The 128,562-nt window shown below is 35.6% G+C and overlaps 1 protein-coding gene across 5 annotated transcripts; it reads right to left on the bottom strand.

The window, feature by feature from the left end:
• Positions 1-17,175: 17,175 nt before the first annotated feature.
• LOC138696060 (serine-rich adhesin for platelets-like) lies at positions 17,176-123,986 on the bottom strand. Of its 5 annotated transcripts, XM_069820572.1 has the most exons (12): positions 123,831-123,926; positions 122,561-122,951; positions 91,587-91,698; positions 79,802-79,930; positions 70,802-70,968; positions 62,991-63,276; positions 59,009-59,623; positions 53,050-56,493; positions 34,745-37,471; positions 28,653-28,821; positions 25,741-26,141; positions 17,176-20,991 (listed from the first exon to the last, which is right to left on the bottom strand). In XM_069820572.1, the coding sequence occupies exons 4-12, from the start codon at positions 79,926-79,928 to the stop codon at positions 20,939-20,941; spliced, it is 7,989 nt and encodes a 2,662-aa protein (XP_069676673.1). In that variant the 5' UTR covers positions 79,929-79,930; positions 91,587-91,698; positions 122,561-122,951; positions 123,831-123,926; the 3' UTR covers positions 17,176-20,938. The 5 variants fall into 5 exon arrangements, with proteins under 5 accessions (XP_069676673.1, XP_069676670.1, XP_069676675.1 ...); XM_069820569.1 differs by lacking the exon at positions 122,561-122,951 and having other exon boundaries at positions 123,902-123,986; XM_069820574.1 differs by lacking the exon at positions 122,561-122,951 and having other exon boundaries at positions 91,587-91,695; positions 123,902-123,941.
• Positions 123,987-128,562: the final 4,576 nt, after the last annotated feature.

Here is a 128,562-nt window from a genome sequence, read left to right as displayed (position 1 = left end):
CTTTGTGATCTTTTGAGTACTATCCCATATTGTGATCAGGAGTAGTACGTAAATTAATTTTAATTTATACCGGAACTATTTTAAATGTAAACATAATCAATTATGTACAAATTATGTTCAATTATAATTTCACAAAATTCATTTGATAGTGTTTTATTGAAAAAATGAATTTACTCATATTATTGCTGCTCGTTCGCGTAGGCCCTAACCACTTGTATGCCCACACGCATGTAAATTTGTATATTAGCGCATTTTTTTCTCATTGCTATGTTTGCCACATTTGACAACCGATATGTGAAATATATAAAATAATACATTAAAATACGTGAGCAAAGTTCAAAGAAAAGATTGTTAATCATTCTATGCGCCGCCATTTTAGGTCTGCGTTTTAATACACTCGAGTACGAAGTAATAAAAATATCTGGTTAATAAAAATATATTGTATGCGAATGTTTACGCTTTCAGTATCTGCAAAAGTATACGTTTTCCCTAATATCACTCTTCTCTATGAAGTAAACATAAATGACTAACGTGTATATGACGTCACTGATAATTTTTGATAAAACCTCAACGGTCATATGATCCGTGGGTCCTTTGAGCTTAATATTTTTATAGTGATCACTACTCACGATTTGTGTTACTGTTTAGTATCTGATTACTATTATGCTTTGCTGGACACAGACATGATCACAAAATTAAAATAAAGGATGTTATTTTTATAAAACTACAACTTCAAAATTACCTGCCAAAAGTTTTCTGAACTTTTACGTATCTATGTAATGGTACATCGTCATGTAATAAAAATTCTTATTTAAAAAGTGATAAGGGATGTGAGGAAATCCTCATGCTTGCGAGTAACATCTACAGCACTTAGTTTACCGGCCCTGGAAGTGGAGGAATAGTGGAAACTGATTAGATTCATTCGATGACGTCATAACTTATGCAACAATGACTGCAGAAAAGATTCACATTTATAAAAGAAATCCTTTTAAGAAATAAGATTCGACGTGTCGAGCGTTTTTCTTAATTGTTTCTGCCCATTCATTTCATTTTCTTTTATTTATTTTATTTTTTTATTTGTCTGTTTATTTAATTTCTGTCTTAGTTTTCTCTTAACATTTCTCCTTGCTCTCGAGCCACTATTGGCTCGCTGGCCGCGTAACCCAGTATTTTACTATTCCATGAGCTTGCAGATGCATCTGACAGACGTGACATTTTCTGCACTCTTAGCCGCTAATGACTGACTCTCCGTCTCTTTCTACTTCCACTTTCATTAATTCTCAGTTCAATGATCATCGACGTCCACAGTGAGAATAGAATCGAAACGCAGTTCCTTTCGTTAGCCACGGTTCCTTTGTAGTGACGTAATAACAAACATGCTTCGCGGCATAAAAGACGACAAAAACTACCTTCACTTGTTGCTCAAGGCTCACTGCAAAGCGACCCCAATTGAGCTATAACCAACCCTGCACTGAAGTTGTTATACTCTCTCTCCCTGCCTGTGACTAACATGTTAATTGTTATTCTCTATTTAACGTCCCTTTTCAATTACAGATAGTCCACCTCTCTGGAATAATGGTTAGTATGTCTGACCATGAAATGAGTGGGACCAGGTTAAATCCTGGTCGAGGTATTTTCCGGGAGCAAGTGCATGAAAGTTTCATGTTCAAAAATTTGTCTGCTATTTCCCGCCCATGCTGAATTTCGACACTAAATATCACTACAGCTGAAAGTGTCATTACTTACAAATGGCTTTTAAGGAACCCGAAGGTTCATTGCCACCCTCACATAAGCCTGCCATCAGTCCCTATCTTGTGCAAGATTAATCCACTCTCTATCATCATATCCCATCTCCCTCAAATCAATTTTAATATTATCCTCCCTTCTACGTTTCGGCCTCCCCAAAGGTCTTTTTCCCTCCGGCCTCCCAACTAACACTCTATATGCATTTCTGGATTCGCCCATACATGCTACATGCCCTGTACATCTTAAATGTCTGGATTTAATGTTTCTAATTATGTCAGGTGAAGAATACAATGTGTGAAGTTCTGCGTTGTGTAACTTTCTCCATTCTCCTGTAACTTTATCCCTCTTAGCACCAAATATTTTCCTAAGAACCTTATTCTCAAAACCCTTAATCTCTGTTCCTCTCTCAAAGTAAGAGTCCAAGTTTCACAACCATACAGAACAACGGTAATATAACTGTTTTATAAATTCTAACTTTCAAATTTTTTGACAGCAGACTAGATGACAAAAGCTTCTCAACCGAATAATAACAGGCATTTCCCATATTTATTGTGTGTTTAATTTTCTCCCGAATGTCATTTATATTTGTTACTGTTGCTCCAAGATATTTGAATTTTTCCACCTCTTCGAAGGATAAATCTTCAATTTCTATATTTCCATTTCGTACAATATTCTGGTCACGAGACATAATCATATACTTAATCTTTTAGGGATTTGCTTTCAAACCTATCACTTTACTTGCTTCAAGTAAAATTTTCGTGTTTTCCCTAATCATTTGTGGATTTTCTCCTAATATATTCGCGTCATCTGCATAGACAAGAAACTGAGAAGGTGTCATTAAATAAAGTATTTTTTCTTGTACTGCTACCAATGCCACCACCACCATTACTTTTTCTACTTACGCCTAACTGAAAACTTTTGCCACACCGAAATAATGAAAATTTATATGATTTTATGATCTTACCAAACCATAAAGCAGAAAAGAGTAACACTTTTAAGGTAGGTACCAATACCAACAGTTACTTTTCGGATTAGTTGTGAAAGGTATACAATAAAATCCTTCTTGCCAATTTCTTTTCTTGGGCCTAATCGTCAATTTTACAACAGATACACAGAGAATACTATATACAACTTTTTCTCTTGGGATTTTGGTGTTAACTATCTACATGTTTAACAGAAATAATCTGACTGAAAAACTGTGTTCAGCTAACTTCATCCATTGTAGGTACATCCAAATCAAGCAATGTTATTAAAAAAAAAAAAAAAAAACTCGAGTTTAATTTGTCAACTACTTGCTTCAGCTAATTACACTACTAGGCAAATACGAAATCCGAAACGAGTACTGGTATTCACTTATAGGCTTTTCATACAAAAATGTATTCATAAAAATACTAGGCCTATTACAGAATTGTACCACTATGAAAAAATTCCTTTTTGGTAACAGAACAGATGTTCACTTCACATAATAATTCAAACAGAGATTAATCAAGTACCTGTACAGTGCAACTGAGGCTGGACAACTACATTTCTCCAGCTGTCACATATACAGTAAGACTAGGAATTAGGAAGTCCACAAATCGAACTCATGCTTCAAATTATATTTTCTATTTACTGTGAAGTGATTTTAAATTTCAATGAGCAATCAAACTGCTTAAAAATGTGATACTATGCAAAATTTAAATAAATTTGGAATCTCTACATAAAAATGGTCCAAAAACAGTGGTTACATTTTGGATGTAAAAATCATGTAATCTAGTGTATATCTTAAGAGATGAAAAAATATACAGCCTACTAATATATTTACTTACTTACTTATGACTTTTAAGGAACCTGGAGGTTCATTGCCACCCTCAATAAGCCCGCCATCGGTCCCTATCCTGAGCAAGATTAATCCATACTAAATGACTACTAATTTTGATGGTGAAATTTTAGCTATTCTTTGAAGCTTATAAAATCTCAGGTATCGAATTCATAAATCTGAGAAGGCTTGATACTATTCAGATTCAAAACCAACTTCCTTGTTATTACATCTCATGTAATAGCAAAAGACTTCAGTTAATGTCTTAAAATTTTATGACAACTGACCAAATTAAATGAACTACTAATACTTCAGTGGATTTTTTAGTAGGTTATTTTACGACGTTTTATCAACATCTAAGTTTATTTAGCGTCCGAATGAGATGAAGATGATAATGCCGGTGAAATGAGTCCGGGGTCCAACACCGAAAGTTACCCAGCATTTGCTCATATTAGGTTGAGGGAAAACCCCGGAAAAAACCTCAACCAGGTAACTTGTCCCGACCAGGAATCGAACCTGGGCCACCTGGTTTCGCAGCCAGATGCGCTAACCGTTACTCCATAGGTGTGGACCCTTCAGTGGATTCCCACAAACTGTAGAGTGGGAGAAAATGCTGCTGATTATGGCCAAGCAGCAAAATTACTCCAAAGTCATCTAATGTATGTGCCTTACCTCTCTATTAAAAGAATAAGATCAAAATACAGGATGATTCAAATGATGATTTGGCTAGTGTCCAAGGTTTGAAAATAAGACACTACCTACATTAAAATCTCATAATACTGTTTATGGTGGACTACACACACAAAATCAAGTTTAACATGTTTAACAGTATGGACAAAGTGTTAAATGAAATTAGTATTAACATGTTCAATCAACATGTTGGGATGTTAACAGTAAACAATTTAACATTTAACATGTTACATGTTTATCAGTGGAGACGAGGCTTTACATCAGCTGCTTGTTTATGCGGATGACATGAATATGTTAAGAGAAAATCCACAAACTATTAGGGAAAACACGGAAATTTTACTTGAAGCAAGTAAAGAGATAGGTTTGGAAGTAAGTCCCGAAAAGGCAAAGTAGGCTATATGATTATATCTCGTGACCAGAATATTGTACGAAATGGAAATATAAAAATTGGAAATTCATCTTTCGAAGAGGTGGAAAAATTCAAATATCTTGGAGCAACTGTAACAAATATAAATAAGGAAATGAAACGCAGAATAAATATGGAAATGCCTGTTATTATTTGACTGAGAAGCCTTTGTCATCCAGTCTGCTCTCAAAAAATCTGAAAGTTAGAATTTATAAAATAGTTATATTACCAGCTGTTCTGTATCGTTGTGAAACTTGGACTCTCACTTTGAGAGGAACAGAAGTTATGGGGTTTTGAGAATAAGGTGTTTAGGAAAATATTTTTGATTAAGAGGGATGGAGTTACAGGAGAATGGAGAAAGTTACACAACACAGAATTGCATGCATTGTATTCTTCACCTGAGATAATTAGGAACATTAAAATCCAGACATTTGAGATGGGCAGGGCATGTAGCACATATGGGCGAATCCAGAAATGCATATAAAGTGTTAATTGGGAGGCTGGAGGGGAAAAAAACTTTTGGGGAGACTGAGACGTAGATAGGATAATATCAAAATAGATTTGAGGAAGGTGGAATATGATTGTAGAGACTGAACTAATCTTGCTCAGGATAGGGACCGATGGTGGGCTTATATGTGAGAGCGGCAGTAAACCTCCAGGTTCTTTGAAAGCCGTAAGTAATACATATCTTCAGTATTCTACATATCAAGACAACTTTTTGGCAATATATACAATTTTCTCTTCTTTACTGAGCAAATTTCACTCAAATAGGTTATGCTTGTATTAAATATCTATTAATATACAGAGATATTTTAAATTTATAATATAAAAATAATAATAATTTATAGTAAGCTCTTTTTTTTTTATTTAGGAAATATTTGGGAAATACTTGTACATGAATATTACTGAAATTATACATACAAAATTTTCAGTATGTACAATTTTTCAAATAATGAGCTCTTTCGGGAACTCAAATGTAATGCCTATTCAGCAGTTTTGTTAAAAAGTTATGGTTGCTCTGTCTCAAAAAGATACAGACAAGTCCTCATTCAAGAGTTTGAAAAGTGAAAGTTCCCGGAATTACCAGGGTCAACTGTGTTCGTGAATTGGGTAAGAACCTGTCTAAGATTTTATATTGTCTTCTGCTAGTCATGCCAAATACATATAATGTTAAAGAGTTATGCAATGGTCATAATACATAGACACTAGTAAACTAATAAATTATACTTTTTAATATATTTTTATATCCACCAATATATAATTACTCGTGTAAATATGTTAAATTCCGCAAATCACTAATGATTTTGCAAATATATGTGTGCTCAGTTTTTTAATCTTTTATGGTGTTCTTCTGATTACACATTATTATGAACTGTTGGCTTTCTTCCAGGTTATATGAACTACTTACCCCTCCTTTACATGTGTGGGTGACTCTCGTTACCCAATGAATTTAGTTTAGCTGGCATTACTGTTTGGAAAGGGGCGTACTTGCATGACTTCAGGTACTGTACCTTTTTACCGTAGTTTACCACATAAGTCAGAATTATTTAGTTTCCAGCTTTGAAGTGTCATTGTTGGTTGTAAGACATGTGTTTTTCCACAGAGTAACAGAAGTCGGCCCATTTCTACGCTCCAATCTTCGTTGTATTCAGTAAGTGCTTATGTTATTTGAAATTAATTTCAATTATTACACACATGTGCGAATGTGATCCATAATAAAGAAACATTTTATTGTTATTAGTAATGAAGATAGTACCGGTATATTAAATTAGGCTGCCACTTTATGAACTATAACTTCTTTTTATAATAAATATTAGGGAATTATTATGGTTTTTCAGATACGGTATGTTGGTACAAAAGAAAAAGAAAGTTGAGAGGACATCAGACCCAAAGGTACTTTTAGGGTGGTTGGATGAGAGTGAAGAGGAGAGGTCTCTAGCTGAGGATGATTCTGATGGGGAAGAGGGTCATGTAATAACTACGGCCCGGATTTTTCGAAAATGCATATGTGCATATGCAAATGCATATTTTGAGGGTTAGTGCATGTTTCGGCATTTATTTAGTTTATGTATGATCAATTATCTGACATTTCTGAACAAACTATAAATCTAGTAATGAATATGTATGTCGGACATCCCTTGGCACCACAATAATCTTCCTATTTCAAGTGAAATGTTAATGGGACCAGACTTCCAGTCTCACAATACATGCAGGTAGATGAACGTTGCAGACATTTTTCATAAAAGGAATTTCTTACATTCCTTTCTCAATGCAGTACCCTCTCAAAGTTTGTGTCGACAGGACCTCAGGTGTTCATCTGTTGACTTGTTTTTCATCTACTAATAGTTTATGCGGTCTTATGTCAGATTAAACTAAAAATGCTTAAAGCTAAATCCACTAAATCCTTTTTAATTAAACAGTGGACTTCAGGCAATAGTAACTATTCAAGTGACGGCGATGTAGTGTATTGTCAAGTATGTGAGAAGACTGTGAAGTACGAGAAAAAGTTTCAACTAGAACAGCATTCGAAAACAACTGCACATCTCTGGCCAAAACAAAAGTGTAAGAACACGCAACAAGTACTTTTAACTCAGATGAAATCACGGTCTGAAGTTAGTACATTTTTCGCTGACCATTGTAAAGCTTTTGTATGCAGAACATTCCACTGCATAAATTAAATAATCCACATCTACGTTCATTTCTTCAAAAATATTGTCTTAATCAGAGGACACTGGCTGAATCCACCCTCAGGAAAACTTATTTAGGTACTTTCACTACATGCTTCTATCCTGGATTCAATATGGTCTGACATAGGAGGGAACTGCATATGAATTTTGATTGCTGAATCAACAGATTCGTGTGGCAAATACTTAGTGAACTTCATAGTGGGTAAATTATGTCCAAAAGAACCCAGCAAACCTCATTTACTTTCATGCAAAGTGTTGGAAAAAACCAACCACAGTACAGTTGCAAGATTTGGTTAGTGCATATTGTTTTGTTTTTAGTGCATATTTTAGGTATTTTCAGTGCATATATATCCGGGCCCTAGTAATAACCAGTGATTACAATTCAGCCTTAGAGTAAGAATTTTTTTAAGAGAATGTAGTTGCTGGAAATGATGATCAATATAAAACTTATTTTTTGGGAGGAACAGAGAAACAAAACGGCAGAAGAAGAAACCTATAACCAATATTTGTACACAAGCCCACAAAATAATAACACAATCGTATGGTCCAAAGCGAAAAGCCCGCAATGTGAACTCGGAAATTGAATTGCTAGATTTATTTATTGATAAAAGTGTGATCAAAATAATTACTAATTATTGTATTAAAATTTACATTTGGAACAATTCGATAGGGAGAGAGACACCAGACCAAACAATGCTATTGAGGCTGCAAAATGGTATCTGTCGGATACAGGGGGGAGAGCCATTAATCCTTCCCATTGAAGGCTTTCAGGAACCAACCTGGACAAATACCCAATGTCCCATCCCTACCTTCCCGTGGTGCAGCTGTTAGTAAGCATAATTTTACAAGCTGAACTAAAGGGAGGGACTACTCATCAATTAGCACTCAGCTCGATGAGTTAATGACCGAATTTGGTATAATTTTCCTCTATTCAATATCTAACTCCCTCTTTACCCCTTTTCTATCCAGTCCTCTAACTGAACTCTTACTTTCTTCGACCCTGATGGCATTAGAGCATTCGAAGCCTAGGAGTTCATTTCCCTTTCTACTTTTCTGTTCCTAGTGCTGACCTGCTATGGCACTAAAATCGTCCTCCAGTGGCTTAAGGAGGGAAAGCTGGTGATCGACAAGATCTCCCAACTAGGACTAGTTCACCACACCTGTGGTGTAAGAGTTAATGCATCTGGCCGCGAAACCAGGTGGCCCGGGTTCGATTCCCGGTCGGGACAAGTTACCTGGTTGAGGTTTTTTCCGGGGTTTTCCCTCAATATGAGCAAATGCTAGGTAACTTTCGGTGCTGGACACTGGACTCATTTCACCGGCATTATCACCGTCATCTCATTCAGACACTAAAATAACCTAAGATGTTGATAAAGCGTTGTAAAATAACCTACTAACCACCACCAACGTCTAGTAGACCCGTCGACCAACAGCAGGTGTGGTCCTCCATACATACTGGTAGTTGTGTGCGGATGAAGTAGCCACCAAAACGTTAGAATATGGTGTTGACTTAAATCGGCTACAACTTACCATTTAACCACTCCAATATGAAAATATTAGAGTGCAAGAGGTCAAATGACTTTATTGTCAAACGTCTGGCATTAGAAAACAACAACAATGCTATTGAAGTCAGAGCAGTATTAGGTTTGCTATAGTATTTGATAGGCAGCATGAGGTGCTCAAGAAAGAATCTGCATCAAATGTGCGATAATTCTAGAGGTAATGGCCTTCAATCATGTTACCTCACTATTAGTGAAAAAAGATTTATGTTTCTAATTCAATGTCTTCATTTCGATGATGTTAGAGACAGAAATGCATGCAAGGAACTGACAAATTTACACATATGAGAGAAGTGTCTGAAATGTTGTATGTAACTAATAGTAAGTTATATTACGTACCAAGAACTGTGAGACTTATCTGGTCGAGAATTCGAGATCAGATGTCACTTACATTTTGCAGTTAGTGAATAACTTTTTGCAATATTTGAAAAAATGTAAAAAGTAATAATAAATCAAAATTGCATTTCTAAATTTTGCAATAGATTCATTAATTCAAGTAACACATGACTTTGTTGCTATGCTGTCAAACTAGTACTGTATTTCAGACCTGTTCAAGAATTGTTGCCAAGGCAATTAAGAAATGAATTGTGAATTTTACTTTCACTGCCAAATATATGTTAAAAATAATTAACTTACATTTATTATCAAGTATTGCAATTTAATTTTGCATGTTAATAAATTCTTAGATTGTTATATTATATAAACTATTTATCATACTCATCCAAAAGGATAGTACAATTACCAGAACTCCATAAACAGTAAAATTAATTAAAATGAGAACAGTAAAATTAATTTAAAAAGGGCATACAAAGTACTAGATGATGACGTCACCAAGGCACCGAAACGCATTACAAAACTTCACATGCCTAACGGAGGGTTAAAAAATCCTTGTCCGTGGAAAACCCACCAAAGTATACTTGATCTATTTCCACATTTTTGTTGCTGAAATCTCATGAAATTTTTGCATATAATTGCAACTTACCCTACCCTACTGAATGTATTACCATACAAATTAAAAAAGTGTTTCCATAGCTTCCATGAACATGCAACACATTCAATTGGAATATTTATTATCTACAAGAGGCTCTAAGCTTTCATATTTTTTTTTTCGTTATTTAACGATGCTGTATCAACGATTTGGTTTTCAGTGTCTATGGAAATGATTATAGTGAGACATTCGCCTTAAGGTTGGAGAAAACCTTGAAAAAAACCCAAGGTAATCAGCCCATGTTCAGAAGTAAATTAATATCCAAATCAAAACTCTTATTCGACCAGTTGTGACATACACAAGCGAAACCTGGGTACTCAAAGAAACAATTAAACAAAAATTACTAATTTCTGAAAGGAAAATACTTAGAAGAATTTTTGAATCAAATTGAGGAGCAGATAATAATTGGAGAACGAAAACAAATAGCCAATTAAAAATCAAGATATAATAAATTTTATTAGATCACTCAGAATAGGATGGTTGGGGCACATAATAAGGATGGATGACCAGAGACTGGTAAAAAAAGTTATATAAATGGAAACCTATAGCAAGTAGAGCAGTTGGAAAACCTAAATTGAGATGAGAAGATGATATGATGACCTGAAGAAAATGAAAGTGACTAATTTGAAGGCAGCCAAAGACAGAAGTGACTGGAATAGGATTACTGAAAAGGCCAAAACTTTCAATTTTGAAGTTGTGGTGCCTTAGGATGATGATGATGATGATGAATCAGCCCAAGTGGAAATCGAACCCACACCCGAGTGCAGCTCCGGATCAGGAGGCAAACACACCTGCCACCTGAGCTACACCAGTGGCTGGCTCTTAGTTTTCGCTCCACACATAAAAGAAGGAAACACATCTCACATTTTCCCCATTTCATATATTCAGCACTAATTTTTACCAAACATGGTTTACACTTCTAGTCCATTATTGTTTAGTCGCCTGTCCGAAGGCAGGTCTGAACCTCTCAAGTGATACAAACAAGGCACCATTTATGAGGCAACTAAGCCAGGAGATAATGGGGTAGAGTGGCCAGTTCCTTTCTCACTCCATTGTATACATCGCCAACTAGCTACATATTACATTAGACTTCAGATGTATACAAACAATTTACTGTTCTTCCTCTGGCTCAATATCAAGTGAGATGTACTGCCTGATAATAGATGTTCAGGGACTTGTACATCTCAATCAGAAGTCCATACATTGTCTATTTCTGAGACAATTCCACTTTGTCTTATTTCTCATGTTAATTTGCTATTTTGAAAGGCATGCTGACCTGCCATAGTATGCATAAACATCCCTTAAGTGTTGAAGAAGGGATATGATTGGTGCGGTTATCTTACAATCCTTTCGATTAGGTCATATGAACCAGTAGTCCTCCAAACAGTTTGGGGGTTTTGTGTAGGTGATATAACCACCATAAAATAAAAATATGGTGCCTACATTAAAACGGTTATACTTTTTGCTACTCTCCTATAAGTCCTATATTGGAGAGCAAGAGTGTTAATGGCTTTATATCCAAAACTCAGCATTAGTTAACAAGACTATTTAATTATGAATCATAAAATATAATTTCTTCAAGTAAGACACATAGAGCAACTTATCAGTATTAAGATGATTTGATAACCTCTTTACTTTCTGATTGTAACTACAGTAGAACCATTATTATATGTGGAAATGAAATGAAAAGGGTGAACTGAACAGTTAGTCGAAAAAATCAGATAATCCATAACATAAAATAAGTGCATAATACATATAGTTTCGTAACTTCCTCCATGTTATGTTTAACATCCTAGATGGTGAATCAGAAGTTCACTAATTTAAGTCTGGTTGTCAACAATGGATTTTTAAGTGCCACAGAAATTCCTTGTGATGACATCTACGTAAAAGTAGGAATAGTACAGGTCTCGTCTTGTGGATTTACACACTTTGTCCTTTTTTATTAAATCGCGTACAGTTGTAACACCAATCTCGTATTCTGATGTGAGATGAGTTACGGTTTTCCTTTTCCAAACTGCGCAATTATTTGAATTTTTTTTTTCGATACTTATCAAATACAGTAGAACTTTGTTATAACGACCTTGTTTTGTATGGTACCTCGCCTATAACATCAAATATTGTGTGGTCCCAACTAATTCCCTATAAGACATGCTTTTCTACCTTGCTTACAATGTAATACATGAGTGTATACACCTCATATATATAACGTCAAACCAATTTCACTTTTGGATACTTTTTTCTCCACAAATCAGACTACAGTATTCTAACAATTCTAAAGAAAATACCGGAATGCTGTGCTTGTCCTTGAATAGTTGTATCAGTGCACCCAGTAATTTACCACGTATTTTTCATTTCACTAGTAAACAACCCTGACCATTGCACCCCACACCATTGCTACATAGCGACAGGTTTGTTAGGGGAGAGAGGTTTCACTTCCCGTGCCCCTTTAGGAGTCCCAGAGCAGCAGTACAGAATGGCAACGAAAAGGAAAGTTTTAAGCATCAAAGAGAAGGTTAAAGTTATACGAGAAATAGAAAATGTGAGAAAGAAATCTGATGTGTGTCGTGAATTCGGACTACGATTTGGAAAAACAGAACCAATATAAAGTGACTAGGGAAGTATTGCTGAAGTTGTTTAAACAACAAAGGTGCGACAATACCAATAAGTGGCCCTCTTCTTATGGTATAAGCTGAGGAATTTGCGAAAAAGTTGAAAGATGAAGAATTCGTGTGTAGTGCTGGCTGGATAGACAGATTCAAGTTGCATCACAACATTACATTCGGTAGAGTGGCAAAGCGAAAAGTGTTAACAGTGAAACGACAATTAAATGGCTTTCTACCATTTGGCCCACTGTTCGCCAAGGGTATGCAGACTGTGATATTTTAATCCCGATGAAACTGGCATTTTCCTTAAATTGACATCTGACAAAACCTTGAAATTTAAAGGTGAGAAATGTGTTGGTGGCAAATTATCCAAAGATCAAATCACAGTTCTTGTTTGTGCAAATGCAGACGAAACGGAGAAAAGAAAATAGCTTGTGATTAGAAAGTCAAAGAATCCCAGATGTTTTAATCATGTAAAGAATCTGCCAGTACGCTATAATGCAAACAAAAAGTCCTGGATGACTTCTGATTTGTTTGAAACTGAACTGGGGCATTAGGACAGAGAGCTCCGAACTCAAAAACGGAAAATCCTGTTGCTTGTGAATAACTGTCCAGCACATCCTGTGCTTGAAGACCTCGAGAACATTAAGCTCATGTTTTTCCCTGCAAACTCTACAAGCATACTGCAGCCCATGGATCAAGGAGTAATACGGAGTTTCAAAAGCCACTATCGCAAACGCTTATTATTGAGATTGATAGAATGCATTGAGAAGAAGCAGGATCATACTGTGACATTGTTGGAAGCAATCTGATGCATTGAAAAAGCATGGAGACGAGTAACAGTCAAAACTGTTTCTGCTGCATCAGAATTCTTTCAACTCAGAGACTGACTGCCAATGAGAATGAAGATCACAACGAAGTTGCAGCTAGAGATGCAGATTATGAAGATGATCTGACTTATCTGAATGGCTGCAAAAAGTGAATGGTAACGTTTTGGGTCAGTATGATCACGAGAACGTAACAATAGACTATGACATTGTTACTACTGAGGCCCAAACAGATGACGATATTGTGAGAGAAGTGAAAAATTCCGAAGAAGAGGAAGACGAGGAGGGGGAAGAAGAAATATCTGAAGTGCCAGTCCCTAGTGTAAGTGAAGCTCCGACACTATTAGAGTTGTGAATCGATTCTATGAAGCCAGGGGAGGAAGCAGCAAAATTGTGACTGAAATTATGAAAATAGAATGTAATTTAGAAAGTGTGTATTGGGCAAGGGGCCGAGTGCAAAAAAAAAAAAGTCTGATTATTTTACTTCCAACTGACATTATTTGGTGAGTTCATACAGCATATAATTTCGTTAAACTATCTAGTAGTGTACTTTCATAATTTTCTGTAATCTAAAAAAAGTATATGATAGTAAATATGTAAGAACACTAACATTCATCTACTCTAGTGGACAATTTTGTATATCTTTCCATACATATTTTGTCTTTAAGCCTAATACTGTATCCTTGGTTATTACATCACTCTTTTACAATGACACAACTTTTCAGGTCCCTTGAATGTTGTTATAACAGAGTTCTACTGTACATTTTTTTGCCACTTATGGTAGACATTTTGCATAGAAGTTACACATAGTACGGCCACTGGAACAGTAGGGCAAGGACTGAATGGTGCACAGGTTTGCTCTAAATTGTGTACAAGTTCTTGGTGTCATTTCCTTGAAAGCAGGTAGTTGACTATTTTAAAAGTTGTGAAAATACCCACAAGTAACTGTTCCTATTGGCAGCAGTGGCAGCAATACTGTGTAAGGGTAAAGGATTATATTAACATATTCTAGAAAAATACATGATAATGTGCAGTACTACAAGTTTTCTTTCTATGGGGCGCGGGGGAGGGGGGGAGAAAGACAGTTGGGAATATAAAAATAGACTTCGCAGATTTCCTAAAATATATATATTACTGCATTGAACATGTGGCTTTGATATTCCATCTATTTATTTCTTTTTTCTTAAGGAGTTAGGTACAGCTTAAAGCAGTAAAATTTTTGGAAATATTCAACTTTTTTTTTTTCTCTATTACTGTACCTTGTACAATAATGAAAATTGGTATGTGTAAAACACTGTCCTGCTATATGAAAAAAATATTTTTACGATTTAAAAAAAATTATTTATATTTCTTTTTTCAAAATTCAAAATGGTGGCAGTTTACTGTGCAGTGATGAGGTGTTTCCCTCATAACTCATAAACTTGTGAACTTTTTCAGGTTCTCTTTTATTTTACTGCTGAAATTCATGTTTACAATATCTTTCAACTACATTCCTTAATAAATAATATTTTGTTTTTTAGTGTTAGAAGAAAATACTGATATCTGACCATTTTTTAAATGAATTTATTTTTTATCAATCTATCAAAGACAGAGAAGTATCTTGCATTATATTGTAGATGTGACATGCATAAATACACACAACACATTTCATCACAGGAAGTTGGATAGTCTTTGAGTTATGTGGGAAACGCTTCATCACTGCAAAGTGAACTCAATTTTGGGAAGAAAAAAAAAAAAAAAAGTAAATGATTTTCTTAAAATCGTAAAAATATATATTTTTTCATATAGCAGGAGTGTTTTACATATACTAATTTTCATTATTGTGCAAGATATAGTAATGGAGGGAAAAAATGTTAAATATTTCCAAAATTTTACTGCTATAAGCTGTACCTAACCCCTTAAAGTTTTACACCTGTGTTCTGTTATCTCAACTAATAATATATAGGTTAATGCACTGATTCAAAACCAGCTCTAACTATTTCTCGCTGTTATTAATGCGGCATTGTTATTACTATAAAAAATGAAAAATGATTTATTCTTCACTTGAATCACAGTTGACAAAACAGTTTCATTCAACTGCTAGAACTTCTAAAAAATGTGACATGTTTTCCTAATAGAACAAAACTGACAATAATTTCAAGGGAAAAATTGTTCCAGGGCTGGGTATCGATCCCAGAACAATTTTCCCCTTGAAATTATTCAAGCCTGCTTTACAGGGAGCTTCTACCTGAAAGTCAGATTTGCATAAAACTGACAATGCTCGAACTGTGCTTATGATACAACGGGTAAATGAAATCTACATCTGAAAGATAGCAAGACAGATACACATGCCATAGAATGGTAAACATAAGATGAAATACTCGTATCATTTAGTAGAAATAATTAGTTTGGTTATATTTTATTAACTTAGATTTATTTATATTGTACTGTACTGTGTTAGAATATCATCCTACTGTTTGGTAGAAGAAAGACATTAGTGTTGATGTAATTTCTCAGATACTATTATTATTATTGTTGTTATTATTTTATTAATGCTATTATTTGTTGAAATAACATTCTGTAGAAAGTGTCAAAAGGTACTATGATGTGTTCAGGAATTTTATGTATTCTTTATGGCAGGAATTTCATATCTAAACTCAACATAAGTAAACCTGCTATCTCCTTCAAGATGAGAGCAATAAGTACCAACAGATTTACAATCATCTTGTAGCCACATGTTGTTTTCTTTTCCATATTTTGGTGAGAAAGAGCGCAATGATTTATTGAATAGAATATTGCTGAGCACCTAATTGAAGAGCAGATGAAAATCAAAATGTCAACCAAAATATTATGCAACTAATCTGTTCAATTGATTGAATCTCTGTACACTCCAAATTGAGCTCTATAATTTCAAAAGTTGAATCACATAATATAGGAGGAATGTGTGATGGAAAGGAGTTCAAGGGTAATAAAAAATTGGACTGCTGCATCTTCACTTCAAATATTTTGTTTGTATCTTATGAAAATGATGTATAATCTTTTCGTTGTAAGAATAATCCTACAGTAAACAATGGCACGTGACTGAAGTGAGGCTTGATTGGCCACAATTTGGCGCCAAAGATTCTCAGTAAGTGATCCCACCCACTCCTGTACATTCTGTTTCATGTTAAATGTTTCTCGTCAGAGTAGATCTAACCTCACTACTATACATTCGTTTGCTTAGGAAACTGTTACTTTATAATTTATTAATTGAAACTTACTATATACATTCAACAATATTTGTTTCGCAGCGATTTTGAGAGAGTTATGTTTAATAACCACACACATTCAGTATGCAGAAGTTATACTAACAAGTGCTTACGAGAACAAGCTCAAGTGGCGCCAGCATATTACAACAGACTACCTTGGTATTACTCTCAGTATTCATCCGCTTACAACATAAATAACAAAATATAAAAGTAGCTTTTCTTTTACATAACGTTTTATATATGAGTGAAGTTATATGTTTAGTCATATTTAATAACTAGAATTCAATTTTTATTTTCAAATAATACAAGGTTATGATTTCCAAATACGGAACTGTATTTTCCTGCATTGTGTGTTTCGACTGGGAGCCAATCACGGGTATGACAGCCACATGCTTGTGTTTACATTAGGATTTTTCTTACAGCGAAAAGGGTATAGTTAACAGTATCTCAAACTGCAGCGTGTTTTCTACATTGCCAGAACTTCTTGATTTTAATAATTCCTTTCTTTCTTGATATCTGAGGAAGAAAAGCTTGGAATAATAAGCAATAATATAAAAGATCTATTAAGAGTAACACAATAATTGTTCTTTTTTCTATTAACAGATCACTACAGCTACAAGTGAGGTACAATAACTGATTCCACATTTTCTTTAAATGACTTCATTTTGACTCCAAAGCTACAATAGTAATAATGACAATGTTTTGTTTCCATTGTTGTATGTACTAAAATACAAAGAAGCCTATAATAGCTGGGAATTTCTGTACAATATACACTTTGTTTTTGTTTAGAAACTAGTTCTCAGTGAAATTATGTACAACATTATTTACAAATTATTTCACAAGACTTACACATTATTTTATATATATATATATTTATAATATAATCGATCAATAATAGAATTGTGATAATATAATAGTATCTCAGAAAAAAATCCGGTGAAAACGCACATGCATCCATAGCCCCACTTCTGACATCCGGCAGAGGATCAATTAAAAGTAAAAATGCACCAATTTCCCCACAATGCCACTTGAATGAAGAAAAAAGAACTCGCTTGAAATATATATATATATATTAACATATGGTTGTGGTTTGCTTTACTATTCACACAAGCATACACAGTCGTCCATCACTAACACACACAAGTGCAGTAGCAGTAAAGGAGTTACAGTAGTTGTGGTGATAGGATAGTACTAGCAGTAGCAATAATAGTAACAGTAGTAGTAATAATAATAATAATAATAATAATAATAATAATAATAATAATAAAATGACGCATGAGAAGTGATCACAACTCGAGACTGGGAGGAAAAAGCTTCCAACCTTTGAAACGTTTTAAAGACAGGATGCATGACTTGTTTACAAATCGTATCAGATTAAAATCATGTAACATGTTCGTAACTGTGCACAACTTTCCATATTTCCCTCACAGAAAAAATATATATATATATATTTAGACTTAATTAATCAAAATTAAATCAACAATACACGGTTGATTGCTAATTACATATTTACTTAAAAAAGAACAATTTCTGTTTTCTATTTACACACGTGTCGTCACTTCTAGGGGTTGAGTCTTAATATTTTTTGTACAAAGTTTATATTATATATAATAATAATTAATATAATAATGATAATATGTATACATGTACACCCAATGCTCACACAAAGGCTTTCAACAAAAACAAGCACAGGGATAGAAAAACCAAGAACTCATTTCATAACTAGACGTTTAGCAGTTGCTATGTTTTAGTAATTTTAATTACAATGTAAATAGAATTTTAATTTTTACACGGTCGTTATAAAATAAACATTTTGCTACAATTCTTGCATTAAAAATACTTAAACATGAGGTATCTGCTATTGAAAGCATTTCTTAAAAATTAAAAAGATGTCATTACATCAAACAGATGTTAACATCATTTTAAAAAATCCTACAATGTTCTAGAGTATGTATCATAGAGAGAACCTACTTCCAGAACTTAAAAATGTTTTAGAAGAACAATGCTTTTTTTTTTTAACTAGTATGAAATAAACAGTTGATTATTCTATTCACTGGTAAAACCATTGTGTTGACTGGAAATATTAAACACAAATCATGGTGATCTGAGAAGAGTGATGAGCTACATGCACACAACAAACACGAAGTCTCATCCCCAAGTATGCAAGCGTGCACATTCACAACACAACTCTCCAATCATGCATGCCATAAGTTAAGTTTTTTCTTCTTTCAAGAAATGAAAAATGTATTTATATATATATAAAATCTTTGATGTAGTCCATCATCGAAGAGAACATGTTAATGTAAAAAAATCTAATATCTCCACTTCAATTTTCACCTCCATTCAATGGCAGGGAAATAGTTTTCGAAAATAAAATAAAATGAAAATAAAAAATGAATATCTAAAATTCAATCATGTGACTACCATGTGTTGATCTATGTATTCATAACACTACTGTGGAAAATTAAATATAATGTATCTTGTACTGGCCATGATTTACACACTAATTATGCCACCAAACCCTAAAAACCACAAACCTACATTATAAAGGCTGAAAAGAAAAATTTAACACTGTTATTGTAACTTCAAATCACTTTTAATGTTCACTTTGCAAACAGAGACTTTGAAAACTCTGCATTTCCCTTTAAAAGAAATCGTGAACCTGTGCTCCTTACAAGTATACAAGTTCATTCGTAGGAAAAAATTAATATGAACTAATGTGACATCTGTCAATCACAACACAACAAATAACAGGTTTTCTTACACAATTGGCAAATGAGGAATTCTTAACATATCGGGCCAAATCAACGAGAACACTTTTTCATTCTAAAATCAGATGCAAAAGAATGGAGAGTTAAAGATACCACTTTTATTAAGTATGGTGAAACAACAGTAGAAGTCGTATTCAAGTAATGTCATGAAGCCTAACTTGAGGGTACAAGTAGAATATACACAACTTCCATTGCAGTCTTTCAACAATACCACTTAAGGAGTTCTCTACCTCCCTCAATAGTATTTCCTGGAGCTCTGTCCTTTTATCATTAAAAAATTTTTTTTATATATATATATCTGTGGTTCAGAAACACTGAAAACTTAGACGCTTGTGAGCCATGTAGCTTTGTTTGCCAGTAACCGTATATAAACTTTGGTTACAACATTAAAATCAAGTTCTACAGGAATACTAAACCAACGACTATATTGACGTCACTAGCATTTTGTACAAAGTCCGAGAACTTTCCATATAAATCACACTGGGATATAATTATCTGAGATGGTTGTATCTCTGACCTCTGTGCAGTATGTATTATCATCATTCCAATTATTAAAGGACTGACCTGTAGTAATCATGGTCCATGAGAGCAAATTGTTAAAATTTTATTTAGCATTCCCTACCATTGTTATGTAATGTTTCATTGCTACAGACTGTAAAAGTATGACTGTAGATCAAAGACAAAGAACAAATTTTCTAAGTTTCGTCTGTAGTATGGCAGCAACGATTTTATATTAGCACTTAATCTGTTTCCTATACAACTTCAGGATTACTGGCTGTTTTAACTAGAACTGCAAGACAGGCCCTGAAGCTGATCTATAGCTACCTGTCCTCAAATTGTCTCTTAAAACATGCTTCATGCCCCCATGTCGTCTGCATATCAGATAACAATATTTTGTGGAAATAAAACAGATACTTCCTAGCTGATTGTTCACTATCATAAAACTCGAAAATAACAATGAACGTAACAGTGGCTCATTCTACAGTTACTGTGTACCAACTTGGTTACCATTATTATTAACGATAAAGTTAGAGCTACTTTCATACCAGGATAGCAATCATAACATAACTGATGCCTTTTAACTTACCACATCAAAATAATTTTTAAAATCCCTGAAAACTTTAAAAGGCACTTAAAGAAAATTATTTGCATTACCAGGTTAATATTTCTTTATGTAAAATTTCTTATAACCTTTATTTGTAGTAGGAAATAAAAGCCGATAAAATTTAATAGCAAGCAAGGACTACAATAAAAGAAATAAAAACTTAGCCCAATGTCTCAATGAATAAAATATTTCAAGTAATTGAACAAAGTCTCTCAAGGTAACACAAATAAAATGTACACAGGCACTGTAGTTTTAAATAGCCAACAAGAAGTGTAATTTTCATTATACACATCTCCACACTTTCAATGAGTATGTGTGTATCATTCTATGGCTTTTTTTAAATATATTTATATTACATAGATGGGTAAATGTAGGGACATGGTTTATTTCATACAGTATTTGCGACTTCAACGCTATCACAAAATTAACTGACTGTTCAAGCATGAGTTATGCAACACCGCATGCTTCATCTATATTATCTTCTTTTTCTTGCTCATGCTGTCGGTTGTGCCAAGCAGCAATAGCGTGCGGTCACTTGCCATCACGAGATGCTCTTCTTCGCTTGTTTGATGCTCCATCCAGTTCTGAAACAAGTTTAATGTATATTAATTAACACTGAGTTTTATAGAATGCTGCTTTTCAATTTCTCCAGAAATTATTAGTAACAAGAGGAGATCACAATCTGGAAAAACAGTATTTTTAAATGAAAGGCATATTGAGCTGAAGGTTCAAGAACAGACTCCAGTATCCCTACACTATAGACAAAGATGGTCAGGTAACAAAAAAAAATCTAAAATGGTGCATGCATGTAATTTTGGCCGGACTGAAAGTTCACCTCGAAATATGGAGTTTTTCGGTATAAAGGAGTTTGTTACGTACAGGTTTTACTATGCATACATTTTCTTTACTAACCATGTTGTATACAAAAGTCAGCCCTTCAAAAGAGCTTTAAAACGAGCCCAAGTTCATTATTCTCACTTGATTTACAATTCAAGTTATGAACAAATCAAAATTCACAAAGAAAAGAAAAAGTCAACATTTTTTGTACCCATTACTCAGTAACCATTCATCAGAAAAATGTTGTGGGGGGTGGGGAGATGTGTTGTGGAAAGTATTTATTAATACTACATATACAGATAATTTTTAAAATACAGAATACGGTAAGGATGAAAATGAGACCTTCATTTGTTTATTTGACATGGAAAGACACTAGAATACAGAGTTTCCAGGCTGCAACGTCCCCATCCCTTAATACAAACTTTCTGAAAGTGTGGAAATCAACTAGTCTGAATTCCACTTCCAAAATGGACTACCAGCAAGTCAAATTAATTACTTTTACTAGTAATATGATAATATGATATGATATGTATTTGTCAGTCAACCTTACAATTCACAGTTATGGTGGACCTTCACATTTCTGCTTTTCAATCCACCATCCTTTTAATACATACAATCCTTTTCTATTAATATATTCCTTTGCCGAGTATTTCTTGATTACTTTCTAATGTTCTGCTATATGTCCTTCTCTCTCTATCCTCCTCTATTCTCTCTCATACCTGGACTGTTTCCCTTCCATTTCTCGCTTACCTATTAAATATTGCATATTCCTTCCTTAATAATTTGCATTATTTATTTATTTTCTTCTCTACTCTCAAACCTACATACTCTTAATCATTATTTTCCAACTATTTTCTCCTACATGGATTGTTGGCTTTTCCCTTTTCTCTATTTTACAACACTTACATCAATTTTTTTCTATCCTCTGTTTATTACCTCTTTCCATATATTTATTTCTATTATACTCCTACAGTTATAGTACCCCTCATACTATTCCCAATCCACAACACTGAAAAACATGAAATATCTAATTCACTTAATTACACTTCAACTTTCTCTCTCTTCACTTCACATTTGTTCAGATGTTTTTTTCCCTTTAATTCTCTTTTATTTATTGTTTGTTAGTCTATCTTATTACAATCTTACACTATCTTGCACTCACTTTTTAGCACTCTTCTTCTTCGTTAATAACCTCTCCAAAGCCCTATCTATTCTGTCCTCACAATCACTAATATCTGGTAGTCACTTCATTCCTTCGCTCGTTCTTATAAAGTCTTCTCTTGCCTTTCCTCCATTAGTTTTGTCTGTGCTCCTGACCTCAGACACTCCCAGCTGTTTCCCTAATCCTTCGTCCGCAGTATTTTGTATCTGCCTCACGTTTATATGATAATATGAAGATGATAACAGAGTTCAATTTTGCATTAGGTGAAAAATGGCTGGTAAATTTTTCCTGGGGCCAATTAATTCAGAATCAGAGTTCTTTTATGTGCTATGAATCTATAACCTGTCATCTCATGTTACAACACTGATTTGTATAATGGAGATCGACAGTCAAATCCTGGAGAGTCTAAATGATGTTTGTGGTGGATGACGATCATAGCAGGTGTTTGTGGGGTCTTCAGCTTTCACTGCCATGGAGCCAGGGAAACCTTATTTAATTATGTGCAAAATATTGCAAAAAACAAATCACGGTACCATAGCTTGCACAATTAGGGACACACTACGGGTGTTAAGAACTGGAGAGGACCAGGTTAACAAATTCTTACTTTTTGTAATGGACAGTGCTGCATACACACTTTAGGCAGGGGAGGCACTTACACATTTATTTCCCAACATGCTTCATGTCACCTCTTAGCTCATGCTCTCGACCGTAAGGTGGAAGAGATTAGGAGACATTTTCCTGATGTTAACACTCATTTCCTCTGCGAAGAAAATAATTTTGAAATGTCTGCTCCAGATCGGGAAGTTTAATGAAATGTTGCCAGAAGTGCCACTTCCACCAAAGCCAGTACTCACTCTGGGAAACCTGGTTGTGTGTATTATGCACACCATATCAATGAAATAAGTGAACTTATGCATTCTCTTGACGTGAGAACGCCTCAATCCCTATGGCAAAATTTATACTTCAGCAGTGACAACATCTGTGGCTCCCTTGTTTCCATCAAGGCACATTTCAGCAACCTTCCAGAATCTACTGAATTCGTGGAATCTTTGTTACTACAACTCGAAGATAAATTGAGGCATTCCCTGGAATAACAATTTAACATATATTACGTCATTTTCCATTTCCAACATATATTGAATCCTTAATAACACATCTTCCGCCTAGCAAAATATCATTTCCCTTCAAAAAACACAGCATTTCATGTTGTTTTACACAATGCTGCTACATGCCATCTAAAATGTTTGATGCTCTGTATCTCAAATTCAAGATTTTGCAGTTAAGTTCTTGTTCCTGAGTGTGCCTCAATTGATGTCACTGACTGACATCTACAGAAACAAGTACCAGAACCCGTGGGTGAAGCCATCACATCAAAACTGAAGAAAGTACTGCATAGGAATCCAGGTTTGAAAAAATGAAAAATGTGTCCTCCATTCTCCAGGGGGAAAGTTTCAATTGCCAGTTACTTTGGGAACCTGCTGAAGTGGCAATGATGAATTTTGTACCTATGACATCACATGCAGTCCAAAGAACCTTTTAGTCTTTCAAATTTAATTTATTTCGAGACAATAGAAAAAACTTCACAGTCAAGAATAGTGAAAAGTATTTGGCCATATACTGGAACAAGGAACAGTACCAGTAAATCTTGATCAAATGTGAACAAATTTAATAAAAAAAAAAGTTATGTGTGTACTGTATCTTTTCATGTTTAAAAAAATAAAATTTATTTATATATATAAAGACAAATTATATTAGATAAAATGTTAATTTTAACAATAATTTATTCAAATCACAAATGTTAATGGGGAAGGAACAAAAATTGCGACTAGTAAATTCTGATAAATCGTTAAGCATAAATTTTTAACACTGTGGCTCTTTTTGCGACCTTTTTCACAGAGATATAAAACCTTACAAAAGGCTTTTAAAGAAACCAGAGCTTCATTGCTGCCCTCACATAAGCCCACCATTGGTTCCTATCCTAAGCAAGATTAATCCAGTCCCTACCATCATATCCCACCTCCCTCAAATCTACTTTAATATTATCCTTCTATCTACACCTTAGCCTCTCCAAATATCTTTTCCCCTCAGGTCTTCCAATTAACAGTCTATATGCATTCCTAGATTCACCCATATGTGCAACATGCCCTGCCTATCTCAAACATTTGGATTTAATGTTCCTAATTACTATATTAGGTGAAGAATACAATGCATGCAGGGACATAAAATCTAAAGAAGCTTATTTCACCTATTCCAAAAATCTAAAATTTTACCTGAAAATCTGGAACGTATTCAATATCTATCTTCTTTCTATCTAATTACGGACATCTTTGCAGCTAAGAAATTTTAGTTACCTGCAGTAACCTCAGAGTCTATTGCATCTGAAGCTGATTTATCTGCATTTCTGCTGCCCAAAACACCAGTATTTAAAAATAAGATCAAGCATAACATTTTCATGTTATATACTGTAGTGTAACACCATTTAGCTTCTCAATTTTGCACCTCTTCCAATTACATGATCCCTTTCCTTTTTTGAAATCTTTCTCATAGAAGACAGAAGCTGCAGATCAGAAGAACTGGACTACAAATCACATGAACAGCATTACGAATTATTATTATTATTTTTTTTTTTGCTCTCATCATAAAACCATGGTCGAAAGAAATGAAACATTTATATCTACAAAGAGAAAGAGGAACTTTTACAATGGTTCCTATCAGACAAATTTCGCATTCCTGAAGAACCAAATAATTGTCAAGTGTTTTAAATCACCCTCCTAAATCCCGGCAATTCCTCCTCATTGAACATCCCACTATTTATCCTGTTTTACTGTCTCAGTCCTCAGTCAATGGAATTTTCTATCTCAGAAGATTAGGGGCTTCCAGACAATAACTACTTTCAAGAAAAGGCCCTAAATGATTTCTTACAGACGAAATCAAATTGAGTCTTGACTGAGTTTAATCATTTCATTATATTTTAGGTACTACTGCCACTGCCACTACTACTCAACAACATAGTTATTTTACTGGTATTTTCGAAAGATAAAAGGAATTGTTCTTATTGTATTATATTATATTAACTATGTTTTGTTGACAGCAATTTATTAATTTTACACCATACTGGTTGAGTGAAAGAGAAGGCAACTGATCTCAACTCTCCCAGTTAAAATAAAACACTATGTTATTAGAAAGGGAGTGACAGAATTTCGATTCCAAAGAAAAGGGTCATATAAGTATCACAAAAACTATACAACATAAATGCATTTACATGACAAATACTACAATGCCAAAGATGACAAAGTTTTACTTCCTGAACGTATTGCTTGCTAACACTACTCACCTGTACTACTTCCTGTTGTAGCACCACCACTTCTTGTTTTTCTTCTTGTGCTAACATCAGTGTCAAGCTGTGAAGATCTGTTTGCTCCACCTCTCGTACTGATGTTACTTCCTCCACCAGACCCTTGTCTGTTGGCAGTAGCAGTAACAGCTGTTGGGGGTGGCGAACACCGGGAGGATTTGATTCCAGAGGCTGAACCTAGACCAGGGTTAGTCTGGCGAACTGATCGTCGTTGCTGTTGCTGGTTTTGGGACTGATGCTGTTGATACTGCTGTTGCTGTTGTTGATGCTGGAGTTGCTGCTGCTGTTGAGATGGTCCTAAACTGATGCTACTCTGCTTGTTGACTGCACCAACTCGGTGGTTTGAACGAACATTCCATGTGCTGCTGTTGGTGCTAGTCCTAAAAAAAGTTCCCAATGTTACATATCATTAAAGTAATACAGAGTGATCAGATGATGTGTTGACAGCAGTGATGAGGTTTCTACTGTGCACTGCTGATGCATTCGCAGCGGGGAATGGTGAGCTGGCAGAGGCGATGACACAAACATGCACATGTTCGTCCTGGCTCGTGAATCAATCTCCAAATGACTGGCGAGTGACATGGAACATACTACTGTATGTATTGGATGTATTATACGGTGTTTTCTTGTGTATTTAAAGTGAAAGTGTGAATAAGTGTAAACTGTATAATGGCTAATCAAATGTTTACTACTGTATAAACAGTAGAATCTCGATTATCCGAGTTAATGTGGACCACGACTACCTCGGATAAGCAAAAACTTGGATAAAATGGATGGTTACTGAAAAACTGTGTTTTGATTACAAATCAGATAAACTCTTTATTTAATAGACTAAATAGAATGAAAAAATCAGGTTAATATGAATTTCAGGCTTTTAACCTTCTGAGAGTATAGTATACTATAGCATACTTCATACATGATTATGATGTAAGATGTATGTGCAGACCCGAAGTATAGTATAATATACTTGCATTTGTGCCCTAACTGTAACCTCCAGAATTTTTTCAGCAGTTTCCCTCATGTCAGTTTTTTTTGAAGTGTAGAATTATATTGAACTTTAAAAATAAAACAACAAATGTCTCAGGACTCAGGAGGTTAAAAATGCAATAGGCCTATGTATAATTTAAAAAAGGAACTAATATGCAATTCTGTACAGTATTTACAGTTTTTTTTATTGGTCTTGGATAACATAGAACCTCGATTAATCGAAGCTCTACTGTATTTATGATGCAATTGTGTTAACCCAGTCTGCCAGCCTAGTACAAAGGCGGTTTGAAACATGATTCATAGGTGTAAAAATTGCATCATATACAACAATCAGTAATCTTTATAATAAATTTCAGGCAACGGGGAGTGTTCAGCTTAAGAAATAAAACAAACAGCGCAGGGGTCTCATAAAAGAAACATTAAATGACAATGGCCATCAAATTGGAACAGTCTCCTACAAATCACTTAGCACCTTTCACAACAACTACGAATTTCTTATGGCTCTGTGCAAAAAAAACGACTAAATTGTTAAAGTGTAGGCATATAAAATAAGACACATGCTCTTCAACCGGTTGATCCTACATGTAGGCATGCATTTTCTGAGTGGATACTGAATAATATTTATAACAGACTAACAGTCCCACATTTCATATTTTTCTCAGATGACATTTCATATAGAGGTGTCAAAAATGTGTGGACAACGAAGGCGGTCAGTTTCAGCACCTCCATCAATAAAGTTAGTAAGTAAAACACTTTTTAAAATAGTTAAGGAAACTTGTATGATTGTATCACTGTGACTCTACACTGTTCTCCGCCACAAGTGCATCAGCAGCGCAATGTGAAAACCCAGCCGCTCCTGTCCACATCTCATCTGATCTCTCTGTACAAATTCAATGAGCACTGCACACAATTTCTCGTAAGAATTTCATACAATTATTACCACATTCTGTTACGAAAATATGCATCAAAGAAACTGTGTCAATGTCAGAGAAGGCTTCGTCATGATCCCTCCACTGTTATTCTCTGAACAGTTCTGACAACTCCTGCAAGGATACGGAACAGAAAGTTTCAGCAATTGACTTGTACGCCTATATCCTGTTACGAATTTTAGTTTATGTGACTGCAGAAACCAACCAGCCTTCTTTGTCACCAGGGATGGTGCTGAAGTGGGATTGTGGTGGGTTAGTGCTCTTCTCTCAATGTCACACAAACACGAAAGTGCAGATAGAACTTGTATCATATTAAAGAAGAAAGTAGAATCATTTTATACTGCATTAGTAATATATGAAATACAGAAACCATAGATTAGGTACCTGAAGGAGATAAATGTTGACCTGCCAAGGATAAATTAACACCTTTTCTGCAGGGACACCAAATTCTACAAGGGGAAGATCCCCAGCAACTTTTCCCATCCCCTCCCAGCCACTTCGAACCCTGTATGCAGTGCATTTAATTTAATAACTGAACTTCCACGAAAATCTGCAGTGGCAACATTCATAGTATTTACAAGCCAGGATTGCCTCAATAAAGCTTACACAGAATTGGTATTGCAGAATTTCCTATATTTCCTGTAACTTAATGAAGATATGGATCGAGATCATCTTTTCTCTGTCCATTTACTCCATTTTTCAGTCTTTCTGCTAAATACTGGCGTGAACGAGAGCGAACGACATTGTCAACTGCTCAATAGCATATTAGCATGGGTAACCAAATATATTTGTGGCAAAATCAGTGTTCTTAATGTTATTATAGTTAATAAAATTCAATATTTTGAAGAAATCACAGTAAAATATTGATTATTTTTCATATACAACTGGGACATATTTAATAAAACTAATGTCTGAGTAAATATTGTGGTGTAAGGATTAACCTAATTTTAATACTGACAGCAGTACGAGGCTTACTTTGTAGATTCCTCATCTCGAGAACGACTGTTAGGCCTGCTCTTTGGCCTTGGAGAGGACCTCCCATCTGAAGCACTACTTGGTACCCCTCGTCCTTTGCCTGCTATTTCGGCAAGTGGCTCATCATCTGAAGAATCCACATCTGCTAAAGAACTGGATGCAGACGTCCCTGCGGAGTAAGTTGTATACATAAGTAATAATGAAATTACAACAAGGAATATACTGCAACAGAACATTTTAATTAGCCAAATAATCGACTGACCACTTGACTGAATGATTGACCAAGTGACCAAGCAATCCTAAATATAGAATGCTAATGTGATCAGCAATCAAGATTGATAAGGAATTACAAACATACACAAATTACATAGAAGGTATAAAAGTATATACCACTTCTTGCTCTATTTCTGTATCGAGTAGTGTTTCATTAATATCTGAAAAGCAATTCATATACGAGGTGTGTTTTGTAAAGTTCATGGTCTGATGGCACTGAAAACATGTCACAAATATTGTCATTGTTAGCAGGCATTTTACATTAGTTCAAGCACAGAAGATCATAATATTTTGTTGAATAAATTTTGTGTAGTTTGATTTTGAAGTTAGTGCGCTGAACAGATTGACAAAAATGGAAAATATCGAGCTTCATGCTGTTATTAAATATTTCGTAAAAAAGGGACCGTGTCCAACAGAAATTAAAGCAGACATGGATATTACACTGGGGGAATCTGCTCCAGCATTTCTGACCGTGGAAAAAAAAAAAAAAAAGAATGGGTGGCATTATTTAAACATAGTCGAGAGAGTGTGTGTAAGACGACTCTTGCAGTGGACGTCCAGTAACAGCAACAAGTAAAGAAATCATAGAAAAAAATTCATGCTGTGATGTTGAATGGTCATAGACTGAAAATGCGGGAAATTATCGACGTTATGCATATCTTAATTGAACGGGTGAGCCATATCTTTGACAAGGTTGGTTTTGCATTTGTTAACACACAAACACATCTGATGTCAAATTTCGGGGGATTGTCTGGCTTGATTCGACAAAAATACGGCCGTTTTTTGGGGTGGTTTGTAACCAAAAATGACACCTGGGTCCACTACTACATACCAGAGACAAAATAGCAGTCGAAACAATGGAAGCACAACAATTCTTCCGCCTCCATACAAAGCAAAAGCTGTTCAATTGGCTGGGAAAGTCATGGCATCCGTGTTCTGGAATTCTGAGCAGATAATCGTGATTGATTTATCTAGCAAAGGGGAGAAAACAATAACTGGAGAATATTATTCGAATCTTCTGCAGCAACTGAAAGGGAAAATTCACGAGAAGAGGCCAGGTATGGCCAAGAGGAAAGTGCTGTTTCATCACGACAATGCACCTGCTCACACATCTGCAATTGCAGTTGCTAAACTACACGAACTACAGTTCGAATTGTTGCTGCATCTCCCTATTCATCAGATCTCGCACCCTCAGACTTATTTCTTTTTCCAAAGATCAAAACTCACTTGGTTTGGAAAAATTTTTCGTCAAATGAAGAGATTACTGCAGCATTGCAGCACCGGAGCACCAAGTGTGTGAATCTCAGAAATAAAGATTGTTTCAGAATAACCCTAGTTTAATTTCTATGTCAGGCTATGAACTTTTCAAACAACCCTCGTAGATCTGTCCATCGAGTTAGTTCTATGGTAGCACATCTGCCTCCAGACTAGCCATTCTGGGTTCGATTCCCAGGGAGATCAGAGATTTTCGTGTAAAACTTCTACTCTGGGACTAGGAGAATTGAAAATAAACCATTAGTAGTGTTTTATTTCTCACCTTATCTTTAGTGTTTTATTTCTCACCTTATCTTTAGTGTTTTATTTCTCACCTTATCTTTGTAAGTTACAGCCTATTTCAAATAACTGAACATTTTGTGCTATCTTTCAGATTTAAATCCATTACACTTTATTAGGAGTCCGATACAAATATTTTTGAGACTTGAATACACCAGAGTTTCTCTGGGACAAGTTACAGGCCTGTTGCTAGATAGTTATTTATAGCTTTAGAGAAACATACCGGTATTTGTAGAGAATTTCCTCTGTAGATGATGGAACAGTTACATCACTGTGACACGGTCTCTATTGCCTCATTACTAAAAGCATAAAGGTAAGGTTAGGAATTGGACAGCTTTTATACTACCAATCTAAAGGAAAAAGAAGTCTGAATCAAATGAATAAACTACTGACAGAGACTGTAAAGCCCATGGGGTACAAAACAAGAAAGAATGATGACACATTATACATTTAGCAAAAATGCATTTTATCCCACAGATGACTTCATTTGCAGATATTGAATAATTAACAAAAATTCTAGATGAACTGAATGTAGACACTGATTATTAACATAACGTATCCAATAGCTTAGCAGACATTTCTGAATACAAAATGCCCTCCACCTAAAAACCACAATACTATAGGTGTAAAAAACATACAATAATTTTCATGAAAGTATTTAAACATATACACAGCGCCTACAGGAAAGGAAGTTCCACTTTCAATAACTTATGGCACATTGACTGCAGATATACCAGGATGCACGAGGTGTCATATGTAAGAGCAGGCTAACTGGTTTTATTTTGTTTCGACTATAGTGACACAGCTAAATGCAAACAGCACCATATGTAACAATGGAGTTTTCTAGTGCTGAAAACCTTTTAGTGTTCTGCAACTCATTGAAACCGTTGTGCTATGGAAGTGCGATACTTTTTCAGAAAGTGAAACAGACACATCCACCAGGAAGTAAATTAAGAGACAGTATATCAATTTGTCAGTCTGACTGATTGGTCCACAGAAAAAGACTGTACATCCAGCAGTTTTCGATGAACGTGTTAAGTGTGTACAGCAAATGTGTCAACACAACCCTTACAAGTTCTTGCAGAGAGTCTCTTATGAGCTGGAAATGCCGCATATGACAGTTTGGAAGTTGCTTTGAAAACAGTTGCACATGAAGATGTAGGAATTGCAACTGCACCAGAAACTCACAAGCTATGACAAAGACAATTGCTTTCGCTTTGCATATGCTTTGCAAGAGTTTGAGGAAGTGGATGGGTTTATGGAGTGTCTCACATTCAATCATGAGGCAATACTTGTTACTGGAAAGGTGAATCATCACATTTACCAAATCTGGAGAACTGAGAATCCACACACCATGACTGAATTCCAATGTGATTTGCACAAGCTGAATGTTTTATGTGCCGTGTCACATTACAAGCTGTACAACCCATTGCTTTTAATTATTATTATAAAAAAAAAAACAAGCACACACGCGCACGCACACACACACACACACACACACACACACACAGTGTCCCACTTATAGGGATCGAGAAATAAATGCTCATCACTTAAAATGCTGCATGTGTAACTTTCGTTTGCTTGTTGCTAAAACAAGCCTGGCGCCATTTTGTAGAACACGCCATGGTCAACATGTGGACACCACAACAGAAAGTTCAGTGTGTGCTATGGCTAGCAGAAGAAAAATTTGTTGTACAACACCATGTTCTTCGTACATGGATAGGTGGATCGGAAGACAAGGACCCATTGCCTGGCCAACCAGGTCACTCGATCTGACTCCCTTGGACTTTTTTTTTTAGGTTTTGTGAAGGATGCTGTGTACCAAAGAGAAAGAGCTAACACTTTGGAGGAACTGAGGCAACACATCAAAATGCAGCTGCGCTAGTGACTCCACAAATGCTACAGAACACTTGGTGGGAGGTTGAATACCATTTAGATGTCTGCAGAGCAACTCAAGGTGCACACATCGAGTTGCATTGAGCATTCTCTGAAACTCTGAGAGTTTTTACATCAAGTTATGTAAAAAGGTATGTCACTAAACCATTATTTACACTTGAAATTATCACTTATTTCTCGATTCCTCTAAGCAGAATACAGTGTGTGTATATATTTTTTTTCCTTTTTGTGGAGACCAACGTCTCAGGCTCATCCTATCTCAACACGCTCGATAATAGGCTGGTGCCTGCAAGTGAATGAGAAGTTTGAAAATTACCTGTACAAGCAGAATGGAACACCACTCCACTATCACGGTCAAGTGTTCATGGTTATCTCAATTACGCACTTCCAGAATGTTGGTTAAGACAAGTGGGAAATGGGAACAATGACTTCAAGACATGGTCCTGCAAGCCCGGATTTAACACATTGCGATTTTTTCCGGAAGGGAGGGGTCTAATACAAGATGGCATATTTGTGTTGATGGGTCAAATACTGAAAATAGGTTACTTATCATTTTCAATTTATGATTTTTATATTAATTATTTTTTTCTGTTAATGATTTAATTGGAATATATGAGAAATAATTTATAGAATTAAATAATATGAATATAATAGAGAAGAATAAAAACAGTATTCATCGCCTCTTCCATGTGATATACAGAAATTCCGAATGAGCAGTGAAGAAGTCATAGCCTCAGTGATACTTAAAATGTTATCAAGTCTGGCAGAAGTTCGAACATTGCAATGATGTTTGTCGCATCATGACTTAGAGTATCACACCATATTAGTCATAAAACATGACTTTAAGAGTAACACAGCATTCAAATAATAAATTTCTGAAAGCGACACATTCTTTGTAGACACTCAGTAGTTTTTCAAATTATCACAATTTTTTCTCTTTACACTTGTAATGAGAACGTAGAAAGGAATGCACTACAAAAAATTTCTTGTAAGTGTGAATCTACATTAAAACATACTTAGTATCATAAAAATGTTGTTCTCATAATTATGTAAACAGTAATCAAAAACACTGTGCATATTTCTTCTTTATTATTATTCTGTAAATCTGTAATAATCACTGGTCAACAAAATTAAACTTATTTTTTATTAAAAGATAAAAATATGTGATTCTTATAGCATTTTTTGTGCTGATTTCAGATATGTTTTCAAAATTTTTCTATCACACAAGGTTTTTGAGTAATTATATGAAATGTACTTCAGACTTTTCTAATGTTGATACCTTATAACATTTTACCTAAAATCATATTTATTTACTTAAAATGTGTGTAAAATAGATTTTAGGCTATACTTCGCTTGAGAAACATCTCTTTTGAGTGTCCAGCAGTAGTCTAACAGAATATTTAGGCTCCAGTTTTCCTGGTAGCATCTTTTCATTTCAGAAAAGTTCTGATAAAAATGCTCCCCAGTTCGTTGCTCACTACCGGAAGATTTTGAGGAAAGAAAAAATAGATGAGAATCGAAGAAGTTATTCTGAGAGATATGACATCCCATCACTTTATAGTTCTGAATTAGCTCACTGACAAGTTCTCTGTAATCTTCTGATTTATGGTTCCTAGAAAGTAACAGTGTTGAATGATCCTTAGGTTCCAAGCATATCATTGGAACTGGAAAAGCCATATGACGGGATCCCTTTAGCCAACCACTTAATAGAATAACATGGAGCACAACAGATTTCAGAGATCCAGTTCATGTCCTCATGTATTTTGCAATCAAAAGAACACTCGTAATCTCTTTTAACTAGTGTAGTAAAATTCAAAGTTAATTAATCACAACTGCAACAAAAATTGTTTATGCGATTTATACAGTATTTTGAGATATGTTTCACTTTATAAGATACTTTTACCACACTTAAAATAAGGACAAAGAAAACACAGGTTATGAAGCTTGTTTCATGAATTTAAGTTCCAATTAATATTAACTCTCAGTCTTATGAGGAATAAAATTTGTTTTTATGAATTCTGACTTCACAGGTAACAACAATCTAAAGTTATAGGTCAATTGTTAAAGCAATAAAATGAAATATTTGAAATATTTTCTTTCCATTAGCATGTTAAGGACTATACATAGCAATAAAAATAAATCAATTTTTCTAAAAATTATAAAAAAAATGGTGGATGGTAGAAAAATTCTGATTTCATTTTTGGAATCAGCAGATGAAATTACATAAGAAACAGCAGAAATTGTACATTTAACAAATCAATGTTGACCAGTGAATTAATCAAATCAAGCAACATGTTATGCTGCAATTTTAAAAGAAAGGTATGAAATGTCACATATGACTAAACTTAAAAAAATCAAACAGCTATTACCTCTCCGACTCTTCAAAGTAGCAGCCATCTTGGTGCCCTTCTGATCAGAATGTTGAGGGTTACTTCCTATTCTCTTGGTTGGAGCATCTTCTAAGCCCATGCATGCCTTGATCAATTCTGCTGCATTTTCTGAACACTTCCTTTTGTTTGGTCTCTGTTCCTCCACTGCAGTGATGCTTGAAGCTACACTACTTTCAGATTCTTGCCTTTTTCTTTTGCTTATACTTGCAGAATTATTTCCTCTTGATAACTGTGTTCCTAGGCTATTGGGACTTGGTTTAGACGTGCTACGAGGGGACCCCGATCGATCTTCCTTTGAACTTGAGCCCGCCGGACTGGACTTCGGTGTATGCTTCAGATCAGGACTGTGAGTATGACTGAGGCTACCATGACTTGACCTAGTCCGTCTGGTGTTAAGACCACCTCGCCTCGTTTCATTGTCTGATGGAATCTCTATCAACAATTGTTCGAGTAAAGACTTTGGTCCTGATGGATGAGGTTTGTTGCTGCGGGCTACATACGTATGATCGTCACCACCCAAGCCCTCCAAAAAGTGTCCAGATGACATATCACCTCCACTACCACTACTCATCTCCATGCACAGAGAATCATCAGTCTCCATCCTGCCCTCTAGCAAATCTTGCTTCCGTTTCCTCCTCCGCCTATTACTACTAGTAATACTTTCATCTTTTCTGTTGATGTCTGTACTCTGAGTTGGAGTTAATTCAATTTCATCATCATCAAGGGCTGCAGGAGATGGTGTGTCTTCTCTGTGTTTTTCGGGGTTGGAGTAAGTGTACAGAGGAGGTGTGATGCGTATCGGCTGAGGGTCTTCTAAAGTTGGTGAGCCTGGGCACTTATCTCTATCCTCGATAGAATGTCTCTCTTCAGTGGCACCTATTGTATTTGGTTTTTTAGTTTCCTCAGAAGTTACACTGCTATGTAATGTGGTATAGGTTGTGGTTGCTGTGGTTGGGATAGCATCAGAAGAAAGTGAATTACTAACAGTAGATGCAGCTGTTGTGCTGGATGAAGATGATAATGACAGAGAACTTCCTTTGGAGACTAGGGCCTTTTCAGAAGTAGAGATTGACAGAAGCTTCATTGGAACTACTTTACTGGATGAAGATGACATTGAAGAATTAGAGGAAGTAACTGCTACCGTTGAAGAGAGTGAGGTTGATGTATTGCTCTGTCCTACAGTGGGATCAACATCTGACCCAAGATGGGACTCCTGAATTTCACCACCTTCCCTACTGCTGACTGTGTCTGCAGATGCCATATAATCACTGGTATGACTACTCTCTGACATCTGAACACTACTTCCATTCAGTGACTTTCCTTCCTCCTCTTGATCACATTTTGCATTGTTACCAGATGCAATGTGTGATTCATTCTTCTTTTTCTTCTGTGCAATCACAGAACTTTCACTCTCAGGGCAGCTGTTGCCTTCCATCTTCTTTTCATCCAAAGGAACATTTTGAGATGGTTCAATATTTTCAACTGATGAGCTCGTTACATCATTGGATGCAGGTAAAACTGTACTTGCTGTTGATACTGACGTCACAGCTGAAGGCACTGGATTGGGTTTTTTGTTGGAATCAGCAGATTGGCAACACTCACTGTCTTTTTCTTCCTTTCGGCATGGGCTCTCTCCTTGATTAGGAGACTTTTCTGATAATGCATCCATTGATTCGATACCAGAATCCTCTCCTTGTGTGTTTCCTTGTTCTCCACCCCCAACCCCAGATGGACTTTCAGCACCCCCTCCACCACTGACTGATCCTGAAATACCACTACCATGGTTGTCAGCTTGGCTCACACCTGTAACAATGCTGTCACCAACATTTGTAGTCATAAAGTCGCCAGAATTCACTTCTTTTTCCTTCTTCTCTGTTAATCTTGTGGTAACTTGATCTATATCACCACAATGTTTCTTGCGAGGTGGTGGTCCATCCTCCAGAAGTCTTTGCTTCACCTTTGCTTCTGACACATCTAAGTCCCCTACAGGTAATGATGTGGGTGGGGAAGACTTGGCTATTAGATGACGTTCGCCAGTCTTGGGATGAGGCTCAGAATGTTTAGAAACATCAGAAGGTGTCGCTGTCATGGAAATAGCTTGAACTCTGGCAACAGTCATTACATTTCTTGAAGCCTTACGCTGGTCTCCAGCTTCCAGTTTTCTCTTGATGGTTGTACCATGGTTAGGGAAATCTCTGTGCTGTGAATGCTGTTGCTGCTTCTTGGTAACACAATTTTCTGTTACAATTGACTTGTAACTTTCAACTGACCTGGGAATCCTATTCACATTTGTCGACTGATTTAATTTTCGGTGAATAGATGTGACATCATTTGATAGTTTATTTACACTTGATGTCCTATTAATTTGTGACCCCATTTTATTCTGCTGCAAGTCCATTGCCTTTCTTGATGTTCCTTTACTCTTTTCGGTGTGCAGAGATGAAGATGTATGCTGTTTTCCAGCAGTAGCCCAAGAGGAAGCTGGAATACTGGGACTGGATGCTACAGTGGAAGATGGCACTACATGAGAGACAGACTGTTGCTTCAGTCCACTGACTGTTGGTCCACCATGGATATTGGAGTATGTATCCTGAGAATGAACACTATCCACTACGGCAGCCATGTTGTTAGATGTCATCTGAGAATTCCCACCCACTGCAATGGGACGGGACTTCACTTTCACAGCTGATACTGCACCCTGAGAATCTGAAATCATTAAGTACAACACATTTTACTAATCAAAACAAAAACGTGTAAACTGTTACAAATTTTAAATAAAATAAAACAATGAATGACTCAATACAAACAAAAGAAAAGCTTGTTTTTTCTCTATTATGAATTAATACTTTATCACCAATTCCAAATTTTAACAGCACTCAAAATGTGTACACAAATTAAGAACATCATTCCCATTGCAAAATGTGGCTGTTAGCAGAATAATTATAATTAGAGAAAAAAGAACAGGGAGAAGTAATTTTTGTGCCCATCTCTCCATACAATACAATAGAATCCCTCTTAACCGGCACCAAAGGGACCAAGCTAGTTTGGGATACGAGATTTTGCCAGATAATTTAATAAATACTGGTATATACAAAAAAAAATTCGTATTTCATGGTGCCAAATGTTGAAACTGCACCTATATGAAGATTATTTCTTTATCACTTGCTCATAACTAAATAAACATAAAAACTGTGTGTATTTTCCTTATTAAAACACGTCACACAACACAGATAATACACTAATTCTAAGTTCGAATATTCACTGAAAACTAAAGTTCGTGCGTACTTCCTAATGTGACAATAACTGACGACCCAAACATAACTAGACGTAAGAACTGTGTGAATTTTCTTTATTAAAACACATCACACAACACAAATAATACACAACTTTAGTTTCGAATATTCACTGAAAATGAAAGTTCATGCGAACTTCCTAATGTGGCAAAACTGATGCCCAGGCTATAGCAATCTGGCAGATTTAAACGTATTTTTTTTGGTATTACCAGTTATTTGGGTGTGGTTACAAGGGATTTTACTGTATATTAGTGATTTGTACAAAGATGCCTCATAGTGTTTTCAAATGTTGAAATGCATGATAAAATTGGTTTGTATATAACACAAATTTTTAAGTCCAGGTTTTAAAAAAAAAGTATTCTACGAAATTGCGTTCACTTGGTTGTACAAAGGTTTTATAAGCTATATATGACATAAAACATATTAGGCCTATATTAAGGTCAACAGATTTCCCCCTTTTCCGGAAACAGTCCCCAAAATTTTGTTCTCAAACAAAATTTGTCCCCAGATATTCCCCTCGATTTTCAGTGCTAATTGTTATAATTTTAGAAAGTGCTGTTGAATATCTCAGTGCCTGGGGAAATCATTCACAAGATAAAAACATATATTGCTGAGATCTCCTCCAAAAGGAGAAATTTGAAGAGACAGCGAATTACTGCTCTTCAAATGTAAATGGACTTGACCTGGAAGAATTACTTTATTTAATGAGATTTCCTGCTTGAAGAAGCATGTGACTTCAGAGAAAATAGCAAAACGCAATGAAGAAAATGCTATTCCTTGCTCAAAATGGAGCGACATATTAAAATTGTTCTCTAAGAAAATGACATCCTGTGCATAACTCCAGAAATTGAACTATTTCTGCCTTCCAAGAAGTAATGCTTCAGTGGAGAGGTTTTTCCTTTGATGCATATGATGTTGACATCCCAAAATTCTAGAACGAATTTAGAAACTGTTTGAACAATTATGCTTGCTAGCTTATCCAGAAGTTCAGTGAACTATTTCTGTCTTTTCCAGGAAATAATGCTTCAGTGGAGAGATTTTTCCTTTAATGCACATAAGTCGACATCCCAAAAATCCAGAATGAGTTTAGAAACTGTTTGAACCATTATGCTTGCTACCTTAACCCTTAGAAGCTGGAAGACTTATACAACTATTGCACGCAAATGTCTAACTCTAAACCAGGGGTTCGGATACCTACATAATTGGGTAAATTCGTGTTGGGTTCATTAGCCGAGCAGTTTAAAGCACACAAGATATGTCCGGCCAGCATACTGTGCCTAAAATTGCAGGTTCGCGTCCCGGTCACTGCAGTCAATTAAGCCTGTGGGGAGGGCCCATGTAAAACAATTGGTGTAATGTACGCATGGAAGCTGATGGGGTTTCAGTTGACTGCAGTTGAAATGATTTTGTTCCTTTTTTTAAGGAAAAAAATTGTTTTAATCAAGTGCAATGTCCTTAATGTTATATAAAATTAAAGAATATCAACGTATTTTATATGTAGAGTCTGGATATATATGCACTGAAAATACTTAAAATATGCACTAAAAATGTTGAAAATATGCACTAAAAACAAAACAATATGCACTAACCAAAGGAATTATTTTATTTTAACTCGATGATATACATGTTTCATTCCTCGCAAAATGACGAATCACAGTATGTTACCAAGAGTTTCTCAATATTTTCAGGAGTTAAAGATTTCCTATTGTTGGACAAAATTAGTTTATAAGCTGAAAATGATCGTTCCACGTCAACAGATGTGATAGGACAATACTTACACACTGGTAGTGACTGCTCCGAACACTCCTCTGGCAAAGATTTTCTGATTTCACTTATGTACTTGTTAATTGATTGGATCTTTTTCAGTCCTGGGTTTGAGTCCAACACTGCACTTAGTTTACTTCAATTTTTTTCCTAGTTTCACCAGGGACAGCATTTAAAGAAGAAATTGTGTTGTCAATCAATTGAAGAGACTCGTGTAGGGGTGCACCACAAGTTTCTAGACCCTTAATAGCCTTTGAAAGTGACGAATAATGTACATGGATGAAATTGATATCTTGATATACAGTTTCACATTCAAATGCGCACTTTGCTTCACGAACACATGCAGTACGACTATCATCAATACTTGTAACTACATCTTTCACTTGATTAAAGTTCTCCTGGTAGAACGATACTGCAGACAAACCAAGTTCCCCATCTTGTGAGAATAGATTCCGGCGGAAGAGAAACGTCAGGCAGACGATCTCTGTACAACTGTATACAAGCTGATGCTTTTAGGAAGACTTTTTCCAGCTTGAAATCACTTTGTTAACTGATGGAAAGAGAGTACGTATCTCTTCAGCAATGCGATGTAACTCATGTAGTAAGCATGTCACATGGATTAGATTTGGAAAACATACTCGAAGGAACTGACCAGCTTTTAACATATATGAAGCTGCATCTGTGATTAAGACACACACCTTGTAACGATGACTCTCGGATTCAATAGGCCACAGAAGTCGCAGGAAATCGTTAATAAATCTTGCAACTGTACTGTGGTTGGTTTTTTCCAACACTTTGCATGAAAGTAAATGAGATTTGCTGGGTTGTTCTGGACATAATTTACCCACTATGAAGTTCACTATGTATCTGCCACATGAATCTGTTGATTCATCAACTGAAATCCATATGCAGTTGCCTCCTATGTCAGACCGTACTGAATCCAGGACAGAAGCATGTAGCGAAAGTAAATAATTTTTCCTAAGAGTGGATTCATCAGGTATCCTTTGATTAAGACAATATTTTTGAAGAAATGATCGATGTGGCTTATTTAATTTATGCAGTGGAATATTGCTGCATACAAAAGCTTTACAAAGGTCAGCAGAAAATGTACTAACTTCAGACCGTGATTTCATCTGAGTTAAAAGTATCTGTTGCGTGTTCTTACCCTTTTGTTTTGACCTGAGATGTGCAGTTGTTTTTGAATGCTGTTCTAGTTGAAACTTTTTCTCGCATTTCACAGTCTTCTCACGTACTTGACAATACACTACAATGCCGTCACTTGAATAGTCACTATTGCCTGAAAGCCACTGTTTAATTAAAAATGATTTAGTGGACTTACCTTTAGGCATTTTTAGTTTAATCTCGCAATACACCACATAAACTATTAGTAGATGAAAAACAAGTTAACAGATGAACACCTGCCATCCTGTCGACACAAACTTTGAGAGGGTACTGCATTGAGAAAGGAATGTAAGAAATTCATTTTGTGAAAAAGGTCTGCAACGTTCATCTACCTGCATGTATTGTGAGACTGGAAGTATGGTCCTGTTAACATTTTACTTGAAATAGGAAGGCTATTGTGGTGCCAAGGGATGTCCAACATACAAATTCATTACTAGATTTACAGTTTTTTCAGAAATGTCATATAATTGATCATACAAAAACTAAATAAATGTCGAAACATGTTGTAATCCTCAAAATATGCATTTGCATATGCACATATGCATTTTCGAAAAATCTGGGCTCTATTTATATATAACATACAATTTATAAAATATTATATCACGTCATGACCATAATACTAGCTGGCCACTATAATGGATGCACGACTCTTAGGGGTTAAGCCAACTTCAGCATGACCAAACAGGAATTTGCTGCAAAATTGGGGACCGAGAAAGACCTGATTAAAAATCTCTCTTCCAAAAAATACCAGTAATCTAATTAGTTGTTAATAAGAAAGAATATTTTTAGAGTTTAAATAGAATGAGTGTTTTAATTATTTAAAATATGTAAAAATAATATAAGTGAATGACAAACTAAAAGAAATGTTAAAAGTACTTTTTTTTCGTATATCAATATGTTTCCCTGAAAATTATGAAGAATATTTGGTAATTTTATATTATATTGCCTTGTATAACTAATTTGATACCAAAACTGTTTATATAATGTGAAGAAAAATTTAGAAAACTCAAATTATTCTTTACAGCCAAATGACTGTGAAAGACTAAAATATCAGTTTTGCAAGATCCTAACCATGTTTATTTCTTAATTTAAATGCATCACATCATCTAAAATACCTGTATGTCATGAATCTGATCGTACTTAACAAGTATTATCTGCTAACAAGTAAAAATTCCCACATATTACATTTATTTAATCACCTCTTCACACTACAAATACTATTGGGGCATTCCATGTCAAATCAACACAAAAAAGTGGACTTTTCAATCCGACCACCTCAGATTTTCATTAAATTTGGTAGGATGGTAAAGAACCTTAAGTTAAGTAATTATGTAAAATTTTAGGCCTCAATAATGCACGATATCCATACAGCAATTCTGTCAATATGAGAAAAAATGTAAAAATGTCGCATACTATGTCAATAAAAATAATTCATAACTTCTCTTCTAATTGAGGTAGAATCTTAAACTTGGGCTTATCTTAAAGCTAAGGGATCATACGTTTCAATAAAAATAGGTTTGCATCAAAGTAATGAATTCTTTATTGAATGGTCACGTGAAACACATTTTAACATTAAATATCTATAAATGCGGGACATAAATTATTTCGCGAAAAATGTATGTTATAGAGGTAAGAGTATTCTCCCCTTGGTGTAAGTTTCATTTTGGAAACGTTTCAGGAGTATCAGTAAAAAAATATATCAATGTATTGGTTTGTAGCACTTAAACCCGTCTTACACCAACACTGCATGCGCGCAAGTTCGTACTTGTCTGATAAGCTGCGTCATAGATCTGTCATGCCATCATGAGTGGCAGTTTATACAGTCTTCAATTTATACAAAACGTGCAATCTGTTTCAAGTGCAGTGTCGTTAGTTTTCGTAGTATGTGGTAGTTTTGTGCGATGTAATGGAGTCGCGTTTTAAGTTATAGGTCTATGTTTGCTGCAATCCCTTCGAGAAATCAAGGCATTATAATTAGAGGAAAAATTTAAGAAGTGTTATATCGTGGATGCTTAATGTATTTCCTGATTTAAAACAGGAACAAAAGGTGTGCGCTATGTGCCGCAAAGAAATAAAAATATAATATAATGCTATTACGCAGAATCCTCATAATGACTCTAGTAATGAAGAATTCGTCGACTCTACAGCAAATGTAAGTTCATTAAATACAAGTCTTTTTGACCAAGGTGTGTTCCTTATTAAACAAGAAAGGCTACAACAAGAGAAATATAAGAGACAGAAATTTGAAAATATTGTAAAAGACAAAGTCTTCGATATTAAAGATGCCGAGGAACCAGGACCTTTCTGATTCTGAAATTTTGTCTCAGTTGCAGGAAAATTTTCAAAATTCAGGTAAAAGTGAGAAAATCACCATTTTAACACTACTACATAAAAGCTGGAGCGTAAATAATATAAAAAAAGAGTTTCTTTCAGCTTTCGAATACATAATTCGGAAAGCCAAAGTCCTGGCAAAGGGAAAGGGAATTTTGTGTTCACCAAATCCGAAACCTGGAAAACCCTTGCCCTCTGTTGTTCTGACGAGATAAGCAGAATGATGCCTGGTAAGAAATATTCGTTGTGATTAAAGAATCAGGGAGTAAATCACATGAGCAGAAATTAATTATATGCAGTGTTTAAAAATTCTAACCCTGACCAAGAAATTGTATTTTAGATGGAGTTAGTGGACTATACTGTCTGTGTTTGTGTCCTCAGAATGTAAAACTTATGCCGGAAGCAATTTATTAAAGTTTCAGGTCTACGTGGATTTCAAGAAAATTTTTCTTTATACTTTCCAACTTAACATTTCTTGGCTACTATGGTGTGCAATCCTCCTCATATAAATTGCTTGTTCAGGAAATGTACAGGATGTCCTGAACCATTCAAAATAAGAGAGGGTTTAGAGAAATGTTTCGTATAAAACTTCAGTGAATCAGTGACCTACAAGCAGTGGATGACGACTGACCGATCAACGCTTGAGACTATAATGAAACCCGCAGACAAATTTTTCGACTGTCTCTTGGAGAAACTTGGTGATTTACTGACTCACTCATTTATATCATCTGGACAAAGTAAGTTTCTACGTGATATGAAATCATTTCTACAGCCATGCCTGCTTATTGTGATATGCGACTTCGCTGAAAACTATTATTTCGTAGTCCAAGATGTAATTCAGTCATATCACAGGACTAATGTGCAGACAACCATTCATACTTTCGTAATATATTATAATGAATCGTCATCCGATACAGTCTCTATTAAAAATCTGGTAATAATTTCACACTGCCCGAAATATGACACTACAGCTGTACATCTGTTTCAAAAATATCTAATGGAGTCATTAAAACAAACATCTGTAATTCACCACAAAAATTATATATTTCTCCGATGGATTCTCTGCTCAGTATAAAAATAGGAAAAAATTTCCTGAACCTCACATTACATGGAGAAGATTTTGGATTTCCAACAGAATTGCATTATTTTTGCATATCGCATGGCAAAAGACCTATGACGTTGTAGGTGGGACACTTAAAAGGTTTGCGGCTTGTGCTAGTTTGTAGAGACCATCTGATAAACAAATAACTACACCTAGGGAATTGTACGACTGGACAAGGGATCATCTCCCAAACATTAATACCGTTTATGCGACTAAAAAAGGCTATAATGAAGAGGAAAAAATGCTTGCTCTTCGATTTGCAAAATCCACCACAGTGCCTGGAACACAAGTTTCATACAGTCCTGCTGTTTAGGATGGGTATTATACTTGCTAAGCAATTTTAAAATGTAGCTGAAACAACGCAGCATCCTGTCTGGAAAGATGATCAGGCTATTTCATCTCAGCAATGAAAGGTAAGCATTTCTTACAGAACTTCAGGTTTAACAAAATCCATGTGACAATAATTTATTTCAGGTAATAATTTAAAAAATTCGAATTATGTACTACATGTTAAATTACATAGTGACATTCAAGAATATGATCAAATATAATTAATTACAACGAATGTGTGGGACATAATTATCGCGACTTATACGGTTAGCTTACGCTTGCTGTGACATAATAATTTTTATCTTTGTAACCTATGATGATTCCAAGTTGAAACTTATCAGTTCATTATATCACTAATTGAGGCGTACTATATATTTTTTTCATTAAAATAGAACCCCTGCATTTTTAAATATGAATATATGAAAATTGTTTCACCATGTTTTTTTAGTGTAATTGAATACATGCAGAAAACAATATAAGCAATAAAAACTATCACATATTAAGAATGTATCACCCAATTTTTGTAAATTTATCTGGAGACGTTGTTGAGATATATAATTTTAATTGAACCAGCATGCTTACAAAAATGTGATTTTTCTTCATGTTTGAAATGCCACTGACAGAAAACGAAAAGCACAGGACATATGAAACTCGGCAGTTTTAGTTAGCGCGGCAGGTAAAACAAACCCTCAATATTTGAAAGAAATCTGAGTTGGTCGGGTTGAGTGCCTTGTTGATTTGATATGGAATGACCCTATTCTGAGTTGAAAAAAATCATTGAATAAGAGTGGTGGGGAGAACCAAAGCATCCAGTAAAAATCTATCCCAGAAATGCTTTTACATCACAAATCTCAAAGGATGTGCTGGGGAGACACATTGAATATCTTTAAGGTAAGGAACTAAACTTTTTGAGTTTTTCTTTCCATTGATACTATTTTCACGCAGCTCAGATTCATATGTAAATTACATGTGTTTGAAATCGGAAAGATCTTTTGTAGGAGCCCTGCACAAGGATAGTACTAAATGTTTCTATTAAACCTCAGTTCACAAAAAACACAAAATTCTTACTTGTTATATATTTCAAAGTACGAGATATTAGAGAACATATAAGCAACGTAAGCACACAGTAGACTCTCGATTATCTGTGATCAGGTGCAGATTATCTGGGAAAACAAGGAAAGAAAGAAATAATGAAAAATAACTGAAATTAATAATTTTTTTGACTACAGTATTACAAAGACGCAAATTTCTTAACTTGGATGGTAACACATGGAAGCAAATATTTTAAAGTCTGGTAGTAACACCTACAAGGTTATGCAATGGACATAAAGCCATCTATATTTAGTGAGGCCAAGGAATAAGTAAAATATTATTCTGCGCTCTCCTCCCTCTCTCTTCAGCATGCATTACTTTCAATATGTCATGATCGGCTGGTAGCAGAATGAGACAGTAAAATATGAAATCTGTTTCTACAGGGCAATGAAGCAGTAGCAGTGGTATCTGTAACATTAGTTCTTGGCTTTGTGTTGTTATTCATAGTTAGTACAGCTTGTCTTAATGTTCTGTTTGCATTTCAGTTAAATTCATTAGTGCACTGCAGATATTAATATGTTACTATTGAGTCATGTTGAAACATAGTGTTTATGAAAAGAGTGCATATAATCTTAAATACATTATTTACGTGGATGTGAAAATTTTGATGAAGAGCTGTGTGTTATTGGTTAAATGAAGACAAAAATTTAGCTGGTCATGAAATGCTGAATGATGATGAAACTGTACGATGCTTTACTGGGATTCTAGAAAGCGAACCTACGTTCACTGATGAGTACTGTCTCGTACCTGAGCATAGCATAAATCACAGACTTGCGTTACTTTACGCTAAAGTGCACCTTGATTATTTAGAACACAGAAAAGCAGTAACTGTGCACATAACTAATCCTGAGAAATGTATGCAGGATCATTCTGCAGAAGGTGTAAGAAAAGAAGCAGACTTTTTTTTTTACTGTTGTATTTTAAGTAGTAATTAAGTGCCACTCTTTCTAATATTATTCTTTCCATTTCTTGTACATAGCGCTTTAAGTGGGACTTTTGTTATATGTAATTATTTTTTTCCCCATTCATTCCGTCAACTGTATTGTGTTCTGTCATTTTACTGCCATCTATCTCTGAGAAATATCTGTGGTCTTACATTAATAAAACATAGCAGTATAATAAGTAGAGAGCGGAATTTTAGGCCCTAAAAGTGGCATTTTAGGCACCTAAAATAGGCTTTTATTTAGGCTCTATAAAATAAAAAATAAGCTTTTTTGTTAATAAATGTCACTAATATAAGATTCAACATTTATTTAATGCAAAATTCTAGGATTAAAAGAAACTTCCACACATTTCACAAAGGCACACACGCATATACAAAATGAAGACATTATGTCTTTAAGCAAATCTGGCTTTCAGGTAGAAGCTCCCTATGAAGCAGGCTTGAATAATTTCAAGGGAAAAATTGTTCCGGGTATCGATCCCAGGACCCTTCGCTTAGCGCACAAATGTGCCAACTGAGCTACCCCAGGAGGATCAATACCCTGGCCCGGAACAATTTTTCCCTTGAAATTATTCATTATGTCTTTAAGTTAGTGTTTTTCATTCACCAATCACATTTCCATAGTTTGCTTCACAGTAGATGATCAACACCTACTGTGGCTATTGTGTCGCTCTGCTGTGTTTACAAATGGTGAGAAAAAAGGAAGGGGTTTTTGTCTGTCTTCAAATGTAAAAGAATGTTTATTCGGTTACAACCCAGCGAGTTTGTGTTAAATTGCTGAGACAAAGGAAGATATAATAATAATAATAATAATAATAATAATAATAATAATAATAATAATTTGTCCTGCAGTAAATCTCCTGATATGAGCCTGTTGCATTTAAGCACACTTAAATGCCACTGACCTGAGCTGGGATCGAACCCGCGACCTCGAGCACAGAAGGCCAGCGCTATACTGACTATGCTACCCAGACCGACTGAAAGTTGAAATTTCAGGATTGCAAGATTGTAAGAATGAGAAGGGGTGGCCTGGAGGTACTTCTCTATTGTGTTGTTCATTGCTAGGAAGGAGTTGTTATCCGTCTTGGAATGTAAATGGTACAAGATGTTAAGAAAAACAGCAAACAATTATGAAAAATGATGCAAATAAAAAAACTAAAAAATAGGCACTAATGTCGAAATAGGCATTTTTAGGCACTATAAAACCCCTTTATTTATACCTATATTTCCATGAAAAATGTAAATATTAAATCTCAAGCCTGTATGTATCAAGGAAAAAATAGGTTTTTGCCTAAATTACGCTCTCTAATAATAAGCAGTAAAATGAAGGGCAATAATACTCAAATTCCAGTTAGATGCAAAAAGAAAGGGGATCTGGATACATTCATTATCACAGTAAAGTGCAGATAATTACTTTCTTCCGTGATGAACTGAGCGTGGACATTACAACATTTGAATATTAAAAAGAAAGGGGGGGAATGACAAAAATGATGGAAAACATGTGATCACTTAACTGCTCAGGAGAAATCGCGAAAGGAGCCTTTTCAGTTGTGATTTGATGTTAGCTACAAAAGTATATCAAAATTCAACACTTAAAATAATTCCTAATCCTGAATTTACATTATTATATTACATGATATTTTTTGTACCTGTGACAGCCCATGAGTCACGCGTGTCTCCTAGGTGGTACTAAGTGAGTAACAATTACTGGCAATTACAGACTCCTCACAAAATGGGCCAGTAAGGCAAGAAGAAAACTGTTCTTTTACAAAGAAGAAACATTCAACTTAACATATTCCATTAGAATGCTGGAGGATGTTATCACCAAAAATCACAGAAATAAAACATGCTTTGGAAAAAATATAAATATTTTACTAATAAACGAAACAAACACATCAGATAATAATTTTCATCATTATGAAATTAAGGGTTTCATGATATATTCACTAAACAACCAAGGAATATAATCAGCATGTTGAACTCGGTTCTTTGGAGTAGGAACATTTTAAACAAAACAAAAATCCTAATTTATAAGTCACCGGTACAAAGTGTTATGTTACAATGGGGCAGAATCCTGGACATTAGACAGAATACATGAAAATAGATTATTAGCTACTCAAATAGACTTCTGGCAGAGCAGCAAGAAAACCGAAGAAAAAAATTAGAACTCAAAGAATTAGAGAAATTATGGACGGAGAAAAGAATGTTTGCGAAGTAATTGAAGAAAGAAGATTAAAATGGTTTGACATGTGAAGAGAATGAAAAATGGAAGAATAGCAAGGATGATGCTGAAGTGGACTGCAGAGGGAAGGAGAAGAAGAGGAAAACCAAGAGAACAATGGATGGATGACATCAGGAGTATGACTAGAAGAGATCTTACTGAAGAACATGCTGAGGATAGAGATTTGTGAAGGAGGAAAATTTCTTTGGGTGAAGGATAACTACTGTATTGTAGAAAAGTTCTAATAATAAGAAGAAAAGAACAAAAACTGCGAGCAGATTACTGATTTGTATGTGTATACAGTATCCGCTTGTGCTGTCAGGAGACTATTGCAAGAGAATTTCCCAGGTGTTGGAGTCCCAAGTCATGGGTTGATTCATAGATTAGTTAATAAATTTCGTGAAAAGAGAAGTGTTCTTGATAAGAAGCGAAGAAGGCGATGTACAGTGCCCACAGGAGAAACTCTTGATGACATTGGACAATGCTTGGAAAATTCCCCTAAGAAATCTCTTAGCTGTCTTTCTCAGCAAACAGAAATTTCTTATGATTCCATAAAAAGGGCTATTAAGTTAAAAAGACCCTATAAATGTACAATGGTGCAAAAGCTTAAACCGGGTGATCCTGTATGCAGGATTAGATTTTGTGAATGGATTTTGAATAAAATGCATCACGGAGAAATTGATCCTAATCTCATTCTCTTTTTAGAACAAAGTGTGGTTTCATTTACATGGGTATATAAATTCTCAAAACAGTCGACATTGGAGTGCTGAAAAATCTAATCTGCTTCATGAGGAAAACTCTTCATGACGAGAAATTAGGGGCAGTTTCCGGTGAGAGAATAATAGGCTCTATTTTTTTTAGCACATAATATTAACAGTGATAGATATGTGAACAACAATTAACTGAGAGGGAATGTAGTCCCGCGTTTTTTCAGCAGGATTGGGCGATGCCTCATACAGCCAATGTTTCATTGCAGGCAATTCGACAAATGTTCGACAAGAGTTATCAGCAATAACATATGGCCCTCAAGATCCCCTGTTTTAACTGCCTGTGATTATCTCTGGGGATCATTAAAAGATAAAGTGTATAAAACAATTCACATACATTAGATGAACTTAAGGATAACATTCGCCAAGAGATCATCAATTCAATTTCTCAGAGAACTAAGAAAGGTAATGGGTCATTTCATAAGATGCCAGAAATGTGTTTGAAAACGAAGGCAGGCAGTTCCAGCATCTCCTTTAGTGACATGGGTGAGTATATAACTTTTAAAATGCATTAGAATTTATTAGACAGTCATTTGCTAAACATCAGTTAAATCATCAGTACCAGTTGCAGAAGACACAGCTCTGCAGTATATATTGACTACACCCCAACTCTGGCTACTAGCAACAGACATCTATAATGAACACCGATCAAAATACCCCTCATTTCTCATGAAAAACAAGAACTGAATAGACTACAGTGGACTTTATGTTATCAGCAAACAGCTGGATACATTAAAAAGATCGATTGATTGCTTAAACATCAGGCTCTTGTATTGTCCAGCCAGTAGGAAGCGATAGCTTACTGGCTGAGCGGGACCCCACCTCAGCTGCGGTGCAGCGATATATGGATGACACAGTATAATAGATAGCTTTCTTCAATGCAAATGATATATCAAATTTTTAGGAAAACAAAGGTGTTCCTATTTTTGTATCCATAATTATGGCAACTCTATCAAAAGGGTTTCATCACTAATATCTTCATATTATTTAAATCTAATCAAGCCACCGGTGACTACCACAAGGAAATGAATTCCTCTAATTACATGTGTTGGGTAAAAGAAATGTTGCTGCCAAATTTTCCACCTTGTTCTGTATTGGTGACAGACAATATGTCATATCATAACATCCAGTAATAATAAGTATCCCACATTAAATACAAAGAAACAGGAGATGCAGTGCAAAACAATATTCCATTCACTGAGGAGAGGCTTTCCAAGATTGGATGGTGAAGAACAACATCCCATTCACCGGAGTCATGTTCAAGACTGAGTTGTATGAACTCATTACACAGCTTATCACCTGGCTTAAATGGTATTAAAAAAATATGAGGATAGCACAACACAAGTCACATTTAAATAGTGATGTGTGGGAGCTGTGTAACAGAGATTAGGAAGTGTAAATGAGTCTTTATTGAAATGTGAAATGAGCACCTCACAATCAACTTGGGCAGCAGCAACAGCAGCAGTGAAAACACTTCATCCAGAACATCCAAAGCAGAGGATTAATGAGCTACATTAAACAGAGATTAACTAGTAAGTTAATAAATGTAACATGTCTTTAGGTTTAAATTGTACTTTTGGTATCCATTTAAAATATTAACACATATAGCCTATTAGTCTTTTATGTTACTTATTTTAATTGCGAAAATAGCGTTGTATTGTCTTCTGTCATTCTTGGCACACGAAATACTGTTTCCCCACCCAATGCCTTTTACTGACATGTAGGCATGGTGAGAGCCATTAACCCTTAAGAGCCGTGTATCCTTTATAGTGACCAGCTAGTATTATGGATATGACGTGATATAATATGTTATAAATTGTATGTCATATATAAAACACGTTGATATTCTTTAATTTTATATAACATTAAGGACATTGCACTTGATTAAAACAATAAAATTTTTTTTGTACTTTTTTTTTCTTAAAAAACGAGCAAAATCATTTCAACTGCAGTCAACTGAAACCCCGTCAGCTTCCATGTGTACCATTACATTGATTGTTTTACATGGACCCTCCCATCCTTTACCACAGGCTCAATTGACTGCAGTGGCTGGGATGCAAACCTACTATCTTAGGCACGATATTCTGGCCGGACATATTTTGTGCACCTTAAACCGCTTGGCTAATGAACACAACACGAATTTACCTGATTATGCAGGTATACGAATACCTAGTTAAGATTAAGACATTTGCGTGTAATAGTGATATAAGTCTTCCAGCTGCTTAGAGTTAAGCTAGACTCGCAACAAAGCTGTGCATAACTAGCTATCAAAAATAGTTATGAAAGTGTCCGACCTCTACTAAGTAAAGCACTTAAGAAACGGACATATACATGGGTATCATAAAACCGTCTCTGACACATTCGTAGCGAACTGGTTTTAAACAGCTATATAAATAGCCTGTATTACTATGGCATCTTAAAGTAAAATTGAAAGGCAAAGTTCTAAATAGTATGTCCCGAGAATTTGTTTATAATTTGATGCAATATTTCTAAGAACTGGCATACTTTGTAGCATATTACTGCAAAGTTTAAAATGGTTTAACAGTGTATAAAGCACCGTGAGTTTGTTTTCTAAGTAGCAGGCCCTATTTTAAGTAAATAGTACTGTACATTACCCTAACCATAATTTCATTATCTTTGTTACTACGAAGGTCGTCCAAAAAGAAAGTTTCGCTGGAGCTGTTTACAGAACAAAAACACAATTTCACGGAAAGATTTATTGTAACAGATACAGCAATTGTTGAGCTATTTTTCAACATATTCCCTACCGAAAATGAGATATTTCTCATACCATGCGATCAACATTTATATCCCTGTGTCGCAGAAGTCTGCCGTCTGGGATTGGATCCAGAGTGACAGATGTCTGCACCTCTCTGCTGATTCCACTGTATCACAAATGTCTCAATTCCAGAGGGAAATTTGTTGAAAAGTAGCTCAACAATTACTGTATCTGTTGCAATAAATCTTTCCATGAAATTGTTTTCTTTCTGTAAACAGACTCTGGGGAACTTACTTTCTGGACGCGCCTCGTATTATTTATGTCTCTGTGTTTGTATGTAAGTTTACTACTTTCAGTTAGCAAACAAAAACTTTAGAACCACATTAGAAAAAAAGCCATTTCAACTTGCATCATGCACTGCTTGAAAGAATGAATGTTGCCTGGCTTCTTTCTGGTATTTTACCTTTCAAAAAACTGCACTCTGCATTTCATGGATGAAAATGATCCTGTGCTGAGAAAAACGCAATATGATTTACATACCTGTGAAACCTGTTGTGAGATCCTTGTCCTCTGAGCTTTGGCGTCTCCTCTTATCATCAGGAGCACTGTTCCTCACTCCATTTTCTGCCCTGTTGTCACTCTCACTACCTCTCCTAACAGTGGTAGCCTGGGTAACACTTACTTTACAACTTGTCCCACCACTCTTCTGCAAAGTATCTACTCTCTCAGACTGTGACTTACTTCGTCGGTTCAATGAAGGTGATGGAGAACGTGAAGCTTTCCCGCTCAAAGCAGCACTATTAGAGATGTTGTGGCTAGAGTCACTTTTACGCCATTTGGCCGCATTAATGGGCAAACTATCTCCAACCTGATTGTCTAATATTCTACCACCGGACAACAAGTTCTGCTCTCGCAATTGAGGGCTTTCTCTTTCTAAGTTACTGTACGACGACGATTTCTTCCTAGACTCCCTTCGCTTCATCTTACTGCTCACACTCACACTTGACATCTTGTGTTCGGACACTGAAGAAGTCGATTTGGAGCCTCCGGACCTGTCCTTCTCAATTTGTTGACGTAGAAGTGTGAACTCCGAATCCCCAATTGCAGATGATGAAAAATTCTTTCCTGAAGTTGTTGTTGTTGTACTAGAACTGGCTGGCATTTTCCCACCACGCGGTGGCTGTGGTATCATTCCCACTCCTAACCCTGCAATCTCACCCGGTTCAGTCTTCATTCGACTCTTCAATGGAACATCGTCCAAGTCCCTATCACGATCACCACAACGCTTATCTGTTTTTAACTTTGTTCTAACTTTAATACCACCATCAGACACTACCGTCCGTTCATTTGGCATCAAAGTACTTATGTGCTGCTGTTTCTTTGCAGAACTTGCATCACTCGAACTTGTTTTCAGAAGGGTTTTTGTTGAAATTTTACCACTTGCAGAGACGGTTTTCCCTGTTGTGATAGGCAACGAAGAAGAATAAATACTTGAGGGAGGTTTCTTTATTCTAACAACCGCACCCACACCACCTTCTATAGTAGCACTATCCATTCCTCCTGTCCCTACTAGGCTAACACTGTCACGAACTTTAGAACGATTGATTTTTCCCGACGAAGATGATCTCTTGCTTGTAGATGATGGCACTCCAGATTTACTAACACCAAACACATCCTTACTGTGCTGCCACTTTTTACTGCTGTCTTTATGCGAACTCACTACAACAGCTGCATTGCGACCGCGAAGAGAAATGTGTAAAGGTGGCACTCGAGGTTCTTCTCCGGCCTGACCTTGTGTGCTGGCTGCAATACAGGTACTGCCACTTGAGGGTCCTGTTGTCCCTGCCTGTCCCCCAGCAGACCCCCCAAATAGTCTTCCACTTGCTACGGAGCTTGAGCGACTGTCACCTTTCCTTGCCGATGGGACATTTACGAATGACACATCTACTTTATAAGCCGAAGTTACAGGCTCACTCTTCTCAAGCTTCAGACGAAGTTTGATCTTCTCTCCTGGTCCCCCACCTTGAGCTGGGACTTGGGGTGGGCTGCACGGCTTCCTAGGCCTGTGATGGTGATGCCGGACTGTTGAAGAAGATGCGTCACTTCCTGTCGACCTCACAGTAGCCTCAGAATCAGATTGGTCTGTTGTTGTTGTTGTATCTGCCCTTCTAGATACAGTGCCTGTACTGCTGACATCATCATCGTCATCAGAGAACAATGAATTGTTAGAGCGATCGTTGAGGGGAGATGGGAAGTAGAAGAAAGGATCGTCTAAAGCCGCATCATGTATCTTGGAACTTCCACCCGCCCCTGAATTAGATGGGTTTTCTGGTTCGCTCTCTGAACTGCTCTCTTCACTTGGCATAGGTTCCAAGTGACCCGTTAAAGGATTAATGAGGAACTGACGACGTTTGCCTCGAGAAGTGAGAGGAGGTGGTGAAGCAGGAGGACTGGGAATAGGTTCTATTGTTTCTGCCACTGGCTGACTAGTATCTTTGAGAGCCTCCCCAACTTCTCTACAACCCTGTTGACCCTGTGATGATTGCTGTTGTTGCTGCTGCTGCTGTGGATTTATATATTGATGATGAAACATTCTCTGCTGCTGGATCATGCCAGTGTTATTCTGAGACTGCTGCTGTTGTGGTAGTTGTGTCGAATGGTTAGCACTGCCGAAATTCTGTTGGGATTGCCCAACTCTACTTGGCTGCCAACCACCCACAGACGAATTCTGGCCTGCCCCCATTGGTGCTGAGGAAGCCAACATTGCACCTGGTTGATGACGTACTGGCTGCTGTGGCACAGGTTTGCCAGAACTATTAGAGACCAGAGATGCACCATTTCCCACACGAGTGTCCCCATACGGTCGTGCATATTCACCATATGTCACAGGCTTCACTGATGATTGTTGCTGTGTTTGTTGCTGTAGTGGCCCCGGATCCTTTGTAGGAGATTGATGTATAGCCCTTTGCTGAAGCTGGGGATGCAGCCTCGCTTGTTGTTGATGCTGCTGTTGTTGTAGGCGAGGGTATGGTGGTGGGTTGGAGGACTGGATACCGGGACCTTGTGTGAAATGTGGAGGTTGTTGACGTGCTAATACAGGATTGCTGGTATTCCGAGATGTCATGACTGTACCGACACCAGCTGCCATGGGTGTTGCTGTGGGTTGAAGCCTCTCGTGTGGTGAAGGTCTCTGTTGCTGTTGTTGCTGCTGTAATCTGACAGATGCTGCAGACTGAACCAGCTGTTGCGTCTGATGTGCAAGCTGCTGGGTTTGGTGATGTTGAGACAATGATCCTGCTTGCATCTGATGGCTTCTTGATGTAGAGGCAAATGCAGACTGTTCTTGTGGATTCCCTGTAGGATACAACTTCTGCTGGAGAGCTGACGTAGATGGATGATGCCGAGGATGTGGTGAAGGGACTGTTGAAATTATTTGATGATTTGAAAGTGTGGGGACAGAAGAAGAAGCTGCTATTCCAACAGAGTTTGAGACCAGTTGCTGCCCTGCAACTCCGGAGGATTGCTGACTTGTCACACTGGTTTCAGAGATTCCAAGCGCCTGCTGTGAATTATGTAATGTTCGATGATGCAAGCCTGGTGAGTCAGTACGAACAGACGGTGGAGAAGGAGTGGTTGAGGTGGTAGAGTTGCCAACTTGGTAAGATGATACACCAACGGTATTCACAAATGTAGACTGCTGATGAGAGGAATGATGGTGCAACTGTTGAAGCTTGCATGTGGCAGAACTAAGGTCCGTATGTTGTTGTAGCACATTTGTCCCAACTGATGCAGGCATTTCACCCGGTCTCCGCCGCTGCTGCACTGGGATAACCTTCTTCAGCTGCTGCTGCTGTTGCTGCTGCGGCTGTTGCTGTTGTTGCTGCTGCATTGGCTGTGGCTGTGGACCTCTAACTCTGCCAATTATCGATTTGTCCCCCATGCTCGAGATGCTACCTGGTGGAGGTGGTAACATCTTGTTTGCTCCTGTTTAACATATTAATGTAATTTGTAATCAAAATAAATCACAAATATAACAAAATATCTTACAAACCTATTAAAAGTTCACTACGCAAATAATAATATGTAAACTATCCTGAATATGCAGTCTAATCCGTTTGGGTATGGATAATATTAATTTATTATTATAAAGCTATTATGATAGTAGGAAAAATTTCTTGCTGGTTATATTATGATTAAAAGATGGGAGTTTCCATATATGACAATCAACAACGCATAATCTGAAAGGACAAATGAAAATCATAGATGATTAAAATGGCTACTACAAATCAATAGCAGGCACAATGTGTTTTTTGTATGCTAAACTCGAGAGTGTTAAAAGAGTTCAAAGGGAATTTCGACGTGAGTATGGTGTGCATAATGTACCTAAATACGATTCCATAATGTTATCATACCAAACATTTGTAGAAACAGGTTCTGTGTTGATAAAATATGCAGAAAGTAGCAGGCAAAATCCAGTATGAGAAACAGCTATCTCTTGGTTTGGCTCCCAAACTCCCCTGATCTAACCCCTCCTGACTTTTTCGTGTGGAATTTGGTTAAAGACATTGTCTATTCACAGAAACCCAGGAACACTGATGATCTGAAGTAAAAATTACTCAAGCTTTTTAAAAAAAAATCACCCCTCTTATGTTACAATGGACATGGGCTGAATTGAATCACCGTTATGAATTGTGCAGGGTGCGCAATGGGGGTCATGTTGAGCTCTGAGGAACCTCCCATCTTTCAGTGTTGTATGCACAAAGTTTCAACAAACAAAGTTCAGTAGTAAATATTTTACAGTGTTTTTATTTTATCCATACCCAAACGAATCACCCTGTACTATATACAGAGTAGAACTCCAATTATCCGGATCGATTTTCAGGAAATTTCGAAATGATTCATTCAGTGACTGAAAATAATTTTTTTTACTACAAAAGACTAAGCAATATTTTGCAGAACGTATTCATTTCTGCCTGTGAAGAGTTCCTTTTTAATGTTTCATTGTACGATATGTTAGTATTTAAAAAAATACTTTTGTGCGAGATTGTGCGTATTTGCTTGGTTTCCGCATAAAACCAATCTGCGGAAAGTGTGAAATTCCACATTCAGTATTCCCAACCTAACACACATAACAATTTCCCTCTTCTTACCGCTTAAGTGACATATTGATTTTACTGCTTTAGGCTTTTAACATATTATTTTTAGAGATGTTCAACATAGTAATAATTATAAATTGGAAACTTACCACTGCAATTTCACCTAAATTGCACTGTTAATTATTGTTTTTAAATATTTGCAAAAATTAAGTAAACTCTACAACTCCACTAAAGTTACTGCATTCGTGATGCAAGTAACATTAAGGAAGCCGTGAAAAAAAATCAACAAATCAACTTGCCGATGTTATTACTGCAATATGTTATATAAATAATATTGTTAAAATATTAAAATGAAAAATAAATCATTACATAACCTTACCGTTTGTTTTAAGTTCGCATTTATAGACTGGGGGAAAAAAAAGACAGACGTATATCACGGCCTGCTGGAGTATAGTAAACACAGAACAATTTAAAGCAACAATGTTGAAGATAGATATTTTTGGAAATTTTCGTTAACCAACTTTTATTACATTATTATTATTATTATTATTATTATTATTATTATTATTATTATTATTATGTTTGCAACCCTCCATGGATGTTAGTTGCTAACAGTGCAAAAAAAATGTGAAGTGAAATAAGAAATTTGGAACAAAAATGAAAGTGCATATTTAAATGTATTTTCCTCTTATTCGTGCATGTTTCATAGTTTGATAGTGCATGAATGCAAGCATATTTTGGGATTTTATAGTGCAGGAAATTCTCGTTTCCAGCGATCACAATCTTATTTCTTATACACTGTAGACATGCTATATCTATATTCAATTAACTTTGCCTTTTTACTCAAACCTTCGAAAATTAGATCCATAACTACCGGAAGAAAATATTTAAATCTATAGAAAGCCAAATTCATTAATTCACTTTTGTGAAACCTTAAATTGTTTAGAAAAGTACATGTTGCAAGTACAGCATAAAAACTACTAATGAGGACTACTTCCTTGTCATTGTATATTACTAATTACAGAAAACGTGATTGGGAGAAAAACATATGAAGAGTTCGCGGGAAAAACGATGAATGTCACAGTTTTCTTAAGGTTGATGTCATTATCTAATTCAATGGATCACTGCGAAATTTAATGTTGTTCTTATGAAAAATGGTAAAAAGGAGAATTATCACCACAAATACAGTAATCCTTTCCTTTATTTTCTATAGAAACAGCACTACATCTTGCAGTTATAGACTCAATTAGATCATTATCTAATCCTTAACAGAAATGTGACATTCATCGTTTTTCCCGTGAACTCTTCATTATATTTTCTAATGTCAATTTCCAATTGCCTAATCGGACGCAATGATCTTTTTATTTTTTTTTTTACAATGCAAATGGAATTAATATTCTCACCTGAGTTTGCAGCATTTTGGGACACACCCGCAGATCCATCATTCTGCAGCAAATTCACGAGCAAAGGGCTTGACAATGCTACATTGTTAGCACCACCAGCAGTTCTTGGTCCAACAACAGCCGACTGCTGTGATGGTGGTTTATTTGCTGCACTATAAGGCTGGGCAGCTGGAGGTTTGCAAGGCTGTGCCACTGCTGGCTGTTGTAAGGCATTACCACCGACACCTCCACCAGGACTTGGGGTAGGTGTGGGGGTGGGACCAGGGTAAGGGGGAGGAGGAGGGGCTGTAAAACTATGGTGATTAAAATTCCCTGTTCCTGCTGCCACCACTGTGGCACTATGGTGGTGATGGCTTGACTCTGAAGCCCTGTTCTGCATGGCATGTGCTGCGTGGTTCATGCTTGCATAAGGAAATGGTGCATGATAATGGTGTGTGGCAGCCCGGGAAGTTGAGGCCATTACGACAGGCTGACCTGTAGATGGAATTACACTAGGGCTAGGCACAGAGTCTGAAGGGGGTTTAGGAGGTGGGAATGGAGGAATGGGATCACCATCAGTTGGTGCCACCACATTAGGGCTACGAAACTGCTCTGATGGGGCAGCAACACCACCAACTGAAACAGAAAATTAAATAAGAGAATGCTTTTTATTTTGAAAAATTAAGATTAACTCCAACCTTATAATACTAAGAGTCTCTAAACAAGTACCTTGGGTGCATGTATCCTTGGAGATAAGAACAGAAAAATTGAAGTTTGTAATGAAACTGTTTTCTTTTTATGTTATGCAATGCAAAATAATTTAGACAAATCACACGAATTTGAACCTTGGTTTTGAACAATGCTCATTTTCGTAAAATATCACACAATTATAGAAGGTATTGATAAAAAATATTAAAAAAAAGAGGGACATACTCAATGTAATAACTACACTACAAACTGTTCTCCAGAATTGTAACAGAAAGATCAAAACTGATTATATTAAAGGTACATGGCACACAGACAAATGGTTAGAGCAGAAGCTTTCCATGCTGGTAACCCAGGTTCGAATCCCGGTACATTCAACTGGAACTTATGGTAAACAAAGATGGTGTTTGGTAGTAGGTTTTTGCAGGGAATTCCTGTTTTCCCTACCGGCATTCTACCATTGCTCCATTAATTATCATTAGGGAGCGGATGTTGATGACCTAAAAATCTACTTAAAATTATCATTAAAATGCCCTTAAACTAATGGAAAAATGACATATACAGTAGCGTGCAAATTAATCTGAACACTACATATTTTTACATTTTCTGTCATTGTTGGCCTCACAGCTGCTGATATACCTTATTTTATTTCAAGGAGTGCAGTTCGGTGGCTTATTTGAACACCGAACTGCACTCCTTGAAATAAAATAAGGTATACCGTTTTAATTGACATCTGTAGCATGTGTAATTCCATTGTTGAAGGTCTGTCGTTATTATTTTTTTTATAATATGTGACATTTTGCCTGTCGTTTTGTACTTATAAGCATTTCAGTTGTGTTGAAGACTTAATACTGCAATCCTGTATACATTCTGTCGTCTTCACAAATGGATACAACTCCACAAAAACAGTCTAAAATTATAATATTAGCAGAGCATTCTTCTATGACACAGAAGCAAATTGCTGCAGAATGTCACATCGGTTTGGCTACTATTAATTCGATCATAAAACGATACAGGGAGACTGGATCCATCACACCCCAGAAAAAAGGAAACTGTGGCCGGAAAAGAAAGACTTCACCTGCAGATGATTGTTTAATTGTCAGGAAAAGTAAATTAAATCCTAGACTAACTGCTGTCGACTTAACTCGCGAGTTAATGCTACCACTGGGGCGAATATTCACGTCACAACAGTGCGGCATAGGCTTTTGGAAGCTGGACGAAGGGTTCGTAAGCCTATTAAGAATCAACTGCTAACCCCTGTTATGTGCAAAAAACGCTTAATGTGGGCAAAATTACATCAACACTGGACAGTGAATGACTGGAAGAATGTACTTTTTTCCGATGAGTCTCATTTCGAGGTCCACGGCCACCGTGTTTCTTACGTACAGAAAGGATCCGAAAAAGTAACAGCAGCTCATCTCCAACAAGCACCCAAATACCCCCCTAAAGTAATGTTTTGGGGTTGTTTTACACATGAAGGGCCTGGAGCATTAATACCTATCAAGGGAATGATGAATTCTGACAAATATATTCACTTATTGGAAACCAGAATCGTACCCCAGCTGCAAAAATCATTTCCGGATGGCAGAGGTGTGTTCCAACAAGACCTGGCACCATGCCATACGTCTCGAAAAACTACAGAATTCTTCAACAAGAAGAATATTCAGGTACTCCCCTGGCCAGGCAACTCACCCGACATCAACCCCATTGAGAACTTGTGGTCAATTTGCAAAAGAAGAATGCAAAAAATGGATTGTTCTACAAAGGAGAAGATGATTTCTGCCCTCATTGGTGTATGGTTTCGCGATGAAGAACTGAAGAATATTTGTGGGAAATTAGTGGAATCCATGCCAAATCGTCTCAGAGCTGTTATTAGGAACAAGGGAGGCCACATAGATTACTGGGGTATGTCTTAGATCCTTTTTTTATCCCATTTGAGTGTTTTTGCATAAGTAATTACGTTGTTCGGATTAATTTGCACACTACTGTAATTTAAAAAACGACATTTAAATATTATTCAAAGTACTCGCACCATAGTTTCTTAAAAAAATTAGTCATTTTTTTTCAATGACTACCCTGCAAATCTCGGAGAGAGGAGGCAACTTCCTGGAATTTGACTAAGATAAAGGAAAAGGGCATGCAACAAAATGAAGGTTTTAAGGGAAAATGATAGATTTTGAGGGTTTACAACGTGTTTCAATCAGGGGTGGTCCATGTCAGTGCCTTCATTCTCTGTTTCCTCCTCCTTCCGCTCTTCACTTTCGTTATCAGATCTTCCAGATGAGGGAGTGTGAATGACGAAACAAATTGTGGTCGCAGCATGCATTCCTGCAATCTATGTGTTAAAAATACTGTCTACTACAGTAGGCCTACATCCCTTCTGAACCTTGTTGGGGACACTACGTCATATTGTCCAGGAAATGGTGAAAGTTTTCACCCTTCCAAACATAAATTCTAAAGACACCCTCATACCGACAAGAGAATAGTAGTGGTCAAAGCCCTCACTTAAACAAAGCTGCTGTCAAGCATTTTGTATTACTTCCGTTGTGTGAGGTGAAACCATCAGTGGAATGAGGGATGGACGTTAGAGTTTCTTCCAAACTATAAAACTCAAACTTCACTGTTATTCACTTATTCAGTAGGTAATTACTACTGACCTATTTGCTTAGAAAAAGATTTAACAGACGTATCTATAAAGAAGAAAGAAAAATGTATTTCAAATTATCTAAAAGTTCTTCAAAGTATTAAAAATGACTAAAAAATGCCGAGAAAAATATAAAAATGACCTATTAGTTCAGAAACGTCAAAAAATGCAATATAAGAAATATATTCTATTAACATAGAAAGTATTTTTAAATTAATAGGCATCGTCCTAATGTGAAAAGTAAAAAGATGACATTTCATCAACATCCGCCTCCTATAAATGACTAAAAGCTTCCATGTTAGGAAAAAAATGCTCCATTATCATTCTCTCTGCACTTGAACGTATCTAAACTTCTTCCACATTGGTGCAATATCACCCTGTATTTGCGAAAATGTCTAAGATATGACTGCCTACAACCAAGAGAAGAAAGGAAAATTTCAAAAGCTCTGGGTAGAAAATGTTCATTCTAACTGCAGAAATGGATACTACTGCAGCAGCACATTTGTTTAATCTCAAAATTCACAGTGTTAGGCACTACGTAATTTGATAGATGAATTTCAAATTTCAATTTTAAGATTTCTTTTTGCACATATTTTAATGCCTTCGTAAGCAGGACACTTCACAGAATGTAAGGAAAAAAACTTATAAACGTACCTCCCACAGCTACTGCTACAGATTGAGCCAAGATATTGGCCAGACCTGCCACAGCACCACCACCAGCATGGCTTGTTCCAGCAACGCTGGCACCATCCTGGGCCATAGATGTGTTGCTTGTTGAAGGAACAGCACCCCCAGCCATACTACCTGCAGCAGCAGGTGTAGCCCCAGAAAGAGACGAACTACTACCTTCATCACTTCCATGAGGTCCGGATGCAGCTGTTCGTAAAACAATTTCCTGCGTCTCGCCACCAAAACGGCCAGCAATTCTTAAGGAAATGACCTGAAAAAGCAACAGTTGTTTCAGATTTACATTTAAATAATTTCCATTACAATGATTAACTCTGAAATGAAAACACAAAGTCATACACAAGCAAGAACTGGACAGAAAATGTTAAAAACAAAATTAACTGCCAATACGAACTTTAAAGCACACCATACAAAGCAGCAACTAAAATAGCCTAAAACCGGTATTGACTTTCTTGGATAACATGTACACCCTTTGACAGGGAAATTGGTCGCTGTTCATAGACTAAGTCTCACCTCGGAATAGCTCGGGAATCATCGTGTATGCTGTGTTTAAAAGCATGCGTTTTATGTAGAGAGAGATTCGAACCTTGGTCTTTGAAACGAGAACGAGAAAACTAAGTTATAAAGATTTCGTAGGGTATATGTCGTTTCATGACATACAAATATGTTGCTGCTATGACTTGATTTCATCTTCGATGCTTAATTTTTGTCATTTTGACGGCAAATTGTGCATTAATCCGACAGACAAATTCATGCTACAGGAAAGTGACCATTTTCCATGTCAAAGGGTGCACATGACACAGCTTTCTGTCATCCTTCAATTTTTCTCATCTGCTAGGCCTGTGGACCAAATGTACATACAGTTTCGAACATCCTGTATCATACAAGATTTATATTGCCAGAGAGGGTAGAGGATTTCTCATAAATATTTAAGGAAATGACAGAACAGCACAGTTCATAGTAATTCTGAAAATGTAGTTTAACTGTGATTTATCATCATCATCATCATCATCATCATCATCATCATCATCATCTTCCTTGCCCATGTTAGGCCATGTGGTTTATTACGGTCTCAGTCAATCATTTCCTTGTCTATCCCAAATGTCTTTTTCCTCTAAGTCTTTAGCATATGAGTTGTTTGGGAATTCTGTGAGTATTCGTTCATTGTGCATGCATGTATTCTAACACAGGCTGCATATGTAATTAATCCAAAATTTCTTAGTTCCCTTCATGATCTAAAAGCAAGTACCCAGCTGTTTTTTGCATATATCTCATTTCTGAGGCTGTGAGTCATGAAACTATATACACCTGGTCAAATCCTGGTGGACGCGTTACTGTCATGGAGGGTGGACATTATTCTTGCAGTGATTAATTTTCACCAGGGACCAAGTCACAGCGGTATAACTGTTCCATCATCTACAGAGGAAATGCTATAGAGCATGCCAGTCTAGAGGCTACAAAGTGACAGCCCCACTACTAGCCTACCTAGCGACAGACTTGTAACCCACCCTAGGAAAAACGAATTACATTCAAGTCTCAAAGGAATCATAGCTGTGATCTGTAAGTTACACTAATGTACTGTTGGAGCTAATGGGATTGCAAGTCTGCTCTGCTCACTGTGTAAACAAGGAGTTTAATTACTGCGTTTTTTGTTGAAGGTGAAGCATTACACTTCATTTCATTGATTAATATTGTCGCAAATGTTTTCTGAATCCATACTATACTGAGGATCACGTAAGAGTAATTCCTAAAAGACTAATTTGGCCGTCTCTTCAGTGTTGCCAACTAATACTAGATATTACCAAAAGAGGATAAAATCACACAATGCCATGTACTATGATAATAATGATAATGATAATGATAATAATAATAATAACATAGTATTAACAATAACGATGTCTTGCTTATTTACCACATCTCATCTTTATGTTGGGGAGGTGTTTTCTAAAAAGAAAGAGATATTTTTCTTCTGGATCTCTCGCACATTGTTAGTAGTTAGTAGATTAGTGTATAATCTAATTTTAAAATGTATTTTGTCTGACAACATGAAATTCATTGCTTTGATTAAACAGTTTACGATTCATGAGACCTAACCTAAAAATGTATTTTGTTTAATCACGTGAAAAGATTTGTACGAATTCCGAAAACAAATGCCATTTTGAAATGTATGCTTTAGAATATTTAATCCATTACTGTAATTAAGTCTAAACATGAAAGAAATTAATTAAAATGTGAAATGATATTTCTATCGATTACCCAAAGGCATGTATAACATGAAATATGTTATATTTATTTACACTTAGCCTACCTGACTCTAATCTTGAAATTGTAACCAAAACACAAAGCAACACATACAATAACTATTACGTATTAATATTAATACTGATATTAATTATTAGTATATTGAAATTTCACTAGCTTCTAGTAATGGGCTCACAAATCTAGAACAATTTGAATTTTCAGAATTTAAACTACCGACAACTTGCATCACTGCTGCCAACATAACAGTTATAAAATCACTACCAGTTGTAGTATTTCTCAGTACCGAAATTCGAAATGAAGTTGGCAAAAGAAAATTCAACCTGCAAACTAGAAAATCACCATAATCCACTACCTTATGCAGTAATGGGGGAAAAATGGTTAAGTTTCACTCTTAGGGTATTAAGTAAGCTGACCTGGACTATATAAAGAAGTCATGTGTTTCACTTCGGCAAATCATAACTGTATTCCTCAGCAGAGTTGTCAGATTTCTCAGATCTAACCTAACGAAGTCATGGTTAAGTGTCAACATGGAGCACTATATGTGGAGAGAACTTAGGGATGAACATGCAATTTGTTTATGGTGCAACTGAAGACAGTGGTAAAAGAGTCCAGAGAATTTACTGTGAATGTTTCCCTGAATGAAGATGTCCTCATTATGACACATTTTCTGCAATCCACGACTGAATGAGTGAATCTGGAACATCGATGGTGCTCACTTTGCGCAGCCAGTCCATGTAGTAATAGCCAACACTTTCGACAATACAATTAGTGGATTGACTGAGTAGGACGTGTAAATTGCCCTGGAAGATACCAGGACCTCTCCCCATTACATTTCTTTCTATGGGGCTACATGAAAACCATGGTCTATTCTTCCCCTGTTAACTCAGAGAAAACTTGCTGCACGAATTCTTGCAGTGGTCACAATCATATACGACAGACCTCACATTTTCCAGCAAACACTGTGTTGCTTCCAGCTGTGCAATGAGGCTGATGATGGTCACTTTGAGCATTTATTGTAATTAATTGAACACTCGACTAGACGGCATATCGGAAGGTTGTCAGCTGCTTATGTACCGTAGCATTTCTGGTATGTGATGTTACAAGCTTGTACAGTAGAATTTATGGGAATCAGTCTATAACAAGTACTTCCCGAGTTCATTTGATCATGTGTGAGTGTTTCAATACATTGAATAAGTAAAACTAACATTTACTGCATGTGTGTAAGATAAGTAAATGGAAGAAGAGACTGTAAAAAGACAAGTATTGCACAGGCAGGCACGGAAAATAGTGTTTAAGGTGTATAATTATTTTAAAAATGCTGACGAGCGGAACACTGCCGGCCATCTTGATACTGGTTGCAACATTACCAAAGAGCAAGAAAGACTGCAGAAGCGTGTGTTGTGGGATTAAGAACTGTCCAAAGAATACTGTTAGTGAAGGAAAGAGGGCTTGTTTGGTGTCATGCTTACAATAATCAACGGCTAAGGTCATTATTGTCTTTTGATAATTTAAATTCTCTCCTCCGCTATTTGTATTGCACGTGCGCGTGAAGTACGATGTGGCAATGTTGTACGCTGCCTTGCTCTCTCTATCTGTTTCTCTCAACGCAAACACAAGCAGACTACCGTCTTCCGAATTACCGTCGACTCTAATAATCATAATAAATTATGCAAAAAAACAAAGACAGAATTTTTTTTTTCAGTCACACCCGCGCATACCCAGTATCACTCAATATGAGTTTCTGACTCATGGTTATTTAACAAAAAATATCTATTTTGGTCTCCTCTATCTTCCCTAGAAATTTGGGCATGAAATTCTTGAACACTCTGTAGAACTGCTGCGTTAACGCTGGCAAAGGTAGATTTTAGGAACAATTAAATTCCAAGGTCTACTAGAAGAGATGAATCTCCTTTTGTCTGATGAGTGAACTCATTCTTCAAATTGCAATACATTTTTCCTCCTTTTTATGTTGTTGATAGTTGTCTTTGCAAAGATCCTGAGTTTATTTTTCCATACAAGCTTTGCAAAACTCAGAAACATCCGTTTTCGGTTTCTTAAAGCTGTAAAGGTACTTGTATTTCTTGGTATCTAAAATAAGCAGAATACTTCAGTTTCAGGTCCTTTCTGGTCTTCTCCTTACATTATTTGACAAAAAGAGAATGAAGATCCTTAACATTCAATTGAGGATTCTCAAAATAGATTTTATCCAACCCAGTAGAATGACTTTTGGTTTGTAGACTGGTTGTCAGATGTTCATACACTTGCTTCTAGTTCATGTGGCCTGTTATCATGAACCTCTTTTCTCGGTAAATGAGTAACGATTTAAGAGTTTATTTTGAATAAAGTGAATCCTTTTTGCTGAAACTTCATACTTAATCTTTTTACATACCTAAATATGCATATAATGTGGCCACAGACTAAACACAGTGCTGCCATTCTTGTGTAGCATATGTCATTCTTCAACATCCACTAACTAATAATGTGAGATGTGACAGAGAAGTAGGTCATTTTGCACTTTAAGATTACCCTAAAATACACTAATGTAGCAGGAAGAGAGCAATGCTATATTACATTATTTTGAGTAAACCGTACTTCTCTTCAAGAGATTCAAGACAAATGATTTATTCCCCACTACAGTCTGACCAATATGGGCACTTGGTCACTTGGTTTCTGTGCACTTTGAAACATTTGTTGCCTGCTACACCATCATGTAATAACAAATATTTCCAGATATTTATCGCTGCAATTCAGAATTCTCCATCACTTTTATGCTTACGTGTAACTTTTCTCCTCTGTTCGTGATATACTGACTTTGCAGAAACACTTTTCATTACAGCAATTTTCAAAAAGCTACTGAACCCCAATTTTGGGCGACTCCATTTAACATTTTTCCGCATTTAATGTTAAATTTTTATGGCCCCAGTAATTATTACATATGATTAATGTATTTTTATATTCGAATTAATGCTGTCAAATCCGCATTAAAAAAATGTTTTAAATTACTTTTTTAAATTTCGAATAACAAAATGCATTTCCATTCAAAGTGTAAAATACAAATTTTCTGAACAGTCAATAATTTGACAATACTGCTGCCTCATCACCACATGCTAATAACATGGATCAGGATCACGCAATCCCCTCCACTTTCTCCACACCTACATGAAGCTGCATGCCTGTGTAATCATCAAAACTTACAGCAACAATCACTTCTTGTTTTTGTTGTGCTCACTGAGGCGCATGGTGTCAACACTACCACAGTGTAAAAACAAAATTATTTTCACCATTACTAGAAAGCAAAATGGGAAAGTTTTCTCTTGCAGAAAAAGTTACTTTAATTTGCGAAATGGAAAAAAATCCAAATATGACGGTATCTGAGATAGCAAGAGCAGGAAGACTACTTGATTGGCACACATTTTCCAATTTTTTAGTCCAGTATTAGCCATAATTTACTTTTGTAGGTATTCTGAAAGTAAATTTAAAATTTGTTAAATAAAAATAACAAACCCTTATTTAGTGTCCACCCCCATTCAATATTCTGTGTCCATAGAAAAATATTAAATTGGGGTTCTATTTTAATTCTTTTTCCAGGAACAAAACACCCACCACACAAAACATATGGTTCTCTGTGTGACTTACATCTTTTTGACGTCTCTTTCCATTTATCTTATATCAATCTCTGGCCACTTTTTACCCATAATTTTTTCGTGTAGTACGAACTTAAAGTAGGTACACAGTGAACCCTTACACAGTGACACATACTTTTAACAATGCTGCTTAGTGTTCAACTACAGCTGTTTCAGTGAAGCATGTGCTGTGCACTCTAGAATAAAGCACTCAAAACAAAATTACAATATAATATAGAGTGCAGCATTCACTATCATTTCAAGCTTTCCCCTAAAAAAGAAAACATAGACCTATACACTCTTCTTCTGGCAAATCCCTCAACTGTTAATATTTAGAAGTTGGTTTCTTCCAGTGTAGTTTAAATTTCCTTCAAAGATAATTTCATCTAGAGCTGAGGTTTCCAACTTCTTTTCACTTACATAACACTGGGCAACCTATTTTAAAAAAATTATATGCTATATATTAGCAAGAAGTTTGTAATTAATATAGTAGTTGTCATTAAACATTTGTTTGTTGTAACTTTACATTAACTATGCAAAATTGGGATTGAAAACAATAAACAAAAGACTCGGTATGTAAACTTAAGGTACCATACTGTGTATCCCAAGTTGGGAACCACCAGTCTAGAGCATACATGGGCACAATTTTCGGTTACGTGAGGCACTCGATTTGAAATAGTTTTGTTTACTAGGAGAGGAGACTGCAGAGTAGGATGGGAAATATAAACTGCTGTGACCTGCGTCACCTTATCGTAATCGCTAAGGCGGTCAGTGGCGAACTATTAGGAAAGCGCTTGGTTAACGTGAGAGACTCGAAAACTTTTATTCAATTTGGCAAATTAATTCGGCAGCTTTAATCATAAACCTGTTTACTATTTCTCCATCATTGAATTGATTTAAATCACAGGCGAGAAATTGCGTGACTAGCCAATAATATTCCATCACGTTGTCTACGTTTATTTTCTTGAATATTCTGGAGTTTATCAAGATTACTTAATAGATTTGCACGTTCTCGACCTAAAATAATATCTGAAAATCATATTTCGTTTTCTACGCACATTTGATATTTTTTTTTATAAATTTCTTTTGGAAATAATATGTACAAACAACATTTAATTCCTCGTACCTTTTACTGGAGCGTGTTTACGGTATAATGTCGTATTTAGTATACTATGCAAATGTTAAGATCATCAATTTTCTTCGGAATAGTACGAAAAATTACATTTAATTTGTCTTACCTTCTAATTCAGCATGTTCTTTGTGACATAAGGAGTAATGTCGTTGTATATTAAATTTATTAATGCCTAATAGGATTTTCGAGCATAACAAACAGCAAAAAAAACTCTTCCTCCCATTTCTCATGAAATAATCGTTTTCTAACGCGTACACTGCTTTGATAATGGCATTATGCCACCACTGATATTGCTTATGAAACTGATATAGAACCTGCCCAAGCCTAGGAGCTGCGTGAGGGAGAAACGGGGACTGTGAAGATGATATCACTCAGAGCAATAAGCTCTGTGAAGGTCAGTGAGGCATTATTTCTCAAGTGAGGCACATTGCCCATCCATGGTCTAGAGCATTCATAATAGCATATGCTTGAGCGTTAGTTTCAGTCTAGCAAGGCTTACAAAATGGAAGATAAGATCTTATTACACTGTCTCTCATGTTTACTCTTGCTTCATAAAATGTCTCAATATTTTCTTGTTTAGGTTAATGTTCGTTAATTTTTAAATTTAATGTTTTACAAAAGTTATGTCAGATCACTGCAAACCTCTTAAATAATAACACATCTAGTTTAAAAAACAAAATAATCCAGAGGTAAAACAGAGTCTCTCTCTCTCAATTTTCTAGAATGTCCATTAAAAATAGAATTAGAAATTTGACAAATACCTGATCTCCCTCAACTTGCACTGAAAGGATGCCAAGTTGTGTGAGGGCATGGTCACCTTGCTGTGCCAATTGGCGCAATCTCAGTGCTGCTTCCCTCGGGATGGTAAAGGTCACCCGCACAGAATTCCATGGCTCCACCTTTGCAACACGCAGAGACTCACCCTTACCTACAAACAAAAAAATCCCATAAAAAATTAGGATAGTTCAACATATCATGTCCTGGTAAATATATACTACCATGGACTCAGTGCAGCATGATAATTCAGTCACAACACTATTTCAAGTACATAAATTTAACTACTCAATTTCACTTCAATTCTCAAGGTCATGAGGCAGATAAAATTACTCACAGTTTTCACGAAAGAAAAAAATTAAATATAGAACAAGTCAAAACCTGACGAAACAACTATTCATAATTTCCGATAGTCTTTGAAATTAAGTCATTGCTGTTCAAATATATAACAGCCTTGAAAATTGTCTTGCCCCCATTGCACAATTGCTCAGTTCTAAGAAGTACTTCACTGGTATAAATGATCCTGAGGAACCAAGAAAATCTATTTTAGAATTTTTATCTTTCCTCCAGTACCTTTTTTTTTATTGTTCTATTCCTTATTCATTTATTTATGTTTGCATGATGACAGTATCTAGCTTCTTATACCTCGGAAGAGGAAAACAAAAAAACAGCAGTGGCTCACTAGTGAAGTGAGCTGGAGAGTTTATGCATGTACATCTACATTTGTCAGCGAGGGCAGTTCCGGGTGAAATTGACGAAAAAAATGTTTTGAATTTGTTTCGTTAATTGAATGAATGGTTTACAGAGTACAAAATATGTGTTTATGGACTACCAATGGGCGGGCTCTGGAGACCATCTTGCCCCATATGGTGTTGTTCAGTACCCAGATTCACTGTATGAGCTAATGTAGACAGCTGCAGTGACACATCTTGCCATTCTACAGCCACAGAGACCACAGAGCTTGCATGCACCACCATTCTCTTGCGCTCTTTCTGCTATCTCTTGTATTTCGCAGCAATGGCCTCCGGTTTGTTTCATTCATCTTGGGGTGCCCTTTACTCCTCTTGTGTTCGTCTCCATTTTTGCAGTCTATTAACATTTAAGTTTCGAGGTTATATATTTTGAAAGTTCACAAACTGTCATATTTTTATGACAGTTGAGGGTCCAGTTTACCTCGGATATTTTTTTATATTGTTTTATTTAATCAATCTTGTCGTGCATGATTGATCTACACTTCAAAAGTCCGGAGTTATGCGCATAAAATGGCTGCTGGAATGCAGTTTTTGAAGCATGTTTAAAGCTATCTTCAGTATCTTTAAATAAAAACACGCGTAGATGCGATCAACCTGTTGACAGGTGCTTAGCTTTAACTATGCTGCATATCTTTCGCGACATTGCTAGCTCACTCAGACTCAACCAGCAGCGTCCGTTCATACTTTTTAATATGGCGTTCCTTCCTCTAGCCTAGAGTTTCTCAAACTATGATCCGCAGACCACCTGTGGTCCTTCAAAACAGACAGACGAAAAAATAAAATTCAAATGAATTGCGTATCACACTATAGCTGAAAATTACAGTTTGAAAATGACACATGGGAATAGCCTTTCATTTTTTCTCCCAGTACTTATATTTTATTAAATTTCTTACCTACCCGTCTACCCACTTTCCCACTCTACTCTCAACAACAAATGAAGGATTTAACCCATATATGCCCACAGGTTCATTAACGATCCACATCATATTTTTATTTATTTTTTTTATTGGGTTATTTTACGATGCTGTATCAATATCTAGGTTATTTAGCGTCTGAATGATATGAAGGTGATAATGCTGGTGAAATGAGTCTGGGGTCCAGCACCGAAAGTTACCCAGCACACATTTTTATTAGTTCGTTTAATATTTGTTTAAATTTTCGGTTGGGCACCATCATTATGTGTTCGATAATATATTGGCAACACTTTTGTTTGTGCAATTGCTCCGTTGTAACTCTCTGCAATGCATTTTAACTGAAAATGTGTAACACTTCAGTTTGGTTATAATGCACGTCAACAAAGAAATGTAAGTAAACACTTCATTGTTAAGTATTTTAGTTCTGTTATTGTTTTATTACATAGGGCAAGCAGTAATCAATATGATTACATGAGGTGGAGTTATGAATTGTATTCCGTAGAGGCGTAACAGTGTAAGAAATTTGGCATGGATCGTTTTCGACCCTATGGGCACATAGGGAACCTTTCGTACATTTTGCTAAATTTTCTAATGATATTATTATTGATAATTATTGTGAGCAGATTTTCTTTACTTTCATATTCCCTATGAAAATTTACGAAACATTTACGATTTATAAATACGTGAAGTAATTTTTTAGGAAAACTACTATCCCGCTAACACAGCTAACAAGCAAACATTCTGATGAGGGCAGATAAAAAAGTTTTTTTTTTTCTTCCACCATGTTAATAATGTCAAAAGAAGTGCTTATACAAATTCTGGCCACTCGACCACAATTACAATAATTCTGGCAAGATCTTCTGTCTCCCTTTTTATATATTGAACTGATAAATCCTAAATTCATCTCTTTCGGTATTCCTTCTCCTTGTAAGATTTTATATAACTTTGTCAGGAGTGTTACCAATTTAGTTCCTCCATATTTTAACATTTCCAAATGAATGGCATCTGGGCCAGTTGCCTTGCCGTTCTTTCTTACTGTTCACAGATACTTCACATTATCTTCTGACAGTTTCCATCTTGTATCATTGTGAGTAATTTTATCACCTTCTTTAAATTCTGATTTTTCTTCATTTAATAGATTCTTATAATATTCTTCCCATTGATTGAGGGATATCTGTTGAATATTTGTTTTTCTTTTTGTATTTCTTCTCACTCCCCTGAGAACTTTCCATGCTGTAGCTGATTGTTTGAAGTCTAACTGACAATTTACTTGTTCACACTACATTTTCCCATTCTTTATTTTTTGTTCTTCTCACTTCCTTTAAGACTATATTCTTTCGATCAACATATTATTCCTAGCATCTTCTGTCTTTGTACTTAACCATCTTTGATATGTTCTCCATTTATCCTCTATTTTCTCTAAAATATCTTTACTAATCCAGTTATCTAATTTCTGTTTATCTTGATCAGTTCCTAAAAATTCATTTTTCTTTCTTTTATCTTTTATGCTTCAAGTATTGTAATGTTTATAACTCTTCAAAGTCTGAAGTGACTTTTGAATGACCCTATATTTCTCAATATATATATATATATTTTTTTTTAATTTTTCATTGACTGAATCACAGGTCACTGGTCTTCTCTGCTGTAGACCCAAATTCAAGTATCAGAAGAATACAAGTGAAATATATGTTAACCTTTCTAATGGATCTGACTCAAATGCGCATTACTCTGTCAGTCTGTAAACAATAGGTCTGCTGCAAAGGTGAGTCAGCAACTTCAAGTTCAGATATACACTAAAGAAAACCTAACTTATTTAAATTGAATAGCTGCCCAGAACAAGGTTGTAACCCTCATTTCTCATAAGTACCCTTTTTCGTGAATAATGGTTGTTAATGATGTACTATGTACAATGCTTGTACTTGTATTAAAATCAGCACACATGTCTTATTGTCAACTTTGTTCTAAAAAATAAAAGTATATACAGTACAATATGTTTTTTCCCATTTTTTTTTTTAAGAATTTCGTATTTGCTGGTCACAACCTTGTTCTGGGTGGCTATTCAATTGTTTTGTATACTTTAAGAAACTAAAGCAACAGGACACTAAATATTTGTGCAGAGAATATAATTTAGATCTTTGTGTTGTCCCATGCTTCTATGTATACCACACACAAAAGGGTTTCTAAGAGATAAAGAAAATAAATGCAGTAATTCAGTTAGAAACCATTGTAAATGCTCTTTTGAAAACAAAATAATAATTGATATAATTAATAAAATGTCTTATAGGTCCTTTCTGCATTAATAATGCATATCGTCGTCCTTCCTGCAATAACTCCTATGTGACATATTTATCGATTTTCAGATTTTTGCTCTATTAAATAACTTAAATAGTGATACAGCAAATGATTAAAATCTCCAATATGTAATTATATTTCTTTGTTTCGAAAATGTAAGAATTCACAGTATCCTACATACGGCTGCCAGAGGATGAATAAATGTGTTTTTTCTTCCTACCAAAAAATTTTATATTTTGCACACAGGGGTTATTGCAGGAATGACGATGATATAGAAGTTATTAATCATACAAGTCCAGCTAATTAGCAGTAGAATACATCTTTGTAGTAAAAGAATTTTTTTTTTATCTACTTACACTTAGTACTACAGATCCTTTTTGCACAAATAATACCTAAGAGAAGTATTACCCACTGGGGGCCCAGTCAGACTGAGCAAGTAGACACAGTTAAAAGGCTAATGGCGAAGTGTATCAACTTCGGTTAAAAATGAAGTAATCAGGGTTTACGAAAGCTTCCATACCGCCTGCTTCTTGTATTGGCACTTGAATGTTTTGACTACACCTAGATTCAATGATTGTAGCAGACTGGTACAATTTGGAAGAATATTACCTTCACATTTCTAAGAGCAGTCGTGTCTCTTGGGTGTACAGTACACTAGTCAATGAAGAAAAAAATGTTTCTACTGAACACCCATTTGACAATCCAGCTGATGCAGATATTTTTCAAATATTGTCGTCACTTGTTGGCCTTATATTTGGTTGGCAATGTTTTAACTCCTCCCTTAAAGCAGCGTAGCTTGTTATATTTCCCTGTGATCAACACAGATATAATTTATCAGAACCATCTGTACTGCAAGCAGAACACACACTTTGCTTCGATTTTTTCCCTCCATGGCATAGCTCACCTTTGCAGGTCTGGGTTTTATTTTGTTGTAGATTAAAAAACAAGCCAGTTTTATCTGCGTTATAATTATCCGTAAGGTCATAACCCACAACCTGCTATTGGAGTTCACTCTTCCATTCTTCTAATGTTTTGGGGTTCACACTAGCATTTTCCCCTAAAAGAGTCTTGTATAAGAGATTATCACATTTTTTAAAATAATCATCCAACCATTACAAGTCCTGAAATTATTTATTCCAAGTCTGGAAGCGATGTACAGCACTTTCTCTTTCAAATGAGTGACTTGATTGAACCGTTTGCTGTGCAAGCTTGTTTAAACCATGTCGAAACTGCACTCTCGAGTTCTTCTAGTGGTGATGTTTTTAATGGCAACCACAACTTGCAAAACTCTTCTCAATTTCTGCAATTTTTCACTATTGTATTTAGCGTTGGCATGGATAAATTAAGTCTTGCTGCTGAAAATCCCATTACTGTCACAGCCAAATTGACAGAAGAAGATAGCAACGACAATATGAACATGTACTCATTATAAGACAATTATGAGAAATATAAGTGCTAGATAAAACTAATGAAATCAAGAAATCATATAAATATATATAGTCAATTTTACTTTGTTTTTTCAATCTTCTTAATGTATCCAGCTGCTTGCTGACAACATAAAGTCCACTATAGTCCACTGTAGTCTTTTCAGTTCTTGTTTTTCATGAGAAATGAGGGGTATTTTGATTGGTGTTCATTATAGATGCCTGTTGCTAGTAACCAGAGTTGGGGTGTAGTCAATATATTCTGCAGGGCTGCATCTTCTGCAACCGGTATTGATGATTTTAATTTACTTCTTTTGTGGTTTATGGTTGGACAGTATAGAAGAATGTGTTCCAGATCTTCATCATGATTATTACACCACAGACAAGTAGGATTATCAGAAATGTGAAATCAGTGTAGGTACAATTGAGTGACAATGTGACCTGTTCTGGCTCTTGTTAAAAATGTTTGAACATATCTGGGAAAGTTTTTGTACGTTTTGAGGTCATTTGGTTTCTTTTGAACGGACTGTAAAAATTTTCCTTTGTCAGAAGAGAGCCAATTGTTGATCCATTAGTTTATGAAATGAGACCTTACTGAAGCAAAAGCATTGGATAAAGATATCACTTGAAGAGGTCTTGGCTGCAAATATGTTGCCTGTTTTGCAATATTATCGACTTTCTCGTTTCCAGGTATACCACAATGACTAGGTATCGATTAAAATGTTATTTCCTTTTGGAGTTTTTTTAGTTTACTTAGTTGTTTCTGAATTGGAATAATTCTATGTGTGTATAGGTTTGGTACATATTTGATTATATTAAATATAGCTCCTTTGGAGTCAGTAAGTATGCAAATAGATTTTTCAGAAATTTGAGTAACATAATTAAAAAACTTTTTAGTTCATACATATTTCCTTATTACAACTTTGTTTACAAAAACCATGTACAATTCTACAGGTAGTGCTCAAAATTGCTACCAAGAATTCTAATGCAGGCTTGTAATCTCAACTTCATGGACTGTATTACGCTCTCTCAAATTCCAGGCATCTGTTACATTTGCTGACATCCTTCTTCAACATACTGGTGAATAATTTCCAATGGGCATTAACGGTGAACAAACTGTTAAAAATTGACAGTATGATGTTTCTATAAATGTTTCATGTAAAAAAAAAAAAACAGGATTGATTAATTTGTTACCAATTACTCTGCCCATGTATTAATACTAAACTGCTGCTGTCTTGTTTTCAAACTGCAAGTGGATTTTTGCCAGCCCATACATGAGTATTATTAAAGTTCTACACTCCATTCCTGATAAACTTTGCTTCACTGATGAATAATATGGCAGACAGAAAATGTTGGTCCTGAACACACATCTGCAGTAACCAAGTAAAAAACGTTTATCTTGGTAAGAAACCAGCTTCACTAAGATCTTCCTACTCTCGCTGAAGATGATATGAATAAAGGAGTTGGCTTCGTAAAATTGTTCACATTGTCACAACACTCACATTCTCAGTTTCTGCTATGTGTCTGGTGCTGTTACCGCTTTTGTCCTTGATGTGACTAAGGACTCATTATTCAGGCGCTCTGATCCTCAATGATCTTCCCACAATCTGAAACTCTTTTTTGAAAAGAGCCTGTTTCCACAAAATGTTCATGTACTCTCTATTCTCTTGAGAAAATTTCTGTTAACAGACTGTTCAGTATAAAATGCCTTGCTTCATTCACAATACAATTAGCAAGTCCATACATGAGAAGTGTAACTGCTATTTTCTGATTAGAATACATTTTGACCACAAAAACAGGGGTGTTCTGTTCGAATGTACAGTACCTAATTTCAATTGCCTTTAAAAAGTTCACCATCACTAGGTGAGTACCTACGAGGGTTTATTAAGTATTGATAGATATACAGGAAAAGGATAGAGGAAATGATCTCCTAGGGCTCAAATGCTCTAATACCATCAGAGTCGAAATGAACAAGAGTTAGCCAAGGGAGGCTGGATAGGAAAGAGCAAACGGCCTGCCTTTAAAAAGTTAAAGGTTAAAGATATAATGAAACAGAAGTTGCCACCTGAAAGGAAAACTCATCACGTTTTGTGATGTTTTCAATTGCTACCAAAAGATGGAGCAAAGGTCGGCTCATGAGCTTTCCTGTTAGTCATGGCATAGCCACAGGAACATGCTCAGGAGTGCTCTGGTTTGTTGAGTTAAAATCCATTGTTAGTGTACAGTAGTGGCAAAAAAAAACTGGACCGACCCTTGTAGCTGATTTCAGAGCCTTGTTCACGCCAGAGCACGACAGACTGGTAACTAAGACTTTCGTGGTTCGAATCCTGCCTGGGAAGGAAACTTTTTTTGTTCCTTATTCAAATTTATTCCCAATATTTTTCGATTGCTGGTAAAATTCATGTTCTGGAAATAATAAGTTAATTAAGTAGTAAAATATCGCTACAATGGAAAAGTATTGGGAATAAATTTGAATAAGGTACAAAAAAAAAGTTTCCTTCCCAGGCAGGATTCGAACCATGGAAGTCTTAGTTACCAGTCTATCGTGCTCTGGAGTGAACAAGGCTTTGAAATCAGCTACAAGGGTTGGTCCGGTTTTTTTTGTCACTACTGTACAAAGATGATTTAGGTGAGTGTTTAAGAGAGATGAACAACTCCTATAGGCATAAAGAAATAGCATGACACATTTCTAGCTACTGGAGGTATGTTAAAGTAGCATGGTTGCAGCTAAAAAGTATTGGAAGTAATAGTGGAAAATGTTCGCGCAGCAGTCGAAAGGAGTTCCTGTAAGTCACTCAGGTGAGCTTTCACAAGAGTTGCAAATTCCAACAACACTCCACCAAATTGTACATTGCAGTCAGAGACCTTGAGGATCTTCAGGAGAGCATCATTGTAACCATCACCAGCATAATTAAAAACATTTTGCAATGTACTTGGCAGAAAATTGTCTATCATTTTGATGTCGTCACTGTAACTGCTGGAGCACATAGAGACATGGTGATTTGTTTCAACGAAATTTGTAAGTTTTCCTTCCAGACAAAATTGGTTGTTTCATTATATCTTTAACCTTTAACTTTTCACAGGCAATTGTAATTAGGTACATTCGAAGAAAGGAATACCTTGTACATAACAAATAACTAATACTAACAAATTTCGAAGCTTGCACTATCCCTTGTTTTCAGATGCCAGGTGACTATAAGCTCTTTTTTTTTTTACATTAACTACTGCTTTAATAAACATGACCCACTAATGTAAGAACTAAACAACATGAACTAAAAAGTACGCCTGTAATTAAAAAAAACAAAGCAAAATTGACTGTACGGTATATTTAGATGCACTTTTTGCTTGTTTTTAGGTTCTCTATCTATCCCCCCCAAAGGTGCCTCACATATCAATTAACACACTGCATATATTTCCTTAGACTGAATAAAAATATTAATACTAGAATCTAAAAAAAAAAATATAAGGCAACAAACAAAATATACAAAATGTCTTATCTGAGGGTAAATATCACATAATTACATGTACAGTGTGCTTATATCTGCAAGCTGAGGATATCAGTGCCAACATTCATAGCGTCAAACTTAATTTTGAAAGTAACTTACCAGTACAGAGCAAATCCCGCAATCTCTGCACGATCAATTTGAACTTTTCAGGAAAGTTAGGATCTTTGAGATCGCCTTCACATGTTACAACCGTCTCAATCAGATCACCATCGCTGTCCGCGGCCATCTCTGAAATAAAATTATATGCTTCATTAATACATTTAACTTAGTTTAAATTCTTAATGAGTACATATAAATTTATAACCCCACACACGCGGCCACATACGCGTGCGCGTCATATACACACTTATTTTTAAATTCCAAGTTGCATTCAAATCAAGTTTTTGAAAAGGAGACGACAGAAGGAAGCAATATCATTATTATTATTATTAAACTGAAAACATTTACCATATAATATAAGTAGCATTAGAATATCAAACAAAGACTCAAATTGATTATAAATATTGCAATACAAAAAACTGCCCTTGTATATAGTGAGGATCACGTAAGTGTAGTTCCTAAAAATCTAATTTGGCCATCTCTTCAGTGTTGCCAACTAATATCAGATATCACCAAAGAGGGTAAAATCACAATGCTACGTTCCATAATAATAATATTAATACAGTATTAACAATAACAATGTCTTGCTTATTTACCACATCTCATCTTCATGTTGAGAGGTGTTTCCTAAATGGTTCAATAATTTATGATATAGTATATTTTCCTCCTGGACTTCTCGCATATTATGTTGGTAATTAGGATTAATATGATCTAATATTGAAATCTATTTTGTCTGGCAACATGAAAGTCATTGCTTTGACTAAACAGTTTATGATTCATGAGACTTACTTAACCTAAAAATATATTTACTTGCTTGCATTTTCATTAGTTTCCTTTACTGCAAACCGAAATTATTGCCGCCAACATAACAATTAGAAAATAACTGCCAGTTGTAGTATTTGTCATTACCCGAAATTCAAAACAAAGTTGGTAAAAGAAAATTCAACCTGAGAGCTAGAAAATTACTGTAATCCACTAGCATATGTAATAATAGGAGAAGAATGGTTAGGTTTCACCCTTAGGGTATTAAGTAAGGTGATCCGGATTATACCATGTAACTCAAAAGTCACTTGCCAAATACGGAAAAAATTTTATTTAGAAATGACAATTATGTAGGCATAACAGAATACTAAGAGATTTGTTCCACCGAAAGTAAACACTTTCTACCATTAAATACCGTACATCACAACATTATTACATTGCATTACCTTCCGGTAAACATGACTAGGTTTGATGTAAAGATAGTGTGTTCCACTTACTTGAAGGCAGTGTCTCACTCGACCCTGACTTCCCTCTGTCACTGTTAAAAGTGTTACTTGTGAAATGTGTTGGTTAACATGGTGATTCGCGTTTCAATTCATCTATAGATGCAGGACAGAGGTATCATTTCAGTTTTTGTTTCACATGAGGGGAAGATTCTTTAGGGAAGACCTTACGGGGTATGGCCTATCACATGGTGTACTCCCATCCTATTTTCTCATGTGTGTCGTACACTATTTTTCAGACAGCCATTCATCTGTGGTATAAACATCTTCTGCCTTCTTCACTGCTGTATTCCCTCTCATTGTAATAGTGAAACTTTATAACATTAAAAACAAGTGGTGGTACAACTCAGTAGTAGAGCATTCGACCGCAGTTCGAGAGGTCCCCAGTTCAAACCCAGGTGTCCACTAATTTATTTATAAAATTGTTTCATACAATTATCAATAAAATAGTTGTTGAAGCAGTTTATTAATTTGTATACATTTCTTAACCCAAAACGGTCATTTTTAAAAGTAGGTCTGGACTGTTTGAACTACTTTATTGATCAGTTGTGATTGCTGTGTATCATCTGCAGGGATGTCGCCAGTGGTGTGAAGTTGCGGAAGTGTGGGCAAGCATCCCCTGAAGAAATCTGGGCAACCCTTTGCACAATCCCATTCACCAATGCCAGTTTAAGCATATTTGTCTAAGCTATAAAACAGTAACTTAAGCAATTTATGAAAAAATAAATGATGCATAAATTAGTTTGAAGAATGAATAGAATGTAATTCCTAAAATGAACATGTCATTAGATGTCAGGAAATTTAAACTGTGCGTAAATTGTTACAAGATTCATAGTTAAATACAAATAAATGTTAATCTTGTTTTTATCTTATCATCAAATAATGTGGCATTACCTTGAATGTTTTAAAATTAACGTGTATTAAAGCAATATGGTCGACAATCAGAAATGCCAGATCCACTATTGGTACATGTATTGTTAATATATTTATCATAATTACCAAATTAAATTTACATGATTATAACGAGTACATTATAGCAAGATTATACTCCAAATTTCAGACAGATTGAATGAATTCGAATTTTCATACGACATGACATATTTATTGTTATGCAGTCTGTTATGCAACCAGTGTATTCCAAAACAGTTATAACTTCTATTAGGAAAATCTGTTTCAACTGTGTTATTGTTGGACACCTCCCAGTTGATGTATTCTTACAGGCTAACAGTTCGAATCTGCCTTTTGTTTATGGAGAATTTGTGTCTGTATTTAAGTGATCAAGATCAAAACTTATGTGAAAGGCAGTTTAATTAACATGCATAATGTCTAGTGGGCAAAAATTATATATATATATATATATATATATATATATATATATATATATATATATATACATTTCCTTTTTCAAACGTTATGCATAAACAAGAGTAAGTGAAAATACAAGTGTTATGACAGAATTTGAAAATGAAGCAATAGTCCATGATGTATAGACATCGGATTTTACGTAAAAATTATTTTACTCCTTAAATGATAAGTGCATAAAAACTTGCAAGTACACATTTCACATAAAATTATACCTTAAAATGGTACTTTCACTGAACCTAAAAATGACTATTCTGACGATAGAGCCTAATTTTGCCTATTTAACATTTGTTGTCTCTAGAGGTAAAAAAAAAGCCTCCCCACCCCCACCCCCGATAATTTTTACTGTAAATTTCCAATATTTATTTTTCAGTTTGTATTAATTTTTTAACTATGACTGTACACTTTGCGACAAATAGAATGGGCCGCTAACAAATTTGTAAGTTCCAGATACATAAAACTATATATACTCATCTTGTCAAAGCTGCAGTTCACCCGGCAACACATAATTAAACTATTTAAATTTGCTGTATTTTGTTTAATAGTTTGAAATAGGTTATAAAATCGAATGGAGGGTTGATTTTAGACGGATCAAAGGCCCTAACGAGAAAAATAATGATAAAATTGATAAATACACCATCAATCAAACAGAATAATAAAGGAAAATCATGTGTTATGTCCATCTGATACTACTGGTTTCAATAGCACAGACTTACAGCACAGGCCTACAAAAGTCAATAGTACTAGTTCAAGGTCAAGTCTCCAGCAATCTCATTTTTTTATTACAAATTTCCCCACCATGTGTCTTGCAAAGCTGGATTTACATAGCAACATCTCTTACATTATATGCCCAAACTCCTACGTATTACTCTGTGAAGAGATTTATTAAATCTACATACTTAGACTTCAACAAACAAAATTTGATAACTCAATCCCAAGCGAAAAAATGGAACTCTCTGCATCAAAATCCACAGTTAATTCCCGATTTGCCACGAAAATCGTCTGTAGCTGCATTTAGGTTGGTAACAGGCCATGACTGTTTGGCCAAACACCTGCATAGAATTGGAATATATCAGTCCCCTAACTGCCCATTGTGCAACTCAAACCAAGAAATGGATTCAGAACGCCTCAAAATCTGTGCTTCAGTGGCTGGTCATGATAATATATTTGAAAAATATTGGAGTGCAAGAGGTCAAATGACTTTATTGTCAAACGCCTGGCATTAGAAAACAACAACAACAACATGCCCAAACTCTTAGTTAATAACATATCCCCCCTACCCCAAGAAATACTTTTGTTTGCAAATAAAAGAATCTGTTTTGGCATTACTAATGAATATGACAGACATGCAACAACTCAACAAATCATTGCCCTGGTTTGCAGAAGCTAGTGTGCATTGAGAACAGCCATAGTGACCAGCGTCATGTTTCATAATCTTGTGGACTTCAAGCCGCGCAGAATGAAGGCAGTTGTTGACGTAGTAAAGACTAAAAAATCGGTTTTAAAAGAAAAAAAGGCTCATTATAAATATTTACTATTCTCACAAGAGGAGGACTTGAAGTAAAATTAAAATGTGTAAAGACTTGAATGAAATGGCACCTAATGAAAACGGACACTTTCTCACTGTAACACTGTGTTCTGTACTTTGATACACATTTTTACATTTGCAGTTGACTTCTCCGTATTTACAATTCTTAATAGACTTACAATACTATGGAACAAATCCACAATATTGAAATATTCTTGGAATATAATTCTTATTTTTCTTGCTTCAGCTCATGATCTATGTGTGCCTACTGCAGATCTGTCAATCCTCATTAGATTGCTATTGTTCCATTCTCCTGGAATAACAACACACTGATTTTTATCTTCCTTTGCCACAGTTTTTTTTCCTCCATATATCTGGATAGAACAAATGCACAATGAAAAACTGTGAAGTGCATACAGTACTATGCTGATAGGATTATTAACTCTACAGTTTCAACAGGAAGTTCAAGTGTTTCCAATAAAATTCTGAAACAGCTGCACAGTATTCCAAATGCATATTCAGATGTTTCTCTAGCCCTGCTTGAATATTCTCTACAGTTGTATTACATTGCTCTTGTATGATTTCATTACAGGCTATGTCCCTTTAACTAAAAAGCGTCATCTGCTATTACTGTGAATGGTGCCGCAGTTGAAGTTCTAGGTAAAGACATGCTCCCACTTAAGGGGAACTGAATCAAACAGAATTTCTCTTCACAATGTATTTAAATAGAAGATAACAGAAAGTGTAGCATCAAATAAAATTGGATAGAATTCATGAGCTAGAATATTTATTCCACCACTAGAACAGAATAACTTCTTTCGGGTATGATCGTATGTTCTCGTGAAGCCTTGATGGAAAAACGAACGAGCCATATTATTTTTTCGTAGTGTAATTTGTTTATTGAAATTTATTGCTGAAATAGTAAGTATACAGAACATTACAATTCACTAATATGAACGAAAAAAATTAATATATTTTGTTCAAAATTATCCATTACTGTGTGAAAAAAACACAAAAGTACTACCATAATACATTATTATTTTTGTCATAATGCTTGATGCGAAATAAGCAAATTAACAGAAACATCAGGTAAAAATTAAAATCCAAAGAAGTGCTATAGAAATTTTTTTTTCGTATCTCAGAATATAGTCAAATAAAGTGAAAATTCTTCATGTACCTCGTTAAAATATCATGAATCCAGTATTTCCTCTTATTGTTTTCGATATTTCTTCTTTCCGCCTTTTCACATAACTGTGCTGAAGCCATTAATACAATCCATTTTAATCTCTAATGTGTTTCGGTTCTTGATTCCACCAGATTTATGCAGCAGCAGATATTATATTTAGTTTTGATTTGGTTCAATTCTGCTAAATGAGAAATGGCCCTTTATAATTCTGGTTTAGGAAAATTACGTATCTTGTGTGTTACAATGCTGTAAAGTGGACTATTCTTTAGTACATCTCCAACACTACTTATTCTTCTATTACAACCAACATTCACAAAAATAAATATGCAATGTGCATCTACAAGTGCAAGTAAAACAATATAATTTTCATCCTTGTAATTATACTCGTAGTAATATGATCCCATACTTCTCAGCGGCCGAAATTCCACATGCTTACCATTTAAATCACTGAAGCAATTTGGTAAGTTCCAGAATTCTCTAAATTGTTCTGATATTTGTCTCCATTTTCTGTTGATGGGAACTTAGAAAGTAAAAGTAATAATGCAATAAAAATTAATATAGTTAATCATAAAAAATATAAAAAATAATATATTTGTAAACATCTTCATCTGTGTTTCTTTAAAATTGGTAAATTTGTGTACACGTTTCAGGAATAATAGTTGAGCTCGTACTTGAAGGTACTTTGAGCATTAAACTTTTGCAACTCTCTACTGTTGCCAAAAAATGTGAACATTAGTACTAACCTATAAAAACCACAGAATTAATAATGAGGTCATGTAAAGGAAAAATCTTTGAAACTCTCTCATGATTTTCAAATATTTACCTCTGTGAAACTGAAATGCTTCTCACATAATTATATTTTCCTTTGTGATCTTTGGCAAAACTAAATATAAATTTATCAAAATCCTGTTAATTGATCCTAAAATAATTCTTGTCTGAATCACTGTCCTCTCACCTCACTTCATCGTTCAATAGGCTTTGTAATTCACGTCTGCCTTCATCCCTTCCTAATTTCCACGGTTTTGTTCCTCTTCTATTGCTTGTACAGCAACTGTTCTCTCCTCTGATTTGTTGTCAGTCATTTTCTTGACACAATTTATACATGCAAGGTGTCGTGTGTTCAAGCATGACTGTTATATGGCATGCAAGTACACTACTCACATACTGGTAACAAAGGACTGTGCAATTTCTGGTGCCAGATATGTCCTCGTCTGTACAGGACTTCATTTTATGAGCCAGATAATAAATGGCAACCAGCACAAAGGATATTCACAGACAAAAATACGCCAATAAAAATCAAAAGAGGTCAAAGCACTGGCAAGAAGATAATTGCCTCAGTCTCTCATTGCTCTATTTCTCTCATCTCTATTCCACTGGAGGGTCATAATGATTAATACCAAGTAGTATATCACCATTTGTTTACTGACAGTCTTGGATAAAGTGTGTAGAGGATAACCTCGAAGCTGTAACATCTTCCAACATGAAAATGCATCATCCCACACTGCAAAACAGACAGTGGACTTTGTGGTAACTTTGGTTGTAAAATTAATACTCATCCCCCCCTACAGTCCTGATCTGGTACCATGCGACTTGTTCTCAACCACTAAGAAGAAAATGTGTGGATTGTCCTTTAACATCTCTGAAGCTGCGATTGAGGCCTTCCATAAGCTAATGTCTGAAGTACCTCTAGAAAAGTGGATGCAGTGTTTTGGTGACTAGTTCCATTTAAGGCTGCTAATACACTATCAAAGTTCTTTGACAAAGAATGATAAAATATTTTATCGAAGATCTTTGATAAACGATAGAATTTGGGGTAAAAGATTTTATCAAACATAACCTAAAATTAAGAACAAAGGGTCTCCTAGCACTTGTTCCATAACAGTGAACATGTGTTCTCAAACTTCGTTGATACTAATACTTATGAGTTAAGTTTATGATTTGTTGATACTCATATTTACGCGTTAAGTTTATGATTTGTTGATACTCATATTTAGGCGTTAAGTTTATGGTTTGTTGATACTCATATTTACGCGTTAAGTTTATGATTTGTTTATACTAATATTTACGCCCTACAGCATGACAAGAACAGTATTATGCTTGTTTAGCTAAAATTAGTTCAATTATTACAATATACATGTTACTGAAAAAGAAACAGAAAAAGAAACGTCTGTTGGTTAAACCATGGATTGCAATTGCAAGATGTGGTAAGAGAGATAGGTACATCAGATCTTGAAAGAGCTACAATGCGAGGACTTGAAAAGTTATACAAATTATTATAAAATTTTATTATTATATAATATTAATATTATATTATATAAATTATTTATTTACAACATTTCAATTCCTTCATATTCTGATATCAGAATTTTTGTGGTAGCTACAGTCCAGTTATATTTGCGTTCCGCCATATTTGCTTCAATGCACAGAAATCTTTTATCAAAGATAACAAGCTGCACTTACATTTTATAAAAGATATTTTATCAAAGAAACTTTTGTAAGAGAAAACCCATTACACTGTCATATATTTTATAAAAGGTCTTTGTCAAAGAACTTTGATAATGTAATAGCAGCCTATGAGACAAGTGCATAAGAAAGGTGGAATATTTTGGGAAACAATAAAGCCGAAAGCAGAAATAATTTGCTGCTATACATAATCAATTTTTAGAAACTTTCAGTGAGACTCTTAGTGGCTCCATTCATCAATTCAGAAAGAAGTCTTAAATACTCTTGCAAGTACTACTCTTCAAATTGTAAGGAAACAGACAGGGCCATTTGTTTTGCTCTTATCATACACAAAACTAAAAGATATAAACTTAAACCAAACAATTATTTGTTGCCGTTTGTTTTTACTTGGATAGTTACATTTATCAATGTTTTTTTAGGTTTTAGACCAAGTATCTTGTTAGATACAGAAGAAGCACCGAGTAAATGTGGCATAAACATGCAAAACTGTATTGCACAAACTTAGAATGGCACCAATGTAATGAAGATATCAGTTAGTGGTATACAAACTCTAACCAGATAAGATGTACCCCCAAGCAATTTATACACATTGTCCAAATCATCGCAAATCATCAACTTAATCTTGTTATTGTTTATGGTTGCAAAAATGTTAAAAGTGTCATAAAGCTTTATCTCTTTGCTATAGAAATTGTATGTTTTCATGTCAGGATCAGTCACAGATTCCCTTTTTAGTAATGTTCAGCACGAGCATAATCTATTATAGAATGGCAAGCTGAGTGCGAAGATTTGCAAAACAGCAGCCTGCAAAGCTATTGAAGTTATTAAGAAAATTTTACATGTCATTATTGTCACACTCTACAGACTTGCAGAAGACAGAAGAGATTGATCACAGCAAGCACAAGGGCTACTGAATTCAACAGATCTGAAAATTTTTAGTATATTTGTGTATATTTAGTGCCATAATTGAAAGAAATAAAAATTGTGTTCAACATTCTGCAGAGTAAAGACAATGATGTTGGTTGTGCATGTCAAGGGCCTCCATTTCCGCATAACATGAGACGTATTAGGCAGAGTGACGCCATTTTGTGCAGTAATACAGTGGATCAGTACATATCCAGAAGTGTGAGAGAGAAGGTCGTGCTGCTTTTTATCTGTTTGTGAGTGTCATTCAAAATGAGTGCTGCAATAGAAAATCCCTACAATTGTGAAGTTGCGAGCAGTGATACGGTATCTGCTAGCAAAAAATTTAAAGGTCTCAGAAATTCGTGAATTGTGTATGTTTATGAGCAAAACATAATGAGTGAGGGTGCTGTGTGACAATGGTGTCAGAAGTGAAAAAATGGACGAACAAACATTCACAATGAAGAAAGAAGTGGCCAGCTGAGTGTTGTCAATGATAACCTAATCCAGAAAGTTGATACAAAAGTTTGTGAAACCATCGGTTCACCATACCAGAACTTTCCAAACAATTTTCTCAAATATCTGGAACTCTTCTGTATAAGATTACAGAAAATTTAGGGTACTGGAAATTCTTTGCTCATTGGGTTCCAAAATTAGTTTCTGAACGACATGTCATATTGGATGAGATCTGCTTTAACCTTCCTGTCACATTAATGCATCGAAAAAGAAGAACTTCTGAGCAAGACTGTCACTGCTGATGAGACATCAATTTCGTATGTAAACAATGAAACAAAAAGCCAGTCAAGGGAATGGGGTCACACATACACTCATCAAGAAAGGCAAGAAGGTGCCAGCAGAATTTCCCCACCATAAAACATGTCAATTGTTTTTTTTGGACAGTCAAGAGGTACTGTTGGTGGACTTTATGAGAGAGGTATATGACAATCAATTCGCAGGTCTATTGTGAAATTTTAACAAAATTGAAGGGTACATGGGAAAAACAATCAATGTCACAATTCTTCGGAATATGTATGATAAGCACTTTCTTGTGTTAAATTTTAACGTACCTTGTTAACATGTTTCGACCTATTTTGGGTCATCTTCAGAACTGGTCATTGTTGGTGTTGGCATCTCTTGTTTCCTGTGAGGGTGCGTTCGTAGTGTAGAGTCAAAGAGTATATGTGTTTTGAAATTGAGTTATGTGTTGAGAATATCATTGGGGTGTGTTTTCGTGTGTCTGTATATTTCATATTGTTTTAGTGTGTTTAGTTTCTGGCTTTGTTGGTTGGATGTGCAGTATTTCCATGTCTGTGTTGATGTCTCTGTAGGTGTGGTTGGCATTTGTACTTGTGTTCTGTATATGTGGAGGTGTTTTGTAATTTTGTTATGGTCGTGATGTGTTCTTTGTAACGTGTTTGAAATGATCTGCCTGTCTGTCCTATGTAAAGTTGTTGCAGGTGTTAGATTTGAGTTTGTATATGCCTGTGTGGTTGTATTTGTTTGTGTTGTTTGCGTGTTGAAATGTTTTTGTAGAGTGTTATTTGTTCTGTATGCGATGTTGTGATTTAATTTCTTGAATGAGGTTGCAATTTTATGTGTGTTTTTGTTTTCGTATGTTAGTGTGATGTATTTTTTGTGTTCTTGTGTTTGTATTGTATTTTTCTGTTTTTTGTGGTTTTGTTTTGTCTTACATATTATGTTGTCTATTATGTTGGGGTTGTATTCAATTGACATGTTTTATGGTGGGGAAACTTCTACATAGGACAGACAGGCAGATCATTTCAAACACGTTACAAAGAACACATCACAGCCATAACAAAATTACAAAACACCTCCACATATGCACAACACATCACAAATGCCAACCACACCTACAGAGACATCAACACAGACATGGAAATACTGCACATCCAACCAACAAGCCAGAAACTCAACACACTAGAACAATATGAAATATACAGACACACGAAAACACACCCCAACGATATTCTCAACACACAGCTAAATTTCAAAACACATACACTCTTTGACTCTACACTACGAACGCGCCCTCACAGGAAACAAGATGCACCAAGACCAACAACGACCAGTTCTGAAGATGACCCAAAAGAGGTCGAAACATGTTAACAAGGTACGCTAAAATTTAACACAAGAAAGTGCTTATCATACATATTCCGAAGTGATACAGTGTTAAAAGTTGTGTAATCAAGATGTATAGTCACAATTCTGTTAAGGGCGATGACATTATTTAATTCAATAGCATAGTCTAGTTCATATTGTCACAAAGCTTAAAGTGATTTTTTGCATTTCTCGTGATACAATACTCCAAGTGGTTAGCAACTGAGAGTACTAGGAACAATAGACTGTGAGACAGTAGCGATTCTAGCGGCTAGCAACCAAAGTTCAACTGTCATTGGATGCATATTCCCTATGTATTGAGCTTCGTGACTGTATGTATTACACTGCGATATTACTACAAACTTTACTGTTGTTTTATCAAAACTGGTAAAGGAGAATATCACCACAGATACAATCGTCCTTTTCTTCATTTTCAATAGAAACAGAAATAAATTTTGCAGTAATGTACTGAATTAGGTAACTATCTCACCCTTAACAGAACAGAACAGCAACACTCCCCAGAGATAAGTACTATCAGATGTTTCAAGAATAGATGAAATTATGGATCCAACAGATTATATTACATTTCAGCTGTATAAGCATCAGAATGGTCTGGCTAACATCAAAGTATACCAGCTAACTCGACAAAATGTTGAGGAAAATAGTCTATAATTAACTGTTGAATAGTTGATTATAAGTTGATGACATCCTTCTACTGTTAAGTCTAATGATATTTAATCGGATATTTAATGACGCTATATCAACTATCAACTACGCGATTATCTAGTATCACTGGAATTGATGTTTGCAATATGGTATTTTGACAAGATAAGTATGATGTTTCACCATGGGAATACAGTCCAATGTTATAAGAACTTAAATAATTAATGTGGTTTAAGATAACTCTGAAACAATAAATTCTTATGTACTATTACAATGCTTACAATATTCAGATTCACATACCGATCAGACTCACATAGTCCCACTCAGGGTGGGGGGAAAGCTCAGCTCTTATCGACTGGTTGTCACACCAAAGGTAGCTCAATCCAGTGATTGTGAAGAGCTATCAATCCTGCTGCAAAAGAAAAAAATAAAAGTTGTAGTATCATTTTATCTCTTCATGTTGATACATTGGTATTTTTGTATTAGTCTTACAAAGCAAATAATTTCAGTATAATTCAAAAGTTAGCACTGGATTTTTCTGATACATCTTACATCTACTACTGACTTTATATGCATCAAAATGATCTAGAAATATAAAAATCAATATACAACAGCTTTAAATTTCATGGTTATCATTTCCAAATAATGACGAACAGTACAATAAAAGAGTATCAACGACAATCAATTTATCATACATAGGAAGTCGGCATTACACCAGGATATCAAAATAAACAATGCTATTGTAACAGCGATCATAAGTAATCACATAATCATTAAAATATTGTCATGAGAAGATTGTAGGTTTCCTTAATAAACTGAATAAAAATATGTATTTGTTGATAACGAATTCACTAATATAATTTACAACCAGTATAATGGCTGGATTTATCATTAAATTCAGTGCCTCTAAATTTCAGCAAAGCAAATGAATAATGGCCCAGCTGGCAACTAATATTTGAAAGGTACTGTCTTGCATCAAGATTGGATGAAAAACCAGGAAAGAGGCAAGTAAATTTGTTAATATACATTGTGGGTACAAATAATTGGACGATTTCAGAAGGCTATATTTTCACCAATATTGAACATAAATAAACGATCCCACCATCATTTGAAAGAGGGGAATTTGAAGTTTTATGATGGCCTTAGATGCACTCAATGTGAGCCCCACATATAATATGGCAGACGTTCAGATGGTGATCCCATTCTTGCTACCCTCTCAAGCATGTTTTGTGTGATGTTCCTGATTGTTGTGTTAATGCACCTTCTCAATTCAGTCAATACTGCTGGAAATGGAAGTATGTAAACATTGTCCTTGACGAAACCCCACAGGGAGAAATCATTGTGAAATCCAATGAACGAGGTAGCCATGTGCAGAAGGTGCTGTCTGCGTCTGTTGCATGACCAATCCATCGACCTGGTATTTGTTAATTTAGGAAAATTGGCTAATGCCACAACTCACGGACGAAGAGGAACAGGGGTTCATTTTCCAACAAGATGGAGCCCCTCCATATTGGCCTATTGAATGGATTGGTCGTGCAACGGATGTAGACAGCACCTTCTGCACATGGCCACCCAGTTCACCTGATTTCAGTGATTTATTTCTGTGGGGTTTCGTCAAAGACAAAGTTTGCATAACTCCACTTCCAACGACTTTGGCCGAATTGAGAAGGCACATTAACACAACAATCAGAAATGTCACACAAGACATGCTTGAGAGGGTTCGGCAAGAATGGAATCTTTGCCTAGATGTCTGCCATATTACACGTGGGGCTCACATCGAGTGCATCTATGGTCAGTACAAAACTTCAAACTTCCCTTCTTCAAATGGTGATAAGATCATGTATTTATGTTCAATGTTGGTGAAATTATAGCCTCTGAAATCGTCCAATAATTTGTAACCACGGTGTATATTATAGTATAAGAGGACATGCTGCTGAGGTATTTTCAACATTTAAATTGTCAAAAACCCAATGGGAAAAATATGACGAAGTTATTAAAACTTTTGAATCAAATTTTCTTCTGAAACATGTGATTTATGAGAGAGTCATTTTCAATCAATGGTAACAGCTTAATGGTGAATCTGTTGTCAATAAATTTATTACATTTCTGTATGTATTAGCAGAGAAGTGAGAGTTCAAAGGATTTACCAAAGATGAATTCATAATGGACTGAAATGTAGTTGGAATTGAATAGCCACCCAGAACAAGGTTGTAACCCTCATTTCTCATAAGTTGACTTTTTCGTGAATAATGGTTGTTAATGATGCGTTATGTGTAATGCTTTTACTCGTATTAAAACTAGCACACATGTCTGATTGTCAACTTTCCTCTAAAAAATTAAAAGTATGTACAGTACAATGTGTTTTTCCCCCATTTTTAAGAATATCATATTTGCTGATTACAACACTGTTCTGGGCGGCTATTCAATTAGTGATTCTGCTCTAAGAGAGAAGATGCAATTACTGAGTGTTCTTATTCTAGACCAAACAGTTAAAATGGCTAAGCAGTCTGAGGCAGTTTAAGCCCCCCAAATTTAGAATGATAAACACTGTAATATTGACATAGGTAGGATTATCCAAATTCGTCCTCACTATATGTTCTGTAATTCTTTGTAACAAACAAATACTATTCAGCGGCTAAATTAAGAAATACAGTCTCAAAATCCTGTGAGAAGTGTGGCTATTCTTTCACTTTTCCAAATTATGCCCAGTTAAAAATATAAATAATATTTGTAATAAAGTACGACATTTTTCAAAAGTATGTCAATTTGGGCAAATCGTAAAACAGCGAATGCTAAGCTCCGCCCACGACCCCTTTCCACTTTTCCCCTACAAGCTCCCAACACACTCTAGCGGGAAAGAGTGGAAATAGGGATTTACGATGGGGGTGACATCTAGCAGAGGAAAGTGGAACAAAAAGAGTGAATGCGTCATCTACGAAGCAAAAGGGGAACTTCGTCCTGCCACCCTCTGTCCCTCTCTCTCCAGCCTCTCCTTCTCTGTTCCTTGCTTCATGTCTCTCTTTTTTTTTTCTTATGACTTTGCAGTGGGTAGGATTCGATCCGGGTATCTTCCTAACGAAACGCGAAAAGCACACACACTTTTTGGTCACGCTTTAGACCTCTCGGCTACCGAGGCGAGTTGGTGGTAGAAGGGAAAATGAATCTATTTATGTTCAAGGGAACTGCCGTAACGTATTTCAGAAATACGATTGGTGCAAGGATTCATAGCGGGAGACAATGATGGACTGGCGCGGGGGACAATGACCGAATAGCGTGGATAGAAAGTGGCGGGCTTGTGAATTTAGCTTGGTAAGGGTTGACTGAGGGGGTGGCATAAGTGTTAACGCATGCTGGTAGAGCTTCATTGTGTCCGTGTCCAGCTTCGTGTACAGACGGAACCACGTGTCGTGATGAGCCGTATCGAAGACGTGTACTTCTTCCTCAAATTGTGCAGGGAGAATTTGAAGTCGGATACTATAAGTTACTGTGAGGAGCATGGATTATAGCAGACGAGGCTCTGGTGACTATTGTGTTACTTCGAGGACAGTGCAAAGTTAACAGGTGAGTGTTGTTTTATGAAAAACCCACATTACATGTAGCTGTTGTCTAATGCGCCCTAATTTGGTTGTGTTGTGTTGTTGTCTAATGCACCCTAATTTGTTTATATTGTGTATTAGTACATGTTAGTTCGAGGAAAAAACGTAGTGTTGTAAAATATGAAATACGTGCGAGGCAATAGGCAGTTATCCACCGAAGGGGGACAGATAGTACAGAGAGAGAGAGAGAGCAGGTGAGCGAGGTGCCGAGCAGTGAGGATGGGGATAACTTCCCCTACTGGCTTCGCTGTTTCACGATTTATCCATAAATTTCAAAAAGGAAAAAATTGATTGGCAATTCAGTTTTCTGAAGCTGAAAATGAAGAAATCGGGTCAGTGTTCAACTAAATGGACAATATCACACAGACCATTACTTATTGTAATTGGGTTTCTGATGTCAATTGTCCATGGGTGGTATCCATTAGAATACAAGATCAACTTTTAGTTGGGAGAATTGATACCAGAGCAGATATAACCAGTCTCCCTACAACAGTATAATATAATATAATATCATATTATGATGAGTACTTTAATGCTATCACCCTTCAAAGATCAGAATGCAAGTTACATAATGCCAACAAAATTCAGATGGAGATCAGAGAATATTTAATAGAAAATATCCCACGTGAAGGAAAATATTAACCAATGGAAATTTATATGATCAAAGGTCTAGGACATTCTTGACAGAAATAAATGTCAGAAATTAAGCATATTAAACGAACCCATTCACAGAATATAAATGCAATGTTATTACTGTCAAAAACAAAACTCTTTTACGTCCAATTAATGAGTATCCGGAATTGTTCAATGGTTTAGGAAGCACGAAAATTCCTTACAAGATTCAGTTAAAAGATAACGCAACTCCATATGCTCTTTCAACTCCACAAAGAGTACCAATTCCTTTACTATCTGAAGCAAATCGAAATCTTGCTGCAAGGCTAAAATTGAGAGTCATAATTCCCTTACAAAAAGGTACTGATTGGTGTGCTGGATTTGTTCTTGTCCCAAAACCCAATGGTAAACGAAGAATCTGCGTGATTTATACGTCTCAAACAATACATTATACACCAAGTACATCCAATGCCAGTCACCGAAAATATTTTAGGACATCTAACTAAAGCCAAATAGTTTTTCAAACTTGATGCTAATCATGTATTTCGGCAATGCATTTTGGATAATGAATCTCAAAAACTAACGACATTTATCACTTCTTTTGTGAGATTCATGTACAAAAGTCTCATCAGCAACTGAATTCTATCAAGAAAGAATAGTAGAAAAAATCAAATAATCTAATTGGATTAAACAAAAATATTGATAATATTATATTCCACCCATATTTCACAATTAAAGATATTGTAGGATTCATCACATAAGAACTATTCTAGACGGATTAGAAGCATACAAATAAATATAGACGATATTCTGATTTACACAAACACAGTTGAAGAGCATGAGGCTCTTTTTACTCAAGTATTTCACAAACTTATTCAAGAAGGTGTAAAACTAAATCCAGATAATTGTATATTTGTAGTTACTAAAATAAAATTTCTTGAACATACCATCAGTGAAAATGGTATAAAAGTAGACCCTGATAGGATCAAAGCAATTCAGAATATGGACTCGTGAAAATGTTTCAGAGTTACGAAGTCTTCTATGCTCCATTGCTCCATCAATTATCTTACGAAATATATAGCAAATTTAGTTTCATCTCAAGATGAAGTTTTTGAATAGTTGAAAAATGAAATAACAAGCCCCTATATTAGCTTGGTTTGACCCCACAAGACAAACTATTGTAACAGCGAATGCATCATCTTATGGACTAGATGCTGAGCTTAAACAGAAACAAGACAATGGCAGCTACAGGACAGTAGCAAAATCTCTTACCCACTCTAAAAAAAACTGGGCAAAAATGGAGAAAGACAGTTATGCATTAGTTTGGGCATGTTCTGCTAAAAACTGATCACAAACCTTTGGTACCTATCTATATTTTCAAAGAAATGTTTAGACGACATACTCCCAAAAACTTAGAAGAATGCATTTACGACTGGCCAGATACTGGTATACAATAAAACATATCCATAGAAAATATTTAGGTACCACTGATATCTCTTCAACACGCCCATTGGAAGACGTTGAAGAGCACAATCCGGAAGAAAATATATTGCCATATGTAAATGTATGAATCTCTAATTTCCCACCAACAGGTAACGATTGGAAGAAATTAGATTATAGCAAAACAAAGACGAAAAATGTCAAACATAAATTCAGTTCTCTCAAAATGGATGGCCACCAAAATCTCAAATCTGAGCAGATCTGAAAGAATATTGGCAGCATTATTCAGAAGTAGTCATGAAAGATGGCCAGATTTAGAAAGAATTTAGACTACTGATATCAGCAAGCTTGTGCAAAGATATATTAGATAAAATTCATGATGGGCACCTAGGAATCACAAAATGCAGGGAAGAAGCATGTCAAGCAATATGGTGACATATCTCCAAGGCAATTGAATCAATGATAGATCAATATAATTGCAGGGAATGCATCAAAGAGCGACAGAATTGACAATGAGCTCTTGATACCATCAGAATTTCCACAAAGACCATGCAAAATGTTGCCAAAGATTTACGTATTTAAAATTTAAAGCAAAATGGTACCTATCACTGATTTCTACTCTCACTTTCCAGAAGTCGTAAAACTTGACAGTTTGAAAGAGTCAGAAGTTATTACCAAATCGAAATCAATATTTGTTTGTCATGTAATTCCTAAAAAACTTTTCAGTGGTAACAAAACTATTTTTGTCCACTGCTAATACCACAAATTTATACATTCGTTCAAAAAATGGCTATTTGTTCATGTTACTATCAAGTCAAGATTCCCACTGCCTCAGAATAATGGATTTATCGAAGACGCGGTTAAAATTATCAAGCACTGCTTCAATAAATCTTAAGATATTCAGCATGTACTTTTGAATTATCACAGTACAGTTACTACATCTGTCTTCAATGGACATTCTCCAGCAGAATTACTTATAAGTAGAAAATTAAGTTTTCATACTTGAGATTACTGATAATCTGAGACCAACTACTAACAGGGAGAAAACACGAGCAAAACAAAAACAAAAACTATGACTGGCGAAATGAAGTACAAAACGTACCAGAGCTTTATTCAGAAGAGAAAGTCTGGATTATCGATCTTAAGAAATATGGCTTAGTGGATCAAGCATCAGCACGTAGATTCGAGTCCCAGCGCCGGAGAGAATTCTTCTCCGCTCCACCCAGCCTTCATCATATGATAATGTAGAATTCCGGCACAGAAATATCACGTGTACTTCAGTACATCACAATAATATGATATAAGTAAATAATCACTTAGTGATTTAAGACTGCACTCATTCTGTCAGATCCCGGCCACTTAGTCACTCGTAATGAGTGCACCTCTGCACATAGTGTGTTGGACATTGTGCCACTGTCACATATCTGTAGTAACACAGTGTATGAGGACTGACCACTAAAGGGAAACTAAGAGGTGGAACTTAAACTGAGAGGATTCAATCTGCCATCGGAACTGGAATCCGGTGTGGCTTTGTGGATATAGAGCTGAAAACCCGGGTTCGAGTCCCAGTATTGGAGAGAATTTTTCTTTGCTCCACCCATCCTTCATCATATGACAATGCAGAATTCCTGCACGGAAATATCATATGTACTTCGGTACATCACAATAATAAGATAAAGAAAGCTAATGATTTACCAAGATCTTATTAGCTAGATGCCAGAAACTACTTAATTAGGTGTAACCACTATCATTTAATACAATGTACAAATTACCTACAAAAATATAGATGAGTTAGTAATCATGTTATTTGTTGTATTAGTACGTGATAATGTAACAATTGAGGAGCGTTTTTGCAAAGTCGATAGATGCAGAAATCAAGATTTTACAGAAATTACACTAAGTGACAGAATCTATCGAGTTTTGAAAAAACCTGGAAGGTTTGGTAGTCTCTACATACGGTATGAATCAAGTTTTAGTAAATCAGATTCCATAGATCGATTCCGGAGGTAGAAAACATACGATATCCATATGTAATTCGCTTTCTAAAATTTCTGCATCTATCGACTTTTGCAAAAACGCTCCTAATTATTTGTAACATTTTCTGTAACAAGGGAGATGTGTCAGTGATCATGAGTAATCATGCAATTGCTAGGATGTTGTCATGAGAACAGCTGTGTGATTTATAATACACAGAATAAAATATATCATTCCTTATTATTAACACTGACAGGCCTGTATTACTTTCTGATAGCCAAGTTAATTTATTATTGAAAAGAAAGAACATGATCTTCAAATGTCAAAATGTAAACTGCCTATTTTCATCCTACTCCAAAGTACACACCAGTGCAAAATGTTATCAGCTGTCTGTCTATTTCTGGTGTAGGTCTCTTTTTACGTTCTTGATCGTTTACTTTTTATGAAAGTTTGAAATCTACTGTGTAACACGAAAGTCATTTGCCAAAGTAGGAGAACAATATTAATTTTGAACTGATAAATGAAGACTTATGGCAAAGACAGCAAGGAACATTGTAAGGACCGCGACTCATTTCGCCTTCATTAGCATCATTTCATTAATCATCTTTAATAGCTACAGGTTGACGTGGTGTATGTGGTTTCAGGATTCGCCTACAGATGGCATCTGTCAACGGGAGCTGCACATACCCCAAAGAAGCCGCAGGGGCTTCAATAAGCAGACTGTGGTTTAATGGGAGAGTGTAGATCTGTCAGATAGATGGCACCTTAATGAGTGGTGGAATCAATGGCGGTGTGTTCCTCTGGTTAAGAATGCAGCAGATTCAAGCACCTGAATTGCGAACAGATGCATCGATCCGAGAAGGCTGCAAAGGAACATCACAACAGAGAGGCAGTTATGGTCTCCTGTCAAACCTGGATGCTGTGACAATCAGTATGATGCCAGAAAGCAATGAATCACGTCCTTGAAAAAAGCGATCTTAAGGACTTCAAAAGTCATCCTTATATAGCCTAACTTAGGCTATGGTGCTTACCAAGAGGGCACTCCTCCTCGGATCTTTTCATCGTAAAAGGGAGATAAAAAGCTTTACATTTAATTTTCTTAAAGTTACTTTTTTCTTTTAAGAATGTATCCATAGCTCAAAAACTGGTCAGATTTTGGAGAAATTTTGAACACTTGCTTAACACTGTATATACTTTATTTCAATGTGAGACAAATCATCTTAGCTGGTACATTTTCAATTAACACAAACTTTACTGTTGCAGAGAAAAATAAATTTTCAAAAGTTATTTTAAAAAAGGTATGAACTGACACAGGTGTTATAGAAAAACCCTTACAAGTGATTATTTCAATGTATATGAAGAAAGAATATACGAAATTTCATAAGTTATATTTTTTGGTTTTTGTATAAATGATACACGAGTAAAATGAAAATTACCAAAATCTTTTAGGCCACTCTTGCCCAAAATACTTGTTAAATTTTCACGAAAATCGTCATATATGCTTCACATGTTATTATAAGCATCATATCCACATTTCATAACACTGTGGCACAAAGTAAAGGAGTTATGAAATCATTAGCAATGTGTTGCAGTTTCATTGATATCTCTCCTTAAAAATTTTGCTACTGCTAACCAAAAATTGAAATGCTCCTAAATTACGTGTTTCTTTCTCAACACCTTCCCCCATAAAAACACACATCGTAACTCAACATGAGTGAACCTGATAGGAATCTTATAGGCCTACTAGTTATAAGCAGTCCACAGCTGTGGAGTAATGTCTAGCACGTCTGCCGGTTGGGGCAAGTTATCTGGTTGAGGTTTTTTCCGGGGTTTTCCCTCAATCAAATATGAGCAAATGCTGGGTAACTTTCAGTGCTGGACCCCGGACTCATTTCAACGGCATTATCACCATCTCATTCAGACGCTAAATAACCTAAGATGTTGATGAAGCGTCGTAAAAAAAAGGTTATAAGCAAATTGCAATTGCGTAGTAGCTATAAAAACTCTACACGAGAGAAAAGCAGGCAGAAAAGTGCTATCTCTTACCTTGAATTTCAGTATACGATCGTGAAATTGGCAGTTTCATTGGGTAGGCCAGATCTTATTTTTTTAAAGCTCAAAATAACGTAAACGAGGCAAAAAAAAATTGACGGGATTTATGGCAATCCCAATTATTGCATGAAATGTCTATACTCGACTTAAAGTAATACAATACAATATGTATGTTCTTTAACACTATTGTATTTTATATTATATAAGTCTAAATCATAAACCATATACCCATATATAGAGAATAGAGCGAAACGGACCACGAGGCACGAATTCGTTTTCATGGTATCATGAGTGACGTTAGAGTACACTTTTTTTTTGTGTACTTCGAATTCTTTATCTCGACTGCACCAACACGTGCAAGGTAAAGAGCGACAATGTAAAACAAGTTTTGTAGTTTTAATATGCAGTTTCAATTGAAACATTCATATTAATAAAAAAAAGTACGTTACTTTTAAATAATATAGGTTAATACTGTTCGATTGTTACTTGTTTAATATAACTATTCTTTACTTTTTAAATCAACAATGGGCAACTTCTCACCAACACTTTATCATCGTACTTTCTTTTCCTCTCTTCCACAGCTCTGAAGTAACGTAATCGTTCGTTTCTCGTGTTCGTCATCTTTGTGTCCCATACTACAGTCTGCATCCATAGACAATTGCTAACCACTAGGATCGCTAATATCGCCTCATTACAGACAATGCGAAGTAGTATACCGGCACAGTCTATTGTTCCTAACACCCTCACAACTCAAGCTTCGTGACTGTATATACTAGACTGTGCTCATACCTCACAAGACACAACAATGACGCATGCAGTGAAAACTACTTAAAACTTAAAATAAAACTTCGATTTCAGTAACAAAGAATTCAAATTCTTAGACTATCTGCTGGTGTCATTTATAAGAGAACTTCAAATATCCAGATTGATTAAAAACTAGCTGTACCCGTGCGCTCCGCTGCACTTGTTAGAAATAAATATAAAGTAGTTACATAATTAAAATAGCACATCTGGTCCAGGGAACATTCGTGTTTGATAGAAGGATAAATCGTTTAATATGTCACTTAATTTAAATTGTTTTTAAATAATTAAAATCATTTTGGTCCAGAGACCACTCATGTAGTGCAATGATAATTCCTTTAACATATTTCTTAATTGTTATTACATGCAAATAAAATATGATCGTTTGGTTCAGAGAACATCCGTTTTTGGTGCAATTTGGTCCCATCAAAATTTTGCTTGGAATGAAACATATTGGAAATCATTTTTAAAGAAACTTTTGTTATGCAACATTTTTCACAAAAATTAATAATAAGGGAGATATTTAGATTTATTTAATTCAAGCCCCCTTATAACATCCCTTTTAAATAAAGTGCTTTGAATGCCACATAGCCTAAAATCTAAGTTACAAGGAACTCAATTTATATTTAAATTTTCATATACATCGGTTCAGCCATTATCGCGTGAAAAGGTAACAAACATCCAGACAGACATACAAACAAAAATGTCAAAAAAGCGATTTTCGGTTTCAGGATGGTTAATTATACATGTTAACACCAATTATTTTTGGAAAATCGAAAATTACCAGAAAAAATTTGGCTACAGATTTATTATTAGTATAGATTACACGCAACAATGGATAGTCACGTGGTTCGCAAAACATTCGATGTTTTAATATCACTATCCTGACAAGTATTAGGCCCAGCGGTCTGTTATGGTCTTGTTTTCTGTCCATCTCTTCTGAGGTCTGCTAATGGATCTTTTTCCACTCGGGTTACAAGGTATAGCTCAATGAATTCAATAATCTCTCCTATCCATTCCCCAACCTCAACCTACACGTGGTGCAACCTGCTTTTATAAATGAGACAACGTAAATATTGTTAAAATAAATGTATTTAAATGTGAGCATACACTATTAACTTTCACATTCCAGTTCCCGGGCTCCCGCAAGCTTCTCGTTAATTGTGAATGCTCACATTTAAATACATTTTAACAATATTTCCGTTCTCGTTGTCGTTTCCGTTCCCGGTTTATTGTGAACCAGCCTTAACGGCGGAATAACCATACTATCAACACTGAAGAAATGCAGTGTTTAAGAGCTCGTCCAGAAGCTATAAGATGGCATACCATCAATGCACTAACCCCCTCCTAGCTAGCAACCAGTTGGGAGGCAAAATCTGTCTTTAAAGTATTGTACAATAAATAGCCAGACAATATATTTGAAGGAAAATGTTTTAATGTAGTAGTATAAATTCGTTAGCCAGGAGGCGAAAACAACAAAATACGAGTATCTGTAGAATGGAGTTGTCAACATACTGCAAAGTGCGAAGTGATAAACAGTATAATGCGTTCGCGACTAATTAGGCCTACAGTATCTTGCCGCAACCTATGATAAATAATAATAGTTTAAGTTTAGTCTGTTATTTATCAGTTGCGAAGCTAAAGAGTAGACTGAAGAAATCTGCTTACCGTGTATCTTTTTGTAGAGCAGATGTTTCTTAGCTTTTCAATCAACATTTTTTGTGACACAGACCCCACAAGATGATCACTACTTACTTTCACCCCCAAATAGAATACAGGTAAAACATGTAACTTATCTGAGTGAAACTTCAGTATCTCCTCACACTACACAATACCTCGGCCTCACATCACTTAAATAATCCCAACTAACCCACTAACCTTGTCACATACTTCAGCTTAATGTCACTTAGCTATCCCCTCATTTAACCCACCTAACCCATAAAAAAACTTAAATCAGACGCCAGTCCCATGTGTGGTGTGGGGGCGATATCGAAGATGGGCTCTTATTTGTCTCAGAGCATCCCATTATTTCTTATACCATGATAACTGAAAATTCATATTTTGTCTTCCTCCGTCCGCTATTTTAATATGTAAATGTGGTGTCGATCTCCTATCTTTGTAAGCACATTTTGTTTCGAACGTCCAACTTGACTATCTTTTAATTCTACAAATAATGACCTCAATGTTCTCTCAGTACGAGCCTTTTTACACAAAATTAATATGCAACACGCGCATGCACTTTTGATTAAACTAACACTCAACAGCGCAGCGCATTTAGAGAACACCAGTATAGCGCGACGTATTACTGTGACGGAAGGTTAACCTCGTTTCGTATGGAGATGTAACGAATCGATATCCCCTTCTCCAGTTCCCCCTCAAGCTTGCGAGTCAAGGTCGTAGCCATGCCTTTAGAGGCTTCTGCCAAAAGTCTCACACTGAATTCTGCATCCTGGAATGACTGCCAACAGTGTACTTAATATATGGAAGGATAGGAGTGCAATCGACTGTTACGATATATCGTTATTACAAACTTATAGGCCTACTAATAATAGGTATAAGCCAAATTTTTGGGTAGACTAAGCCTCAAAAGCCTCTTAACCTCTTCAATCTGAGACATTTGTTTTATTTTTAAAAAATAAAACTATGGTTTATTTAACGACGCTCGCAACTGCAGAGGTTATATCAGCGTCGACAGTGTGCCGGAATTCTGTCCTGCAGTTCTTTTACATGCCAGTAAATTTACTGATATGAGCCTGTCGCATTTAAACACACTTAAATGCCATCGATTTATTTATTTTTATTTTATTGGGTTATTTTACGACGCTGTATCAACATCTCAGGTTATTAAACGTCTGAATGAAATGGTGATAATGCCGGTGAAATGAATCCGGGGTCCAGCACCGAAAGTTACCCAGCATTTGCTCGTACTGGGTTGAGGGAAACCCCCGGAAAAAACCTCAACCAGGTAACTTGCCCCGACTGGGATTCGAACCCAGGCCACCTGGTTTCGCGGCCAGACGGCTGAACGTTACTCCACAGTTGTGGACAAATGCCATCGATCTGGGCCAGGACCGAACCCGCAACCTCGAGCATAAAAGGCCAGCGCTATACCAACTACGCTACCGAGGCCGACTGTTTTATTTTTAAACTTCAATATAATTCTACACTTAAAAAAAAAAAGTCACTGAGATGAGAAAAAATGCTGAAAAAATTCAGCACAATACAGTTATAGCACATTATGCAGGTATATTATACTATACTTTGGGTCTCTACTCATACATCTTATATCATAATCATGTGAAAAGTACGACAGCCTCGCCACTGTTATTATTATCAACATACAAAGTCAAACCTATCAACATACAGAATAAGTCAAACGTAAGTGACTGGCACTACAGCCCGCTATCCCTCGCGCATAACATTCTCGCCGTACAGTCTGGCAAGTGATCTTCCACGTAACTAGTGTATTACGTATTTAAGGAAATGCAGAAAATCTTACCTGAACTGCTCAAAATGTCCTCCATCACGTTCTATAATCTATACACATATGATATTTATAGCAGTGAAGTATTAAGTTCTGGAACACTCACTGAAGCAAGCTCATTCTCATTAATAGGCCTACAGCGTATAAGTTGTGTTATTTCATCCTCATTAACACTTATTAATAATTTAACAACACAATTTTCGATGAATGTATAGTGTCTGGAAAGTGCCGCCGAAACTTGCGTAAACATAACTCTTATGACTTCTTTTGGTAGATAAGTTTCAACGAAGAAAATACGTTGCTGTATAGTGTGTCTAACCATAATTATAAATACAGTACATTCTCAATACAGTTCAGACAACTGAGATTGGAAATGTAAAGTGCCAAGAGAATCGTGTCGCCAGCGTAGTGCAACAATTAATAAGGAATACCCACACATATCTTGGGCTAGGCTTAAAGCAAACCTAAATTACCAGCATTTTTACCGAGCTGCGAGATAACTGAGTGGCAATTAGTTCGTTGATTTTATCGACCTCATATACAGAACGCACTAGAGGACATTTTGAGCAACGCTCTGAAATTCAAGTAAGACTGTTTTCACTTCCTTAACAAATAACTCACTAGTTAGCGGAAGATAACGAAGGTAAACGAAATTTTACTAACAGCAGGAGTGCCAGTCCATTCAGCCTCGCTCACACTTTTCAAGTAGCTTCAATCAAATGACTTGATTTGACGAAATTGAAAAAATGTGAACCCTGTTTCAAGTTGAGTTTAAGTTTCAAGAGAAGTTGAATCATTCTTCACCTGACATAATTAGGAACATGAAATCCAGATGTTTGAGATGGGCAAGGCATGTAGCACGTATAGGCGAATCCAGAAATGCATATAGAGTGTTAGTTGGGAGACCGGAGGGAAAAAGACCTTTGGGGAGGCCGAGACATAGATGGGAGGATAATATTAAAATGGATTTGAGGGAGGTGGGGTATGATGATAGAGACTGGATTAATCTTGCACAGGATAGGGACCGATGGCGGGCTTATGTGAGGAACCTTCGGGTTCCTTAAAAGCCATTTGTAAGTAAGTAAGTGAAGTTGAATCCCTTTCTACTTTTACCTGACTTGAAATGGCACCTGAAACAACTTCAAGTGTATGGCTTTTGATACCAGTAACTTGAAATCAAAACGAAAACGCGCCAATTCAGATTTACGCTTATTTTAAACGTGGTAAATTAACAGCTGATTGTTTTCCTGTTGTACTGGGAAGTAAAAATAATAGGAAACAATGACTAAGTGGAATAATGACCAAGTAGGCCTACTTGAGTTTTTGGAGTTAATATGAAACTCACGAAAGCCTCTGAAATATAGATTGCAAAATATGACAGAAATGCAATGGAAGTTGCCATGAAAGAGTTCATTGAGCAATTGAACAGTAGAGGTTTTAAAGTAGACACAGATAAAGTACGAAGAGAATTAAAAACCATTAAAACTGTATATAGAGAAGAAGTGAGAAAGATAGAAGTAAAAGCAGTATTGCCTGAAGGGATGACATTTACTAGCCGAAAATGGTATGGTTCAATGCTAATAGATTTAGACAATTGTGGACAATGTGTGCCCCCACAGCCAACACCAACATTGTTTCTCGCCAAGCCTCGCCTTTCTTCAAACGTGCAAAAACATGTTTTACCTTGGCATTTTACACCACTAAAGTTAGTGTTGCAGTTATTGCCACAGAATTCAACAACTTTAGTAGTCTGTGTTTCTTAATGATGGCGTTAAGTGATTCTATCACTACTTCAGATGTCTCACCAGAATGTGTTTCAACATCCAGAAGTGTAACCTTTATTCCATCTTCAGGTATAAAGTACCTCACAACAACTAACAGAAATTTAATTTCTTTCCTGTTTCGTGTGTCTGTTGTAATTGTGACAAAATTACATTTCTAAGTCCTCATGGAGTTCATCAATTACCATGGGTCCAATTACATTCAAGATGATAGCCTCACATTTTGTTCTGGCAAGTGCAAATTTTGGTTCAAAAAGTTTCGAAATCAATTTAGAAGAATCCATCAGAGGTTCTGAAACTTTTATCATGTGAAACGGAATGGAATGTAAATGTTTTTTCTTCAGCTGTGATCGCTAGGTCCTTTTCTACAGGATCTCACTGTTTTTGAAGTACATAGCTAATGAAGAACAACCTGAAGCTGGTGATAAACCAGCTTTATGCTTAGCACTTTTTAAGTGGTCTTTAATGTCCGACCACACAACCTGTGTTAGAGAACAATGAGGCATAATGATCACATCGCACCCAATCAACTTCACTACAATATCTTTTAAGAAAAGAAAGTCCCTCTGTAGTTTCTCGGTGAATTTGCAATTACTTTTAGGCATGGCAGGAAGAGAAACAAAGGAGAAATATAACAAACTGAAGCAAAACCGTTGGCATAAATGAACAGGACTTGGCTCACTACTAGAATAGATGAATAGCGTTGTATAAACATGATGATACGGTCATAGAGTATAAACACGTGATTAGCACATCCATATAGATTTTGCGTGCACATAGTTTCATTGTCAGTGGTCTACACAAACCTAGTGGCCACGATGCAGATCGATTACAAGTATTATAGAGGTCAGCACAGCATCATTTTAGCCTTGGTTTTTCTGAACTGACACATGAGACGTGCAAGGTGCGAGGCCTGCCTCGCACAAATCCGGACTACACGAGAGATAGTGACTGGTTTCTATAACTGTGAGATGCGAGGTCTGTGCACCTCGCAACTATAGAAACCACTTACTATCTCTCGTGTAGTCCGGATTTGTGCGAGGCAGGCTTTGCATCTCACACGTCGCAAGCATCGGTTCAGAAAAACCAAGGCTTATTAGGAACTTCTATTTTTACTTCCCTCCAATTCACTATAATAATAATAATAATAATAATAATAATAGTAGTAGTAATTGTTGTAGCAGTTATTCCCTTCCTTAAACCCTTCTTTATTATGTTTTCCCGGTACAATTTGCAAATCAGCCAGGACAGGACCTTCAAACCAGAACTTCCCAGTTTTCCTAACATTGTTACGGAAACTAATTTATATGCAACACAAAAATAATATCATAGTTGGAAACTACATAAGACAAAATTTATACAATAATTTGAATCATGATCTTATCGAGTTACCATAATCTGGCCATCAAACACACGTACTGGCAGAAAGTATCTGATTGTAATATGAAGATTGTATCTGAGGCAATGCAGGAACGAAGATTTGAAGATACATTACATTCTCTTCATCTCAATAATACAAAAATAAATTATAGATCATTTTACAAACTTCAGACATCTTTTTAATTATATAAATGATGCCTTCAAACAAATATCTCCTGGAAATGCACTATCCACTGATGAGACTATTGTTCCATATTATGGATGACAGTTCATAAGAGGAAAACCCATACATTTTGGTTTCAAATTGTTGGTCACAGCTAAACCAAATGGATCTGTGTTGGCCTACAGCAGCGTTGTCAGACAGAGCCTAAACGGAGCGGAGCGCTCCACTATAACTCGTTGCGTGCTCTGGTGTTTCCACAGACATAAGCAAGTTCACGTTCCAACTGGACGTCTCTAGCTCCACAACCAGTTTCGGAGCTTACAACTCTGACACTACTGGCATACAGATTAGTTGCACATAGAAATATTCACAGTGGAACAAAACTGTATATTGATAATTTGTTCATATCATTTCCACTTTTGGAAAAAACTTTGCAAGCGAAACAAAAGTGAAACAAGTATCAATTGAGAAAACAGAGTAGAGAAATTGATTAACTTGCCTGTAAAACAGAAGTATGAGATGAGAAAGAGTGTCAGTGTTTGTAAAAGCCAGCTGACAGTGATTAGATGGAAGACAATCCAGTTCTGACTGTACTCTCGAACTGTGATTCTCAGGAATATTCAAAGATTTAATAAAAGCTAAAAAAATGAAATTATTGTGAAAATGCCTAATGAATTATTGTAAAATATAACTACAGCATAGGACGAGTTGATACCAATGCTCAGTTTACAGCACAGTTCAGGTGCAAAGTCCGGATCAAGAAATTATAGTGGTCCCTGTTTGCTGTTTGAGTATGCTGTATGTACAAGGATGGTTATTGTACTGCCAATTGAGAAATGAAATGCAGTACCTTCAATTTAGGAGACAAGCAGAGCTTTTCAACGTTCATGGCACAGAAAGTTTGAGAACAGGACCATCTTCGTCTTTCTCATATTCTGCTTCATTGAACAAAATGACAAAAATGACCACCTTATAGTGAAAGGTGAAACCAATACCACAGATGTGAACTGCGTAAAAATCACACAGCATTTCTATACATACTAAACGTGAAGTAATGTGTACCCAAAGTTTATGCAACCTTTAGCTTAGGCCATTGTTTCCCAAACCCTCTGGGGATTCACGAAATTTTGCAAGGGGTTTGCCAAAATTTTTCTCTAATGCCAAATTTTGAGGCTATTATTACAAGTTATAGGCTACCTGGAATATCGAACTATGGCAACTATGACTCCATGTGGATTAGACATAGGCCTAAGTATTGTTTTCAGTTCTTTGAAATGAAGCATGTTTAGATGTTTAGTGACAGGGAGTAGCTTCCTCAATCTGTTATGAGGAAAAGACTTTGTGTTCACGGAAATGTGTGCCAAGCGGCAGAAGGCAGAAACAGATGGGTGGGTACAAAGACGCATGCTGCTATGCTATGGCATTATGGAATTGAATAGTGAAAGGGAGTAGAATCCTCAGTCTGTCATAAAGAGAAAACTTATTTATGACCCGAGCTAAGAGGCAGTTTGGGAGGTATTTTATGTAAAATATGTGTATTCCTACTTCCTGAACGATCTTTGTATACTTACATGTAATTATATGCCATCTGTTAGTTATTTTGATGTCTTTCTGATCTATTAAAATGTTTCCTGATATGGTGTATGAACATCTGTTGCCAGCACTTACAGCAGTCCTAAAACGTGCTGAATTGCACTTTGAGTTGGGTTTTAAAAGGAATGTTTCTACATTAATTTCTAAAATTCAAAGTTTTTCTTGGGAACCGTAACCTCCACCTCAGAAAATGAACAACCAATCACATTACAAATTTATAAACATAATAACTAAATGTAACAATCAATCACAAATATAAAATTTTGTGGTTTACAACAGACTGCCTACTAATTAGCAAATCAGTTGCATATTGGCATCAGAATCATTTCAGTTCACATCTAAAATTTATAAGTGGTTGAAAAGTGGAAATTTGGAACAGGAATAGAAATCAGGAGTGTTGCGTCAAGCTCATCAAGTGATTCAACGTCAAGTGATGTGCATCAATCTGACAAAGGTCAATAGTGTATAAAGAGAAGAAAGTACAATGATAGATTTCCCTATACAGGTGACAGGGACTGTCCAAGATAGCAGTGTGTTGTTTGTGGTGACATTCTTGTTAGTCTGAAACCTCCTGTATCTTTTTTTCCCCTATTGTACTGGAAAAAAGGACCTGAAGGCTTGCACTGCAGCCTGAGGCTTATTGTGCTTACCACTCCTATTCTGTGAATGATTAGGTAGCCGAACGACAGTGCTCTTGTGCAAGTGCAGCATGCCACACCATGAACTTAACCCAAGCTATTGTATGAATGATATGTGAATTAATGATGGCAAAATGAGTCTGAGGTCCAACACCGAAAGTTACCCAGCAATTCTGCTTCAATTGGTTGAGGGAAAACCCTGGAAAAAAAACCCAACCAGGGTTTGAACCCAGGCCCACTCGTTTCACTGTGAGACACACTATTACTCTACAGCAGTGGACTTCCTCTACTTTAACGCCATTTCTATCAATTTTCTAATAAAAAAGTTATAAATCTTTGTAATTAATTAGTTTCTTGATTAAGTTTAAAAAAGGAGTTACCAGTGTTAGCGAATAAAACCATAACAGCCTTATACCATTATTCATCCACAAAATTGTGACAGGAGTATTTTTATTCATATGGCTATATAAAAACAATAAATCCAGAAATATACTTTGTGCTGGAAGTGATCTGAGACTTCATTTAACTTCTTTGGTTCCTGACTTCAAAGTTCTGTGCCATAGAAAGAAAGAGTAACCTTCTCATTGAATTCCAAGTGAAGAGGTGGTAACTCTATAAGAAAACTTTTAGATTAAGAGAGAAATTTAATATATTGAAACTACCCTGCAACTTAAACCCATATGAACTTCTGCCACTACATGACATTTAAAAAATATCAATAAAGTAGCTTAATTCCCAGCATACGATTAAATTAAAAGTGTGAATTTTAATAATCTGACTTTATATATAGGAAAATGGCCAATTGTATTAACTTGCATAATTAATTTCGGTTTTAATGTTTTAAATGTAAAATAAATGTACAATTATTTGAACTGCTGTAGTTTCAATATTTTAAGCATTGTAGAGTCATTTGGGGGCAAAATCTTAAGGTAGGCCTATTTACTGTAACTATATCAAATTCAAGTTAATTTAAGTCTGTTACTCCCTCTGTCCCATAATAATTGTTCGGTACGCTTTTATTTATTGTTGGCATTTATGTAGGAGCAAAATGAAACCTAGTATGAGTAATATAACTTCATTTAACTTCTTTGGTTCCTGACTTCAAATTTCTGTGCCATAGAAAGAAAGAGCAACCTTCTCATTGAATTTCAAGTGAAGAGATGGTAACTCTATAATGAAAACTTTTAGATTAAGGGAGAAATTTAAAATATTGAAACTACCCTGCAACTTAAACCCATATGAACTTCTATCACTAAGTGACATTTAAAAATATCAATAAAGTAGCTTAATTCTCACCATAAGTTTAAATTAAAATGTGTGAACATTAATAATGTGACTTTATATATAGGAAAATGGGCAATTGTATTATCTTATTTAATTTCGGTTTTATGCTTTAAATGTAAAATAAATGTACAATTAAGTTATTTGAACTGCAGTAGTTTCAATATTTTAAGCGTTGTAGAATCATTTGGGGGCGAAATCTTAAGGTAGGCCTATTTACTATAACTATAGCAAATTCAAGTTAATTTAAGGCTGTTAATCCCTCTGTCCCATAATAATTGTTTGGTACGCTTTTATTTATTGTCCCATATTAATTGTCCAATTCGCATAATTTCACATTGACATTTATATAGGAGCAAAATAAAACCTGGTATGAGTAATATAACTTTATTACTACAGGATCAGTATGAAATGGCCAATCAATTAGCCCAAGAAACATAAATACAACTTTATTAGTCCAGGATCTGTACAAATTGACTAATCAATGAGCCAAAAAAAAAGACAAATACTCATACAGCTTTACGACTCCAGAATTAGTACTTACAAATTTGCCAATCAATGAGCCCCCCACCCCAAAAAAAAACTCCTAGGTCTAGGAGTATAACTTTACTACTCCAGGAGGAGTACAAATTGACCAGAAGTTAGACAAACAAAAACATTCACCTACGAGTAAAAACAAACGAGAATGTTTGTTGGTCCAGGAAGGTTGTCATTTCAACAGTTTGCCTTGAACCGACAGATCTACTGCTGTAGTGCTACTCTAGCCTCATTGTATATGTTCCAAGGACACTTCATGCGAGATGACAGGACATTGAGGTGGTCCAGATGTGCCTTTTGCATATGGGGAATCTTGTAGTTGTTCCTGCCACTGACTTACATTATTTCAATGAGATAGTACTGCAAAGTGAGGAAGACGTTTTTGAGCTTGTGCGTGTCAGCTGAGAGAAATCTGTTCCAATGGCAGCGATCAACTCATCAATAGTCTGTGGAACTGCCTGATGCTGGAGAGGCTGAATTGCCCGGAAGTACCACAGCTCTAAAACATTCATATCCAGACTCATATGACATCCAAAGTGATTCCACTGGCTGCTGCAGCCAGGTGTGGTCATTGGGAGCAATATGCGGATGCGCACTGTCCTGCTGAATGGACACCTGAATTCTCCCTGTGCGTGGTCCATGAGGTCATTTTGCATTTACTGCTGGGATTAATTTGCTGATGAGCATATTTCAGTAAACATATTTTGTGACAGTTAATGGTCTGATAACCATTGAACAAGCAGAATGATTCCTGCTATTCCTCTTGGCAGGCTCCTTGCTGACGAACGGCCAAATGCCTAGTTTCCCATCAAACCACTGATTACGACCAGTACTGCAACGAGGCCGGGCTACGGCAGTCAGAAACATGATCTTGGGAATAAATATTTGCTTTTGCATGTTCGCTGTGGGTATGGTTCATTGGGCAGTACATACATCTTCTGACCATTTTTCATCCATATGAATCGTCTCCATCATCGTCTTGAGCTTCGGATTCTCGCCTTCAGGAACTGTGGTAGGATGCAGCATTGATAAGGCAAATTTTAGACATTCCTTTTTGTTACGATCAGTCAATAATGGCTCAATGCATTCGTATGAACTCTGATCATCCCGCCTTCAGACATCTGTGTAGGATATTCTTAGGGCCATTTAGCATGTTGCAAATGAACAAATATTCTGCCGCCTTCCCAGCAGCAGGTGCTGAAGTCATTGTAAGGCAAGATCCTTCTTCTTTGGACCGACGTTGCCCTTCATCCGTGATCCAATTACAGCATAAATGGATCCACTTTCCAAAGAATACTGCTCCTGTTGGCATATATGATGCACTGTTCTCGTACTGACATGAAATTTCTCAGCCGGACCTGTTATGGCACCTTTCTTCATCACTCCAGCCATATTGTTTTCCAACAGAAACTAGTCTACCATCTGCCGTTCACTGTCCATAAGGTTCTTGCTACCTGTCACTTACTACCGCGAGTTGTGTTCCCAGGGTGTTCATGGCTGTTCAAACGTACATACTCACTGCAGGATTATGCTCTACTAATGATTTCCAGTGTGCCTTGCTACACCGGTTTGCATACAGTGCCACACCGGTGTGTTGAAAACCCAACACCCTCTTTTTGTAATCTTCTGGGCAATGTGTGTTGCTTGTCACAATAAGATCATATTATTGCTCTAGACACAATCTAGCGCACTGACCTACTGTGCTTTTCCTCATGCATGCGCATCCCATCTGACTCTTCTGTAATACCATTTCAGAGTACCAGACAATTATTACGGAACAGAGGGAGTATTTATAGCCTATTAATAAGGGGTATGCTCAATTCAGATCTTTGTGAAAGGTTTTGCAAGTCAAAAAAGTTTGGGAACCACAGACTTAGGCTAATGACACTAATGACAAGAGGTTTAAAAATGTTAATATTTTTCAGATTTTGTAAATTTTTTCATCATTATGTTATTTATACGTTGTTTACATTGTGAAAAATTACACACATTAACATTTTAAATATTCTCCAAGTTGCCTTAAAAACGATATCTCTCTATTGCTCAGTGGCAACTAGGTTGCTATGAATTTTGAGCATCTTCTAATGCCTACATAACTTTTAGTATCCCCCCCCCCCCTTTATATGAGCTAGACACAGATCAGGTACGAGTATATCTGAAAAAAGGTAGAAAATTAAAAGCAAAAATAAATCTGAGCACTAATGGGATGAATTTGAGAAATTAATCAAATAATGTCCTCTTGCACATTATGGCATTTTTATGTGACAAGACGGACAAACAGAGCTAGGTACAAACGTTTATACAGTAGTAAATACTCATAATACTGCATACCGAAATACTTAAAAGGACAGTCGGTCAAAAGACATAATGAAAACAATACTAATTGGGGGGTGAGGGAGTTTATTCTTCCAACAGAAACCAGTATGAACCTAATGGCAAAATTTGTTGCAGTTCATTTTTATGTTCAGATAGGTCTGGTAATATAGTATAAAAAATATATATTTTGTACTAATGGCAAAACTTAATGGACCATATTCATAGACAATTCTTAGCGCGGGCTTCTGGTGGATGATCAGCGAATTAACGTTTTTCGTATTCATAAACCAGTGTTAACGATATGATATGATATGAATCCTGTACAAGTAATCAGTCGATAGCCAGGGCTAGTTTAGCATGCTCGTAGCATGGGCTAGCGAAATGTCTATGAATAGCACCCAATGAAAGTTATACATATAATTTCACATTTGAGCATCATTTAGATGCAAATAAACAGAACTTTGTAGTTCTTATGGGCATATATTTATCATATGGTAGGTCCTAATAATGGCTCGAGTTAGTAATTACATTCTGATAAAAGTATTAGGCCTATACCACAGTAAGAAAATAGAGTGCAATGAACAATTTAGCTATGACAAAAGGAAAATAAATTTCAACTTCAATCAAAGAGAGAATGCTTTAGGCTCAAAACAATACACAGAAACGTGATTACACTAACCAGAGACGTGAACACTGACAAATAAATTACTCCAGGCAATGAATCTTAAAAACCATCCCAACATTACAGCTGCATTAATGGTTACATGCACACATTGACTAAGTAAACTTAATTGCATCAACTATCATTTCAAAACTAAACACATCAAAGACTAAATATCGTTCCTAACAAATAAAAATAATGTTACAATGCAGCAGACAACAAAACAATGAAGCAATGAAGCAAAACACCCAGCAATGAAATTTCGGATAAAACAAAGAGGCTTCGAAATTATCACCTGCTCTAAAGAAATTTGGTATGTACATTAGGGTGGATCGAAAATGTGTGATTTTTTTTTTAATTCGAAGTTGGATAGAGTGAAAAAGTTGTATTAAAACCCAGTACTTAAGCACAAAAAATTTCAATTTTCTAAAAACATTTTTAGCTGGAGCACAATGGCCTTGAAATTTTAGAATTTTTGTAAAATTACTATTCTTATTTATTAAAGAAATATATGACAGCCCTCCACTTGACATAGACTGTAACTTGTCATTGTTATGGTTCATTTTATACTGTAACAATAGTTAATTATCATTATTATCCTTTAGTACCTAGTGTTGCATATGCAATGAGAAACTGTCAGTATTTTTATATTATAAATAGAAATCAGTTGTAAAGTATAAGCTTTTTCATTAAGTTATTACTAAAGTCAATTCTCCACTATATACAAAATTACCAGGCCAATAATTGAATGAGCCATTTACAATGGATGTCATTGCACAGAATCCCAAGAGCTATGCTTTGTTATCTCCTTCATGGAAAGAGATCACTGAGATGTCCCAAGAAAAACGCTAGAGGGACAATTCTTCTTTGAGACCATAATGGGCCACATGACCTAATACAGGGGTTCTCAATCTTTTTAAGATTGTAAGCACTGCCCACAGGCAATGGAATATTTTTAATATATAAATGCATAAATAAATTAAATGTCAGATAAAGTAGGCCTATACACATTTAAAACACTCACTAGGGTAATGAGATCCTTGAATTTGAATGTAATTCAAAATTTCAGCTATGTCCAATAAGATAAGAATCAATACATCAATCATGATCGTGCTTTCTTATTGAAGTATTTCATAAGTGAGAAAGTTTTATCGCATAGATAGGTCGTTCCAAACACACATTTGAGAGAAACACTCTGTTGTATTTGGAACCATTTTGTATCTTCTGCTTCCCAAAGGCTATGAATTTCTCCTTTTAAAACAGTTAATATTTCAGCTCTGAGGAGGACTGAACTTCTGTCCATTAAAGTTCCTCACGAGCTGCCATATTATTCTCCTGAATGATCTTGATTTTTCTGACTAAGCTCACGCTGAACTGAAAGGGATTATTCATAATGAAGTACGGAAAGGCCTACTAGATTGCTAAAATTATAATAGATGGCTAGGAACACTATTTGGTAGTATAATAGATGGATAGGAACACTATTTGTTCCAGATGTACAACAAAGTCTGCATTGAAAAAAAGGACCTCAGGAATATTCGTGCTTGCAAGCATATTTTTACTCGCATCATGAGAGCACCAAATGTCATTAAAAGAGCACAGCACCATGGTGCTCGCGATTAAGTTATTAACTTTGTACTATGGCATGATATTTCACTCTAGCCAATCAAAATTTAGATATGGGGGCTGGGAGAGGAGGCGTGTGTGAGAAACCTCCGAAAATTTTGAAAAATAATTCTAGTATTAAACTTAAATAGTTAAGAATGAAGGTATGGATTCTGTGTTACAGGTTAAACCAATCCAGAAATCAGCCCTCTGCAGTGCTGAATGGTCAGACCTTCAGACTGTCATGCAGGCAGCCCAGGTTCGATTCCCAGTCAGGTCTGGAAAAAATCCAGTGACACTTGTGGCGGACAAGGTCGCAGTTGGAACTTTTCCCCAAATTAGACATTTATATCATTCTGTCACCATTTCTTCATTTCATTGTCATTCCGTAGCATTTCCCAAACACCAGCTGGTGATGCATGGGGTTGCCTGCTCGAAACCTGGGCACACAGAGAACCTTAGTGTGGTCAGCTGGTGTAGATTATGGGAAATTTAGCGCAATAGACCTTAACAGGCCGCAGTGCTGGGCTATAGTGCCTCCCCTCCGTTCAATTCAATCCAGAAATCACAATGGAGTGCTGGCTACCAATAAGATCCATTCCTCCCTTCCTCACACCCACTACTGCAAAGGTCTCCCTCAGAGGGTTTCAAGTTCTTGAATGACTCCTTTAGATCCCACATTCGTATTAGCGTCATCACAACCAATAGCTACCAAATCTGAAAGGTATATATTGTTTCTTCCTTTTACTTTGCTGAAAATGGCACTAGCAATATTTTTTGGCTGTTGCTGATTCGATCAAAGATGCATGACCGAGATATTCCTTGCCTGGTTCTTCAATTCTAGAATAATACTCTTCCAATTTCATATCCCTGTGACTTCCAGCATCATACGTGTTTGGTCTTTCTTCCCATCAAACTATATGGAATGAGCTTTCACTATAGTTGCAATTTCTTTACTTCTTAAAACTTTCGATTTCCAGCCAACTCACTTTCTATTTAGCTTAGATCTGTCAATTATTATGTTTTATTTTGATTCACTATATAAAGTCTTCTAGAACTTTGGTAACGATGGCTGCAAATTTTCTTGATGTGACACCAGCTCTGTCCTTCACTTTTGCTAATGCTGGAGGGATATTCTCATTTATGAGGTACATCATCTCTTGAGTTGTCTTCTTGACAGCTTTAAAGAATATATCCAACAGTAGAAAGTTGGTTGAAAGTTTCAGTCAAAGATCTCTTGTTTCTTCACTCTTTTCAGTGTTGCAATTTCTTTGTTTTGTAACAACGATTCTGATGATCACCATTGTCCTATATCGATGGTGTTGAACAGGAACCAATATTAAAAAAAAAAAAAAAAAAAACAAAAAACGAGATTACACTTTATTTCTATCAAACAAGTTTTCCCAAACCTTCTGCAAAACATCTTGTCGGCCTCAGTAGCATAGGCCTACTTGGTATAGCACTGGCATTCTACTCTCGAGATTGTGGGTTCGATCCCGGCCCAGGTCGATGGCATTTAAATGTGTTTAAATGCAACAGGCTCATATCAGTAGATTTACTGGCACGTAAAAGAACTCCTGCGGGACAAAATTCCGACATACCGGCGACGCTAATATAACCACTGCAGTTGCGAGTGTTGTTGAATAAACCATAATTTTTAAATTTCACACACATCTTAAGTCAAAGCATGGATACAAACTTCACAAGAAGAAATTTAAGTATCACCTTATGTCAGAAATTTGTTTATTATCGAGATATTAAAATGTTTTTTTCGCTTTCCTGTAAAACTGAATTTTTTTACATATCAGGTTGCTGTTCAACACCATCGATATGTTCTTTGCTCTGTTAAAAAAGTTCTTTCCGTTTTAGGAAGTTCACTGTTCTTGTCACAATGACACAAAGTGAAATCTGGACACTTAGCCTACAAATGCCAATTCTTTCTTTGCCCTTTCACTTCCTCTATTATCATCAAATTTTAAAACATTTCTTGCTCTTCTGTGGTAACTGCTAATCATCATTGTTATTCGGTGGAGAGAAAATACGGGGAATTGAAGCACTTTTCCAAATATCTTCTACGTGTTTTGCTATCTTACTTGAAATCACATCTCGACTGGTTCTTTGCTTCCAATCCCCTGCAGGTGCTGAGATCTTCCAGAGTTCATAAAATCTTCCCTATTCTTCTAACAGATTTCTTCCTAGTCAATTTAGCCATCTTTTCTTCTATTTTATAATGCAAAAACACAACGGCAGTAGAACAAAACAAACTGCTACACTGCAAGGCACTCTCAACACTGTACTGCTGGCCAGGAGAATTTTATCACTAAGTCATTCCCTCAAAATCGCCCCCAATCCCACAACTCTTACAAATAAAGTAACAGTACCAATTCTCGAACTCTTGTAAGCTATTAGGAGGTGCAGTCAACAATAAATATTAAGTCAAAATTAACTATAATAAAACCTAAAATTCTATCATTTTTATTTAAATTGTTTCAACTTCATGTCAATTGCGATCCAGTGAAAATTTATTCTACGCGAATATGTTTTCGTGTGTTTCAATAGAACGACATTTTGCAACTCTTTATCTCTGTTCAAAATAAATAGGCTATTCTAAAAAAATTGTTTCGATCTACCCTAGCATATAGTATATAATTCCACCACAAAAATAAATAATATTCCTCCAGAGGTGGCATAATCAGATTCTGTAACAATAAAAGACCTATGTACGGGTCGGTAAAAATCCAAATGTGAACAATTTGTAAAGGAGCAGGATGAAACGCATACCGGTATTAGGTACCAAAATTCTATCTTCAGACATTTCAGATAACAGTCCATTTTGCAAAGCTTCTATAACTGAAACTCTGAAACACGTATTATTTGAATCAATACAAAATTCCTACCGAAGGAAGCTAAAGACTAAAGAAATAGATTAAGTACAATGAATAAACGACTTCACAGAAATCTTAAATTACAACGCAAAACTCCAGACAAAAACAGGTGAAATAAACAGAGAACGTCGTGTAGGTTTCATAGTTTGAAATGGAAATATATAATATATAATAAGCAAGCTGGTATATATTAGAGAATGGGCTTAAGAATATTTCAATGTAATATAAGTTGTATTCTTAACACCTTCAACTGCAGAGATAGGCTATTCAGAATCGAAATTCAACGTGTGTAAATAAAAACCGATCTACAAATTTTTCCTGGAGTCCTCTACTATCAGGGACAGGATTCTTTTATGTTCTATAAATCTACAGTATTACGGAACCCACAGTTTCATTTTCCTCATAACTTATCTGGGAAAGTCATGTTAATGATTTTATTGCCCACTAAAATCCATCGCTCTCAGCTGAGTCTGACCCTGCAAACCTAGGACACAACGATTACCGAGTTTTTGTGTAAACAGAGATCATTGTATACCAACATAACCTATTTTCGCGGACACGTACTTCACTTTCGCGTAGCAACAACAGTGGTAGGCGTACATGCACTAGTCTGATGGAATAATTTGTCATTTTTTTAATTACTAGTGAATAAAATAGAAACCCGATACTAAGTAATGAATATAATAGTGATTATTCGAATATTATGACTCAAATCCCGTGAAGAAAGGGCTGAGATAAATCAGAAGTATTTCAAATTATATCAAAGGTAAAAATAATACGTCAGTATGAATAATAACAGAGATTACCACTTTCAAATATTTTATTATTTCATCTGTGAAGGTTAATGACATTGACAATATAAATAGGCTACAAGTAAATTAACAGATTGGGTTTCTAAGGTTCTCGTCAATAAACGGTTCGCAAAAACGACTGTGACAAAACCGAAACCACCAAATAAATAACGAAATATATTAAAAATTATAGCCTAAACATTATGGAAACAGATTAATACTGGATGTTATCTTTTTATAGTTACGTCCCATTGTAACAAATTGCAGATATAGGCCTACAATATTACAAACTCTAGGAAAAAAATTTGTGTTAACAGACCATGAAAACGCTGAGGAGACGAGTTTCGAACTAGGACCTAATGTGAAATCGGAACGGACCAACTATACAGTTTATCATAATTTTGGTATATTTACCGATGTAAACATGTATGTATGTATGTTGTGCATTCCAATACCGGGGTTAGTTTGGCCTTACAAGTAAAATTGATTAAGCACATTATCAAGGTATGTTTACAGTCAATGACATGCTTGACTTTACGTTATTCTCATCCTTACTCCCCAGTACTTTTTACTTTGAGTTAGTAAATTTTAATAAACATTCATGGTTTAAGATGGAGTTAAGTTTTCACATATATGTTCTTAAATTACAATGTTTTGAAAAGTGTGGGGCTAAGATGCACTTGATGACAGTCTCCTGTACAAATTATCTAATTTGAGTTTCTGTCGTTAAGTTTACGAGGATGTATTCCAAAATGTTATCTTCATTCATACGGTACAAACACGCACCCAAAATTTTGGCATCTCTCACAGTCTGAGATATTGTGAAAAGCTTTTGTTTGTACTATCGACGAATTAGTTGAAGTCAAATGTTAATGGTAAGAGCCGGATATTTACAGTAGCGTTATAAAACAAAATTCTACAAGGACAATAAGTGCACAGGATTTGTCTAATTTCGAAACGATATAGGCCTACAACAAACCAAACGTTTCAAAAATTTGGCATGCAAAAAATACGCTTATTTCTGTATAAAATTAGCCTATCATGGCGCTATTTACTAAGTATAGGCTTGAACAAATGTTGAGGTTAGGTTGCCGTAACATCAGACTAAAAATGTTTTATTCCTTCTTTCGAGTATCCAAGTGAAAACCTCTATGTTGAACTTGGGAGCAGAGTATTCTGAGAAGTTCTGTCCTTAATGTGATTTAAACATTTATACATTTCAGATCAGAGAATTACAATAATTGGAAGTAAATTGTGTTAGTCATTAATAATACCGTAATATAATATTATTGCTTTATGCTAAATTGTATAAGATAAAAATCTCTAAACGTCTTATGGCATCAGGTAATTAGGTAATGTCGGGCTTACTGTAAAAAGGAAACATTAATAATCGAGCAATCAAACAGCCCCACAGGAACAGCCATACCAACTCGGATGAATTTTTTTCTACATTTTTACAATGTAAAACCAACAGCTTTAACGCATTCTTCTTAAAACAAATTAATTTTAAGTTGCAGGCTAATATATTTACCCATTTAACAACACGTGGTCTTAAACGTAACACACATCTGTAACACAACTTCTATGGAAAAACTGATACTTTTTTTTTTACTTTTAAAATGTTTGCAAGCTAATCAGCATAACAGAATTCTAATCTTACCAATGAAATTGAATGAGAACTCACCTTACATTTGAATGATCAGGTATCTGTTTATCAAGACAAATATGAAGTCAGTAATCTTCCATAAATTATCCATTGAGAAACTTCGCTGAACATCACACACATTTCACTCAATATAAAAACTTTCGAAAGCACCAAGTTAGCGGCTCATAGGCCTATATGTCAGAGCACTATTGTAGTATATTTGGATCTTATCATTTTCACCAAGAACCAAATATGACCTAGGTATATCGTATTTTTTCGTTAGCCTTTTCCGTTAACTTTACACACCATAGTCTACACACTCGACCACAAACTTAACAGGTTCATTAATATTATGAATAAAAGTGAAACCTTGTAAATAAGACGCAAAAGATGAATTCTTTGTTCTAAATATCACTGGATACACTTAAATCTGCGAAAGTAATCACAACAAAGTGAATACACTAACTAAAGATTGTTTATATTGTTAATGCACGCTTTAACCGCATATCGGCATATTTTGCTATAACATAGTGGGTATTACAAATGATGACCACATAATTCATTACTTTGTTGTTTGCCCCTATGAAAATACAAAAATGTAATTCTGTAATTACTGTAAACATTTATGGAATCTATGGTGTCAATTTGACATTACGTTTTCGGTTATTCAGCCATCGAACATATTCACTTTAATAGGTAATTAATATCCATAGTCTTATAATAATCACTTTAAACACACACACGATCCATCAAACTTAATGCAAACCTTGTATCTGACCTATAATTAACCCCAAGTCAATTCCTTAACCTCCCCAATGTTGTGAATAAAACGATACCCGAGGAAGGATCTGTGCATCCATCCAATATGTCCAATATACCACTTATGCATGTAATCCATATATCAAACACAATAAAACATTTTAAAGGGCAACACAACAACATACTTGGCTGTATTAACAGTTTGCAATGCTCAGATTGCTTAATGCTTGCGAACAAGCGTTCAAGGGGAATCCGACCTCCATTTTGTGACATGGGGGAGTGGAAAATCCGCTTCTGCAGCATGTTCAGAAACTTCCGTCAAAAATAAGTTAAACACACTATTTTCACAGCCACTGCTATTATTAAACACACTTAAAAATAACACACAGCACCCTATACACCTTAAAGTTCGTTTTAAACAACGACAGGAATTAAATTCACATCTAATTTATTCATCCTAGATTCGAAAACCGATCCCATGAAGATGGAAAATCTTTCCTTACCCCAATTTCAGACTACCATATACGGCGTCAAAAAAGGCAATACCTACCTTGCGTCAGTCTAAATAAATGTAAAATACATCCATTGCATTGAATTCTTTCACAACTTATCACATCTTACCTAAAAACGAAGAAAAAGCGGGCATAATTTGGACGAAGTCATAAACGCCATGGAACAATAACAAGAGCCGCCATTTGCAATGCTCGGAACTGACATGCGCAAATCAATCAGTGGAATTCTGGGTACCATTCCCGCCACACGACAGGTTGAAATAAGCAAATGGAGATTTTCTATTGGTGGAAACCACGTCGGCTATTACTCTATTGGGCAATAGAGAAAAAGAAATCAACAAAATCATAATTATTTCCTGTTTAATTGTGTGAAACATCAAATTGTCGACAGTGCCACTAATTCAATCACAGGTGCCCTTAATACTTCATAATATAAATATATATTTATTCCAAAATTGTAATGCCAAAGGATGTTTCAACTTTAGTCATATAGTTTAAAGACGTTTAATTCTTTGAGCTTCAGGACTTGCAGGGTACAATTATTCATATCACTATTTCTTTTATTGACATCATTTATTAACATTGGTAACGTATACAAATAATATTTTATTGAGGCATCGTATACAATTCTGCTGTATAGGCAATATGAACTCCTCGGCCGTGATGAGTTATGACGTCACTGCCCCCCCCCTCACAAGGCTTTTTATACGAGCGTAAAGAAACTGCCCGTAGGGTTGAAATACGTTCACAAACATTCATTTCGTAATCAGAATATGAATTTTCATTTCCAGCAATATAATTTTAATTTATTTACTGCACTTCCAATTAAACTACGTTCATCGAATTCACTAAAATAATTGTTTTCAAATATCATTAAACAATTTTATGAACAATGGCGTATTTATTGATGTACTGTTTCAGCCTACATATGTGTAATAATCAAGCCACATAAATCTGCAAAGAAACAAATTTAAGACTGAAAATATTTCACTTTGTTTCAATTCTAATAACACAAATGTTAACACAATTGAATCATACAGAAAAAGTATATTAACACCACTGTTCACATTGGTAGCATTTCTCTTCACATTTAAGATGCATCAAATTTTAGTGAAGATGCCTACAAAATATCTAAACACAACTGAACACTGATTCTTCAAACTAACAACTGTTGAATACACCAGCTTTCTTCATCCTTTCAAAATCTTTTTCTGCATCATAATTCCTGAAAGAAAAGATGAATGTTGCGTTGTAAAAACATGTATTTCAATTAAACTTTCAGAACAGAAGAGTACAACTTATAAAAAATATGAAGCTAATTTATAAATTACTTGTAAAATTCCGCATATTTGGATTTTCTAGCGTCGACCCATAAGACCTTGAAGAGTACTGTTGAAACTGCACTTAGAGTCAATGCAACTGGCAGGTGGAACTTCATGGCCGAAACCAGCAATCCCTTCAACTGGGGCTTGGGAATCTTCTGGATTGATTTATCGGCCATCTACAAAATGCACAATAACATTTTTCTTAGAACCTATATTGAAATTACACTCAAAACTGCTATTTTTATTATCTATGCCATACCTCGTTTATGAACAGCAACAACAGAATCAAGAAAACGTAATACCACCCGGTTACGTAATTAATCATGACCATAACCTATTTATTTTGCTACGGCACAGCACTTAAAAAAATTAAAACTGCTGTATACCTTGCAGTAATTCAACTGGAAATTCGCCCAGTTGTGGAACAAATATGAAAAATTTATTTATTTACTAATTGTTTGTACGAAACCAAAGTTCCAATACTCTGAACTTTGCTTTATATGGATAATTTCAAAAAAGTATCAAACAAATTTTCATATTTTATCAGTAAGCATGAATTATACTGTACTGCAACGATGAATGGCTACAAAGACTTGGCATACGTCCAAATCAGTACAATTTTGGATATGGGTTTTTTAATATAAAATGAACAAGAAAAATTACGATAGCCAAAACGTTAATATGTAGCAAAGACACAGTAACTGGAAAATTATTGCTTACGCCCCCAAATGAAATTCTATTCTTCTCTGAATTAGACTATCACATCCAATATCGTTTGTAATATAGTTTAGCATTACATATTACGTTTATTGCAAGATGAATGTATATACTATATTTAATTACATTACATTAATAAACTTACCTTAACAAATTTATCTTACAAATGAAATCTTTACACGCAAAACGCCTGTTCCTCTGCTGTGCAAAGTAGTCGAGAATCCAAAGATCTTATCAAGAAAGATATAACACTTCGTAAAGCCATATTGCATTTCAATGCCAACAACAGATTTCAGAAAGTATCCATTGACGTAATAGATTGCTAAGCGACCGTACCTGAAGAGGCAATTTGAATAATGATAAAGATAAGTAACAATATAAATTGTACATCATATTCTTATTTGTTAATCAGACATCCTGAAAATAATTGTTTTCATTAAACGAAAGTGTGTTTTCTTCAGACGTAAGTTATTTACAAAGCTATTCATACAATTATACTTTATTTTCATTCAAGGATGCTTGTGATTATAATAATAGTTAGTAATAATAATATACAGCACAATAATAAACGAAACATATTAATGACAGTTTCAGGTAAAAAGTGTTCAAATAAACATTACCTTTAGCGGCCACATCGGTGTTAATTACATTTTATTTTCACTTCAAACACTACGATTTTAGATATGTATTCAATACGGTTTTATTACTAAATGACGATTTTCTATTAAAAGAAAGACCTACACGAGCTCTAGGAAGAGAAAAAGAAAAGTTCCTACAAATTTTACTTAATGCAGCTAAATACATGATACATCGATTTCTGATGAGGGGGGGGGGATAGAATCCTAGATAGAAAATACCACACATAAAATTATTATTATCCTCATTCGATACGGCTCAACGCTTGGTCGCATCTTGATGATGATAATAATAATAATGATGATGACGATAATAATAATAATGATGATGACGATAATAATAATAATAATAATAATAATAATAATGATAATTATTATTATTATTATTATTATTATTATTATTATTATTATTATTATTATTATTATTATTATATCCATGAACATGTTTAAGATAAGATGTGTAATTCCAAAGTCATTAATTGTTGTCCGCTAGCTGGTGATAATACATCAATATTGTTAACGGTAAAGTATACTCGCATTAAAACGATTAATTTTGTGAGGGGGGATAGAAGTTATCCCTGGCAGGGTTGTTAATATGATTTTATGGAAAGGGGATAACTTTCCAACTGGGGGAAATTCCCCCATCCCCCCCCCCCCGTTAATTCGCACCCTGACTGTTCTAAGCATACAGTGGTGTATTTCTGTAAAATTGCCCTGGCTCTGAGATTTCGGTAATACCGACAGTAGTTATCTTCGCGACGCCTCTTCATCATAATCATAACCATCGTCATAATCATAATCTTAACCATCACCAATTATTTTCACATGAATACTTATGGAATGTCAGACGAAAATACATGAGTTCGAATCTACGTAGATAGAGGTTGTTACATCTGCGGAATAGACCTCACTATGAAATTATTTAAGTACCTCTTAATAAAATATGACTCTTTATAAATACAAAATTTGACAATAACATGAAAATCAGAAAAGTGTCCTGGCGCCGACCAGTTTAGAAAAGTAGTACCTTGGCGCCGCCAGGCCTGAAATACACCCCAGTATAAACATTCTTATCAAGCAGAAGAACCAGATTCACTTTTATATGATGCACAGGTTCTCGAAGCAATTTCTGGTTCTTTCTCACACTTCCTCGTAGACCAAGTTCAGCAGTGGAAATTTAATGCAGTGTTTCACATATAAAATAATAAATGTATGTATGTATGTATGTATGTATGTATGTATGTATGTATGTATGTATGTATGTATGTATGTATGTATGTATGTATGTATGTATGTATGTATGTATGTATGTATGTATGTATGTATGCATGTATGTATGTATGTATGTATGTATGTATGTATGTATGTATGTATGTATGTATGTATGTATGTATGTATGTATGCACCTATGTATGTATGTATGTATGTATGCATGTATGCATGTATGCATGTATTTATGTATGTATATATACATATATACATAATGTAAGTAATTACATTCATTGTAATGTGGACCCCACAATTATTTTGCATACGGTGTCACAATTACATTTATTACATAAACACTTTCTTGTGGACGCAATATTACACCTAAATTTCATACCTACTATTTTATTCCATCTTCTTACCCAAACGTCACATTCATGCTTCCCCTCCTACCTTTTAAATTAGTTTTTATGCCTAGTCACTGCTTCATATCCATCCCCTATCTACTATTTCTCTACTAAGTAATACAGGTATTTATTTTCCAATTCTATTTTTCATTATCATCTAGTAGTTATTTCACTAAACAGTTTATTCATTTCTCTACTTCTTTCATTTTTTAACTAGTCTCATACTATTTTTCCCTATAATTATAATCATTATTCATTATAACACTATAACAGTTTCATTTTTCTCGTCACCATTTTCTACAACCTCATATATCCACTCCCAACAAATTTCTTCTACTCTCTCCTTCGTTCTGACACTAATGACTTAACTAAACATATTCAAAATTGCCACTACCACTACTCCTTTCTTATTTCTACTTTTTATCAGTTTAATTATCTCGATCTCATCTTACTTACTACTAATTACTAATCATTGCTTTA

This window comes from Periplaneta americana, chromosome 3 (genome assembly GCF_040183065.1).
Source record: "Periplaneta americana isolate PAMFEO1 chromosome 3, P.americana_PAMFEO1_priV1, whole genome shotgun sequence".
In the NCBI taxonomy this organism is placed as follows: domain Eukaryota; kingdom Metazoa; phylum Arthropoda; class Insecta; order Blattodea; family Blattidae; genus Periplaneta; species Periplaneta americana.
This window is presented reverse-complemented; position numbering and strand designations above follow the sequence as displayed.

Bases quoted from the DNA above. Each gene is read 5' to 3' on its own strand.
- LOC138696060 (XM_069820569.1), bottom strand. From the start codon at position 79,928: ATGGCCGCGGACAGCGATGGTGATCTGATTGAGACGGTTGTAACATGT. The intron at 70,969-79,801 runs GTAAGTTACTTT...TTTTGTTTGTAG, and splicing joins GCGGGATTTGCTCTGTACTG to GTAAGGGTGAGTCTCTGCGT. The intron at 28,822-34,744 runs GTAATAGCTGTT...CTTACTCCGCAG, and splicing joins TACTTTGAAGAGTCGGAGAG to GGACGTCTGCATCCAGTTCT.